A 124,952-nucleotide genomic window follows, 5' to 3' on the forward strand; every position below is an offset into this window, starting at 1 on the left:
AATAAAAATGAAGGTTGAATTTACTCAAACGATTACTTTTACCTGGAAAACTACAAATTATACAGACAAATAAATTACCGCTGACAACAATTGACAAATTTTAAATTCATTTGTTGTAAAGTTATATATCAAATAGTACCAACAGTAAGTAAATTAATAGTGTGTCTTTATATGATATGATATGATATGATATGATATTACACTCTTTTTTCATATAAGGGTGAAGGTTTGGTACCGTTAAAACGTTTAAACTCGCTACAATTCTTTGCACCTTTTCTAAGTCAGGAATCTGATGTTCAGTGGTTGTTGTTTGTTGATGGGGTTCATAAGTGTTTCTCGTTTCTCGTTTTTTATAAAGATTAGACCGATGGTTTTCCCGTTTGAATGGTTTACACTAGTAATTGTAGGGGTCCGTTATAGTTTGCTGTTCGGTGTGAGCCAAGGCTTCGTGTTGATGCTCTTGTTTTAATATATATTAGATAAATAATATTACTCTACTCTTTTGAAATGATTATAATAAGAAATACAACTTGAAAAAAAATGAAGTTGAACTCGATTCGGGTAATTATTTGTGTGAAGCTTCAGACATTTTATAGTTAATCATGTTGATGAAATAATTTATAACTTATATAAGTAGGTTTTTTAATGGTATGTGTATCAAAATAATTAAGAGCAATTCTCTGTAACCACCAACCATTTTATATAGGGGTGCCTGCACGCATAGTCACCGATTTTCATGAAACCTAGCCAAAACCTGTGATCATGTAAAAAAGTAAGAAAAATGCCCACCCAAAAAAAATAAAAATCAGAAAGTGACACTATAGCATAAAGAGAAAATACGGCAATAAATGGTATTAAAGTGTTATGGAAGAAAGTAAACTAACAAAAAAAAACGATTTCCAAATAAAATTCAAAACGGAAAGTCCCTTTAAGAATGGCAAAATCAAGAGCTCAAACACATCAAATATATGAAAAACAGCTGTCATATTCTAGACTATGTACAGGCATTTCCTTATGTAGAAAATTGTCAATTGAACCAGGTTTAATAGCTACAATGTGGAAATGTATTGCTAAAATGACTCACTTTTCAAACATTATCAAAATATCAATGCACATAAATTAATGTTCTTGCCCTACAATTTAAAAGAACGTTTTTTAATTTTACATGTATCATTGCACTTAGAATTGTTCAAAGATAGATATAAAGAAGACAAAGATTTTCTATATTATTTTTGACATCTAGAAATCAATAGATGACGTTACTAAGTTGAAAAACTTGTGTTTAAAACATTTGTCATTTTTGAACAATAAAATAAGTTTAAACTAATAGATGACATGTAATTTTATGAAGACAAAGTCTGTCCGTCACCTGCCAATATTACATGATTCTAACAGCATTTGATATTGAACAACCAAATATCGGAAGTGACTAACATGTCCATGGAACACATTATAGAAATCTAAAGACTGAGCACCAAAGAACGTGTGGTGATCTAATGTGCCACCAGGGATAAGCAGATATTCTATAACGGACAATCAACACGAGATGGCTCATGTAAAACCTCAGAGTGTATGACTTCAACTTGGAACATAAAAAAAAAGAATCAGAAATACCGAATCCTATGTAATTCATCACAACAAGACTCTTATAAAATAATAAAAACAAAAGCTCAAGCAAATAAAACGAATGGAAAACAACTGACATATTCCTGATTTGGTACAGGCATTTCCTTCTGTAGAAAATGATTGATTAAACCAGAATTGATAGCCAGAAAACCCTATCATTTGTATGACAGTTACTTAGACAATATACGTATAGTGTCTTGAAATATGAAATTTATTTGTATGAGGCTTAGAAACGGGAAAATGCAAGGTTCTACCGAGCATTTTCCCGTTTCGTGCCGAATACAAATAAATTTCATATTTCAAGACACTATACGTATATTGTTTTTATACTGAAATCGAAAAAAAATAAATAAAAAAATAAAAAAAATATGTAACAAATATTGTTCAAAAAAGTGTTTTGAGTTTCCCTCTTGGGGTACCATTTTTGGGTATTTCCCTATGAGCGTAGTCCAGGCGGTAAGACATTGACATATTAAGGGACTAGAAAGGGAAAATGAACTTAATTAATAACATTTGATAAATATGGTATATAGATAACCAATTTGAAGACATAAAAGTTTAAATTCATAAAAGTTTGACCATTGTTACTTTACGTTGTCATGGTCGTGACGTGACGTTGTTGATGAAATACAGTAGTTCCGGTAAGGAGGCGGGGCTTATAGGTTAGTTGAGGTCATTGACGTATAAAGCTAACGTTTATACGTATAGCTTTATCTGTATAGTAAAATAGCTGATTGCAGTATAAAAAGAATTCCATTATATTGACAACAATACGTGAGCAAAACAAACAGAAATAATGGGTAACATGACAGAAATTGGAGTACAACAGTCAACATAATGCTATAATCTGAATTACTCAAAAACAAACATGTCATTAAAATATCTAGACACTCTATAGACAAAGAACAAATTAAAACATGAAAGATAAGAATACAACAAAAACATAGCAAAATAACAGTTGGTATAGATATAATGTATCAAGCTGCACCAAATGGATATAACCAAACAGGGACTTAACAATAAAGGTAAAACAAAACATAGACAAATAAAAAGAACACTATAACAAATACTTTTAGTAATTAAAATGATAAAAAAAAACGTCGACACCTATAATTTTTACTTCAAGACCATGAATTATTTGTGAAGTTGAAACGGAATATTCATCCAAAGGGTCATGGTATTTTTAGATGAACATTTTTTTAGAAAAGGACGAGGCGTTGATTGACATAACCCTATTCCATCAACTTCCTGCTCAGACACTGATAATGTTTAATAAAGTCTACATAGCAGCCGCAAGCTCTTTCATATCCAATGAGTTGGTACATGTGTATCCCATATGCACGTGAGGTTGGTATATTGCAGCTAAGCTGGTGGAAATCATAATTTCAAGATTAAAATCGACTCATTTCTATTATTCTGGTAACGAGATATCAACTTTTTTTTTAGAATTTAGTCTAAAAATTAGGCTGCAGAATAATTTGAATATTTAGTCGGCATGGACGTGACTTTTATCGATCAGAAGATAGCCATTTATAGTCATCACAAATGTTGCCTTAATTCGTCTACGGTTAATAGGAGGGGACTTGGTCGTAAACCTTGGCTGGCAATGATATTCTGAATTCTCCCTGTACAAACATGTAGCCACTTGAACATATATTGCGCGAAATGGCATTATATATAACAAAATGTTACTCTTTTTACAAAATAAATCAGATAATAATATTCACATATGGCAAAATAATTTCCGAAAAATATCCAAAAACCCTAAAGAATTGTAGTAAAACAAATGTGCTATTTGAAAAATCAAACTATCGAAACTCCTTTTTAATATTCAGGACTGTGGACAATGCACTAACTAACACTTATGAAAGTATTTATATAGCTTTTATAGTTTACTATGCAGTGAATGTTTTGCATTAACAAATAATATTTTGAAAGACGTTTATAACTTGCATCCTGTGCATGTTTTTTTGTTCCAGGGTCACAATGTTTAAAGTTTCTTGTAATGGAACAATTTATCTGTCTCTATTCTGATTCAGAGGTGTTAAATGACTAACGTACGAACTTGACTTCAATCATTTATTACTGCAAACAGGTGAATAACTCTTATAACATGTACATGTATAGTTTCCTCATAGCGAATACTACAGATGATTTCTGCATTTGATGATCTATTCTTCCTTTTTTAAACTATGTAAAATATTCTAATAGTGTCAAACGGAACCAAATAAAGGAGATGACTACAATACATAACATAGATTACACAGATGTGGATAATTAATTAGGGGGAATGTAATTAAATAGTTGTGTATAATTATGTACTTCATATTCTTTGGATTAATTTTCTGTTTTGGTAGGTATGTTTTTTATTCATTATGTTAGAGAATTTATATATATATTTAGTATGCGTTGATCTCTTTTTTATTTAAAATTATAACTAAAAGAAGAATTTGAAAATCGGAAACAGCGAAACATTTAATATCAAAATTATTGTTAGTATTTAAGAAATATAAAAAACCTGATATTTTTACTAATTATAACATGATGTTTCCACAAGATTTATTTCTTTAATACTAAATAGTTATGAAAAATTTACATTGTAAATTGTATCCTGTAAAATTGAAGATAGGCTTAAAATTAATAATAAGCGAATCATAAATCCTATCTTTGGAATTTTTTCCACAAATGCAAAAGTTCTTAAATTTAATATCTATAGCTAAATATGTTTGTTGAAAGGGTCATTGAACCAAGTCTCTTTTCAATTCTCGTGATATATTTTGATTATTTTAGGACAGGGGGCGTAGTCAAGTTAAAATATCACAACAACTTTTCACCTTAAGATAGTATTAACAATCGCCTAAAAACATTGAAAATGCATTTGTTTCCGTGAAAGAGCAAATTTCTGTGAATGCATTTATAAATCGAAAGATGATATATCAAAAATGTTACATTATGAGACTGGTTACCTCATAAACTAAGGGAAAAACAGTATTGACCTACAATGTATCTTGACCAGTCTTGACCTGTCTAGATCCTGTCCTTACGAGTCTCGATATGTTTAAACATATGTTTATCATGTCCTGACCTTAAGATTTAGTCTGGACTACTCTGAATCAAAATTCCACGTTATTAGGTAGTTTGTGTCATTGTGGTTAAATTAAAAGATTTACCTAATAGATAAAAAAACAAGCATTTTTTTTTTTATTAAAATTCAAAGAGAGCCACCTTAAAATATTTCGATGACATTTTCAATCAACTTGAACTTCAATCACAGTCTATATCTACCACAATTATGTTGTTTGGTAGTTTGGTTTTTTTCTGTCAAATTTAATAACTAGAATGTGCAGGTTGGACTGAGGTCAGATATGTTTTTTGATTTTCCTCTGAGTTCAGTATTTTTGTGATTTTACTTTTTTCATCTAACTCTACAACTATCTCTATCATATATTGATCTTACAAAATACCAGGTGGATTGATGATTTGATTTATTGCTTTCAAATCTAAATATTTATTTTTTAGGTATCTATCTGAATTTATTCAAAACTAAAAGTTCATCTCTTTTACATTTTAAATAAATCCTCATATATAACAGCAATACACTAAACTACCGAACAAACTGGCATTCTTTAAGATCAATATATAACTGTATAGATTTATGAAAATTCAAGTTGATTTGGAAAAGTTACAAAAACATTTAAAGGTGACTATCTGAAATTAGTCCGTTCTAAAACTTCTCGGTTTTTTCACCAATTGATTTTAAAAATCCTTAAACTTGATAGCAATATGCTAAACAATCTGACATTCTGTACGACCAGTATCTAGTTAGGATAACTGAAAAAAATTATAAAATCCAAGTAGATTTGAAAAAGAAATAAAAACTTCATGAATTTAATCCGGATTGAATATTCTAGATTTTTTACCTATTGATTAGACCTCTTAATTTGACAGAAAAATAAACTACCAAATACTAGTAACCTGGCATTCTGTATTATCAATACATAATTGAGATAGCTGTAAAATTTTCTGAAAATCCAAGTCGATTTGAAAAAGAAATAAAAACAGGTCTATAGGTTACTATCTGAATTTAGTCCGAAATGAAAATTCTAGCTTTTTTTAGCAATAAATTAGATCCTTGAACCAAGTCAGGAATATGGCAGTTGTTATCTTATAGTTCGTTTCGGTGTGTGTTGCATTGTCTTTTGTTATTTGTTGCACTTCAGTGTTTCTGTTGTTTCGTTATTTTTGCTCTTATAGTTGTAGTGTTTCCCTAGGTTTTAGTTTGTAACCCAGATTTGTATTTTCTCAATCGATTTATGACTTTCGAACAGCGGTATTCACTGCTGCCTTTACTTACATTTGACAGATTACATCAACCTATCAAATAACGTGGCATTCCGTAAGATCAATATATAACTGAGATAGTTGTAGAGACTTCTGAAAATCGAAGTTGATTTGTAAGAAAAATAAAACATTCTAACGGTGACTTTCTAAATTCATTCCGAACTGACAATTATAGCTTTTTTACCTATTAGTCAGATCCTTAAATTTTATAGATATACACCAAATTGCAACACATCAACCAAATAACCTGGAATTGTGTAAGATCTATATATAACTGAGATAACTGTATAGTTTTATTGAAATCCAAGTTACTTTGAAAATAAAATAAAGAATTCTAAAGATGGTTATCTGATTTCATTCCGAACTCAACATTCTAGCTTTATTACCTATTAATAAAATCTTTTAATTTGACAGCAATGAACCAATCTACGAAATAACCTCGAATTTTGTGAGATCAATATAAAATGTGATAACTGTATAGTTTTATGAAAATCCAGTTGATTTTGGAAAAGTTTAGAATTTAGAGATGACTATCTAAAGTTTTAACGTACGTTTCAACGTTCAATTACATGTTTCAAATCTGTCCCTTAACAAATGTGATTTCCCCTTTTGGTTTGTCAGATGTTCACTTTTTCTTTCTGTTATGCAGTAGTGTTTATATTTTGTTTCTACTTTTGATCTGAAAAGGCTGTTGATTATCTATTTTTATCTTCGTTTCTCTCCAATCATTAACTTTTCGTTGATGATCTATTTAAGAAATTGTCTCTCATTCAAAATTATACCGCACGGCCCACTTTTATTGAAAAAGCAATAAACCTCACACAGTGCACAATAATTAACCAAACGTTAATAAGTTGGGCCTTTTATCTTTAATTAATAACATGTTTAAAATTCAAAACATAATTCATTTTATTAATTAATTTAAAGTAAGCTTTACAGACAAAGTTTAAATTGTATTTTATATATTTTTTTATTCATTATATTTCGTCCTACGTCTTTTTAGTTATTTGAAGTCTTGATTTTTGTTCTTATTTGGAGAGAAGGAGTTGTAAAAGTCTATTTGTTTGCATTAAGCATAAACGAATGTAACAATTATAAAAGAAAATAGTGTGCTCGTCTCTAATAAAAACAAATAAAAGGCCTCTCTATTGCATATATTACTTTTCTTGTGATGTAGTATTAATTGAAGTGTTAATGAATCAGCGTTGAATACTGGAGATCTCTTTGTTTGTGCGCATGAATGTGAATAAGACAGAGGATAAAAGAAAATTGAAATTAAATTCTAGATTGAATGTCTTACTTTTATCGGTTATAAACATAATTATCGAGGCTCGCGGGTATAAGATTTTTAGAAAAATATATAACATTTATTTTTCATTACAAATTTTATGAATTACCTTTAGTAGTTGCTACTTTATCATATGGTACAAAAATCATTCCAAAAAATCAATTCGTGTTGACCCCAGGTGACTTTTAAAATGTAGATATCATTGAAAAAGCTCCAAATTATCTCCCTTTGGTGCAAAAATGCCATTTTTTGGCATTAAAATTGAAATATCTTTTTTAAATCATCGGTGACCTATATTTTTTATTGTTGTTTTCGAATAAGCTGTACATAAACTAAATAAAATAATAAATAATAAAATTTAAGCGATTTCTGTAATTTAGTTCTTTTTTTATTTCGATATTACCGCTATTTCTCCAATTAGTTCAACAGAAAAAAAGGACATTAACCAAAATGTATGATTCTTTCGAAGGTAGATTGTGAGCGTAAATGAACGGTGACACCATTTTTTTATTTCCTTTTTCCATTTAGTATAAGATAAAGTTCATTTATAGAAAAATATAGCAAAATCCTATATTAAATAAAAAAAATTATTTAGACCCGCGAGCCTCCTTAAACATCGTTAAAATACTGGTGCATCATTTTTTATGGGTCCTGAATGCTCTTGAGCTGCGTACTTATTCCATTTAATTTATTTTTCGAGCATTACTACTGATTCCTATGTATTTGAAATGTCTGGCGAACAAACTGTTCGTGATATGTTTATTTACTATTTAAAAAATAAAATATAGAATAATGAAAAGTTATATCAAAATGAAAATCAAACTTGATCTCAGTAGAAACAAACAAGTGGTTCTTAAACATTTAATAAACAAATGACAGTTTCCAAATACGAATTGATAGTTTTGTCGTTTTCGAGGCTTTTTACCATGGCCTTTTCAAGTTCTCTTCGACAAATGAATTATGAATGTCACCATGATATGTTCTGTCCCTTTTCAATAGTGATATGATCCAACGTTTTAAAAATGTTGACTGTTTATTTTGCAAACAATGTTACTAGTTGCGGATTTGGCAACCCATCAAATTAGGAAAATAGTTGTATAGCATATAAAATTATATCTATCAAATTAATGTATTTAAATTAATTAAAAGCTAAAAACAAGGATGGGTAATTTTTTTTTATCCTGCAACAACCGCAAAACGACATTCTTCTTATTATTTATATGTAGACTAAGTACATGCTTGATTTCGTAGAATACCATTTGCCTATCCTAAGTTAGGAGTATGTTGCCTTTGTAAGTCTTTTATTCTAATTCATTCATATGTTTCAAAGTTTACTGTGACATCCTTTTCACTTTACTAGTACACATTTGTGTTTAGAGTTGGACTGAAGCCCGCTTCCGGGTATGTGATTTGCTAGCTGCGTTGAAGAAACATTAATGACCTTGGGCTGGTTTCTGCTCTTTGGTCGGGTTGTTTTCTCTTTGACACATTCCCTATTTCCATTCTCAATTTTAGTGTTTCTGTTGTGTCGTTGTTCTCTTCTTAAATTTGATGTGTTTCCCCTCAGTTTAAGTTTGTATGCCAGATTTGTTTTTTCTCAATCGATTTATGAATTTCGAACAGCGATATACTACTGTTGCCTTTATTTATGTGAATAAAATAGTTGTTTATTGTGATATTGGAATTTTCCTTTTGGCAAAGTTCATGCATGTAGTGAACTTACACCTAAAATTTTATCGTTCCCGTCTCAAAACGATCTCATTCTAGTTAGATGTGGCAAGACTCACAATACGTTGATTAATGTGTTCAAACCAATCTATATCAAGAAGGTTAAGTTTAGGTTGAGTATAAAAATAGAAATAAAATAAACCTTATTTGAATTCAAGTGATAAGTTAGACCTTACGAATGTTAGGGCAAATAGAAAATAATTCACTGAGAAAAAAGCATTATTAGACATGTTTGATAAGTGTACATATGTTTCAATCAAGTTGTTGCATTATGACATTTATTGCGCGATTTCAACATTTATGAATTTATGTGGGCATTAATAATTAGACAAGATAATGACTATTACTTGATTTACTCTTTTTACATATCTATTATCCTAGAATTACATGGCGGTTGATGTATAAAAAGTAGGAGTCACTTATACGTTATGTAATATTCATTTCACAAATGACGAAGGATATAACCAAACGTCGTTATTCCCTTTCCATAAGTCGACCTATCGAATTAGACTTAGCCATCTGAGATCCTCCCCGGTTTTTGTTAAGGTTTGTGTTGCTAAATTGTTTGTTTTCTTCGTAGTGTTTTGAGTGTTGGTTTTGTTTCTCTTCTCTTTTTTTTTTGCAAAGGTATTGTATGTTTATTTTTAACTTTTGAATGTCCTTAATGTATCTTTCGTCTGTCTTATGCACTGTTGCATCACCTGTCTCGCTACGTTTGGAGTTCATGCTATTGAAGAAGGTGTGGGTCATTCTAAATGATAAGGATGTTCTTGTCCCACGCGGATAACCCTGGCCGTATTGGTCACAACTTTTTGGAACTTTTGGTAATCTTCAACTCTGTACTTGTTTTGGCTTTCACACTTTTTCATCTGAGCGTCGCTGGTTGACCTTGTGTGGACGTGGCGCGCGTCTGTCGGTTTAAATTTATAACCTGGTACCTTTTGTTGGCTATTATTTGTTTGTTTCTCTGTCCTATATTTTCTCCCATTGATTTGTATTGTAGTCCTGTCATGTAATGTTGTCATTTTTAGGTTATAACTAACATTGCCATTAAAGCGGGAGGTTTGGCATGCCACAAAACCAGGTCCAACCCATCATTTGTTATCTTTAAATTCCCTGTACCAAGTCAGGAAAAGGGCCATTGTTATCTTGTAGTTCGTTACTGTGTGTGCTTCATTTTAATGTTGTGTTTATGTTGTATCGTAGTTCTCTTATATTTGATACGTTTCCTTCAGTTTTAGTTTGTTACCCGGATTTGTTTTCTCTCTATCGATTTATGAATTTCGAACAGCGGTATTCTACTGTTGCCTTAATTTATCTATTCCCTAACGGTTGTTTTCTCACGGTTTTAATATTCAATAGCGATATGTCTTAAATAACGAGGAACTACTCTTAACGGTTTTTTGGTTGTTTTTTGTTTGTTCTATAACGTAAGTAACGGTAGTAAGTACTAATTGGTAAAAGGGGACGGGATTGTAGAAATGGGTATTTCATAACAGTCATGTGAACGTGGCGTGCGTCTGGCGTGTTAAATTTTTAACATCGTACCTTTTGTTGGCTATTATTCGTTAGTTTCTCTGTCCTATATTTTCTCCAATTGATTTGTATTGTAATCCTGTCATGTAATGTTGTCATTTTAATGTTATAACTAACATTGCCATTAAAGCGGGAGGTTCGGGATACCACAAAACTAGGATCAACCCACCATTTGTTTTCTCTAAATGCCCTGTACCAAGTCAGGAAAATGGTTATCTTATAGTTCGTTACTGTGTGTGTTACATTTCAATGTTGTGTTTATGTTGTATCGTAGTTCTCTTATCTTTGATACGTTTCCTTCAGTTTTAGTTTTTTACCCGTATTTGTTCTTTCTCTATCGATTTATGAATTTCGAACAGCGGTATTTTACTGTTGCCTTTATTTATCTATTCCCTCATGCTTGTTTTCTCCTGGTTTTAATATTCAATAGCGATTTGTCTTCAATAACGAGTAACTACTCTTAACGGTCTTTTGGTTTTTTGTTTATTTGTTTTATAACGTAAGTAACGGTAGTAATTACTATTTGGTAAAAGGGGACGGGATTGTAGAAACGGGTTATTCATAACAGTCAACCAACGCGTGATTGCGTCCGAAATTTAAAATGGGATACTTTTAACCAACATGAGCACTTGGAATGCATGATTTAATAATTTCCTTGGGAGCATCAACCCTCTATCAAGGAAACCATGATTGGTTTACAGGCCAGTTAATATCCATTAACGTGGCAGATGTATTCGTAATGCAGGTCCTGCATGTTGTTACACAGAAATTCAACTTGATAATTAAAAATGCACCGTAAAAACTTATTAATCGTATAACAGCGTTTCTAAAAATAAAGACTTTTTGTAAATAAGTGAATAAACTATTAATATTTGCGTAAGGATAAATTACTCACCCTCGGTTGACTGAGTTAGACGTTAATACAACAGAGTTGTCTTCCAAACTTTCGTATAAAAGCTGATGTATAACATCTTATCTAATAAATTGTTCGACAAGTTTCGTCCCAAAAACGATGGAAGAAGTGATCGAGAAAAAATAATATTAGACGACCTTTATTTCATGATTATGAATGTATTTATTTCATTTAGTCAATAAAACTTTAATAACATTGTTTATATATGTAATTCATAGCAATAATTAATTTTTCTTTTTTATTCTTTGTTTAACATTCTTCATTAATAGTTTTATTTTTCAAAATCATCTTGTTTGAACATAAACTCTTTTTTTTCAATTTAAAAAATTTGATTTATATTGGGGATATATATTCATAATCGAAGATGATGAAATAATATCTTTTATATGTTAAGTATATGGCGTCCCAATCTGTTATATATATTCAGCTCTGACCGGTCATCGACATTGACAAGACGCATTTTATTAAAGTACATATTGCTCAGTTTACAGTACATAAATAATATAGTAAAAAACAAAAAAAAACTAAAAGCTGGAATGTAAAATCGACGACCGTATTGCTATTTTTAAAGATGAACTTACACGTATCTGTAGCGGTCACCCTCTGAAAGACATTTACATTGTTGCGATGTACAGAAATAGAAATAGAAATTCTTTATTTGACCAATCACGGAACCTCGAGTGTTGTACATGTCTGTAAAAGTAGCTAAAAATACACAATATTTTTCTTAAAATTAATTACACGTGTCTGCTTCCTCAAACTCATGTCCAAAAAGGATAAACGATAAATCCATCTAGGCAGTGACAAATAAAGCAAGACCATTAGTTTTTGTTGTTTCTAACTTAATCTACAGTGTGCAAAAAACATCCAATAATCTAAAGAAAAACACGTCGAATAGGGAATATGATTAGAAATAACAAGCTTTACAGTGCCTATTAAACGTTTCTTCTATAAATTGTCTATATGAAGTGGATTTTGATTTTTGATTTTTCACATTCGCGTCTTTTGTATTTGTTATATTCTTATAGAATATGTCGCAATCGGTCAGAGGAATTTAATAACTTAAATTTTATATATAATGTCTAAGCTGACTAGTATATAATTTCGCATTTATATTAAAATGATGCAGAGACGGAACTCAAATATTCCACTGGCTGGAATCATAAGTAAACTCGGTAATTTGGAACCATTATTTAACGGTAGAAGACATTTAAGTCACAAAATTGGGACAATGATTTATAAAAACCACAATAGGGGTATTCAAAACCAGATAATTACATGATTATACTTATATATCGTGGTAATTTAATATTGGTACATACGCCCCGATATTCTTTAACCTAATGAAAATGATCAATTTAATAAAATTCAATTGCATATGCTAAAACTGAACAATATACGCTTTCTTTATTCACGATACTATCTTGGCCCGAGAACACAATTATTTCGTAGTGCATTTCTTTTAGAAAATAAATTCCAATTGAAAAAATCGCACCTGCTCTTTCTCAAAAAGATTTTTACAGTGTAGTGTACTACCAGTGAGACAAATAATATCAAAATTATAGGAACTTCTACCAGCTCTAACTCAAAATATTGACAATTCTGTGTTAAGGGGGTGTAAAATTCAGTTTGACAGCTTCAGACGTGATAAAATTTGACCTTTTTGAACTGGACCAAATCACTACTTAACATAAAGATTCAGCACCCAAATTTTTTTTAACATGTAATTACATCCCCCTACTTTATATTTCATGCATTTAATATCAAGAAATAAATTGGGAAAGTGTATCAAATAAAACATGCAAGTTATACACTGTTTACACTAGGGACTATATTCGTAGACAACGAAAACCAAAGGACGATAACTGTGTCCTTGGACCTCTTATCAATATTTATTACCTTAATTATGGAACCAAATTTAAATAGCTTGAAATTCAGAACAGATGCTGGCTGCTAAAAGCGAATTATTGTTTCACTATTTCACTTTCATTAATGATTGAACAAAAAACAAAAACACATGTTTTATTTTTTGTTTATATCTCGTAGCTAGTGCCCCATGAATAACTCATTTCAGATATTTTATTGTTGATCGTAAATTTACAATGCAGAATTTATGAGTCTTAACACTTGCATTTTTTGAATGAAAAACATTACAACAAAATACCCACATGGAATATAAAGTCACTGAATAAAGTATAACCATCGGTACATGGTTAGTTTTAAACATCAACTCTCCCTGTGTACACCATGTAACGAGAATGATGCAAAAAATATCCAATCAAACATACAACAACAAATCTATTTTTGATCCTGTAAAACACTCACTTTTTTAGAAAGCTGAAACTTATTGTTTGATATGTGTATTTATGTGATCAATCATTATGAAACTTGAATTTTGTTAAAAAATACTAGTAATGGATATATACTACAAACCATTAAAAGTCTAAAATGGCCTATATCTGTACTCGTTTGTATTGATTTTTACTCGACCAGTCTGAATTCGTTTGAGATTTACTTGATAATACTCGACTGTAGTCTGAACCATACTTAACAGTCTGAATGTGTACTTGACCAGTACTTAACCGTTTTATACGAGTCTGAACCGTACTCGACCTAGTCTGAACCGTACTCGACCTAGGCTGAACCGTACTCGACCTAGTCCGAACCATACTCGACCAAGTCTTAACCAAACTAGACCTATTCTTTGTATCTGTCAACTGAATTTTATCAATTTAGGATTTTTTTTAATAAACAACAACTTGAAATTAAAAATATATTCAAAACAGTATTGAAATTAAAATTTCGCAATAATCAATCATAATATAACTTCAACTCAATATTAATCAACACTTACATAATAATATATATCAACTTTTAAAATATAAATAAAACAAGCTGATCAAATAATCTAAAAAAATGAATTGTGACTAATATTTTCAATATTATTCAAAATTTTATGAATATTTCGGAAGTATTTTATGGTAACTGGACTATTTTCACCATTAACTTAAGCCTAGTATAGATTTATGGTGTCAGTTGAGTTCAGGTAATAATGCAGTGAATGTTTTTTTTTTATTAAGATATATATAAAATAGTATATAAAACAACTTAATAAATTTTTGAAAAATGAGAGCTTAATTGTTTTGTTTTATTAAACCAAGAATTTAATTTAATCATTATGATAGAATTTCCATAGCAATCCTTGATAACTTTTTTTAAAAAGGAAATGTATTCCAAAGTAACAGTAAACAAAAATTTCAATTAATTTAAGTATTTTTTGTCAAATAAACATGGCATACATAAAACACTTTAATATGTTCTAATTACCTCAGTACATGTGTGTTTTACAGGTAAAAATAAAGCCCTATTTTCTTAAATTCGTGTATTACTTATCTATTACATACATGTATATTCGAAAGGCCTTGTTATTTAATTCAAACAGGATGTTGCAATTTTGAATCAATGTTATTTAGAATTTAATACCTCTGACCAGGTGTGATCTTATTTATGAGTTTGCCCCCAAGCAGAGGTTATACTTTATATTTCACCACTAATCAGAAAAAAATATTTTTATTTATTTATTTAATTTTATCCCTTTTTGATATAAGTTATACATAATTTTTTTTTATCCTAAATATAATCAGAGATATATTTCTTTTATAAGGTTAAAATCTTTTATAAATTTTGTTGGCTGTTGTTATATATGTCAGTTAAAAAGAAATTTATTTTAACAGTTAAAAAAGTAGAGGTTTTTTGGTCTAGTATGGTTCAGACTGGTCGAGTATTGTTCAGACCTTTGGTTAAGTATGGTTTATACTGGAAAAATAGGTCGAGTACATGTCGAGAATGAGTTAAGACTGTTTCAGACTGGTCGAGTAATAGTTCAGACTATTTTCAACGGCAAATATAAGGGTCAAGTACGATTCAGTACAGTCGAGTATGGTTCAGACTGGGGTCGAGTAATGTCAAGTAAAAGTCAGACCAATTCAGACTGGTCGAGTAAAAATCAGTACAGTCGAGTACAGATATAGGCCATTTCAGACTTTAATGGTTTGTAGTGATCGATACGTCGGCAAATAATTCATAAAAATAGGTTCTTATCCAAATTCTTATTTTATGTCATTTTTTATTCTTTACCTTTAGTTTGTTGAATTCTGTTAGGGAACGCCTTCAGTTGTGGCATTTCTCGCTGCGTTTAATACCCATTGTTGGACTTCGGTTGCTATCTGCTCTTTGGTCGGGTGGTGTGTCTTTGACACATTCACCATTTCAATTCTTAATTTTAGATTTGGTAATGCTTTTCAATATTATTAATGGCACAATTTGAACGATTACATGGTGTTATATAGATTCAAGTGGAGCAAAATCTACTTACCCCGTCCGGAGCACCTAAGATTACTCCCGAGTTTTCGCTGGGGTTCGCGTTCCTTAGTCTTTAGTTTTCTTTGTTGTGTATTGTGTACTATTGTTTGTCTGTTTGTCTTTTTCTTTTTTCTTTTTTAGCCGTTATCAGTTTTTTTTTTCTTTCGCCCCTCTTTCAAGACGTAATTAGTACATCGGTTTTTCAATGCTTCATTGTATCTTAATTTGATTTTACACCGGTTTTGAATACCTATTGTATACTAGTATATTGGAGTGTCTTTAATAACCTTTCTGGAAGTATTAACGTCTGCCAACTTTCGGGTTGTTGGTCATAATATGGAAATAATTACTTTAAATGTGCATATAATTTTTCCAACGACTTCATCTTCACAAATCAAAAAATACTTTTAACTTTTTTTCTTCTTTTAGGTTTTATCAAAAGTACAGATTTAAAACATTTTGGGGATCCCTCCAAATCGAATGTGTTCACCATAAATCGAATTCATAATAAAATTCCGCTATTAGAATCAAAAGGAAGACTATATGTTCCGTTCATAATTCGCTCACACTTTCCAGCAGAATTTTTGTCCAGTCAATTCGCTCAAAATTTACGTAAATATGTGCAAGTATTGTTCAAAAAGCATTATCCTGAACATGCGGTTCCTTATGAACAAGAACATTCTAAGGTTAACAGAAGCACGCATCAAACGATGGACAACGGAAATACATTTAGCATTTACAGTTCATCAAATCTTGCTCCCAAAACTTTATTTAGTTCATCAAACAACATAGCTGTAAATGGCAAAACTAGTCACACCGGAAGTAAAATGGGTATACCGATCGTAATGCCACATAAAGAATCTTCTGCAAATCAAACGGAAATGGTGATGGGCATACCAATTCACATTCATCAATTACAAAATGGATCAGTTAAAAAGGATATTCCTACATTTACGGTATCAAACAGTGCTCCAGTGTTACAATCAGGAAATATTTCGATGTTCGGTTCATTTGGATTTAGAAGTGGCAAACAACAAAACAAGCAAGGAAAAGGGCAAACACCAGCTGACGATAATCGCAACATTATATGGATCAACCCAAGTCGCATTACTAAAATTAGAAAAGAATTAAAATCTGATAACAACCAAAGTGAACTTACCAACGGCGGGTTTCAACTTATTGGCAATCAACAAGGAACGATTGAAGTAGGGAATGAAATTTCAAACGACAAAAACACTAATAATGTGAAACTCTCATCACTACTTGGTATTAGCACAAAGTCTACTGGCGTTCATGATCAGCAAATTGTTCATAGAAAGAAAAGTAAGGGTAAGGACAACTTTGTAATATGGCAGGTTCCAGTATTCGATAACAAACAGATAATGTCCTCATCCGGTTTCTCGAATGGCAAACATACAAAGTATGATATAAAGAACGCCGTTAAAATGAAAGTCGAAAGAATGAAAATGCCAACCATTCGGAATGTTATATTACCTATTGATGCCGATTCAAATAACTTGAGAAATCGCCCGGAATACAAAACGATAAACACGGTTGAACAGAAAGGCAAAAGGTTTAAAGTCAAGGCTAAAACACATTCTATGTTACCAGTTGATACCAGTCTTAGTGATTTGCCAATGAAGAAACCCAAAGTAAAGGGGAAATATAGAGATGTGTGGAATGATTTGATTGTGAATTCCCAAGAGAATACAAGTCAAATACCTCCTGTGACACAGCCAAGGGTACACCAAAAGAAACGAAACTTCAGCAAAATTCCATTTCACGACAGGAAAATGACTGAAAACATCATGATAAAACACACTGATTTGTTTCCATTGAATGGAAAACAAAAGTTTGTTAAGCCTTTATCTAAATCAGTTATACCCGAAAAAAGATTTTTATTTAAATCAATTAAAAAAAGTATACCTTCGAACGACAGACTAACAATAACGAAAGAAAATAATGATATAAACAGTATATCTACAAAACAAAAGCATGAAAAGCGTTTGGAAGATATGCATAACACGGATCATACCGATAATTCTAGACCTACTACGTATGTAAGGAACACTATACATTCATCAAATATTATAACGAAAACAAATTCTCCGGTTCGGCAATCGCACAATGAGGACAAATTACCAAGCATTACTGTTCATTTACCTAACTTAACAACTCATTCAGGGTCAATGACAGAACCATCATATCACACTGATCAAAAGGAAAACGAGCAAACGTCTACACATGATTCAAGACGAGTTGCGATTTATCCATATATGGATGAGCAAAGAGTAAAACAATTGAAAGATAAAAGCTTGATTTTGCACCACAATACAAAGGACAACAATGAAACAATTTTTTATATTGACAAAGGAAATAAAATACAACATCCATCAAATGAAATATTGAGTCAAAACGAAGAAAGAAATAAGAAAGAAAATCAAATACCACAAAGTGCTACAACAAATGAAAGGAATCTTCAGTTTATCAAAAAGAAAATACATTCCAACAGAGACCAGATTCGAACAGAACAAATCAACATTCGGAAGAATATTATCTTGAAAGCAGACAAAATTATTGACAAAGATGTATCACAGAATAAAATAAAAAGTGTAGGACAACAGAATATATTTCATGGCAAAATGAATGCTATCAAAATGTCTCATAGTGAAAAAGATCGTAATGGCATTAGAAACCTTACTTCGTTACACAATATAAATGATGGTTATAAAAATATTGAACAATCCAATAGAAACAAGATTCAAACCGACCAAATCAATATACGAAAGAAAATACTTTTGAATGCAGCCCAAATTAAAGACAAAGAAGTGTCACAAAATAAAAGTAAACATGAAGAACAACAGAAAAGAATAAATAGCCGAGTTAATGCAATCAAAATGCATCATAGAGACACACGTATTAAAATGAACAATAATGATCGCAATGCTATAAAAGATCAAATATCCTTTCAAAATTCATATGATGGTAATAGAAATAAAAAACAATCCCTCGGAAACCAGATTCGAACAGAACACATTGACATACCAAAGAAGATTAATTTGAATACAGACAAAATAAAAGACAAAGACGTGTCGCAGAATGAAAGAAAAACTGTTGGACAAGAGAATATATTTCATAGCAAAATGAATGCTTTCAAAATGCCAAACAATGAAACAAGTATTACAATAAACAAAAAGGATCGTAGTATTGTTAGAGATTTATCTTCCCTACAAAATCCAAATGATGGTGATGAAAATAAAATCAAATCAAACACAAATCAGATGCGAACAACACGTATCAATACACAAAAGAAAATTCATTTGAAAGCAGACAAAATTAAAGACAAACAAGTGTCGCAGAATGCAGGAAAAACTTTAGAACAACGGAATAAATTTCATAGCAAAATGAATGCTATGCCGCACAGTGAGACAAGTATTATTAAAAACAAAAACGATCCTAGTGTTATCAGAGACCTTACAACCTTTAAACATTCAAATAATGGTTATAAAAATAAGGTACAATCCAACATAGATCATATTCGAACAGAGCACATCAATACACGGAAGAAAATTCATTTAAATGCAGAGAAAATCAAAGACAAAGACAATGAAAGAAAAACTATAGGACTACAGAATAAATTTCATAGCAAAATAAATGCTATCACAATGCCGCACAGTGAAACAATTATTACAATAAACAAAAATGATCGTAATGCTGTCAGTGATCTTACTTCCTTACAAGATCCAAATAATGGTTATAAAAATAAGGTAGAATCCAACACAAACCAGATTCGAACAGAGTATATTAATACACCAAAGAAAATTATTTTGAATGCAGATAAAATTATGGACAAACCTGTGTCGCAGAATGAAATAAACACTTTAAAACAACGGAATAAATTGCATAGCAAATGGAATGCAAACAAAATGCCTCGTAGTGAAACAAGTACAAAAATAAACGAAAACGATCGTTCTGCTGTCAGAAATCTAGCTTCCTTACAAAGTCCAGTTAGTGGTGATAAAAATAAAATACAATCGGTTAGAGACATTAATCGAACAGACCAAATCAATATAAGGAAAAAAATTCTTTTAAATGCAGATCAGTTTCGAGCCGAACAAACTGATATACGGAAGAAAATTCTTTTGAATGCAGACAAAATTGAAGACATAGATGTGTCTCAAAATGACAGAAAACATGTTGGACAACAGAAAAATTTAAAAAGACAAGATACTGCAATCAAAATGCCTCATAGTGAAACAAGTATTGGAATGAACAAACAGGATCGCAATGCTATTAGAAATGCAACTTCCTTACAAAATCTATATGATTTTGATAAAAGTGCACACAACAAATTACACTTTAAGGACAAATTGAATGATTCCGTCAGATCAAGAACAAAACCTGTGATAAGGTCATTGAATTCCATCCAATTAGTAGATCAATTCGTCCATAAAAAGGGAAAGACAGTCTTACAATCTAAACCAGGTAGTTATTCAGGGAGCATTTCTATTCAGAAAAATCAATATAATAAAGATAATTTAAAGGAAGTGTATCAAGAAAAAGCTAATTCCAATAGTTCAAACAAGTATGTCAAAAAGAAGAGACAGTTTATGAAAAGGACGTTTAAAAACCAGCAAGGATCAGAACTGTCCCGGGATAACGTTATAAATAAAAACGACCAAACAACAAACACAAATCAGAGACTTGCAGATGTTGGATATGACACTTCAAATAACGAAAACATTATAAAGAAGCCGATCAAACAAACACATGCAAATGCAGAAAATAACAATAGACAGTTGCCTATTGATTACTACAGTGTTGATTATGTTTCAAAACAACCAATGAAAGAAGTATTTAAGGATTCGAATTATAAAAGAAATCAATCTAAGAACAGCCAAACAAATCAAACTCTGGAATTTCAAGAAATTGTACAAGGTAATGATCGCTTATCCATAACTCAATTGAATAAACCTAACAATGGTAATTATAAATCTAAAAGAACTGAAATTTCTCCTCTTACAATAAATACTACGTCTTATATACAAACTACAGCCACGACGGTAAAACATCCTCCACAACAACTAAAAACAGTTATACCGGAAATCAAAAGGAATTTAGATTTTAAAAACAATGATCTGCAGAATAATCAGCAAATATCAACTAATAAACAATTTGGAGAAATAAAAGGCAAGATAAATTTAACATCTGACGTGAGATACCATAACGACGTAGCTCCAGAGCTGCAAGTGAGATACGATAACGACATAGATCCAGAACTACAAGTGACTAAACAGTTACATTTACCGAGATCTAAGGCTGCAATTGAAAATGAAAATACCTACAAAACATCGATAATCAGTGACACGTATGATAGGAACGAACAAAGTAATAGTAGAGGTGGACAAGTAAGAATGCAAACTTTTAAAGGAGAACCAGTAGATGGTGGCAATAGTAATATACCCACTTCAAAAAAGGAGTCAATAAAGTTATCGGAAAGAAACAAAAAGTCAACCAATGATGTGACATTGAAAAAGTCGGTAGGCAAATTAACCTTTGTTAAATATTTTGCTTCAGACAACACACAGGATCTTCAAAAAAGTCCCCATGTTCAACAATCAAAGCGGAGAAATAATAACGTAAAGTTTAAACCTATTCAAAATAATATTCATTTTGTGAAAAAACGGCTTCCAAAAAGAAATACTGACAGAATAACTACTACAAAATCAATAAAATTAACTGATAGACGCCATCAAGTAAACAGAGATGCTCTGCCATCAATTTCTGTTCAACCATCAGACAAATCCGATATACAGAAAGACATGCTGGAAAACCTGTCAAATCGAACCTCTAACCACAGAGAAAACAATCAAGTCATTTTAGCAGATTATCCGCTACCAATTGCAGTTCAACAAACATCATCAGACAAATCCGATATACAGAATGACATGCTGGAAAACTTGTCAACTCGAACTTCTAACCACAGAGAAAACAATCAAGTAATTCCATCGGATCATCAAGTAAGCACAGATGCTCTGCCATCTATATCAGTTCAATCATCAGACAAATCCGATATACAGAATGGCATGCTGGAAAACTTGTCAACTCAAACCTCTAACCACCGGGAAAACAATCAAGTAATTCCATCGGATCATCAAGTAAGCATAGATGCTCTGCCATCTATATCAGTTCAATCATCAGACAAATCCGATATACAGAATGACGTGCTGGAAAACCTGTCAACTCGAACCTCTAACCACCGGGAAAACAATCAAGTAATTCCATCGGATCATCAAGTAAGCACAGATGCTCTGCCATCTATATCAGTTCAATCATCAGACAAATCCGATATACAGAATGACGTGCTGGAAAACCAGTCAATTGGTACCTCTCATAACCGAGAAAACAATCAAAACATTCGTGATACACTACCATCATCCTTTACCCACAGACACTTTGTTATTGATAGTAAGGCAAATAGAAAAAATAGTGAAAAGCAACAAAACACAACATCAGATCATTTAAAACACATTGACAAAATGGTAGAACAGAATGATTTCCAGAAAACAAAAGTCAGTTTGAATAAGCACATTTCTGCACATCCACAAGGATTAAAGAAAAGTTTTATATCACCCAAAAAAAGTTTTATATCACCGAAAAAGAGCTTTATATCACCAAACAAGAGTTTTATATCACCAAAAAAGAGTTTTATATCGCCAAACAATAGTTTAATATCACCAAAAAAGAGTTTTATATCACCCAAAAAAATGACAGGTAACGTCCGTCAATTAATCCATTCAAAGTTCATTCGGCCAAGAAAATTATCAAATGGTGTATTAACAAGAAGGACTGATAAAGAGCCAATAAAAACAGCAGTACAAAATTTGGAGACACAATTGATTACAAAAGTAGACGACCGAAAACTTAATCAACAAGACACGAAACAGAAGACAATATTCAATCACAGGCATTTTGATACATCGATTAAAAAACAAAGTGTTCAGTCGCCTTTGCATACTGATTATACTAGAGCATATGGAATCGAGGCAAAATCTAAAATAAGCAATCCTGCTTATATGAATGTAATGAAAGCAGGTCTCCAAAAGAAAGAGGTGTATAAGGGTGAGCTCGACATTCAAGCAGAGGATGATAACAGTGACTACTACTATGATGATGAGGATGACTATGACACTACAGACGTTCCAGGATTAAAATTCACAACAAAAGAAAGTTATAAAAACTTAAGAACACCATTAAAAAGTATCAAAAATGGTGAAGCTGATATAAACGAAAATGAGGAATACTACGAATATGACAGTTATTCTGATAGCTTTGAGGATGAAGATGTATTACCAGAAGCAAAACTTAAGGGCATAGAACAATCACGACATACTAATGAATTAAAATTTGCTAATCCTATTACAAATTCAAATTCAAAACACTCACAGAAACCTCCATTAAATTCACAGATTGATGGAGATTTTTCAGACTACAGTGAAAGCGATTACTACTCCGATTCTTATTATGACGATAGTGACGATAGTGACGTAGTGACTGCAAATAATAAGGATCAGTCAAATGATAGAAATATCAATCCGCAATTATCAAAGACGGTATCTAACGTTGATTCTGATCTTTATTACGATGACAGTTCCCTGCCTGAAGACAATACTAAATATGAGTATTACGATGGTAGTGACAGTGAGATGTATTATGATGAAAGTGAAAGTGATCTCAGTGATAAAAGACAGATTTCAACAACTGGCTTACAAAGGCCTAAAACAAATACCGTCCCAGAAAGTGAAATAAGCAAAACGATACCTTCTAACTTAGCGAAAGCTTATGAAAGGATACGAAAATTATGTTTGTGTAATTATGTCAATAGTAGAACTCCCAATGGTGTTTTAATGGAACGAAATACTTGAATATCTGCAATTAGGATCGCTGTAAATAGCTGTTTCGGAATATATACATTAGTGACCCATCTCCATTAATCCCGATAGGAAGTGTACATGGATTCCACTGTACCCTCGCGGGTCTCGAGGGGTGCTCCGTAAACGGAGAGATCTAGGTACATACATACATACATACATACATACATACATACATACATACATACATACATACATACATACATACATACATACATACATACACGCATGGCTTTCCGAGGATACAGAAATAGTATATACAACTTACCATCTTTGAGATTAGAATAAAGTGAGATGTGGGTATACGTTAATAAAACGGCAACTCAAAACCCCAATAACAGGGACCTACTAAGAACAGTTAAAACCCTAACAAAAACAATAATAATACTCTTTCACAAAACACTACACACAAACATCTGATTAAAACAAACTTTACAAAAGCGTAATAGATTGAAATTGAAAATGTTATGTGTTTCAATATTTTTATAACACCACTAATGTTGTAAATGTAATGGAATTTGATGCCACTGTCATACAAGTGAGGGATTTAGCGCTATAAAACCAGGTTCAACCTACCATTTTCAACATTTGAAAATGCCTGTACCAAGTCAGGAATATGACAGTTTTCGTTAAATGTATTTTATCATTTAATTTTGCAATTTGAGTAAGGACTTTCCGTTTTGAATTTTGCTCGGAGTTGTATCGACAGGAGAATAGTTGACACTGTGTAATGTTTACCCTGTGTATGCTATTGTATCAACAGGAGAGTAGTTGACACTGTGTTTTGTTTACTCTGTGTATGCTATTGTATCAACAGGAGAGTAGTTGACACTGTGAATTGTTTACCCTGTGTATGCTAATGTATTGACAGAAGCGTAGTTGACACTGTGTTATGTTTACTCTGTGGAAGCTATTGTATCAGCAGGAGAGTAGTTGACACTGTGTTATGTTTACTCTGTGTATACTATTGAAATAACAGGAAAGTAGTTGACACTGTGTTATGTTTAACCTGTGTATACTATTGAAATAACAGGAAAGTAGTTGACACTGTGTAATGTTTTCTCTGTGTATACTAATGAATTAACAGGAGAGTAGTTGACACTGTGTTATGTTTACTCTGTGTATGTTATTGAATCAACAGGAGAGTAGTTGACACTGTGTTATGTTTACTCTGTGTATGTTACTGAATCAACAGGAGAGTAGTTGACACTGTGTTATGTTTACTCTGTGTATGTTATTGAATCAACAGGAGAGTAGTTGACACTGTGTTATGTTTACTCTGTGTATGTTATTGAATCAACAGGAGAGTAGTTGACACCGTGTTATGTTTACTCTGTGTATGTTATTGAATCAACAGGAAAGTAGTTGACACTGTGTTATGTTTACCCTGTGTATGCTATTGTATTTACAGTAGAGAAGCAGACACTTTTATTTTGTTTACATTGTGTATGATATTGTATCGACAGTAGAGTAGTTGACGCCGTGTTATATTAAAGCATTTATATGAGGATGTTTACTTTTATGTCAAGGTACTCTGTATTTTCGCGACTTTCGTGAGACGAAAACTATCGCGAATATAAATCGGCGCGAATGTGTAAAACTTGGAATTATCCTTACGTAACTGCATAAAGTAAATTTGAGAATCGCGACATAATTAGCGGCTAAATGGGCTAGAAGGGGTTAAATGCAAAATAAAGTATCCGCGAAAATAAGTTGGTTTACAGTATATCGCACTTAGTTTCTTAAACCAAATGTGAATTTAACAGAAACTATCAAAGAGCTGTCTTCAAACTAATATTCCAACAATGCCAAAAAAAAAAGCTTTAATAATGACGACCACTGACGACATTATTCTGAAAACGTAGGTGATAGGTGGTTAAACTTTAATAGGTATATTAAGGTAAAGACATAAACTATGTAAACTAGTACAGATATGCACTCAACCAGTTCATTTCAAATGTTGCAATGTTTAATTATTAGAACTAGGATGTCGTGTTTACATTATTTGTAAGTGTCTGGAATTATTCAACAGTTTCGATATAACTTTTGGACTGCTGTCGTATGTTTATAAAATAAAAATTCTTTTTTTTTTGTAAAGAAGGTTCCTGTTAATAATTAAAAAAAAAATTAAAATCTACAGTCTTTCATTCTTAAAGGATATTTCCATTTTATCGTAAACGAAGAAAACTGATATTGATCTCATGCGCTATGCGCAATTGGTGAAATTTGTTTTGTCCCGTCACTCATTGAATGTTTTCTTTATTTTTATCCTTTGATTAGTTATTCTATGTTTTTTCTAAATCAAATTTAAGAAAGCTGAATAAAAAACGTACACAAAAAGCATACAATTGTCAGTAATTGCATTTTTGATACATATTATTGTTGCATCGTTGTGAAGGAATTCAAAACGGATTTGAGATCATCGATAGTCTCCGTTAAATTTAACCACAACTATTCCTGGCTCGGTCTGATATAGAGCATGACATATGGTTAATGCCTAGAATATATGTTTGTAGTTTGTGTCATAAGGTTATTGTCTCCAAAGACATGTCCACTTTTCTTTTTATTCATATGTATCTCATTATTGAAGTTCTTAAATTTTGATTACAACAACCCGTCTTCAACTGTTAACTTTCGAAAAATGTCTTCCTAAACGCATTATAAGTTAAACATAATAATAAAATATTTAAATTTAAATTGCACCGACTAACTAATAGTTGGTGCATTTCAAACTCAAAACTATTTTTATACTATTAAAATTATTATTTATTAATTATTTGTTTTCATATTGGGCTTTCATGGTAGTAATAAATAAGAGGGGAAATTAAACATGGGTTTAATTTAACGAATTATTTAATTGTTGCCAATTATCCTGATTTATTTATTTTAAGAGTACATGTATTTGTTATTTGACTATAATGACTCTAAGTTGGACGTTGATATAACTGTTCATGACTTTTAATGTGACAATCATAATTGTTCGAAATAAACTTTTTATGTTTATATGTGTGTAACTTAAATCGGACGTCTGGTATTTCAAAACTTATTTACAGCTAAGTACTTACTGCCTTCTAACTTGAGATTATTTTTAAAGTATGTTTAGTCAACGTTTCAACCTGACAGCTAGATTGACGGGTCTTGAACATCTAGATAACAATATAGTCTTCAAAACAATGACAAAAACGTGTATGCGTACGTCATGTGTATTCACAACCTTAAACGAACTGGAAATGTCCGTTAGGGAGGAGTTTATTCATACAATATAACAACAAGAAGAGGTGATAAGATTGCAAATGAGACAACTCTCCACCAGATACCTATTGAGGTATGAGTAAAGTAAAGCAGTTACAAGTTACCATAAAATGGCCTTAAACGCATATAGAAAGCTACAAAAGTCCCCACAATTTCAAATGTATATCAATTCAAACGAGAAAACTAACGGCCTGATTTGTTATCAAAACAATAAATGAAAAATAGATATGATATACAACAACAACAAAAGACAACCACTAAAGTACAGGTTCATGGCATAGGACATGCACATTCAGAATGCGGCGGTAATAAATATGTATCGGGGCGCCAAACCATCTGTCTTTGCTCGGACAGTGATAACAGTATAACATAGAAGATAAATGTAAACATCAATTGAAAAGGGCGCAAGTCATTCATTGGATCAATTAAACTTAGCATACAAAAAACAACTTACAAAAGACACAAAAGACACAAAAGACACCAAGTACATAGGTGTCGGTACCAAGTCAAGAATTTGACAGTTGCTTTCCATTTCTTTGATGTGTTATAGCTTTTATTTTTGTTAAAGGAAATTCCTTTTTGGATTCGGTATGTTTGATTTTCATTTTGTTTCTAATAAAAGTTTATTTATTTTTTTGGCTTTCGAACTTTTCAGAGCGTCAATGGTTGGTCTTGTGTGGACGAAACGCGCGTCTGACGTATTAAATTTTAAACCTGACACCTTTTGTTAGCTATTATTTGTGTTTTTCAATGCCCTGTATGTTCTCCCATTTATTTGTATTGTAGTCCTATCATGTAACATTGTCATTTTAATGTTATATTTAACATTGCCATACAAGCGGGAGGTTTGGCATGCCACAAAAACAGGTTCAACCCACCATTCTTCCATTGAAATGTCCTGTACCAAGTCAGGAAAATTGCCATTGTTATATTATAGTTCGTTTCTGTGTGTGTTACATTTTAATGTTGTGTTTCTGTTGTGTCGTAGTTCTCCTCTTATATTTGATTTGTTTCCCTCAGTTTTAGTTTGTAACCCGGATTTGTTGGGGTTTTTTTTTTCAATCGATATATGAATTTGAACAGCGGTATACTACTGTTGCCTTTATTTAAGTAAACATTTTACCTTTTCTGCTTCGGATTTATTGGAAAAGTAGTGAACACTCTTACTTCATTTTTTGGTACAACTTTTTTCTTTTCTCAGTTTTCTTGAAACGAATAGTTGTGGTTCAACTTGCAGGAATTTTTAACTATTGGTGTCGCATACAATGAACTCCACAATAGTGTTCATTAAAAGTGAAAAACCTAAAAAATATAAGAATAAGATGTGGTATGATTGAGATTAAGATAACTCTCCACAAGAGACCAAATGACACAGAAGTTAACAACCATGTGTCACTGTACGGCCATCAACAATGAGTCAACCCAAGAAAAGCCCCGAAATGAGAAATAAAAAAAAATGGCCTGATTAATATAAAAAAAAATAGACCAAAAAATATGATATACAGCAACAAAAGACCACGGAATAACAGGCTCCTGACTCGGGACAGGCACATACAGAATGTGATGGGGCCAATAGTCTATTTGAAATAAGTCTCATTTGCTTCATGAACTTAGGCACCTACCATTTATCTTGTGTAGGGGGTCATGTCTTTTTTTTAAATAGTATGATTCTACATTTATTTTTTGTAAAAATAAAAGTGTGGTTCACTTGGGAGGAAATTGTTGCCATCGAAGGAAATATTTAACACCTAGTTGCAAAACAAATGTCTTGTTCCTTTATGTAGTTGAATACGAAGTTTGTAATAAATCAAAATCTTAACAATTTTTTGTGCCGAGAAACACCCCACTCACATACAAATGAATGATTGGTGCTTTTTACTATAATTATATTGTTGATTTAAAAGTAGTGTCTATATGAAAAGAAAAGATGTGGTATATGGTTGTCAATGAGACAACTCTCCACACAAGAACAAATGACACAGAAATTAACAACTATAGGTCACTATATGGCCTTCAACAATGACCAAAGCCCATACTGCATAGTCAGCTATAAAAGGCCCGGAATGACAAATGTAAATCAATTCAAACAGGAAAACTAACGGCCTAATTTATGTACAAAATATAAAAGAAGAACAAATATGTAACCCATCAACAAACGACAACTACTGAAATATAGGCTACTGACTTGGGACAGGCACATACATACAGAATGGGGGGGGGGGGGGGGGTAAACATGTTAGTGGTATCCCAACCCTCTCCGTAACCTGGGACAGTGATGTCACAGTACAACAGAAGAAAGAACTATAAAAACCAGTTGAAAAAGGCTTAACTCATCACATGGATACAAATAGAAATACAGCAAACAAAAACAAAACAGACTGGACGTGGCCTGGTATTTGTATATCCAAACAACAAAAAGACACTAAGTACAGGTCGGAGAGTACTCGCAGTTACTGGCAGCTAGTTCACAGCCACTAACAAATAACAAGAAATCATGCATCTATATTAAATTATCAATCAGTACACATCCACCATCCAATGGATTGTAGTGTAAAGAAGTCATAAACAGTCAGAGAAAAACATGACCATGTGGAATGCCAAGATACAGCTATCGATAAATTGTAGATCTCAGCATTTTTTCAAATCATGTAAATTTACTCATTAGAAAATAGGCGAAGATACTGACGGGTCATTCAAAACTCATACATTAAAGGTAAACTGACATGTTAAATAAAGGTATCAATAGTATACCGTTGTTCAAAAGTTAAATCGATTGAGAGAAAACAAATCCGGGTTACAAACTAAAACCGAGGGAAACACATCAAATATATGAGGAAAACAACGAAACAACAGAGCACTGAGGTGCAAACAAAAACGACGAAAAGACAAACAGCTCCATAAAACAGTACACAAAACTGCAGACTGCGCTACACGAATCCCACCAAAACTAACTCCTGCTTTACAAATAGCATCTGTCATCTTGTTCATGGTAAGCACTAACTCGTGTCTCATTGGGTACTGTCATAACCGAATAAACGAGCAAGGAAAGGGGTTGCGATAATAAGAATATATCCTTTGTTATCTGTGGCACAGTCTATCCATGGTGAAACTCTAACCTGTGTTCCTTTGGCGCCATCTTACGGAATTCATGTAGGATATTTATTATATTATACTATCAATGTATAACATGCTTTGAAAAAATGAAACATCCTTAAGGAAAGTATGTTGTAAATAATGTCATTGCCCAATAACTTTCTACCTCGCTGATAATAACCTATAGGGGACTACACAATTTTACAGCCAAATGTCATAGATATCGACCTTGTACAGACAATGACAATTTCAATTTATAGATTCAAGTGTCCGCAGCGCTTTTCTTAATATGACTTCATCGGGAACTCTCAATCTTTATATATAAGTTTAATTTTTCGTGAATGACTTCATCCGAAGCTATACGACAAATAAATAGCAAAATCTTCTTAAGTTCAACTTTGCCTTCAATGAATTTCAGATTAATTTCCGCATCAACATAGGTACCCTCCTTCGACTTGCGCATAAGGATAATTTTGGAGTTTTGGGGGCAACAGCCTTCATCATTCATGACCTAGGCGATAGGAAAAGGTCATGCACTAATATGTATTCATTGAAATTTTCATTTAATTAGATTGTAACGTGTTACGTTTCTTCTCATGACTAAACACCAGTTAACTAAACAGAACAAAATGACAAGTGCTGAAAATAACAATGATTTTTTTTTCTAGGATCGTACATGTGATGAATATTAAGGATTTCATAAATGATAAAAACATTAATAATTAATTTACTTATAAATACATTAATACATTTGAAAAAAAAACCATTTTAATATGATGACGTTTCAACACAAATATAATGTCTATAATGTATTATCAATAAATAAATTAAAAAAAAACGTACGATAGTTATAATGATAGTTTTAATTGTCGAAACTTTTTTCGAATGTGATGCCGTTTCAACAGGATTATAAAATTTCTTGCATTGTAAAAAAGTAAAAAATTAATTAAAAAGAATGCATGCTACTTTAAATTGTCCTGACGGACGGTGATGATAACATCACTGATGAATTTACTTATATATACAATGTACATTTAAAAACTTTTTTCGAATGTGATGCCGTTTCTACAGGATTATAAAATTTCTTGTTTGTCAATATACGTAAAAAAATTAATTAAAAAGAATGTATGATAGTTTAAATTGTCCTGCCGGTTGTCGGATTTCACCGGTGATCCGAGATCAGGGTTTCTTCCACTTAATGATCAGCCATTGTCTTTATGAAAGGGCAATCCCGTATACTTATTCATGAATAAAGCTCAGATTTCACTATAGTGGTAGATTTTTTTCAGTCTGTTGATACCCCCTACGACTCTTTGAAGAAATTTCAAACCCGATAATCAAATGAAATTTGATAAAGAATACGAACTATTAACAATGTAACATGTTTACAAATAGACTTTAAATCGGAATATAGATTTTAACTATTTAAAAAGACGTGATAACATATTGATAGTATATCCGTGATGTTTGTAATGGCTATCACAAGAATGAGGAGCCCATAACGTGTGAATTTTAGCGTTACTGATTCCGGAGGCGAATAACTAATATGATAAAAAGGTGAGTTCGAAATTTCTTGGGTTTTTTTTTAATGAATTACTGCAGCTTCGTTTATTTTAGCTAATAACATTGATTTCAATGCATGTTAAATTGTATATTTTTTTAAGCTGCAAAATTTCCACTAGCCTAGGTCTTCCAGGAAATAGTTCATTCATTTACCAGGCATGTTTTTTCTATGATATTAATTAGAATGCAAACGACCTGCGCGTTAATGTATGCTATAAATTACTGTTAATGTTTCAGAAGTTGTGAGAACCTGTCATTTATTTTAAAGTTACAAAAAAAACATGATCATAAATTGGCGCATGCCATCTAGTTAAGGTTTCTTATAAGGTTCTATGCACTCGTCAATCTGCAGTGCTAGTGCATGTACCTTCATGATGAACTTTGTCCATAAATAATTATGTTAAACAGTTTTTTAATCCGTTGATTTATTATATATGTATATAGTAAATGTTCATGTTTTTTTCTATAAACAGAGACCATTTGACGTTTCATTTTAATTATCATCATTTATTGTGTCATCGAGGATGTTTTACAAGAAGACTGGTCATATATTAGAAGTTCCTTCATATATTATTAGATTCAATTGGAAGACATGTTCACGAAAATTATTTCAATTGGAAGACATATTCTTGAATATATTTTTCAATTGGAAGACATATTCTTGAATATCATTTCTATTGCAACTAATGTTACAGTATGGGGTCCTTACGTAACAAAAGATATAGAATATTTGTTCCAACAAGAAAAGAAATTATGGAATAAATAAAGATTTGTTATAATAGTTTACAGGGGAACTTATTTTATATGTTATAAATAGACGTTATTTAGACTTTTACAGTAACAATAATATTATTTTTTTGCATTTAAAAATTATACGTACGGATAAAACTTGAAACCCATCATAATTATTCAAATTGACTTGTAAAATGAGAATAAGAGCATTTAATTGAATTAATTGTCATTTAAAATACTTAAAAGACTTAGCAGGATGTTTGGCGAATTATAGATATCTATATACACATCGACTCTTCAAATATCATTGTATACATTTATCTGGTGCAGCAGAATGTGTATCTTTAATGTTATAATCCGGGAGCCAGATGATTTAAAGAAAAGATGTCTTTATATATATAAAAAATATTGTAATCTACGTTAGATGCTGAATAACATGTTAACAAAAAACTCGTTCTACTCTGTTTAACTTGGAATTTTATAGTTCCATAATTATACTACTAGAAGTTAATTTCTACTTATTCTTTCACCTGTAATAACAATTTATTATGTATAATTGATGCTCATGTAGCGCAGTTACTGCGTCTGAGATTGTTTTTTTTTTTTGTAATAAAGTTCAACGTTTAAGTTTAACCCAATACACGTACTGGTCAATTCAACCTGTTCATCCTCCACCCCCAATGTGTTCATATTCAACATAGTAGTATATCAACCCCAGTTTTTATAGACTTAGATATTTTCTGCATGAAATTTTGTTTTTACTATCATTCTGTATTTGAATTTTTAAACTTAAGTAGCCCGAGGGTTGACTTTGGAATAGAAATGTGGTCAACCCTGACCTTCTCCCCTTCCATGCACAGTAAACCTTTGAAAAGGTAAAACCCCCTCACAAGTCTATATGTTGCCTCTGGCAAGGCGTAATATCTGCTCCATCCAAACCGTGAAACACTCATTTTCCAGTAGCAGGCGAGTTTTCGCCTTCACCCCGAACGACCTACCTCCCATAACCTACATAATGTATTGAGTGTTAATGCAGGGGCGGATCCGGCCATTTTCAAAATGGTGGCTCCCGTCCCATGATGTTCATATTCAAATGCATTGATTGTTCAAAAAGGGGGGATCTAACCCCAAAAAAGCAATTTCCTGGATCCGCCACTGTAGTGTGTTCTGTTCCTACTTTTGCAATAAATATTTGCCACTGGATGTTTAGAAAGCCAAAAAAAAACCAACATCAAAGGTATTGTCCAATCCCTGAGAGGGCTGCTCTATTTTTGTTTATTTATTGGATACATTACATACGTGACTTTGGTATATTATTGTTATTATTAATTTTGACATGTAAAATTAAGTATATAGTTAAGATGCAATTGAAGGTTGTTTGTATAAGTGATCATATATTTTTTTTGTAGTATCTTCCAGCAAACAGGGTCCGTAATCACAATGTCTTCTACTTAACCTTGACCTTGTTTACATCTCCATAGCAATTTGTCACAATTTTTACCACATGGACCACTCAGGAGCTGTCGTGCTCCATGCATCAACAACATAATTTGTCAACTTTTCAAGGTCACGAGTGCCAAACCTATAATAACAACATATATCAAAAAGTACATTATATATTTTTAAGGGCAGCACTATCTGAATTTTAATTATGAATAAAAGTTGATGTGGGGTATACCCTAATTAAATAACAACCCGACATTGTATGATTTTTTTTTCCAAACATGCTAAAGGAGAATCTATTTTTAGCTCACCTGGCCCAAAGGGCCAAGTGAGCTTTTCTCATCACTTTGCGTCCGGCGTCCGTCGTCCGTCGTCCGTCGTCCGTCGTCGTCCGGCGTTAGCTTTTACAAAAATCTTCTCCTCTAAAACTACTGGGCCAAATCAAACCAAACTTGTCCACAATCATCATTGGGGTATCTAGTTTAAAAAATGTGTGGCGTGACCCGGTCAACCAACCAAGATGGCCGCCACGGCTAAAAATAGAACATAGGGGTAAAATGCAGTTTTTGGCTTATAACTCAAAAACCAAAGCATTTAGAGCAAATCTGACGTGGGGTAAAAATGTTTATCAGGGTAAGATCTATCTGCCCTGAAATTTTCAGATGAATCGGTCAATCGGTTGTTGGGCTGCTGCCCCTGAATTGGTAATTTTGAGGAAATTTTGCTGTTTTTGGTTATTATCTTGAATATTATTATAGATAGAGATAAACTGTAAACAGCAATAATGTTCAGCAAAGTAAGATCTACAAATAAGTCAACATGACCAAAATGGTCAGTTGACCCGTTTAGGAGTTATTGCCCTTTAGTCAATTTTTAACCATTTTTCGTAAATTAAAGTAATCTTTTACAAAAATCTTCTCCTCTGAAACTAATGGGCCAAATTAATCCAAACTTAGCCACAATCATCTTTGGGGTATCTAGTTTAAAAAATGTGTGGCGTGACCTGGTCAACCAACCAAGATGGCCGCCACCGCTAAAAATAGAACATAGGGGTAAAATGCAGTTTTTGGCTTATAACTCAAAAACCAAAGCATTTTGAGGAAATCTGACAGGGATAAAAATGTTTATCAGGTAAAGATCTATCTGCCCTGAAATTTTCAGATGAATCGGTCAATCGGTTGTTGGGTTGCTGCCCTCCAATTGGTAATTTTTAAAGAAATTTTGCCGTTTTTGGTTATCTTGAATACTATGATAGATAGCGATAAACTGTAAACAGCAATAATGTTCAGCAAAGTAAGATCTACAAATAATTCAACATGACCTAAATGGTCAATTGACCCCTTAAGGAGTTATTGCCCTTTATAGTCAATTTTTAACAATTTTCATTAATTTGGTAAATTTATGTAAATTTTTACCAAATATAGTTCTCTGTTACTAATGGGCAAAGTTCATTATAGATATAATTGTAAGAAGCAAAATCGTTCAGTAAAGTAAGAACTTCAAACACATCACCATCACCAAAATACAATTTTGTCATGAATCCATTTGTGTCCTTTGTTTAATATGCACATAGACCAAGGTGAGCGACACAGGCTCTTTAGAGCCTCTAGTTTCTGTCCAAGACCGAGTCTGATTTAGAAAAAAAATAGTAGATGTATCCCTAAAACCAAATGTTCCATAGTAGATATTATAGATATCTATTTAATAAATTAGGTGCGTCCGAATCTTTCTATATTTATCTTCATCTGAAATGCTAAAAAACAAAACCAATTGGAGCAAAGGGTGTATAAATACTTAAGGAGTTATATGGCCAACAGGGACATTTGCTCATTGCTGAAGGCTGTACGGTGACATATAGTTGTTAGTTTCTGTGTTATTTGGTCTCTTGTGAAGAGTTTCCGTATTTACAATTATATCAAATCTTTTTCATTTAAATTTAAAAAGAGAAACCAAAAACATCTAAGTAATCGGCCAACTTTACTATTTATATTGGGATCTTTCAAATTGAAACATTTTTTTTTCGTCATTTATTCGGTCTAGATTTTTAAAATAAAATATTAATTAGATGTGTACTTTGGTTTTAGAACTTAACAAAATAATAGACTTTTAACTTCAATTTGAATCAAATGTCCCGTTACAATAATATCAATATTGGCCACTTAGGCATTGTCCGAGTCTGGACAGTATAGTTATTGGTTGATATTTTAAATTAAAATTACCTCATTAAAGTAAGACTAAATATCACTGCTTCATTAAAGCTACTATATTGACTTTCCATTGTTACATTTTTATTTGTATATTATCTATAATTACATCTAACATTAAAACTTTTCCTTCGTATATTGAAATGCTTATGAACAAATAGTACAGTACACTGGGAGATTTTTACTTTATTAAAATGTGAGCAAGGACACGTCTTTCTTTGATTCTTTTCTTTTCTGTTTTGATGTTAACGTTATGTTGAAATATTAATCGAAAAAAAAATAATAACTTTTCTTTGGATAACTCCTTCCTGACCAAATAGTAAAGGTAAAGTCGATTCATCTTTTTTCAGTCTCTTAGTTCTATGGTTATGTTTGTAGTATAATAAATCAGTTAATGAAAATGAGTCATTCTTTTTTTGGAGGAAGTATTAGATCGATATATAATTAATAAATAAAAAGGTCACTTTTCCAGTGTATAGATTTATAAAAATGGCAAGCCCTTCAAAACAGCATCACATTTTTATAACTGTTCGATCATGGATGATGTTGAGGTCCCCTGTAATTATAGTATGTCCATAGGGATCGTATTTGGATGCAAGTATATGTTATTCACAATGTAGAAAGCATTGACCTTTTGAAATGACTTCATACTAAATACAGTTTGTTCATCTTTCTTCGCTCACTGACAGATGCATTATCACAAAATTCAATTATATTTTATTTTACTCATGATGATTAAAATGATATTTATTATCAATCGATTTTAATACGGACAATAAACTGACCAATAAAACATAACAAAATACGCCTAACTGTCATTCGACACTAGACAGAATTTTATTTTAAGGCCAAACTTCAGATCAAACGGCGATATCTTTTCCTTCACATTAAACTATCACTTTCAAGACTATAATATATTTCTAATGTACCATAAATGACACATATTTTACTGTCCATTTTCAGATGTCACTGAATAGGAGACCTTGTTATAAGAAGTGATTTTAAACTATAAGAATGTAAGTATTCACTTTTATTTGTTATCAATAATTTATTCACTATTTAACTTAAAAATTGATACTTTGTTTAAACTTTAAAGTTAAGTAGAACCATTTAAAATGTTTTATTATTAATTTATTTTTGAAACATTCCTTTATTATGAAAGCTTAGGATATCCATTTACTTATTTGCAATCCCTCAAATCGTACTGAAAATGATATCAAATAACATTTGTATTATATTCCATTTCTTAATTAAAAGTACATTTTTGATTGCGTTTATTGTTATTCTTAGCATCTCGTTTCTTAGGTCAAATTTTAACAATTTTCCATTAAGAATGATTTATTTTGAAGTCTGACTTCTTCGTCTGAGGTATATGAAGTCGTTTTGAATGATTGTTGTATACTTGCTTAACATTTAGACTAAGTGCCAATTATTTCAAACATATTCTAGACAGGCACAAATAAAGCAATAAACTTTGGCCTTTATAAAAAGCATAATATTTACCCTTCAAAAGGTTACATACGTATCCGTGTTGGGTTTTTAAACAGATTCGCGTTTTGCATCAGTTTTGCAGTCCCAAAGGATAAGTTCGTATATGTGAAGTCACTATGAATCATCATTGAAATGATACCACACAGTTTAGAATGAAAAGAGGACGATATTACAGTAACACAGTTATCTAAGTTAACGACAATAATATAAAAAACACTTTAAATCATACAGTCTCAAACAAGTTCCAGTCGTCCTTATAGTTTATGTATAAGGTTACTTTAATAGCTTTGGATTAAGAAACGTTGTAAATTGATTTAAATGTGGTTATCGAAGATAATTATTTGGTGCCGAGCATCTAACGTTTTTGTCGAGCCTGTGACAGAAAGATTGCTCGACATAGGGACAGTGATCCGCCGGTTGCAAACAAACTTCTTACAATCTTAATAATTCAGGAGGTAGAAAATCTGGATCATCCATACTTTCTATATAGAGGCTTCATGTTATGAAGTTTCCGTCTGACATAAGTCCATATTGTTCTTTTATGGTTCAGTTACTGTACTAAAAAATAAAGAATTTTAGTATTTTTGAATTTCTCTGTTATTATGAGTAATATTAGGGTAACTATATTTGCGTACCTTGCAAGATCTTCATGTCCGTCAGACAGTTTTTTCTTGACCTCGACCTCATTTCATGGATCAGTGAATAAGGTAAGGTTCCGTGGTAAAGTCCATATCTCAGATACTATAAACAATTTTCTACTGTATTTGGTGTATGGAATTATTGTAAGGTGTACATGTCCAACATGCAGGTGTTATCTGACCTTGACCTCATGTCCATGTTTCTTGAATGTGCAATAGGTCAACTATATTCTAAACGTATTTGGTGTTTCGAATGATTATAAGGTGTACAAGTATTTGCAGTTCGGTTTATCTGACCTTCACCTCACATTCTTTGTCATGTCAAGGTTATGTGGAAATTTGACATATTACATCTTTTATTTAAGTCCATTGCCAGAAATAGTCTTAATATGCAATTTAACATCATTCTTACATGAGCTCCACCCACAAACATTGTATGTATGTTTCTTATAAATGTATAGTTTCAAAACGTCATCAGATTTCAATTTAATATCCACTTTGTAAAATGATGTATGACTGATGAACATAAGTCTTAACACCATTTCCAAGCAATATGGTAAAAAACCTATACTTTTGAAAAATGTATTGTTTTACATCATTTAAAGTCTCTAATGATGACATAATAAGCCTTCATACCCATACAACACAAATCAGGTTAATAACGAGGACTATGGCATTGTTGTGTTCAAAATTGATTCGACATAGCATCTCGTCCTTTAACATTTGTGAACTATTTGCCACTGGCTGTTAAGCAACTCGTCAGCTGACAATTCATAAGCATCATCTTTATCCGGCTGCTGCTATAGGTTATGGTCAATCTATAAATGAGAAACGATTCAAATGTATTTTTTGAAGAAAAAAATTAAATACATGTCTATATAAAAAAAAACCAGCATGGTTCTTGTGTATTACAATGTATCAACTGATTTTCAAATATTCTCCTCAAACAAAGATATGCAATCAAAATCAAATTGATTCACATTGTCACCATTTTCAAGAATTCAGTCTGACATATAAGGTTACCATACAGTTTTGATGTTAGGAGGGTGCGCTCTCGAGAATACAAGCAAAGGGACCATACTTGGCAAAAAAAAGTTGTAATTTTACTTATAAACTCCTTTTCTTTTTTAGAGGGGGTCTGAATCACGTGTCTGAATCTGCGACTGCTTCTGTATCGAAACTTTACGTGAATATAATAAGCTTGGAATACCAGTATGTCTTATTACTGAAAAATTATCCTAATGATAAATGTTTAAAGACTGTTTCAAACAGTTTCTTGAAATATGTTGACAGATTTTGCGTGTGTATACACAAACGAATGTCATATCTGTTTTTAGGAATTAAACAGTCAATTAATTATATGCTCAACAACTGCATTTTTAATTTAGTCAAGGACATTAATCATCTCTCATAATTTGACATTCTTAAATTTATTTATAAAACTGCAAGAGTTCAGTCCCTTTGAACCAAAATTAAATTCAAGAATGTACAAAAACATCAAAACTTGGTTTATAAATTGTAGGTGATCCATATAAATAATGTAATTACTTTCATTTTTGTCCACAGAAATATATTTGAATTTAAGAAAGTACAAAACAACAGAACTCGGTTTATAGGTCATCCATATAAATATAAATAATGTATTACTTTTGTTTTGTCCACAAAAATATATTTTCTTGTCACCTTTTTACACATGTACCATCTATTTCTTGTTAACGACATGGTCGAGTGAGAGTGACACGTTGTTCTCACAATTGCAGATAAACCACACGATGTTTTGTATGCAAGTTGATGTTTTGGAGAATGCTATACAAAAGAGAAGATCTATGCTTGGGATAGATTATCAAGGAAAGTTATTAGAACGCACGCCAGAATCCAAGTTTGTACTTCTTGGGAGGCCGGTAGAGCAAGACAACCCCGACAACGAGGCTGCACATCAGCAATTTCTCATCCATCGACGAGAATCACAGATTGAAGAAGTCAAGAACTATGTCCAAATTTTAAATGCTTTGAGATTAAAACAAAGAAAAAGAAAAAATGTTCCACCACAAGACGATCCTGTATTTAAAATATTGCTGTCAATTCTAAGAAAAATTGATTATGAAAATGCAGAAGAAAGAAAACAACGCAGAGAAATGAAACGACAAAAACGAGAAACACGGAAAAAGAAGTATGAAGCTCGACAAATAAAATATCAGTCAGTAAGTATATATTATTCTACATCCCAATTATCCTTTAAAAGGTTATACCTTATACATGTACATGTATGATGAGTTGTCATTTGTTTGTTTCAAATATTTTTCATAATACTCAAACTCCTTAGTAATTGAATTTCAATTAGAAAGGCAGTCGATTATCGTTATCCTAAAGCCAGTCGTATCAACAGAACGAATGCAATTAATTAAATTTTGTGAATCATCCGACCCAACTTTGGTTCTTCTCAACCAAAATTTCGTCTCATCCAATTTCGTCACATCCAATTTCGACTCATCACGAATATTTATTGATTTAAAAAACAAGTTGATTTCCATTTTTAAGTAATCCATGTTTAATGTTGCATATTGAGAGAATATAATATTTAGGAAAACGTTACTTTATAATATAATCAACAAATCCCTCGTCTTCAGGGTAAAATCAAATGTTCAATATGACAGGGAGGCGAAAGTTTCCAAAGGGACATTCAAACTCATATATCAAAAACTGACAACGCCATGGCATTGCTAAAACGCTGCAACAAACAAATTAATGGACGAGTTCATAAGATGTTTGTTATCTTAGTAGACCCTTTATACATATGTTTCTGTCCTACCTCAGCCGTGGTACTATAGCGGACTGATATTAGTTCAGTAGTGATACCACAGCTGACTGGTAGTACTTCAGTAGAGGCATCATAGCTCACTGATAGTACTTCAGTAGTGGTACCACAGCTGACTGATAGTTCTTCAGTAGTGGTACCATAGCTGACTTCAAGTACCCCATTAGTGGTACCATAGCTAACTAATAGTACTCTAGTAGCGGTATCATAGCTGACTGATAGTTCTTCAGTAACGGTACCATAGCTGACTGACAATACTCCAGTAGCGGTTTCATAGCTGACAGATATTACTTCAGTAGCAGTAGCATAGCTACCTGTAGCTGATAATACTTACTAAGTAGTGGTATTATATCTGACTGATAATACTTCAGTAGTGGTATTATATCTGACTGATAGTACTTCAGTAGCGGTACCATTGCTGACTGATAGTACTTCAGTAGCGGAACCATAACTGACTGATATTACTTCAGTAGCGGTATCATAGCTAGCTGGCAATACTTCAGTAGCGGTATTGCACCTGACTGATAGTACTTCAGTAGAGGTATCATAGCTTACTAATAGTACTTCAGTAGAGGTATCATACCATACTGATAGTACTTCTGTAGCGGTACCATAGCTGACTGGTAGTACTTCAGTAGAGGTATCATAGCTTACTGATAGTACTTCAGTAACGGTATCATAGCTTACTAATAGTACGTCAGTAAAGGTGTCATAGCTTACTACTAGTACTTCAGTAGAGGTAGCATAACTTACTAATAGTATTTCAGTAGAGGTAGCATAGCTTACTGATAGTAATTCAGTAGCGGTATCACAGCTGACTGATAGCAAATCATTAGCGGTACTAATGCTGACTGAGAGTATTCCAGAAGCGGCACAATAGCTGACAGATAGTATTTCAGAAGCGGTACCATAGCTTACTGATAGTACTTCAGTAGATGTATCATAGCTGACTGGTAGTACTTCAGTAGAGGTATCATAGCTCACTGATAGTACCTCAGAAGCGGTACCATAGCTGACAGATAGTACTTCAGAAGCGGTACCATAGCTGACAGATAGTACTTCAGAAGCGGTACCATAGCTTACTGATAGTACTTCAGTAGATGTATCATAGCTTACTTATAGTACTTCATTAGAGGTATCATAGCTTACTGATAGTACTTCAGTAGCGGTATCATAGCTTACTGATAGTACATTTTGTACTTCAGAAGCGGTACCATAGCTGACAGATAGTACTTCAGAAGCGGTACCATAGCTGACTGATAGTACTTAAGAAGAGGTACCATTGCTGACTGGTAGTACTTCAGTAGCGGTACCGTAGCGGAATGATAGTACTTCAGAAGTGGTACCATAGCTTAATAAAAGTACTTCAGTAGAGGTTTCATCGCTTACTGATAGTACTTCAGTAGAGGTATCCTAGCTTACTAATAGTACTTCAGTAGAGGTATCATAGCTGACAGATAATACATTTTGTACTTCAGAAGCGGTACCATAGCTGACAGATAGTACTTCAGAAGCGGTACCATAGCTGACAGATAGTACTTCAAAAGCGGTATCATAGCTTACTAATAGTACTTCAGTAGAGGTATCATAGCTTACTGATAGTACTTCAGTAGATGTATCATAGCTGACTGGTAGTACTTCAGTAGATGTATCATAGCTGACTGGTAGTACTTCAGTAGAGGTATCATAGCTTACTGATAGTACCTCAGAAGCGGTACCATAGCTGACAGATAGTACTTCAGAAGCGGTATCATAGCTGACAGATAATACTTCAGAAGCGGTACCATAGCTGACTGATAGTACTTCAGAAGCGGTGCATATCTGACTGATAGTACTTCAGTAGATGTATCATAGCTTACTCATAGTACTTCATTAGAGGTATCATAGCTTACTGATAGTACTTCAGTAGCGGTATCATAGCTTACAGATAGTACATTTTGTACTTCAGAAGCGGTACCATAGCTGACAGATAGTACTTCAGAAGCTGTACCATAGCTGACTGATAGTACTTCAGTAGAGGTACCATAGCTGACTGATAGTTTTTCAGTAGAGGTACCATTGCTGACTGATAGTACTTCAGAAGCGGTACCATAGCGGAATGATAGTACTTAAGAAGTGGTACCATAGCTGACTGGTAATACTTCAGTAGCGGTACCATTGCTGACTGATAGTACTTCAGTAACGGTACCATTGCTGACTGATATTTCTTCAGATGCGTTACCATAACTGACTGATGTTACTTCAGAAGTGGTACCATAGCTGAATGATAGTACTTCATTAGCGGTACTAATGCTGACTGAGAGTATTCCTGTCGCGGTACCATAGCGGACTGATTCTATTTTATCATCTGTACCTACAGTGTATTCACTTGGATTTCATGTAAACTAGAGAGACAAACTAAAGCAGATCGATTACAGGTCGCGCAAAGACACCTTGGTTTTAGATGTGAATAAAAATGCAAACGTACAAAACTTTTAATTTAAAAAGCAGATATTTCGCCTTACACAATTCTTTTTTCTTTTTTTCACCAAAAGATAGTGTTCAGAAATTTTGAAAATATTTATTTCGTTTTTCTATATTTTCTGATATATTGACTGAGATCTTTTTTTGGTTGCAGTTCCCAGTAAGATGTTATCTAAGGTTAAGATTTCCAAACATCCATAACTTTTTCTATCCTTTAGAGAATATACCGAAAGTTTAATTAATTAAAAGATTAGCATAATCTTATTCAATTTTTATATTAAATTCCTTTTTTGGAAGAAACCTGAATAAATCCATTACAAATATACGCCACACCATTTAAAATCGCGATCAATTTCACACTAAAAAATACTTAAAAGTATTTCAGTTTAACTTACGCTTGTTTTTGTCCTAATATTTATGTGAAAACTGAGGTTCAGCTGGAATTTGTTTAAACCCATAAGGCAGCAACCATTTGATTTTCGGGGGGGGGGGGGGGGAGGGGGGAAAATCAAATGGTTGCTGCCTAATAGCTTTCATATATAACAGTAAAAAGTAAAAACACAAAAATGCTGAACTCCGACCTTTAAATTCACTGCTTTATTTTCAACAAACGGCACCAAAGTTTATTTTATAGGAATAAGAATATATCATAAAATGGTAAAGTTCTCACAACTATCTTAGTGTCATAGCGTGGCACAACTATAACTATCTCAATGTCATAGCGTGATTGGCTTAATGGAATGATATAACATCATTCACAAATTATTTGACCTTATATTGAAGAATTATAATGAAGGTCGTAACCTATATATATCTATTGACAAAACATACATAACGGAATATTACCTTATTTAATCCTTTACACACACCCGCCGTGCAAATATGTTCTCAATTTTAGTATCATTATGATAAGTAATAATATGTCTTTATTCGAAAATTGTTCCACAAATGAAAATCTTCTTTAATCGGGCATAACAAAAATTGGGCCAAAATAATGTTGACAAACAAAAGATGTATTTTAGTATGCGTTAAATCAAGCACGCAAACTATTTTAAGAATTAAATCTTTGAATTGGTCTTATTGAATGAAACCCATCTAACTATCTTCATTCAATACACCTTATTGTATACTATAGTAAGAAGATATAGTTTTTGAGGTTGTCCTCGAGTTCAGTTTTCTATTCAACTTGTTCATTGATAAGCCATTTTTTTGGTAAATGTCGACAAGTAGTGTCTCTTTAAGTCACCGTATTTGACACAGATAAACAGATCCTAAGAGATAGACATGTATTCAAAGACAGTACTACGATCGGTCACAATTATGAAGGTAGGTCTTTGAATTTAATTCTTCGTTTGTAGGTGTGTGCATTGTGGGTCATACAATTGTAACCAAAAATGCATATAAATACTACTTTTTTATGCTTTGTTACTTTGGGATGGTATCAAATATTTAAACAAAACGTTTTTTGAATGAAATTTGAAGAATTTATTTTCTATGTACATATGAGTTTTTGGAATGTACGAATTTGTATAGATATTCGTGCAGATACATCTGTATGGCTAGATATGTATATCTCATAGAAGTCCATGTGTCGAAGTTTAGGGTGACTTCATGGAAGGAAACAGGATATAAAATGTATTTTCTTTACGGACAACCACGAGGCTGTGGTAGTTATTCAAAGTGCTATAATGCCTGTGGTAAGATGCTTATTTTGTTTTATTTTAAACAACAGCAAAAAATGTATATTGAGAATATGATAGTCATAAACATATTTACAATTTCCTTCTTTTATTAAAAAAACACTGATAACATGCATGACTTTGGAATCCAGGAATAAAATCGAAGAAACGACCTAGAATTTAGATAACTTTCAAATGTGCATGTGCCTAAAATCTTTTCAATGATCACCTTCGGCTATTACTGCAGACATTTCTGTTTTGTGTTGCAATTAAGTTCCCTTGAGAACCTTAAACAAGTTTCCAAAACTTTTTCAAACTAGGAATTAAAAATATCGTTCTGTTAGCTTGGTTATTGCTCCTAAGTTGTCAGTTTTCTATCTTGTATTTGGTGGGCTAAGAGGTCTGTTCGTCCATACCTTGAAGTTCGGTATTTTATTTAACACTTTTTTTGTTGTTTATTTTTTGTATGATGTTGCAGAGACGGATCCAGCCTATTTTTAAAGGGGCCCAACCGAGCAAAAAAGGGTGGTTCAAATTATGTCACTCTTTTAAAAGCGTTGATCGTCAAAACAGGTGTTCGAACACCCGGAAAACCCACCTCCTATTTGGATCCGCAACTGCGTTGTCAGTTTCTCTTTGACTTGTATGTTTTGAATTTCCCCTGGTATCCCTTAGTATCATTTGCCTGTTTAGTCTTGTTTCAAAAAAAATCTCTAAATAGTGTTGATGCCAGGTCCTTCACTGGAAAAACTGAACTTATCATGTTATATTAGCAATTTTACAAATTCCGCCATTGCATGGTAATGGATACATTCTTTTAAGTTCAAGAGTTAGATATAGTTATAAATGTTAATGGTACTATTAAAAAAAACTTGGAGTACTAAATAGAACAGACATAATAAATTGTTCTGGTAAAATTGAGAAGAAAACATTCCTCTTTGAATTCTATTTCGAGATTGAAATATTTGATAAAGATATTGAATGTGCATCGATAAATTCTTGAGATCTTGAACATTGATGAAACTTAGTTTTTAAACATTTGATAAAAAGGCTTCCACGAAACATTATCGAAACAATAAAAAATATTCTTTTAGAAACCATAATTAAATAGTAATGACAGGTGCGATATAATATGTATTTCAGGTTCAGGTTTATTCAATTATTCAGCCTTGACCTTAGAAAACGTGTTTTGAATGTCTTCTTCCTTAGAATTGAAACTGAACAAAAGGATAGACAAAATTTAAGACGTATATACGAAATGCATCAAAGCCAATATGCATTTCTTTTTGTTCACATTTGAAAAGATTCATAAAATATGTATTGTGTCTTTCCTTTTGTTTGAATATTTGAGACATTGTGAATCATTGGGTTTGGTCTGGGACAGGTATTTAAACTAAAGTCTTACAAGGATCCTAAATACCTCACACTTCCATCATCAAGTGCAATCTGTTAAATGGATGACCTTAAAGATTATAATTCATTCATGTCGGGTTGAAAAGAGTATATTCACAAAAATACTGAACCACGAGGAAAATTCATAAAAGAAATAGTTATCAAAGGTACCAGGATTATAATTTAGTACGCCAGACGCGCGTTTTTTTCTACATAAGACTCATCAGTGACGCTCATATCAAAATATTTATAAAGCCAAACAAGTACAAAGTTGAAGAGCATTGAGGATCCAAAATTCCAAAAAGTTGTGCCAAATACGGCTAAGGTAATCTATGCCTGGGATAAGAAAATCCTTAGTTTTTCGAAAAATTCAAACTTTTGTAATCGGGAAATTTATAAAAATGACCACATTATTGATATTCATGTCAACACCGAAGTGTTGACTACTTGGCTGGTGATACCCTCGGGGACGAAACTTCCACCAGCAGTGGCATCGACCCAGTGGTGTCAATAGTTATCAAAGGTACCAGGATTATAATTTAGTACGACAGACGCTCGTTTCGTCTACATAAGACTCATCAGTGACGCTCATATCAAAATATTTATAAAGCCAAACAAGTACTAATCAAATGGTAAAATCGAAAGCTCAAACACATAATTCGAATGGATAACAACTGTCATATTCCTGACTTGGTACAGGCATTTTCTTATATATAAAAAGGTGGACTAAACCTAGTTTTATAGCTAGCTGAAACTCTCACTTGTATGACAGTTGCAACAAATTCCATTATATTGACAATGATGTGTGAATAAAACAAGCAAACATAGAAGGTAAAAATGTCAAAAATAGGGGTACAACAGTATAGGATATACATGTAGTCGGTTGATCTAAAAGGTTAAAAATGATTATTATTAGCAGGGGAAAACAGTACAAATGTAGCATATGACATCAATTTTCATTTTAACCGTTGGCAAGTTCCATAGTAATGAAGAATACTAAAGTCATAGCGCTTTTCCTATTTTTAAAGTTTATCAACGATTAACGATATCGAAAGAATAATCACGTTCAATAGTTTTTTTATTGGTCTATAAAACTTTTATAAGAATTATTGTATGCATGAAGATGAAAATATTATTGATTTTTTGCGTTTACAGGTTATCATTTGAATTTTTGAATAGAGAAACTCTACACTATTTTAATTACCAAATATATATTTTAAATGTATAGTTTTATGAAAGGAATTCTTTGCAATTTGACATAGTACATACATCATGTAAACATTTAAAGTTTAAGTCTAAATACAAACATGATTACATGTAAGAGGAGAGCTTTTTAAAAGTTGTTCATTTTCATTTAAATAAATAATTATTAACTACATACAATGTCGTATTATGTTTCTGTGTGTATTTAATTCTGTTTTATCATGATTACATGAAATCAAAGTACTGTAGTACTGAACATTGGATGGCCGCAAGTTCTAGTGGATGGTCACAGGCACTTGTCTCAGATTTTTTTTTATATCGCTATACTTAAAGTTATGTATTTTTTTCTGAGACAAGTTCCTGTGTGGATGAAAAATAATTGACAGGGAATTTAACCTCACCGTAGTAATTATTATATGGTAGTGATATTTTCATTAGATTTGATATTACTACTATACGAGCCGCAATTATGCGCCTGTCCCAAGTCAGTAGCCGCTGGCCTTTGTTAGTTTTGTATGATTTTTAATTTTAGTTTCTTGTGTATAATTCGCAGTTTAGTATGACGTCCATTATCACTGTACTAGTATACATATTTTATAAGGGGCCAGCTGAAGGACACCTACGGGTGCGACAGTTTCTCGCTACATTGAAGACCCATTGGTGTTCTTCGGCTGTTGTCTGCTCTATGGTCGGGTTGTTGTCGCTTTGACACATTCTCCATTTCATTTTTCAATTTTAGTAATCTGTTTTGTAGTAACGTATTATATTGATATTTTATTAAACAGTTTAATAAAGAGCAGATCATCTCACTAATATTTTCATAAATATTTATTGATGAAATTGATTTATAACAAGCGATAAGGAATGCAATTTCGCACTTGATGATGTCCACGTATTTGTACGATTTACACTTAGTGATGGATGCTTAAAAAAACGCAAGGGTTGTGTGTAGAATTTCTGCGCCAGCATAACTTCGGAATAACCTGTCAAGATCATCCGCTATGAACATCACGTTATTACAGCAAAGCAGTGACTTTCTTTCGGTGCAAAGATTGAACTTCTTGTAATCTTTTTTAAAACTAATTAATATATGAAAGTTGTTTTCCTATTGTTTGATGTGTTTGAGCTTTAGATTTTGTCATTTGATAATGGTTTTGCTCATTGTTGATTAGAATCTGCTTCTTTTTGACTTCATATGATAATTATTTAGTTGGCAATCATAAAAAATCTCCTTATTTTATATAACACAAAATACAAATCATAAGTATCTTAAAATTGAGAATGGAAATGGGGAATGTGTCAAAGAGACAACAAACCGACCATATAACAGACAACAGCAGAGGGTCACCAACAGGTCTTCAATGCAGCGAGAAATTCCCTCACCCGGAGGTGTCCTTCAGCTGGCCCCTAAACAAATATATAGTCTAGTTCAATGATAATGAACGCCATACTAAACTCCAAATTGTACACAAGATACTAAAATTAAAAATAAAACAAGACTTACAAAGTCCAGAGGCTCCTGACTTTGGACAGGCGTAAAATGCGACGGGGTTAAACATGTTTATGAGATCTCAACCCTCCCCTATACCTCTAGCCAATGTAGAAAAGTAAACGCATAACAATATGCACATTAAAATTCAGTTCAAGAGAAGTCCGAGTCTGATGTCAGAAGATGTAACCATAGTAAAAATTGAATTGTTAAAGTTTTTTCCAGAGACTTTTGTTAATTTCTTGATCTATAAGTGTTTATGTGTCTTTAGTTGACACTTTTCTGGTATGCATTCAAAAATGTTTATACCCTCTTATACAAGTATATTTTAATTGTGTAAGACGATACCTGATACTGCATATGGCATGAAATCCAATTCCTCTGAAGAAAATGTTATTTTACACTTTAAAGATTAATACTTCACACAGCCTTCTTTAAACATTAGCATGGTCACCTGCAAAATGTCTTGGTATCAAATACCGACTACCTCTTTGGGACATTATATCTGTGTTTTAATGTTTACTGTTTGCTCTAGTCGCTCACGGACTTTTAGTCTGTTTGCGTATAATACATCTTTCTTTACCTGTTGACCTATCGCTTGAAATGAATCGGGTTGTCATAAATTAAATTATTTAAAAAACATAATTTTCTTTTAAAAATGAAATATAATAATTGTATAAGTTAATTGCCAAAAAAATACCTCTACCGATACAAATATATTAATATGCGTTTGTTCTCGTAACAAAGCTCAGCATTGTGTTACCGTGATTTGAAAGCAAGACCTTTGAGTTGGTCAAATTGGATATAATTTTTGTTATTAAAGCACATTACACTTGCATTTGTAAAATATTTTACTTATTATGAGTATAAATTGAAATATTATATCAAATTTAATTTCGGAAATTTGAAAAGGTTGACAATTTATTTTGATGAAAATCTACAATTTACTCAGATCAGGTGACTTAATCAGTATACCATCACAGGTTAATCACTTAATTTAGAAATGTTTTAAATCTGGCACTGCCACGAACAATTTTAATTTTCGCTTCACAAACTTTGTCATTAAAGTGTTAGATATAAAATCTTGTTTTACTAAGTTTCACTTTATCAGGTGCGATACTGTAGTACGATATTATCTACATATATACATCGTGAAAACAACATTTCGTTGTTTAAATTCCAAACGATTAAATTATATTAATAAATGGTGCTTTAAATGCTAAATTCATTTTCCTCGGTTGTAAAATAAATAAAGGATACATATACTATACTTAAACTTTAGTGTGGAACGTCACTATCTGGAAATATGCATGGATGGATTTAAGTGTATTTAAGATTTTATAGCAGATGCTTTTAAAAAAAATCGTTTTCGGAAACTTCTCTGTGCAACTGCATTTTGGATATTTTAGACTGGCGTTTTTAGGTCAAACATTATTATATATCACTGACCAAAATCTGAACCTTCATATGGTTTACTATTTGTGATTATTCTGCGTGTCGCCTTGTCTCACACTTAAACAATTAGAATTATGGATAAGAAGCGTTCCAAAAAAGTATGTATAGATACAATTCAGACCGTCAAGTTGACAGCCAAACAATGATAAGGTATATTTAAAACAATAAAACAGATCTGAGAAGATACCGTGTAGTACACACAGGGAGATATTTACAAATAAAGAAATCCAATGTTTGTATTATTGTTGTGTTCAACTAGTATATATGTTGATGAAAAGAATATTTCGTGCTAAACTGAAATAAAATATGTGGAATGTGCAGTGTGAACATTCTACCTGATACCAGGTACATGTATTACAGTCACCACGGTAAAAGGTAAGACGTTCATCAAATGTTTCACACTCTGCCTAATGTCGTTATACATGTAAATGCGTCTTATTTTCTAGTATTTTCACACATGACATGGTTTTCTCTTTTTAATTTAATGTGTATGTGTATATTTGTATCTTAAAATCTTAAAAATTAAGATAACAAGCTAATTCACATCATGTTTTAATATGATGTCAAATAATTAAATTACTTTGCTAGCATATAATCATCCATCTTTGATGGAAAAAGGAGGGGGGTATACTTTTAATTTTTAATTTTTCTCTGCTCACTTTTTTGTTTCGGTACAAGAGTTTTTTTACAACATCTCAAATCGGAAGATCGACGAAGTTGATAAATTTAGATTCATATATATTTGGAAAGAAAGATACGATCTTGTCTTATGGATCGGTGCACTTGTTTGCATTCTTATTTTACTTTAATATTTCCAGCTTATTGTCTTCCTGAAAACAAAGGTCCATGCGGAATTATATACGATGGTAAATGTAGGGCATTGCGACTTCTTTTTTTCAGAAAATACATATCTACAGTCCAGAATAGTGTTTGTATATAGTTATTCTTGTTTTCATTTTCTACATTATCTAGAATTCCGATGAGAACACTCAATTCATTTGTTTATGGTTTCGGAAATATTCAATCTATTTCAGATACAATAAATTATATCCAATAAGTTAAATTGTTCAATAGGAATTATTTTATTTACATGTCATATACTATCAAACTTCTCTCACACAGCTTTAAACCTTTGATCACTTTAACATGACTAGGTATCTACCAAATTGTCTATTGAATGTCCCCATGATCAAACCATTGACTTGACTTATCGGTTATATCTGTCCAGGGTCATAGATATATAGTTTGATTAAGTTTAATATAAAAATTAATCACTTTAATAGACAGGCTTCTTGATGTGTTTTAAGTGATCCTTAAATGTTAATTTAAGATCATGATCGGGCAGTCCATCATATTTTTGTTTATACTGACCGAGTTTTAATTTTCTTACAACTACATGTATGGATACGTTCAAGACACCAATATACTGGCTTTAATGCAACATAGAAAAGGATGCCGTCCATTTATTGACGGTTTGCGAGAGCATATACGAAGTTATTAACACATCAATCTTCCAAGTGGTTCCAATAAAAGATAGTTTTCATGACGAGTGATTTTGAATATTGGTGTGACCTGCTCGTCGGAATGTAAACACACATTTTGTGACATTTTTCTAGCTTCTTTTAAATGCGTGTTGTCTGATAATTATTCAACTCTTTCGTTGTAATAGCTCTATTTTTTAGGTCGTGGCGGATTTAAATAGTCGTCTGGGTCAATAGCAGGATCCATCCAATGAAATACCGTGTACATAAAATAGTCGTCTGGGTCAATAGCAGGATCCATCCAATGAAATACCGTGTACATAAAATAGTTGTTGACTTTAAAGTGGTTGTTGAAATTTCTGAAGTTCTCATTTTGTAAGCATGTTTGCGATGCATCCATCCTCTTTTGGTTTGTAGTCGGCTGTGATGAAATGTTCAGCTTGTCGTTCTTGTTTTATCCTTCCTTGTTGATTGTTGCTATTGGTTTAAGTGTGGCTGTCCCATACTTGTCCATGTATGTTGAGCCATTATCCATTGATGTTGCGCCATTATCCATGGATGTTGGATCTTTGTCTTAAATAAACTAATACCAAATATTGCTGATTTTTCATGAGGAGAGAGGATTTAATGAATTCATTCTTTTTGAACAAACATATGCATACACAGCATTAACTTATACTTAAAAATCATTTTGCATTTCAACACGGTTACAATTAACTTAATCTATAGAGAAGTATTTGTACTAGTATGACACTTGCTATGTCTTTGCTTCTGTTGCTTCTGTTGTAGGAGCAAGATTCCCGATAAAAATAATATATTTGGTGGAGGCATTCTGATGATACTTTGGATATTTCCGAGATTTATATAGAACTATTTAAGGGGCTCTTGGGTATAAATCAAAAAAATTTTCTAATATAGGATTTCGCTATATTTTTTCATAAATGAACTTTATCATATACTTAAAAGAAAAATGAAATAAAAAAATGGGGTCACCGTTCATTTAAGCTCACAATCTGCCTCTGGAAGAAGCATACATTTTTGATAAATTAAATGTCCTTTTTTTCTGTTGAACTAATAGGGGAAATAACCTAATTACAGAAATCGCTTAAATTTTACAATTATTTAGTTTATGTACAGCTTATTTGAAAACAATAATAAAAAATATAGGTCACTGATGAGTTAAAAAAGATATTCAAGTCAAATTTCATGCCAAAAAAATGGCATTTTTGCACCAAAGGGAGATAATTTGGAGCTTTTTCAATGATATAAACATTTTAAAAGTCATCTGGGGCCAAACCGAATCAATTTTTTGGGTTGCTTTTTGTACCATATCATAAAGTAATAACTAATAGTGTAATAAATGAAATTTGTAATGAAAAAATAAATGTTTAATTTTTTGCTGAAATTTTTGTACCCACGAGCCACCTTAAAAGAAACAATGATTCCAAGTCCCTCAGACAAAGTTAACCTTTAATGGAATGTTGTTGATTCTTTTTGGGACTCTGAGTTTATTGATGATTATTCTTGATTTCAAATTTGCACTTTGATTGCTTGGTTAACTTTTTGGGTAAAAAATATATGTGTGTATTCAAACGTTGGAAATAAGTTGACAAAATATGAATGATAGAGATTTTAAAAAGGTAAGTGAACGCGGGTTGGTGATAAATTTATCTGCTTTTGAAATAAATGAAAAACAATTGCCTTGTCATAGATTGTCAGCTATACAACTTATAGCTTCATCTTGTCATATGTTTCATTAATTTCTTCCAATTAGTGTTTAAGGAATTAAATAAGGATGTTTGAAAATATCTGAAAAAATTCGAAGTTTTTAGTTTTTTTTTTACAGCAATATGGATGGTCGTGTTGTATCGATTTTGAATGCGAAAGCTGTTTCTTGAGTCCTGGTCAAGGAAACCCAAGGACTTCAAAACTTATATTTGCTACTAATATGGTTAGGGTTTATGTTAGGACAGAGCATAACGGAGTCGGAGTCTTATCTTTTTTAAGGCACTATTACTTCATGATTTTGTACGAAATATTCTGGCACAGCACGTTCAAGTCAGGCCCCGATGTACATTATCGTACTGAAAAGATTGAGGAACTGTCCGCTTTATAAATCTCCGTCTATCTACCAAATGGACTACATCTATGTGCATCCACACTTTTGATTAACTTTAAAAATATTTGATTATGAACAGCTAAATTAAATGGATTGTCAAGATGTACAGAAGAAATGACATTATTATTTTATCTGAACGGAATAATTATCATAATATTTAACAAATGAATGAATGAAATATTAGGCCTCGTGCTCTATCTATAATTATTTCAAATTTGAAGAATAGGTGTTGAAATAATTAATTTTCATATTTAAGTTTTATTTATTTAAACCTGAAATGACCGAGTACTAAGGCTTTGCTATTACATTTCGGAACGTCACTTTGTGTTGTCAAACTGTTGAATGATTATCGATTTGAGACGAAAGAATTTAACAATAATGAATTATTGTTTTTCAATTACTTCGTAGTAGGTTTTGTTCTTTGACTGGCAGTGATCCGTAGTGATTTGAGATTAAATATTTCTAGATAACAAACTTATATGATTGAAGTGTATACAGGGTAATTTCTGTGTCAAGAGATTTATATGAAGTGTGACATTTCTAATATCTTCTCAATTTTACTATTTAAATGCTACAAAGTATCGGGGTATGCACTAGCTATGCAATTCAAACCCCTCCCCTTTCGGTCTCATAGACTAAAATGAACGATGTTTTAATTCTATGAAATTGTTGCTCGGTCTTTAAACTTCTATGTTGTATTTTGCAGATTGTTATTTGTCTTTCCGTCGTTTCTAGTTTTGTTTGCATTGTTTCTTGTCGGTTTGGTGTTTTAAATTATTAGTTTGAAATAAAATTGAGAATGGAAATGAGGAATGTGCCAAAGAGACAACAACCCGACCATAGAAAAAAAACAACAGCAGAAGGTCACCAACAGGTCTTCAATGTAGCGAGAAATCCCCGCACCCGGAGGCGTCCTTCAGCTGGCCCCTATACAAATATATACTAGTTCAGTGATAATGAACGCCATACTAATTTCCAAATTGTGCACAAGAAACTAAAATTAAAATAATACAAGACTAACAAAGGCCAGAGGCTCCTGACTTGGGACAGGCGCAAAAATGCGGCGGGGTTAAACATGTCTGTGAGATCTCAACCCTCCCCCTATACCTCTAGCCATTGTAGAAAAGTAAACGCATATCAGACACGATCCTTTCCGTTAGGGGTTTAGTATCATACCATCATAACATATATGAGAAGAACATAACCCGTTGAAAGTCCATTTGGTATGTTCCATCTCTCCGTTTAGAATAACAGCTTGAGCGGAATTTTTTTTCTCTAATAGTTTTAGTAGAAAAGGCTTCTTAGCATGCTATTCTTTTTTTATTTAGGGGGGAAATTGGTCCCTCTCTGGGATTGGGTTTGTCGCAAGACAATAAAATTATATGCAGACCTACAACACATAGGATTTCTTTGAAAAATAGAGGTCATACTAGTTACATCAATGTCCTTCTGGCATAGGTGGATAGTTGTCACATACCAAATTCCAGTAGTTTTCTTTACAGTTATCAATGCAAGGATCGTTCATAACCTGAGTAACCAAAAAAAGATATAATTATACTTTTTGAAATATTTTGGATATGACACCTTCGTTACCTATCCTTTCTAGAATATTAAATTGTTCTTGATATTTGTTTATTATTTTCCATTTTGTAGTGATTTGCATATACAGATCGTATAGTTATGTTTCTTTTGTAAATTCTACTTCTACTTATTGTTGTTTCAAACATTAAAAATATAAGTAATGTTCTTATTATACTGTGTATTGAATGGCAATCTTTGTAATCTCCATTTAAAGGTTAGTCAGCTGATTTTAATTGCTGTTTTACGTATACGATTTGAATATAGAATTATCCATTCACAAATCGCATTTTCTATTGATGTATATTGTATGCTCTTTTTGATTTGTAAAATTTAAAACAGTCATCTTCAAAGAAATGAACAAAATATTCGAGTCATTAGGATGATAAACATTTTTGGCTGACGTGTTTTATACATTATATCGTGGCCCAAAAGGCTATGTTGATTTTCTAAAAAGCTACAAATGGGTTACTGTAAAAACACGTATATTATCTATGTTTCTGAAGATTACGGCTATGAAAATAAAATATAGTATTACCTTTCAGTATAATCCACGAATATTGAATATTAAAACTTATATCTGGTTTAATGCATAACTCAATAATTGATACAAAAATATTGAATAAAAGATTTCGAGACAGGTTTCCACTTATATGGGCATTTAAAAATTTTAATGAAAAGAACGTGTCAGATATAAGATATCTCTAAAATAGGATTTCTTTGTGGTCTGTTTATTAATTACGAAAATATACTTTAATTTCTTCCTTTTGTTGAGCTATATACTGACCGTAAATTCACTTGAAATAATCAGGTTACGGCCAGTGACAATCCAGTTATGCTTATTATAATCTCCTTATGGTTATCGGTATGGAACAGGAGATTTAATTAAGGGAATTATAAACGACTTTATTAGCATTTATTATTTTTGAACGAACATGAATTTAATATTTTTAAATCAAACATTGTTTACATTCTGAGGAACATGTGTAGAAGGATTTGTATACATACCAGCAGGTACGAGTAATATACATTTATTTTGATAATTTTCATTTGTAAGTGAAAAAAAAGATTTACTTCGTAATGTTTCCAATTATTTGCATTGTATGAATAAAAGTTACTTGGTATTTTAATTTTGTTGACTCCCATTTTCAATGCACAACGATAAATATACTTCAATGTACGTTCATACATATCTCAAAACATATGTTCGAACGCTCGTATTTCTTAACTTTTCATCGGATTTAATTTTAAAATGGAATTTAATACTTTTAATTATGCCATTAATCTTTATCATAAGATATAAAGTTTTGGTGCCAATTGAATACTGATTGAATTTCCTTTCTATCCTCAAAGCATTGGGTATGTACAGGCAAAAATATTTAACCTAGTATGACTTTTTCATTTCTTTAACTACGAGCAATACATTAAAATATCTCATTTGTGTTAAAAAAAATTGTTAACAATTTTCTAAATACGAGTTATATGATTCTTGAAAACGTCAACATTGAAAACACACTCACAGCTCTCTAGCCACGATTCCTAATAAAACGAATTTTCAAATATAATAATAATAATAATAAATTCTTTATTTAAAGAGGGTAAACTCAGTTAGTTACAATCAACTAATCTTCCCTGAGGCCCTCACATACAAATTACAATACAATCAAAACAGATATTTACACATAGTTAATTTACAGTCATGTAGTTCAATGTATTGTTATTAACATAAGATATAATGCTGTTTAAGAAGTATACATGTAGTCAAAAAAATCAAATGAAAATAAAAAAAAATATACATTATAGACGCTTTGTTATAATACTTTCCAATTTTCGCGAAAGTATTAAGTATTATTTTGTTTTCTTAATTGTGGATTACTTGCACGTATATTTTTAACAAAGAAAATGTATCGTAAGAAGTGATTATTTGAGCAAGTGGGTAGTTTAGATACTTAGTCGAGTATTCAGGCCTGAATGATATAAGTCGAAAGTCAAATACGGAAAAGTCACGGAAGTCTTACCTATCTTATTTTTGAAATGCACCACACAGGCTATACTTGAACTGAAGTTTTCCTTTAAATCTTATAGACGCTTTTTTCTTCCAAACTTTAAAAAAGGTTTCGTAACTTTGTTTCATGTTGTAATTTTGTCTTGATATTGAACACATACTTTTGTTGTAACCAGGATAAAAATGAGGCTTACTGGAATTCGTAGATACTTATTTCATTTTTTTGGTATCTTCCGCCCCTCTTTTGTCGTAAATATTTAATTCTTTGATATTTTTTCAAAGACAACAAACAAAGACGATCAAAGATGAGATTTGTGGTGTTAATATAGGTAGGCATAAAAGACAAAACACAGCATATACAAATAAAACAAAACTTAATAACACTTTACCAAATAAGGCTCGTAGCTACTGGATAGAGGCTCGTAGAATTAAGTTGTTCATATTGGCGGCTGTGCTTTTATATCATCATCAAAATGTGAGTGAGAAATAGTAATAACAAAGCCCTGATAGAGAATTTATACTGCCACATTGAATTCAAGTAACTAAGATACAATTTTGTAAAAGTTTTGAAAATATACGATTTATGTATAAATCTATTTACAGTAGACTTTGTTTTAAGACATATTTTAAGGGAGAGCAAAAACAAGGTCTCATACGACCTTATAACATAGGCGTTTGCTTAATAAAGGAATTCTCTTAAGCAGGTTTGACTGTATATGATAGAACAGTACTGAAAATGAGTGTATGACGTAAAACCACACCATGTGCATTCTTTTATATATCATATTTTAATATACCTCCTATCGCTATCGTGGGTATACATCTGACAATGAAGGTGTTGTGTGTCACTGAACTCTTCGTCTTGTAATTACTTTTAATTATAAAATGGTAATAGACAGTAGTAGCTTAGATTTCCCAGATAACACTAATAACTATACGGTTGACAAATGATATGTCATACTGCACATTATAGGTGTACATTATTCTTTAGGAATTTAGTGGGCCAAGATTTTACTTCTACTTTTTCAGGTCATAAAATGAAACAGTTATTATTTGTATTCTATTAACAAAAATGTTAATTAGTTTTGGGACTAGATTTTCATGCACTGAACAAGTGATTTTGTTTCTATGGGGTGTCAATATCATTACAAAAATCACGAAAGGTCACAATTTATGCCATCACTTGGCGTCCGTCGTCGTCCGTCGTCTGTCGTCGTCTGTCGTCGTCTGGCGTCGTCTGTCGTCGTCTGTCGTCGTAAACTATTTCAAGAATCTTCTCCTGAAACTACTAGGCCAAATACTTCCAAACTTTAACTGAATGTTCCTTATGGTATCTAGTTTATAAATTGTATCCGAAGTTTTGATCTATCTACAAACATGGTCGCCATTGCTAAAAATAGAACATAGGGGTCAAATGCAGTTTTTGGCTTATAACTCAAAAACCAAAGCATTTAGAGCAAATCTGACAGGGAAAATTGATTATCAGGTCAAAATCTATCTGCCCTGAAATTTTCAGATCAATCGGACAACTCGTTGTTGGGTTGCTGCCACTTAATTGGTAATTTTAAGGAAATTTTGCAGTTTTTGGTCATTATCTTGAATATTATTATAGATAAAGATAAACTGTAAACAGCAAAAATGATCAGCAAAGTAAGATCTACAAATAAGTTAATATAACCAAAATTGTCAATTGGGGTTGTTGCCCTTTAATGACAATTTTTCACAATTTGTTCATCATATTTGCTAACTTTAAAAAATCTTCTCCTCTAAAACTACTCAACCAAATTCAACCAAACTTCATATGAATGATCATTAGGGTGTATAAAATAAAGTTTGTGTTTTATTTTCTATTTCGTCAAAAAAACATGGCCGAAGGCATTGTTTACCAGGTGAGCGATTCAGGCTCTTGAGAGCCTCTTGTTGGTGTACGCTATACATCTAAAATTGGCATTACATAAAGCCGGTCCCTCATTTTTTTTGCATCATGCATGCGAGACATATGTATTGCGATTTAAAGTATTTGTATAAAACTATTACACTTCAGAAGGTTTAAGACCTGTGTGCTTCATACCTTGCTTCTAGATTTCTTGTGTTACGAAGTTACCATCTGGCTTATGCACATTATCCTTGACATCATTTTTATGGATTAGCAACTGCTTGAAAATAACAGTTCTTTTTGTCATGTGAATTTTGCACTTATTGTGAGAAATAGGGTAACTACATTTGGTATATGGTAATTCCTACATTTAACATGACCTCGACCTCATTGTATGGGTCACGGTTAAAGTTACTTGATTAGGTCCGTTTCCCAGATACTATAAGCAGTAGGTAAAGTATATATAATGCTATGAATGATTGTAAGGGGTACATCTCAGCCGGGCAGGTTTCATATGACCTTGACCTAATTTTCATGGTTCATTGGTCAGTGTTAAGTTTTGAGTGTTTTGGTCTGTTTTTCAAGGACAATGTCAACTATATTAAGTGTATGGAATAATTGTATGTCGATATAGATAGCATCATCTGAGTTGACCTTGACCTCATTTGCATGATTCAGTACTGGTCAATGTTAAGTCTTTGGGTTTTTTCTGGGTATTTTTTTCAAATACTAATAGCATAAGGTCTGCTATATTTGTAGTATTAAATAATTGTAAGGTGTACATGTCTGTTTGGTCTGCTTTAGCATAACCTCATTATCATAGTATACATTTATAAAATGTTAAGTTTATGTGATACATGCAGAAAAACTTCATATTACAGGATATATACTATCACAAGTAAAACTGGCGAAACATTTCAGCGAGTGCACCACACCGTTTCCCCTTTTTTCCAGTGATAATCATTTTATGTATATTTAGTGCAAAAACACACAAAACTGCCATGAAACAGCATTATTTCCAATTAACATTGATGCCTTACTATTTTGTAACAATACAATGTAGATTCTGGGGAATCTTGATTCGTCATTTACACTTATGAGTACTTAATATTATGGCATATATTTTAGATTGGCTGTGTTTTGTGTTTTCTAATGCTGTATGCATAACAGGTATTAGTAAAACATGTGAATGTGTTATTATTTCAATTACATCGTAAGCGTAATAATATTTCAATTACAACATAATCCCAAATGAAACTGTCAAACCCATCTCAATAGCAAAGCTGTCAGGTGTATACTGTGCTTTTTCAAAATATATTATACCTTGCATAATATGCAGTCAGCTGTTCAAACATTGATGCATTCAAAGACACGATAATTTAAATCACATCATATCGAACAAGTTTTATATTATAAATGCGACATGGTGGCTCTATGCCAAGACCTAACACATTGTTTATGGATTAAAGAAAATTACCCTTTGGTTAAGGATAATTCTCATTGTGAAATTTTAACTTTTGGGATTATTGGGATTTTTGGCTAATCTGTGTTTCAATTGAAGACTGTACACGAACGAAAGCAGTGTGACATAACGGTCTATAAATGGTACTTATATTTGTATATTTTATTTTAACACACATCTACTCTATCAATGCGTTGCACTAATTATCGTGGATGTGAAAAGAGATACGAGACTTAAGCATTCAATTTCACGTATTCTAAATTTGAAAGATATTTATATACTAGCAGTGTATAAGGAACACATTTGATTACATTGTTATGTGACGGAAATAAGTTTGGTTTGATATTTTGTAAACGTGAGTAGAATACCTATATATGTCGACATTGAGAATTGCCAGCTTTAAAATCTTTATTTTTATGCTATCACAAATCTTTCAGCAATCATCTAGATAAAACACGAGGACAAAGCTACGTTCCTCTGATATTTTTGTAGCATTGATTTGGAAAAAGAGTTTCGTCTCCTCCTTTTTACAGATTTTATAATTTATAGGTCATGCAAGTTTTGGTTCTTCTTGTGGGTCTTAGTCAAGTGTGGTACTACATGTTGTACTTAGTCAAGGTCGGTCGTTTCTACTTGTGGGACTTTGTTAAGCTTGGCTCTACTTGTGGTACTTGTTGTCAAGTTTGGTTCTTCTGGTGGTTTTTTGTCAAGTTTGGTTCTTCTTGTGCTTTATGGTCAAGGTTGGTTCTGCTTGTGGTACTTAGTTAAGTTTACTAGTTATACTTGTGATTTTAGTCAAGTGTGGTTACAGTTGTGGCTGTTAGTCAAGTTTATTTGTACTTAGTCAAGTTTGTTGGTCTTCTAGCACATATAGTCAAGTGTGGTTATACTTGTGGCTGTTAGTCAAGTTTATTTGTACTTAGTCAAGTTTGTTGGTCTTCTAGCACATATAGTCAAGTTTGGTTAACGTTTGTCTTGTTATATTTAGTCTAGTTTGGTTCTGTGTGTGGACCTTGCTCGTTAAATATTCATATATATAGTTAATTTAACATTAAAAGCATTCTTTCATTTATATTGTTTTATGCTTTTATCTATTACAGCAAGGGACCTGTACCTCAGAGAACGATGTATTGGTTGTGTCAGATGATCTAAATGAGCATCGTGATGTCCTACGTAGAAGATTTTTGAAAACTCAAAAAAGAATGATGCGTTACCCAGGCTTTAGTGTTGAGTTCAAAAACGGCATGTCCAATGTCAACGGAATGTCAAATCTAACCGATAAACTCCGAAATGTAACGATGACAGATTTGGAAAATCCGGAAAGAGCGGGATGGTTATACGATCAATCAGAACACAAGAACGTATGGTGTATACTTGCAGATATGTTATTTTGTGTCTTTGAAAACGAGTCATCAGAAAAACCAAGTGTAGTTGTTATTCTACCGGGCTGTTCAGTCAGATCTCTTGTTTATCGGTCAGTGAAATCGAAAGATGTTTCTACGAAAACTGTATCAGGAATCGATAAATACCAGATAATAATTGATGATTGTTCTTCGAGAAAAAAATATTTGTTTAGTTTAGATAACCAGTTTGCTCAGGAAGAATGGATGACATTGCTTAAAGCTGCTTCTAAACTTGATAATGATGGTGAACCTGAAAATGGTACACTACAAGAACCACGTCGACATTCAATTCCAGGAATATCATCTAGACCTCAAGGATCATGTATATCACCAACATACGCACCATCACCTAAATCAACTACGGGTACCAGATCGTCGTATGCATGGAATGAAACTAATGACGGTACGAATAACTTAGATGACCAAGAGTCATTGAATAGAAGCCAAAATGTTCGAAACTCAATAGGAGACATCAGGCGAAAGTTAAGACGTGATAATGAATCAGAGAGTTTGAAATCAGTTCCAATGAAAGCAATGCATTTTGAAGGACGTGAATCGGCCGATAAAAAGTCAATGACGTTTAAGAAAATTCGTTCCTTTGGTAGTTTGGAAAGTCTTTTCAAACCAAAACGCAAGCACAGTAAACCGGATGAGAATGGGGAAACTCATTCCCTTGATGACACTGGAAAGAATCATCTGACTGCAAATAGCCAATCACCTCTAGCTAAATCACATGATAAGCGATTATCCCAATCGCTAGACTTCGGAAAATCTGAAAAGGGTCTTAGTAAAGGAATTGTCAGAACTGCATCAGATCTGAAAGACCGATTAATGAAAAGCGCTTCTGAAAAGTCAGGGTCCTCAAAAATTAAATTAAAGGACCTGAACGATATAAGCATATCTGGGTTTTTGCAATATAAGTATCTTATCAAATGGCAAAAGCTTTGGTGTGTAGTTAGTAAAGGATGTTTATACGGGTTTAAAACTCAAAATCAGGACGAAACTCCTGACCTTGTGGTTTTCTTAAATCGATGTGAAGTTGCATATGTGTCAGACCAAGATAAACGCTATAAGAGAATGTATGTGTTCAAGCTGACACAGAAAAATAAGAAAAGCATTTACTTAAATGCTTGCGACTATGCTGATCTAAGCAGATGGCTTCAAATTCTACAAATGGAATCTAGCAAAATTCAGTGTGATGTTGAATTGAGAGAATTAGACATAAATGGAGTCAGTAGTTCTAGTGTTAAAAACTCTACACATGGAAATAATGGAGTGGTAAGGGCTTTATCAAATACTGGTATTAATAAGAGACATTCTCTGCCGAACGGGTTCATGTCAGGAAGTGACGACACATTCAGTTCTTCTGCAGATGACAGTGAATGTTCTGTTGGTATAGACAATTACCATAAATTTATTCCACCGCAACACGACGAAACATTAAAACAAGTATGGGAGAAAGACAAAAACCATTTGTTCAATGTAGTACGAGCTAAGCTGAGTTCATACAAACATAGAAACGATGTAACGAACAAAGACCTGACTGGCTCTCATGGAGATGGTTTACATATAGTTACTGATGGCAAGACGCTAGTGCAGCTCAATAAAGAAGCAACGGTAAGATTCTTTATTTTTTCTTTTATTGCTTGAGTTATATATTATGTTCGTGTAGTATTGTGTGTCTTAATCCTGCAATCAGTCAACTCTTGTACAATAACAGGTACAGGAATTAACTTTTGCTTTATTTGTATTTGTTCGGGCCTAATTTATAAACGAGTTGTTGAAAAGGGTTTTTAAAGTGCAGAAAACGAGGCAGCTCTTTTCTCACTACACAAGGCATCAGATTTAATGTCTTCGTTTAGACTTGACTTGATTATTCCACACACACAAACAGACGTCTCACTTTGGCAAATAGCAGACCATGTGACCATTTTTTTATTCACCATTCACCATTGGATCGACCCTATAGGATGATTCGGCTATATGCCAAGGTATACATGAACAGAGCACACACTCCTCTCATCCAATGAATAAAACATACCAAAATGAAGAAATTATATTTCCTCTTTCTATTTATCTGAATACTGAAATCTGAATATTACCCTTAATTAGTAAGTCAAATATGGACATTAACAGATACAAAACTTTAAATTCAATTTTCGTTTGACATATCTGATTTTGAAGCGCAATTGCATTTTTATATTACAAAATCTGACATTGTTCACAAAGGCCTAAAACATAAACCGATTCTATCACTTGCAAACATATTCTGCGTTATTTTTATCATGCCTATTATTTCTGTTTAATGAAATTGGTCGCCCCTATCGTTCGTAGGCCATCGATTATCGTTTTTGTACAACGAAAGATAACTCAATTATGTAATTTACCCTGCGGAAAACATCAGATGTTTAATATTCATTGACACTATAGATCAAGATCCAATATAACAAACTTGTATAATATGGCGTATATTTGGCAAGTGTGACGTTGAAATGTGGTAAGTTTGTTTCTTCATAGTTACACATGCTTACAAAACTGTAAAATACTGTGTAATTCTTTTTTCATATTGTTTTATCTGCACGCCACCTTATCACGGTTTTTAGAAACTGAATCAATAATCAAATTACATTTTAAAGTTAAAGTTAACATATCTCGTCACTTGTATATTGTTAGGACTATGTATGTTTATGAAAAACATCTTTACACTGTTTTGTATAAATTATCTTTCTTCTAATTAGCCCCATTAATCTTTTTAAGAAACATTTCATTTGAATTTTACATACAAAGAGAAGAGTCGACAAGTCGGTAAATAAAATTATAATTGCTAATGTACTTCCACTTGGAATACTATGGGAGACATTTTTTATTTGCCAACTTAAAATTTTTAAACTGTTGCTTTGATGTTAAACGTACGATTGATGTCTAAGTGAACATGATGAATGAGAGGCGCTTGAAAAGTATTGTGAAGTAATGAGTGTTTCCTCTTTAAAACGTATGATCTAACTTTAGATATTTCAATCATCTCTAATTATACATTATCTTAGAGATACATACCACAAAAATATTGAATCTAGTCATTCAAGAAGCTCATTGAGGCTCATTGCGTGTTGTCTTCTCAATACAGAGAAATTTACTGGGAAATTGACAGCTAATAATTATGTGGGTTATCTCTAAACATTCCTCTATTGGCTTAAAAAATCACCGTGAGAAGTACAAGAATCTAATAATAAGAAAGTTCAAATTTTACAATGGTACATTATTTATTATATAATAACGCACATAACATGTATATTAGGGTATTGATTTTGTTCATTGTTGAAGTCTTAATGGTGACCTTTAGTTCCTTAAAGCTACATGATGTGGACAGGACTGGTGGGTTTTCTCATAAGCTATCGTACCACATCTCCTTAGTTTAAAGCAATGTAAAAGAAGAAGATTAATGTTAACGAATCCTTAGTTTAAAGCAATGTAAAAGAAGAAGATTAATGTTAACGAATCCTTAGTTTAAAGCAATGTAAAAGAAGAAGATTAATGTTAACGAATCCTTAGTTTAAAGCAATGAAAAGAAGAAGATTAATGTTAACGAATCCTTAGTTTAAAGCAATGTAAAAGAAGAAGATTAATGTTAACGAATCCTTAGTTTAAAGCAATGTAAAAGAAGAAGATTAATGTTAACGAATCCTTAGTTTAAAGCAATGTAAAGAAGAAGATTAATGTTAACGAATCCTTAGTTTAAAGCAATGTAAAAGAAGAAGATTAATGTTAACGAATCCTTAGTTTAAAGCAATGAAAAGAAGAAGATTAATGTTAACGAATCCTTAGTTTAAAGCAATGAAAAGAAGAAGATTAATGTTAACGAATCCTTAGTTTAAAGCAATGTAAAAGAAGAAGATTAATGTTAACGAATCCTTAGTTTAAAGCAATGAAAAAGAAGAAGATTAGTGTTAACGAATCCTTAGTTTAAAGCAATGAAAAAGAAGAAGATTAGTGTTAACGAATCCTTAGTTTAAAGCAATGTAAAAGAAGAAGATTAATGTTAACGAATCCTTAGTTTAAAGCAATGTAAAAGAAGAAGATTAATGTTAACGAATCCTTAGTTTAAAGCAATGTAAAAGAAGAAGATTAATGTTAACGAATCCTTAGTTTAAAGCAATGTAAAGAAGAAGATTAATGTTAACGAATCCTTAGTTTAAAGCAATGTAAAAGAAGAAGATTAATGTTAACGAATCCTTAGTTTAAAGCAATGAAAAGAAGAAGATTAATGTTAACGAATCCTTAGTTTAAAGCAATGAAAAGAAGAAGATTAATGTTAACGAATCCTTAGTTTAAAGCAATGTAAAAGAAGAAGATTAATGTTAACGAATCCTTAGTTTAAAGCAATGAAAAAGAAGAAGATTAGTGTTAACGAATCCTTAGTTTAAAGCAATGAAAAAGAAGAAGATTAGTGTTAACGAATCCTTAGTTTAAAGCAATGTAAAAGAAGAAGATTAATGTTAACGAATCCTTAGTTTAAAGCAATGTAAAAGAAGAAGATTAATGTTAACGAATCCTTAGTTTAAAGCAATGTAAAAGAAGAAGATTAATGTTAACGAATCCTTAGTTTAAAGCAATGTAAAAGAAGAAGATTAATGTTAACGAATCCTTAGTTTAAAGCAATGAAAAGAAGAAGATTAATGTTAACGAATCCTTAGTTTAAAGCAATGTAAAAGAAGAAGATTAATGTTAACGAATCCTTAGTTTAAAGCAATGTAAAAGAAGAAGATTAATGTTAACGAATCCTTAGTTTAAAGCAATGTAAAAGAAGAAGATTAATGTTAACGAATCCTTAGTTTAAAGCAATGAAAAGAAGAAGATTAATGTTAACGAATCCTTAGTTTAAAGCAATGTAGAAGAAGAAGATTAATGTTAACGAATCCTTAGTTTAAAGCAATGTAAAAGAAGAAGATTAATGTTAATGAATCCTTAGTTTAAAGCAATGAAAAGAAGAAGATTAATGTTAACGAATCCTTAGTTTAAAGCAATGTAAAAGAAGAAGATTAATGTTAACGAATCCTTAGTTTAAAGCAATGTAAAAGAAGAAGATTAATGTTAACGAATCCTTAGTTTAAAGCAATGAAAAGAAGAAGATTAATGTTAACGAATCCTTAGTTTAAAGCAATGAAAAGAAGAAGATTAATGTTAACGAATCCTTAGTTTTAAGCAATGTAAAAGAAGAAGATTAATGTTAACGAATCCTTAGTTTAAAGCAATGTAAAAGAAGAAGATTAATGTTAACGAATCCTTAGTTTAAAGCAATGTAAAAGAAGAAGATTAATGTTAACGAATCCTTAGTTTAAAGCAATGAAAAGAAGAAGATTAATGTTAACGAATCCTTAGTTTAAAGCAATGTAAAAGAAGAAGATTAATGTTAACGAATCCTTAGTTTAAAGCAATGTAAAAGAAGAAGATTAATGTTAACGAATCCTTAGTTTAAAGCAATGTAAAAGAAGAAGATTAATGTTAACGAATCCTTAGTTTAAAGCAATGTAAAAGAAGAAGATTAATGTTAACGAATCCTTAGTTTAAAGCAATGTAAAAGAAGAAGATTAATGTTAACGAGACAGCAACCCAACTCAAAAGGTTAAGGCCGAATGACATGTTATGGTGCATGAAAGTTTAATTTAGAGCCGTTATTAGATATATTACTTAACTGGTCCATACGATTCAACGCCCATGTATAGCTATAATTATACAAAAAAATTCATACGATGGGAACATTCTGTATTCTTACACCAACAAAAACGTGATGCTGTTAACAATTTCTAAGCTTATCTGAATACTTAGACAACCACTGAACATCATAGTGGTTGTCGTTTGTTGATGTGTTCATTAATGGTTCTGGTTTTTTATATAGATTATACCGCTAGTTTTCCGGCCCGTTTGAATGGTTTTACACTAGTCATTAAGGGGCCCCTTTATAGCTTACTGTTCGGTGTGAATCAAGGCTCCGTGTTGAAGAACGTACCTTGACCTATAATGGTTGACCTTTACAAATTGTGACTTAATTGGTGAGAAAGTTGTCTCATTGGCACTCATACCACATCTTTTTATATCTATCAGTCTGTTCTAGCAGTGGCGGATCCAGGGGGGGGGGGGGTTTCGGGGGTGCGCACCCCCCCCTTTATTTTTGCCGATCAATGCATTTGTATCGGGACATGTTTTGCACCCCCCTTTGCCCTGGGTGCCCTGGGTTAGCACCCCCCCTTTCGAAAATTCCTGCATCCGCCCCTGTCTAGCAAGTAAACTTTTATTCAAATACTTTTGAAATACGAATATGGTGTCGTAGTTTCGTTTTGAACATTTTAAGCACAAGACATGGGTGGGTTTGTGCATAGTATATAACAGTACGTTTCTGGTTGGTGACACTTCGTTTTAAAACCGTATGTAATTTACAAATAATGAAATATGTCAAGATTATAGGTTTAACCCTTCCCTTAAGAGAATTATTTCGTATATAAATTGTTGACATAGTTTATCGTAATCCAATTAAAATTGACAAATACTTTTGATTTTGTTTGATATTACTAATCCAATTAAAAATTTCTATCCAGTTAATCTGAAACAGAAATTAATATAAATTCCTTGTTGATTAACTGGCTGGTATGTTAAATATGACAAACTACACCAGTCGGGTATACACAAATATAATATTGCCTTTGACATAATTCGCAAAAACAAAATGAAAGTTCTGCTAATATAATGGAATTGAATTTTTGTTTTTTAACGTCCAGTGGCAAATAGTTCATGCATGTTCAGGACGAGGTACTTATATAAAGTTTGAGTGAAGATAACAGTTACTCAGAGTGTGCACGACTCTTCGATAAGTTGTTCAGGACCATATGTAAAGCGATCAAAAGTCAATTCAAGTTGTCTATAAGTAAAAACATTCAAAAACGTCACTCAAATCACATTCAGTTTAAGTTATATTTGCTTTCAAGTTTGTTTTTGTTGTTTTTTTATTTTTGTTTGTATGTCCTCCTTGTTCTGGTTTGATTTAGTTGTAAGGTAAACACACATAAAATTTAGTTGCTTAATCTACATAGTTTGGTCTCTGGTGGATAGTTGTAACATTCCAAATCTTACTACGAGATCGTATGCATTTAAAGCAACTTTACGATTTTGATGCGTGCTGAATACTTTAGTTTGTATATTAGTGGTTTTATTGTTTATATGTCAAGCTGGGGATACAATAGACATCAAATCTAGTACCATCATAAAAATGATTAAATGATATAAGAATTGTATGTTCTTTTCAATGATCTTTTACAAATCGCTGACAGAAAAATATTGAAGACATAAGTTAACATGCAGTTATACGACCATAAAAATTTATTTTAAGTCGAGTGTATAGTAAACTATATTCTAAGGCCTTGCTGTTTTGAAAGCAACTTTATTGTATAGTTACTTTTACAATTATATCACATTTGATCGAAGACATAAGTTAACATGCAGTTATACGACCATAAAAATTTATTTTAAGTCGAGTGTATAGTAAACTATATTCTAAGGCCTTGCTGTTTTGAAAGCAACTTTATTGTATAGTTACTTTTACAATTATATCACATTTGATCGATTTTATTTCTTCAACGATATATTGTTGGTTGCTTAATGTCAAGTGGGTAATATTTCATTGATGTTTGGAACAAAAACACATTAATATTTAAAAACAAAGGTTTTTCCACCAGAGAAAAAAATCTATTTTGATACAAAAATATTAAAAATCGGTTTAAAATGTCATTTCCAGTCTTAAATGATGCCTTATTGTACGCTGATTTCAAAAATATATTGTTGCTAGACAATTTAAAAAAAAGGAAGATGATATGTTACTTCAAAGAGGTGGACAGACCTAAATATATATATATAAGCTTCATTTTGAAGCCCAGGTGGTCGTGTGGTCTAGCGGGATGGCCTCAGTGCAGGCGAATTTTGCCTTTCATTAGGACATCTATAAATTTGGGGATGTAATAAATAGGGACAGAAATTTTACTATACAACAGGCCACCGACTGTCCCTTTTACTAAGATAGAGCTCTGCATATAATAAACGTAAAAGTAATAAAACTGCTGATACAGGCAATACTATTATCATACTTACATAAAAAAAAACTCTTAGTCATGTTGTGTGTGAATCATGAAAATTTAATATGCATTGAAAAAAAAATCAAAATAACGATGTCTATTACATCCAATACACAATCAAGCACCTGTCGATACTGTGACGTATTTATGTGAAATCATCAAAAGTATATTAAAGATCGTTTGATATATGAGGGTCTGTATGGATGGGTTTTGTAGAATAGAGAATAACTAAGGGCATACATGTAGCTGCAGAATAAATGGCTAAAAAAGATTATGGAAAATAGAAGATTTGGAATAACGAGGTGCTGAAACATAAAGAATTGAGAACGAAGGACAAAGAATAGAGAAAAATGGTCTAAGATGAAACTTAAAAAGTATAGAAGTGAAGGCCACTCATATATACCATTTACAAAATAAATGCATATGAAGTTCATTGCAAAATGTCTTTATATGCGTAAAGCCTTGACAAACAAAATGAATGATAGACTTAATATGATACAGACTCTTGACGCTTAGTATCTTCGAATTTAATTTCTCGATTTAAATGCGATAATAATAGATTAGATATATACAAGTCGATTTTGGTATCTATTTATGAGGATGTCCTGTGGTGATTTATATTACATGTATCTTATATCCATCTTTAACAGTACAACGGTATAATTATTCGATCACAATATGTTTGTTTAGCGGTCGTCCACCACGCCTCTTACAATGTAAGAATTCCTTTTTCTTTTCTTATTGTTAAGGACCTTATAAGTTCGTGGACCATTCGGGATATCAAGTTAACTGTGATATTAACTTCAAAATTAAAGTATTAAAGTGCGCGAACTTCATGGACTGAACGTATTTATTTTATAAAGACAGTACAATATGATTTTACATACATTTATGCAAGCCAATTTCCAATTCCAGTCTATTGATCTAATCGTTGTTGATGTAACCCTTTTTCAACTCCTAAATCAACGTGCTTGTACTTGTTTTTTCTCCTTCTCTTTGGTGTTGCTGTTAACCTCAAAATACTCCTGTTATCACAATTAAGTTAAGTTAACGGTCAAGGAATATGAAAAAGGTGTAATATTTACAAAATATGGTTGGAAGTATAGTGGGAGAGTATTTTGCAGAATCCTTCAACAATTAGCAAAACCCATATCATAAAATGTGATAAATCTGAGAAAATGCTCTTAAAAAAAGAATCACACAGGGGTTACTACTGTCTTTACTATTTGCGTTCAGTTTATTTAAAACTTATGAGTGACAGCTGTGTACCGAAAAAAATATGAAATGATATATAATATATGGTGTTATTTTCTTGCATGGATAGTAGATTTAAGTTATTGGTTGTTGTTGTTATTTTGAAAGTCATCATGATGGTCAAAATATTTCTTGTTGTTTTTTTGTGAACCTTTTAATACGTCATTTATCAACATGTCCGTTCGGTATATCAACTATTAAAACGGTTTCTTAATTTAAAGATGCCGTTTTCAAAGAGTGACTGACGAATCTATATGATTGTATCAAGAATGTGTGAAGTTGAGGTATATAATGATAAGGATAGAAGAGGTCGACGATGTCTATTGTAATAACTAGAAATACAGGAATATATAAAATTACTGGCATTCAAGATATCAAGTATTATATTATTGAGTTTGACAGCAAGGAGCTATTGACCAATTACAGAAGTACATTCTGAGTATAAGTACTTTAAAATTGTCTTTTAAATTTGTTTAAATTTAAAAAATTTCAATCGGGTCTAGAATAGACATCTTTTTCAGGTCATTAACTGTCAAGAACATTAATTGGTAGTATTATTTCTGAACCTGTAATTCAATGTTTGTCATTTGTATTTGGTCCATTATTGCAGTAGTATAAATAAGGCCATTGGTTTTATCCTGTGAATTTGTTTCGCTTTTTTCATATCTTCTATATATAACACACTATACGGTACGGTTTATGCTCGTTTTCCTATGATTTTGGGTAGTTATCCTAAAACTGTATTACATGCACATCTTCTTAGTTTTTGCCTTGCCTGCTCTCCTGATATCGTATTTCCCTTTTTATTGATAGTTGAATGAAAAAGCAAAGTGTGTCCTCTTGTTGGCAATGACATAACTTGTTTGTTTTATTTTTGGGGAAAGCATTTTCATGTCACGAAAAAAAGGTACAATGGATAAAAAAACCGACTATAATTGTATTAAGAAGGGTTGCATTCTCTCTTGGAAGGCTGTTAATCCTTTGTTTTGATCCCTTTGTTTTCGAATTAATTTGTCTTAGGTTTTAATTATTGATATTATTGTTAGTAATGTATACCCCAATTTTATAGTGCGAGCTTTTTGAAATGAACTGAGTACATCTTCCATAAACATTCGGCCCTTAAGTCTGATTAACTGTATCTATCTTATGATTTGGTTCTAGTTTTATTATACTAAGTAAACGTTTGTATAATAGTCCCAGTTATACATACTCAGATGTGCATGCCAAGTCGATTCAAGTACCAGCTCCTATATATATATATAGCTACATGTATATGTAGAACTATTATTTTCAATATTAATAAATATTAAAATGACTGATTAAATGTTACGGACGGGTGACAATGCGAACAGGACATCATAGCGATAAATGACACTCATAAAGTCATCTAGAGAAAGATATGTAAAAACTCATCAACCGTGACTTCTCACATCCGACGCATATATACAACACGGAGAAAATTTCGTATTTCTGGGATGTTATTATTAATTCATAATGTGTAATAGGATTCGGCACGGATTAAAATTATCAATTTGTTAACCATACAACCACAAAAGGCACGGAATTAAGAAACGAAATATGTTGGTTTAAAATTTTCTTCAATTTTTTGAATGCATTGTAACAGGACTATATATGCATTTTTCACCTGTTGATTTTAATACAATTTGCGGTAGATGTGTTGATATTGAATTGTGCAGATATATAAATTATAAAATTGAAGTGATTCATCAAGTGGAAAGAGTAACATGCATAAATGAAAGTTTGATCTGATTTTATTAGCTATCTTTTTAGACTAAGTCTGTATATTAAGCGCGTTAAGTAACACGCTTTCTTGGACTTACGCTCCAGCTAGAACGAGCTTACATTGTTAAAGTCTACCAAGTGCCTATCTTACATACAGTGTCAGTGAACTTTAATTTATTGTTTTCATTGAATCAAAGTGTCCAATATTCAATGTGGTTTTAGTACTTATAAACCAGAAGAGGCCAGTTGATAAGACGATCATTATTATACGGGGACACGAAACATTAAAAACTAGTCATATTTCAACTGCGTAAGGAATTTGTAATAAATACCATGGTTTTATTATTATTATTGTACGGGTTTGACCATACTAACAATGATGTATCGGCCTTCCAATAGATAATTGTAATCATGAGGATATGTTAAATATAATACCAATTCACACAACCAGGGAATTTATTAGAGATTTCATTTGAAATTTGATTATTCACATTAAAGGTCAGTGCTTGTTCTAACTGTGATAACGTGAATTTAAGTCGAGAAAGTGATATGTTTTTATAAATGAGCGTAACGGTGTTGCTTCACTTAGTCAACTCTAAATGGGATTCAGATGGTATGGTGATGAAGAAAATCATTTAACGGTTGGAGTAAAATCTTTCATATTTATTGATTTCATGGGAAAAGCCATTTCATAAAACTTTATTTACATACATACTTGAATCATTAATAAAACCGACGTTGTGAATTTAAAAAAAAACATACATGTAAGTGAGTTTTAAAAATGGAAGTACCACAGAAGTCAAGACTATACCGAAGAATTTCTGATGCTGGAATTACTGCAGTGTTAACAGTTGGAGAACGGAATAGAGTACGATCAGGGACATTAGGGGCACTGCCTGGCTCTCGGAAGCTAATTATGGCACCTACTTGGAGCAGTCTGACAAAGGTACGTTAGACCACAGGGGCGGATTTAGAACTTTCTTTGAAGGGGACCCTCTGTCTGACCTATCCAGTTATGCTTCAATGATTCCCTGTCTGATAATTAACCAATTTTTTCCAACAAAAGGGGGCGTCTGGATCCGCCTATGGACCAGTACTTGACCTTGATTGTTTGAGGGGGACTTCGGTTCAACAAATGGGTAAAAGTCGTTTGTTTCTATTTGGCAAGCGTGATGGTCTTTTTATATTTATAGACTGGCACGTTTTTTGTAACGCTGCATCATTGTTATTCGTGTTTTGAAGTTTTCTCCATTTGCTTTTTTTCTGTAATATATTGAGTATATTTCCTACTATACATGGTGTAATATTATTCAAAAGAACGTGGCTGGTGTTTGCATAAACTGTTGAAGGTAGAAGTATTTGTTATTACATTCTTTCTAGGTATACGTAAAAATGGATTGTTATACCATTTTTCACTTTTTAAATTGGTTTCTGTATTATAAATATTTTGCGGTTGTTTTCTTGACTTATATTTTGTTCAGAAATAAAGTTAATAGCGTTGGTTACGCTCTGATAATTTTCTTTACAGTTTGCAAATGGTTGTGGTTTATAAAACATAGATTGTGGTTTATATATGTGTTTCTCGTTTTTCAGAAAGACTAAACCGTTGGTTTTCCTGTTTGGATTGTTTTACACTAGTAATTTTGGTGCCTTTTATAGCTTGCTGTTCGGTGAGAACCAAGGCTCCGTGTTGAAGGCCGTACTTTGACCTATAATGATTAGCTTTTTGCAAATTGTGACTTGGATGGAGAGTTGTCTCATTGTCACTTACACCACATCTTCTTACATATCTATAGATGCCCAGAATTAGTTTCGGTTGAAATATACAAGAGTACTTTTCCCTGGTACTTTTTTATGACGGCTGCCTCAGGACGTTTAGTATGGTTTTGTTCATGATTATAATCGATATAGCATTATGCAAACTGATTGCTTTTTTCAACATTCATTGAAGATTAAACTTAAATGGCTTCTGTGAGGTATACGTTTATTCCGTAAAAGAGCAAATAAAATACCTTGACTTATTTACCCTGCGAGGTTTTGATCTTTACTTAGCTATTTGATGAAGGATGTATTTGTTTGAAGAAAATTTAATTATCTACCTATTCAAGTATACTGACATGCAATAAATATTAAATAGCTGCTTATTAAAATTCCATGAAATAAATCTTTTCAAGATTCTCATACGTAATGGTGCTCGATTTACATGTACATGTATGACTTAAATAATTTATAAGTAATAAAAGTTGCACTTGTTGTGTAAATGTCATTTGAATTTAAATTTTAGATTAATATATGAAATAAGAGACCTAGATTCTAGGGACAAGTATTTCAAACAAACAATTGAACTTTGCCTCACTGCAGGATTTCGTTGTTTATAAGAGATATTAGCCCACGTAAGCAGGACCTGTCGAATGATAAATTACAGAGTGTATGTCTTAAACTTAAAATCAATTGATTTATTAATCAAACTCTACCATTTATTTTATCGAGTATACATGTAATCTCAATTGACTGATCGTGCATGTAATTTATGATCGTGCATATAATTTAGGGTACAGTGGAAAAGATAACGTACTTTCCTCCAACTTCGATTTTTTTTTTTTTTTTTTTACTTTTTAACTTTTTGATTCGAGCGTTAATGGCGATTCTTTTGTAGGCGAACGGGTATAGATCTGGCGTACAACAAATTAATCCTACATGGGTATCTCTGATGACTTTATTGACCAAGCTGATCCAATATGTCAGTGTACTATGCTATATTTTACCATCAAGATTTGGGACGGAATCTCACAATCTCCTGATGACGTTCACAGAGGGGGAAAATGTGTTCATGCTTGCCTTAGGCATAGTATGTCGATTATGGTTTATCAAGGTTTTAAAATACAACCTTACTGATTTTAAAGATTTTTAGTATTTCAACCATTTTTGCTTCAAGAATGTCATGCAAAAAAAAAGTATAAAAGCCTGTTATCTGACATTATAAAATATTCTCTGTAAATATTGCTTAGCAACGACAACGGTTCCCATGAGAGATAAATCAAGAATCGCCAGTGACCTATACCCCCGCATATATGCACTGCAGTCTGCATACATAATATGTGTTTTTACCATGTAAATATTTAACGCAGTACTGACTACGACCTATAGTACATGTTCGTAATGGCACTATTAAATAACACGTCTTTGTCATATTGTTTTAATTGTATGCTAAATAAGAACACTGAAGGTAATAAAAATGTCTATTTATATTGCAGTGAAATTATATTAAGCGGGATATAATTTGATTTATGTTGGAACAGCACACGTGACCTTAACTTCACTCTCCCCCGGGCAACATGTTGCCTTTGTTGTAGGTTGATGAATTCAAATTAGTCAGAGAATGCACAGATTTCACATATATTTACAAATTTGCCTTCATCTCCCTACAAATAAATTATTTCGTATGACAAATTATTTTAAAAGGTATGCAACGATAGAGAACATCAATTTAACTAAACAATTTGAAAGTAACATGTAAACATGTAATTTTGAATTACGGAAATTCGACCCTTTTTGCATTTTATAAATTGTTTGTAATTTTTCAGTGGTCAGACCAAGTAAATTGCGATTTATTGCTGATTTTGGTAATTTCAATGGACAAATGGCCTTTGTGTTGTGATGTTGCACTATTGTTTCAGATAAGGGTTAAGGTCGGTACCTATTAAACGTTAAAACCGGCTGCATTTTTGTTTTTTTGCACCAGTCCTAAGTCAGGACTCTGATGTTCAGTGGTGGTCGTTTGTTGATGTGGTTTATAAGTATTTCTCATTTCTTGTTTTTTATATAGAATAGATGGTTTTCCCGTTTGAATGGTTTTACACTAGTATTTTTTTGGGGCCCTTTATAGCTTGTTCTTAATTCGGTGTGAGCCAAGGCTCCGTGTTGAAGACCGAACTTTGACCTATAATTGTTTACTTTTATAAATTGTGACTTGGATGGAGAGTTGTCTCATTAGCACTCATACCACATCTTCTTATATCTATGTAATTTAAGTTCCGGAAATTCGACCCTTTATACACCTACGACTTGTTTACTTGGTCTTGTTAATGTATAAATTATTATCCATATGTCACACGCCATCGTTACAAGTTGATTGCTATTTTATATCTAGCACAATAAATGTCCTTTTATGTAGTATGCAAATGACCTGAAAGAGGCCAAATTTAATTCTCGTAAAATATGGAAAGAATTCTTTTCATCTCTGATGTTCCTAATATATGAATTCATTAGAAAGTTTTAGTAAGATTGAAAAGCGGAGTATTTGCCGATTTGGCCTTTTAGGGGTTAATCTGAGAATGATTGAATACCCTCATACCCATTAACTTTGTCCACAACAGAAAAGTTACTATATTTATCTGCATGTAACATCATGAAGACATGATAGTATAAACATTTATTGGGCCAAATATTCGATGGCGATTGATTTTTGACATTTAATGGAATTGCAGGCGTTATATATGCTACAATATCAAATATAAAATTGTTGACTTGTATATAACAGGACTTTGGTCAACTCGTGTGACATTTCGGATAGGTATGTTCTAACTACACAGTAAGTTGTTATCATGTTTTATCTTCAAACATTAAAGCATACCACAAGTTTGACTGCAAAGCTAGTCAAATTTTTTAATGAAATGCTATATCAATCTGTTTTTCGCATTTCTTAAAATAATGATTGATTTTAATACGTTCTGATAATTGATAAGTTATGAGTAAAAAGCACCGAATGTATTGCTTTCGACGTACACGGTTGGTTGTGGTCTCACTAAGGATGCTTCGAATCTAAATTATTGAAAGGCAAAAATGTGTTTATTCATGGAAGGTTTTATGTTTTAACTCCAGAGGGGCATATGAATAAGGGATAGCAAATCTGGTATATGCTTAAAGCAGGATGATGGCACAACATCTTTAATTGAGAAAGTATACATGCAAGATCTTTCTATTCTTTGCAATTTCCTGAGGTAGGAGTAAATGTTGAGAAACTTATTGGCGCATGTCAAGATAGAGCTTTTAAGAAACTGTTAACCATAGTGTTATTGGAAAATATAAACACATTTAAATGTGTTGCATCTTTGCTTAAGATCTTAATGGTGTAACCCTGAATTGCATGTTTAGATCATTTATGCGCATATCTTAAAAGTGACCTGTTACGGAAACTAGGGTGCATTGAAAATTAAAGGGATAAGTTTCAAAGAAAGAGGCGATTGTAATCTCCTATTTCGATATACATATATATATGACATTGTACCGAATAAACGTAACATTTCTGATACAAAAATTACCTATTTCTATTGATATCTGATTTCATACTTTCACTTGAAATATTCCATCGCGACATGCTAAAGAGTTCAAATTAAACATGATACTTTTGATGGGCTTTCTTGAATTGAAAGTTTACGATTTATAATATATGTTATTGTTATATCTATTACGACCATAAATGCCAACTTTATGTCTCCTACAGTGACAGATAAAGGACGTTTTTACCTTTTAAAAGTCAAGCTGTTCAATCCTAAATAAATGAGTTTTTTGGTTTGAAAGTTGTCAAAAGTTGCGGTTATTTTTGTATTTTTGGTGAGCTTTATACGGCGCTAACAATATATCCATAAACGATTTGTTAGTTCCTTAGATAAAGATATACAAATTAGGGCGTTGAAATCTGGTTTACATATCTTTTGCTCTCGAATGCTTTAATTCTCTCACTAATTTATAAAAATCTCTGAATTAAAATTTTAGTTATTAGTTACTCGAACAATTCAGTGACCATTCGATAATAGTGGCTCGATAAATCGAGCTTGTATGTTGTTGATATTAAATTAACAAAAGTAGAAACTATTTTCCGCCTCTGGTAATCTATTATTTAGTATAAAAATCTACTTTAAGTAATGGTTAGATCATAGCTTTATTTATATATAACTTGACATTTGTTATACACCCAATGGCAATTTGACCTTTTAATGTGTGTTCTGGTCAAATAATTATATTAACGATAATATATATTCGTGTATTACCGGATGGGAAACATACATTAATGTGTCCCTTTATGGACAAAAGTATGATGGGCCATGAAAAAGTTGAACATTAAAATGCATAAATCTGTATTTGTAAATTTGATTTATTGGTGTTAAAAACGTCTGACATTGTGCGGGAGATAGCTTTGTACTTTGCGCTTGTTTTGGATTTTTTTAATATGCTAGTTTTAAGCATCCTTTTGATTATTAAGAATTTATTTTCACTTACTATATAACTTGGATGTTCACACAAAGAGTCATTAAAATTATACTACTTGACTCAGAATATACGCCTTTTGTGCATGTTTAATTCCGTAACTATTTTATAGCTTGAAGTTACTTTGTACTTAATATAAAAATACAGAGTGAACCTTTGAAACATAAGTTAATCGTTTTGAATAGAGTTACAAGTACAAAACACTTAAAATTAAATAAGTTTGGACATCTTCAAAACCACATCTCTCATTTAATGTCAACCTAAACCCTGTAACCTTATTTTCTATTTTACAATTAAAGTAAATGATTTTAAACTGTACATCAAATTGAACATTTGTGTGGGCTTCATCTTGGTTTTTGTCGAACCTGCAACTTCTGTTGCAGAAAGCTCGACATAGGGATAGTGATCCGTCGGCGGCGGCGGCGGCTACGGCGGCTACGGCGGCGGCGTTCGCTAACTTCTTAAAAGCTTTATATTTTAGAAGGTGGAAGACCTGGATGCTTCATACTTTATATAGATGCCTCATGTTACGAAGTTTCCGTCAGTCACATGTCCAATGTCCTTGACCTCATTTTCATGGTTCAGTGACCACTTGAAAAAAAAGTTCAGATTTTTTTAATGTTGAATTCTCTCTTATTAAAGGTAATAGGATAATTATATTTGGTATGTGTGTATCTTGCAAGGTCCTCATGCCCGTCAGACAGTTTTCACTTGACCTCGACCTCATTTCATGGATCAGTGAACAAGGTTAAGTTTTGGTGGTCAAGTCCATATCTCAGATACTATAAGCAGTAGGGCTAGTAACTTCGGTGTATGGAAGGACTGTAAGGTGTACATGTCCAACTGGCAGGTGTCATCTGACCTTGACCGCATTTTCATGGTTCAGTGGTTATAGTTAAGTTTTTGTGTTTTGGTCTGTTTTTCTCATACTTTATGCAATAGGTCTACTATATTTGTTGTATGGAATGATTGTAAGGTGTACATGTCTAGCGAGCAGGTGTCATCTGACCTTGACCTCATTTTCATGGTTCAGTGGTCAAAGTTAAGTTTTTGAGTTTTGGTCTCTTTATCTAATTAAAAACTATAAGCCATAGGTCAACTATATTTGGTGTATAGAAATATTTTATGATCTATATGTCAGTGGCGCAGGTTTTATTTGACCTTGACCTCATGTTCACGGTTTATTGAACAGTGTTAAGTTTTTGTGTTTTGGTCTTTTTTTCTTAAACTACAAGTAATAGGTCAACTGTAATTGTTGTATGGAAGCATTGTTAGCTGTATATGTCTGCTTGGCATGGTTCATCTGACCTTGACCTCATTTTCATGGTTCACTGGTCTTTATTTAGCTATCTTGGTTAATGTTAAGTTTATGTGACAGTTGTAATAAAGCTTTATACTTAGGACTATCAACATAATATCAATGATTAGTAAAGAAGGCGAGACATTTCAGCGTGTGCACTCTTGTTGTTTTTCGCTTTGTTTTTCTTTTGTTGGTATCATGCATTAAATTTATTGACAAAGATTTTTTTATTATGCTATAGTGTTGTTCAATCACGGAACTTGGTATTAGAGGGAGGGGGATATCAACCACTTACTCAATGTTTGACGCAAGACTAAAATGTTTTTTTTCATATTTGTATTATTAATTTTTTGCCACTTTGTCAAATTAATTTTTTTTTCTAAAAAAAAAAACGCGTGTAACATTTTCCAACTTTTGTACTTTACTTAAAAGTTATTTTATTTCTCATTTATTACAATTTTATCGACACATCTAATATATAAAACTTAAAATTGTGCATCCTGTTCAAAATTTTATCATAAAATATCAAAACGACTGATTCTTCTTTAAATTAACTACTTAAAGCAATAACGTTATATCAATGGGTTTATATCTTAGTATTAATTTCGGTTCAACAATTTAGTAAGTATGCTCAGCATGCACATACCTTTTTCTGCATAACTAAAGAACGTTGCAATCAAACTTCACATATAAAAGTTGTTTATAAATCAGAGCGTATCAGGTGTGCATTTGGTCGATTCAAATAAAAAATTTAATAATAACATTTGATATTGGAAAATCAAGTCAAATTTATGTTACTGTGTTTTTTGTCAAACGCAAAACCGCAATTAAAAGCTGGATGTTTGAGATCGCACAAATCAAGCCACATATCATTCAAGCACCTGCTCCAAGCCAGTTCAATTCATTCAATTCAAAGCTTTATTTATAGTCGGCATGTTACATAACAAATAAACATAAGCTCTCTGAGCTTTTATAACCGACAAATTCATACATTTACATAAAATCATACACAATACAAATATTAAAACATAGAAGACATAGAACATACATTTCATGCACATTTAGGCTGCACTAGGTAAGCCAGGAGCATTGTCCGTGCTTTGTTTTATATCAAATCTGAATCATTTTTTATTTGAAGTTGTTCGTGTTGATTTTAGAAATATGCGGTTTCAAATAGTTGGATAAATGCTTCGGATTAAAGAGTATCAGAAAGCTTTGGAATTTCAACTGGTAAACTTTACAAACGGATTACGTTTTAAAAAAAAACTTTGATTGGCATGAATATTACAATGTTTTTTCTTAAAAGTTAAGATTATCTCGTGTAGGTATAGAACACTGGTTATTTTTTATATATAGAAACAGGTAGATGGCCTTGAATTGTTAGACAGGAAAGGTACTGTGTACTTTGTAATTCTAAATAGATGTATGATAAATTGCGCTATATATTCTAAATTGTACAGATCTAATAAAAACCAAAAGAGCTTTCGTCCTATCAAACGTAGTCAATGATTAGAAGTCGTCAGTTAATCCTTAAAAAAAACCATTAGAGTATGGAAAAATATTTGGAAATCTATAAGAATAATGAATACAGAAATTCGTTCTCCCAGTTTTTCATCAATCTCTCGTGTGTTTATCCTTGTTTATACAAATTTGTCTTGCACATAATCCGTATGTTATTTACGTAAAACATTCTTTCTCTAAACCATTACTGCCGATTTTATTGAGTGTGTAGGGGAAGGTAGAATCCTTGGTTAGCTTGCTGTTAGCTGAACCGTGAAGTCGTTATTAGGTAAGGTATACTATCCTCTTTTCAAAGTAGTCTACTCTTACAGACAGATAGATAGGTTATCTGTCGGACTAGTCTAGATCTAATAAAAACCAAAAGAGCTACCGTCCTATCAAACGGAGTCAATGATTAGAAGTCGTCAGTTAATCCTTAAAAAACATTAGAGTATTGAAAAATATTTGGAAATCTATAAGAATAATGAATACAGAAATTCGTTCTCCCAGTTTTTCATCAATCTCTCGTGTGTTTATCCTTGTTTATACAAATTTGTCTTGCACATAATCCGTATGTTATTTACGTAAAACCGTCTTTCTCTAAACCATTACAGCCGATTTTATTGAGTGTGTAGGGGAAGGTAGAATCCTTGGTTAGCTTGCTTGTTAGTTGAACCGTGAAGTCGCTATAAGGTAAGGTATATTACCCTCTTTTCAAAGTAGACACTCTTACAGACAGATAGATTGGTTATATGTCGGACTAGTCTACTCTTAAATGAGGGTAGTTTACCTAACCTAATAATGATTTCACAGTTCAGCTAACAAGCAAGCTAACCAAGAATTCTACCTTTCCCTACATAATCAATGAAATCAGCTGTAACTTGGTAAATAAATAAAGAATCTATAATTTTGAACCATCCTCTAGCAAAGTACATCATTTATTTCTAATTAAGTAAATTACATTTATTTCATGCTTTATCTTTCCAATTAAGATGGCTAAGCTTCATTTTAAACTAGAGGCGAATGAAACGAATTCACCCTATGTTGTGTATGATAAAGTAATGGTACTTGTTCAAATCATTTAGGAAAGATTTATAGAATTAAATTGTTATTAAAAAGTCGAAGGTACTTGGCCTTTCGAAATATTTTTCTATTGTTAACCTGCACATAATCTGTAAAACTGTTTAAATTAAGGCCACATGAAAGTTTTTCGTATTTGCCTTGAATCGGTTAAATTGATAGTTTATTTGTGAAATAGAACATTGCGTTCGGATTTCATGAAAAACGATTCTGGGATGACTTATCGTCTGTGTATTTTAAAAACGCTGCAAGGAATTCGAGGTTAACCTTGCCGGATAGTGCAATGTATTTATGAAGAAAAAAACATGTTTGCTTTGATAATATAGTAAATCCATTTCTGTGGCCTTATAATGCTTATAAAAACGTGTAAATCGTTATATTTATACATGCAACAATGCACCACACAACTGGTTATTAATTTCTAACGACATATTTTATGGATTTTATTATAAAATGAGCAGGAGATCCAATTCAAAATGGAAAATATTGAAAAGATTCAACTGTTTACAGGTAAATTTACATCATTTTGCATTATATAATTTTACTTATCAGTAATATAATAATATAAACACAGAACATTTGAAAAGGAAAGCCACTTAGAAGTTCAAAATTGAAGGTGCTTGGTATAAAGAATGATGGGACAATTTACGTGAAAATGTCTCATACAACAACACAAACTCTTGTGGGGTCTATTGTACGGCGACATGGTGCAAGTAGACTGTTTGTAATTTACATGTACCTGCATGCCCCAATTTTGTGGTAGACCCTAAAGAACTAACGTAATACATGCTTTTTAAGACAGGGTTTTTTCTGAATGGAATTTGCGTTTTATTGGAAGTTACTTGTTGATCGAACCACTTATGATTTTACCCGACCTTTTTTTCAATCTCTTAACATATTATACATCTTAGATAGCAGAAACAAACACTAGAGGGTGCGATCGAGACCTTAATGTAAATAAAAATCAATCACTAAAATACCTGATCATTAAATATTTGTTGAACATACATAAATAATGCTGAACAACCCTTCATTACAATCTGTAAGACGTTTTAATGATAGGTTTTAAGTGTTTTATTAACAGAAAATTGCATAGTAAACTTTTAGTTCAATTATATTACAAAACCTCACGTCTCTACGTAATTCGCTAGAGTTGTAGAGACTTCGCTATCACGTCATCACAATCTGTGGTTCAACCAGATTTGTTTATATTTTGAAATAGGAGCATTGATAAATTCAATCAATTCGCAGGTAGGTTCATTTGATTTGTTGTTTTACAAGGGAATCGTTTCCGCTACTTGGTTATAGTGAATTTCTATATTTTATTTTTGCAGTAAGTTTTTACTATTATATGTTGCTGATATATTATGATAAAGCAACCTGACTTTGAATACAAAAAAATATATATATTTTCATTTAGACTTTAAAATATTTAGTTGTTTTGCAATTGTTTTTACTTATGCTGCTTATTTTGACAACAGGGAAGTTTTATTCTTCTTGGGATATATGTAAACTGCAAGTAGGCAATATTTAAATTTTAACTTTTGAAGTCCTACGTACCTAGCATGTAAATTCTGCCATGAGTCTGACTGTATTTGAACATCCATTCTACTTTTAAAATATCTTATATATGCTAGTTTTTAGTAACCTTTGTGTCTCTTTTCTTTCACAAAACGAATAATAATTTCTGACCTTATTTTATATATTAAAATCTCCAGCAGTGAATCATAAAAATAAGTTTAAATTTAACGTCAAGTGATATAATTTATTGGACATATTTAAAACTTCTATAATAAAATGAAGCTTGTTTAAACTTCTACATCATTTTGAATGACTTCAAAAGTCGAGCAAGTGTAAAATTGGTTTTAAATTACCGTATTTCCTTTTGACTTTGGTTTTAATGGTATTTATTATTATGTTTCCTGATCTACATATCTGTATTGGAAAAATGTATCTCTATCATCTTTTGATAGATAGTGGGATAGAAGAGCAAGTGTTGCAGAGATAAAACATCCGTCTTTATGTCTTTACCAGGTCGTTACAACCCTGAAGTAATGTTCATAGTATGAATTATTGATAAGAATTACAGTTTTTGTTGCATTGCAAACAGTTATTTCTATTAAATATTTTGGAACCAATACATACTATATGTGTTTGCTCATTTCAAGGTCAATAACAAAGGGGGATGATACAAATATATATTTGTTAAGATTAGGAATGCTTTCCAGTTTTTACTGCATTGCAAACAGTTATTTCTATTAAATATTTTAGAACCAATACACAATATGTTTTTGTTCAAATCAAGGTCACTCAAAAAAGGGGGGATGATACAATCATAATTTATAAACTTTTCAAACAATCCAGAACCAATGTCTTTAGGTTTGTATACTTATTTTGAACATTGAACGGATTTGAAATGAACACAAGACGGCTATTATAATTTGCCCTGCAAGGGAATTCAGAGAATATCTAAATATCAAATGAAAAATCCAAAATCGAGACATGAATCAGCGGCATGAAAAATAGACCATAACAAACCGAGACATGCAACCATGTAAACTGAACTTAAAGTACAATAGCAGACCGATACATTTGTATGTGTAAGTTATTTTGACAATACCAGGCTTGTGCACATTTAAATTGAATTTATTATGACAATGCCAGGCAGCGATATGTGCACGTTTGAACTGAAAACATTATGACAATACCAGGCAGAGCCATGCTATAATCAAAAGATTAACATAGATATAGTTTTATTTATACAATCAATAATCAAAAGTTGATATACGTTTGACTAACTCGGTGTATCCTGAATTTTAAATCTTTATAGTATCTTTGATATTTTCGGTAAATTGTAGAAGAAAAAGATATACACTGTATATATTGAAGGCCATTAAAACGTACTCTTGTTTTAAATCCAGGCTATTGTTTCTTTTCTTTTTTTCTTTTCATGTATATATTTTGACCTAGAATGCCATGATAGACATGTTTACTAATAAATTAATGTAAACATGTCAAAGGCACACATTATATATGTTTCTGGTATGAAAACTATGTGTTATTGGCCATGTTGACCATTGTACAGTTCATATTGTGTAGTAAAACATGTAAATTCTTACAAGTACGCCATTCCATGTAATGGAACTTTATAAACTTAGCTCAGCTTTACCATTTGGTTCAATCATTTCAGAACTTTATTTTTAATTTTTACTTAATCTGCGATATAATACAGCTTCCGTTTGATTAAATGTTTACAAGATGATATAAAGTAAATATTATTTTGAATTTGTAATTAAAAGTTTATAATTTTTTCTTTGAAATATGTTACCAATCAAAATCTTGATTACATTATAACTTTATAATTTTAAGATTTTTTTCCCTATGAAATATTTTACCAAAAATAAATTGAATACAGACTTTCGCCATTTATATTATCACATTTCATTCACGTTAACCTTACCGATTTACTGTTTTAAGCTAAGTTCCATGGAAGATCAATTAAAACCACTCGATGTTTGTTCTCGCTGATGATCTAATTTTAAACCCATTTAATAGTTAATCTAATCTATTTTTTCTTACGACCACCCTCATAAATAAAACACTTGCAGATGTAACTGTTCATACTCTATTTATATTTTGAGATTTTGTTATGTATTGGTTCCCATTAAACAGCCAGAGAGGAACGTTAGTGTTTAATCTTGAATGGGTAATTAGCTAAACCGCAGTGATGTAAAACGTGAAAAAGACATTATCAAAACAGCCTTTGTTGTAAATATTTTTAAATTTCACAAATTTACCAAAACAAGAATCGTATTATTTACCACCATAAGTTTGCAACACAACAGAGATCTCCCAGTCCGAGGTGATCTTTTGTTAAATCTTCATGAATGCTTGGTTTATTTTTCATTTGAGGATTATGGCAATGACGGTAGATCTTAGATAGTTTCTATTGAAATAACTCATATTTTGTCAGATTTGGGCTGTATTCTGCTCTTTGATCGAGTTGTTGTCTCTGTGACACATTCCCCGTTTCCATTCTCTTATATATTGAGTGGCTGAACTTGCGTCGCGAGAATATATCAAGTTTTACTGGGTTCCCAAGCTATTTTGTTTGGATGCTGTCTCGTTGTCGTATACCCCGAATCTTTGTTTATTGATATATGCAAGTTGAACCAAGACGCTTTATGTTCTGTGGTTAGTAATACAGACATTTAGTTTACAATATGCCATGCCATTTGAGCTCTTTGGTCGGAACTTCCCAGGTCGTTGACTAAAACTTAGCAAACTGAGAGTGCATTTGTATCTGATCCATTATGCAATGAACATAGGGTTTAAACGAGTTGCACTGTAGGGTTTTGGAAGGCTAACAAGATCGGCATTATATTCCAAAACTTTTTCGATGGCAACTATTTCCTATTGGAATGTAAAAAGTGGCTACTATTATATATAAGCAGGCCATTCACTAACTTGTTCAACAATATTGTAATACATTTAAATTAGGCCATAAAACATTTATATTGCATCACAATTTACACCGAATATTTGAAATATACAACTTAGATTATCTTCAATATTATATTTTTCTTAGAAACGTGGGCGTTTACAGAAAGTACAAAAGTTAATTTCAATAAATTCTCAATAGATTTGAAATATCTTTGTTGCATAGGGAAAATGGCTTTCCGTATAGGGAGGACATTTTTATCTCAAAGTATTGTGACCTTGTTTAATTGGAACAATGTGTTATACATACATATGTATACATATTCTATTATAACAAGGTTAATGTGTTCCTTGTGTCATTGACAAATCATCGAGCATTTTAACAAGAAAAAGCAACAATACAAATATGTTTTTTTCTTCTAACAAGATATTTCCAAACATTTAATAAGATTTATGTTCATCATATAAGAATTTCGAATCGTAGATAGTAAACTGTTAGCTTCTATAGTATACGGTAGTAAACTGTTAGCTTCTATAGTATACGGTAGTAAACTTTTAGCTTCTATAGTATACGGTATTTACTGTTCAGCTTCTATAGTATACGGTATTTACTGTTCAGCTTCTATAGTATACGGTTTTTACTGTTCAGCTTCTATAGTATACGGTATTTACTGTTCAGCCTCTATAGTATACGGTATTTACTGTTCAGCTTCTATAGTATACGGTATTTACTGTTCAGCTTCTATAGTATACGGTATTTACTGTTCAGCTTCTATAGTATACGGTATTTACTGTTCAGCTTATATAGTATACGGTATTTACTGTTTAGCTTCTATAGTATACGGTATTTACTGTTCAGCTTCTATAGTATACGGTATTTACTGTTCAGCTTCTATAGTATACGGTATTTACTGTTCAGTCTATTTGTCCTTCCATCCTTTTTTCGTAGTTTCTTGTACAGTTGTTTTTACTGTACGTCTGTCCGTCCATCCTTTTATACTACAGTTGTTTGTGTCTGTACGGCTGATCGTCCATCCTTTTCTACAACAGTTATTTTTGTTCGTTTGTGTCTCCGTTCATCTTTTTCTTCTATTGTTGTTTTTGTCCGTACGTCTGTCTGTCAATCTTTTTGTATACTACAGTTGCGGCCTAAAATTGAGAATGGTAAAGAGGAATACGTCAAAGAGACAACAACTGGAACAAAGAACAGATAATAATGTCTGTCTTCAGGTTCAATTTATTAGTTTGTTTTGGGGGAAATTTGGTGATTGTGTACATGTACGTCATTACCGATTTATGAAATTGACCCTAGACAAGTTCAGTTCAGTAGAATCATGCCACGGTGAGATATTTTAAACATTTTGACATAATTTATGTTTATATATTTATTGAAAACCAATATATATAATGCAAAGATCATGAGATTATTTTTGAAAGCTTGTACAAATATTTTTAACTCTATATCATCCCCATTAACCATACATTGCTGAAGATATAATATTTGTTTAGATTATGTTATCAGCAGCAAGATATTTTGCACAAATTGTCGTCGTATTAAAAAGCAAGAAAAAATAATTTGCTTTAACGCGTTAACCTGGGTGGAATAGATATTTCACCAAATATTCTATTCTAGATGTACAATATTCAAACCCCGAGTTCATTCATAAACTATGTTGTTCCATTATATAACAAATATGGATGAATGATGGAGACGTAGAGACTTAGCGTATTTGCACTGATTATTTTTTTCAGATTTTTCTTCGCTTTTTGTGCCTGATTTTCTGGCATAGGCATTGTTTTCTTTTCATTGTTTTTTTTTTTGGGGGGGGATGTATTGAGGGGGGAATGACATGATACAGATTGTCCAATTATACACATTTCACTTCCAGTTTTAAAGATTTGTGAACTTCGATTATGTACACTTAGTTCGAGTTCTAGTATTGTTCATTTACATGGTTTTTTTTTTTTAGAGTTATCCTGACTTTATACCAGGTTGATAACCTCAAATTATATACTAGAATGTTTGCTAACTTTCTTTATCCTTGGTGATTAGGTAATATCGCTTCACAATAATGAATTTAGACTACTAGCACATTCTAGTTTGACAAAGATTCCATCATTCCTTCTTTTTTTAGAACATTCTCCTTTTTTATCCAATTAGATAAGATGAAAAAGATACGATAGAATATTTTATTATTGTAAAAGTTCAAAACAATAGGATTGTTACTAAATAACAAAAAGGAATAATAAACAATACAAACATGCAACATTGACAATAATAAATAGTTAACATGCATGCCTCCTCCAAAATTTTGAATGTAAATTATCATATTTAGAACAGAAATTAAGAAAGAAATGCTACCTGCCACCAATAAGGTTGTAATAAAGTTAAATGACCTATTTTGCTACCACTTTTATATACATTTGGTTATATATTAAGTTATTAAAAAGTGTCCTTGTCTGGGTAGCGAAGACGATCTATCATAGACATGTAATAAACATTCATATAAAATATATATTTTATTGTCGCCCTTAACATGCATGAAATATTTGCCGTTGGAAGTTAAGCAACCAACCAATAACACAATTCATGGCCGTCCTGAACATGCATATAATATTTGCCGCTGGACGTTAAGCTACCAACCAATAATACAATTCATGGCCGTCCTGAACATGCATATAATATTTGCACCTTCCATCATTATATATTTCACTTGTGCCAATAGCGATAAGCATTATGTATATGTCAATAGGTCATATTCGTCACAAGTAAAAATTGGGTTTCCTTCACTGAATAGGTTCATCTTTCACATTATGTTTATATACGTAGAAGTGCCCTCATATGATTGCTAATTTTGATATCATAAAATCTACATGTTTCTTATTAATCATTACGTATGTAATGTTTTATAGAAAAGAATGTAGGAAAAACCTCAACCAAAGTAACGAAAACAAAAAAAATATTAGGCAAGCAAATAAAATTAAAGCGTGCATAATACAATAAAAAAATCGTTATTCATTTTATCTACATTAACATGACTTATTAGATTTCTTTGATATACAAGAAAACAAATATATAACTATCGAAATGAAATAAACTTCCACACTGACATTCCAACAGCTGACAATAATTGCGTGGCACCAATTGCATGCCCATCATTCGTGTTTCATCTTGCTTTTATGTCTCGCCACGCTTTTGTAATATTCAGAAAACCTTATCATTAAATAAAGCGATGCTGTTGTATACTTAAACGTATATTGAATTAAAGATTAAAGTTCATTTTACTATAGATAAACTGATTGAAACTGTCATTTATAGTTTGTAGATTCTAGTCAAAGAATTAAGTATCTTGTTAGAGAGATTATAACGAGATTTTATGAGATTTTTACTGTCGTATTTTTCAACGCTTTGAGATTCGATATCTTCTTATTAACTTGCCAGCATATATATATCCTTACATATATTGGATATTTGTCCATTGTCGTGTATTAAGCATTTTTTAATTAAATAGAGGAGTAAATTAAATCTGAAACCACAAAAACAAGGTGGATTATATAACGTATGTGCAGACTTCTATTTTGTAACCTCTTGAGTCAACTCCAAAGAATAATATTTCGAATCAAGTACATTAAACAGTTATTTGTGAGACGCTTTGGGATTTGATATCTATACTTATTTTAACATGTCAGCATGTATATCCTTACTTATACATCTTATATTGGATATTTGTCCATTGTCGTGTTTTTATAAAATCTGAAACCACAAAAACAAGGTGGATTATATAATGTGTGTGCAGACATTTTTTTTTTCATCTCCTAAGAATAATATTTTGAATAAAGGACATTATACAGTTATTTGTGAGACGGCTTAAGTTTTGTTTTTCTGTACTTACAGGGAGCAACCGGACGAGAAGTAAGAAGATCACATTCATTTCACATAAAAGCGCGTACTGACATGGCTGACAATTATTGTCCAGATTCACCAGCATCTACTCGGAAACGACACAAACCATTAACAGTCAAGAAAATAACACCTAGTAGTCTCGGGAGTTGTCCAATATGTGGTGGTCTGGAAAGGAGATTAGTGAACGGTGAATGGATCAGGTAATTCATTTTGATGATATTATTGTTTTTTAGGTCAATTTCAATTTTGACGATTTTCACATTTGCTTTTCAGGAGTTATGGCCCTTCATCATGTTCATAGCTATAAAAATGACATCAAAATATCACATACCACATCTTCATATTTCTTTATAATGTAGACATAGTTTGATGTCATTTTGACAACCTCTTGGTTATTGTTGGGTTCGAGGGGGAGTTGGATGTTATAATTATATAAATACTGGCATTTCTGACGTCATGGTAACAGCAATGTTGACATATATTTTAGACATTATTTTAGTTTGATTCATTATTTATCGTGACATACTATTTACCTAAAAACACAAAATTCTTAACATATCTGTGTTCTCATATAATTCTCATTTAATTTCACTGACTTGGAGCATACATGTATTTTTAATTTATTATTTGAATTATTCGTATTGACAGGAAAGATGCATGGTGTTGGAGAAATTGCTCGTTCAAAGACAGCGGAACAATTTCGTTTATCTTTATTTCAATACCTTTACATGGTCTATAAATATTGCAGAATTTATGTCGCCCCTCATTTCCCACTTTTGCTGTTTGTAGTACTGCACTAGAATACTTTTGGGGTTTTGTGTGTTCTTTTTATATTAAAGTAAATTGAGTCATTCCAACCAACAGCAACACTAACGAATAATAATCAAATATTGAGATATAAACATCAAATAGTGTCTTAGTGTGTATTAGATTTTTGCTTTTTAAGCATCATTAATTGAACTTTCGTTCTTCATTTCTTTATTTTGTATTATCTGAGATTGGGCGGTCTGTCTCAAGTATCTTTTTTTCAAATTCAGGTTTCGCTTTGCAGATTTCTTTATCATTTAGATGCCAGATATATCAGATCATTCCTGTTACATGCATACAATAAATTACGCCTAAAATAACACGACCGGGTTAATCAGAAAAACCGTAGGCTAGCAGCAGGATTTAAAAAAACATACTAGATTAATAGTGATGTTTTGAATGAGTTCTGACGTGTATAGTATTACTACGCATCGAACAACGCATTTCATATATTTATATATATAAAACTATTTGTGAATTTACAGATACTGGTATGCCTTAAAGGATGGAACACTTTTCTCCTTTTTAACTGAAGATGACACAGTAACAGTTGATATACAAGATCTCCATGGTTACAAAGTGTCATCTCTAATTGACCAGTTTAGAGGGAAAAGATTTGCAATAAAACTTGCCCACGAGGTTAGTACTCTTTTCGTTTGACTTAATCCTTACAAAAATGTTGGACTCTTGGTGTATCCATTTATAGTCATTCTAAACCTTTCGTGATGTAAAATTGTAAAACATTTATCGAGGTGAAAAACTGCTGCAAGTGGAGTGATGTTCTAGATTTATCACATGCAATGTAAATATTCCCATTTCTCGTTGGTTTTGATGTGTCTCTATCAAAACTTAGATATTTCTTATTTGTATGCTTTGATAAGTATCGTCAACCTACTCAACATATTTAAACACATTAAATCTTTTTAAGTTTATAATTGATGTTAAACTTAGTTAAGTGTTTAGACTCAAAGCGATTGAAAACATTGAACAGACCTCTGTGAACCTGTGAAGACTGTGTGTTAAGATGTCCTTTAGAGTTTTGTGTATGGTTAGATTGCTTTTTATTTGACGCATATTACACATCTTATTCATCTTAATTCAAAATTTAACCATGTATTTTTTTTCTGCGTGTACACTGTGATAGTAATGCAATACCACTGTCATCTTTTAATTTAGGAAGTCCCTTCTACATATTTATCCGCGGACAGCAGAGATGAAATGGAATTATGGGTAGAAAAACTCCAGTCAGCAACAGGACAACCACCTAGTGAGCATAGTCAAGCTGAAAGCAACAACGATAATCAAAATGGTAATTGTTTTATCTACCTAAAGAACATATGATTGCATTGTTACCATCAAACTTTCAATACCCGAGAGTTAGTGTTGGAAGTAAGAAGAATATACAGAAGCATATATGTTTGTTTTTTTCATTGTTACAGCATAATTCGTCAAGGGTAAAATATAATGGTAACATGGTGGTTAACAGTGACGCAAAGAGTGCAAAACAAAGTAAAATAGGTGTTTCCGATTTGGCATCGTTCGTCTGATTATAAACAATGTACTTTATTTTCTGATTAATTATAGCAGTAATCTATTTAATCAGTAAAGTGCACGTTTTTGCCTAATTCTTAAGAACAGCTTCAAATATATGAAATGTTTAAGAAAACAAACATTTTGTCACGTTTCTTCTACAAGTTCGATTGATGTAAAATTTTGATTGTTTTCCTACAAATAACACAGTTACATACATTTTGGTACATAGTAAATAAGGCTGAAGTGTATGCTGTTTAAATATCCTAAATCTCTTTTTGCATCCATTCAATCTACTGCAGCCTTAACATGTCAATACTTCTGAATTATCAGATTGCAGTATTGTTCTCGGCACTTTAACATTATTTTTGTTCCCATGTAATCTAACTATAGTTTTAACGTATCGATACGTCTGCATTCTCAGAATCCAGTAGTACTTGGCACTTTGTCACCCTGTTTGTCCCCATCTAATCTATCTACTGTCTTAATAAATCGTTTCTTTTGACTCCACTCTAAGATTCTAGTATTGTACTTGGTACTGCAATACCCTTTTTTGTCCCCATCTAATCTAACTATAGTCATAACATATCAATATTTCTAAATTCTCAAATTCCAGTATTGCATTTGGCACTTCAACACCTTTTGTCCCCGCATAATCTAACTATAGGCTTAATATATCGATACTTCTGAATTCTCAGATTCCAGGAAGTGCTTTGCACTTCAACACCATTTTTGTCCCCATCTGATCTTACTATATTCTTAACGTATCGATACGTCTGCATTCTAAGATTCCAGTAGTATTTGGCACTGCAGCACCATTTATGTTACCATCTTATCTAACTATAGTCTTAATATATCGTTACTTTTGAATTCCACTCTCAGATTCCAGTGTTGTACTTGGCACTGTATTACCCTTTTTTTGTTCCAACCTGATCGTACTATATTTTTAACGTATCGATGCGTCTGCATTCTAAGAATCCAGTAGTACTTGGCACTTCAACACCCATTTTGTCCCCATCTAATCTAACTACAGTCTTAATATGGCCCCTTAATATATCGTTACTTTTGAATTCCTCTCTCAGATTCCAGTATTGTACTTGGCACTTTAACACAATCACAGATCACTTTGTTATCATCCTGGTATCAGTTCGAATTATATTTGTTTACATTTGTACCAATCTTACTGATGTATATCCAGATGTAGTGTATTATTTATTTTACAATGATATTTTCAACAGATAATTATCAAGAAAAATGTCAGTCAGTCAAACAGAAATTACTTCAGGAAATGCTACGTCAGAAACGTGAACTTGAACTTAAACAAGCAGCCAGACAGAAGGTGTGTATAATGACGTCAAAAATATATTTATTCAACTATACTTACCATGCGTCAAATGCGCATTTCAACAATGATTTGACTTTATACTGATGATCGATGTGAAACATTTTGAAAAAACAATAAACATATGAAAACGTGCAAGAGCTGATAAACAAAATAATTGTACCTAAATCCAGACAAAGATTACGGTTTTCTTTTGTCCAATTGTGACACTGTAAAAGTTGACACTGTTAATAATAACAAAGACATGCTATCAAAGTTTGCGTTACATGTGTGGTTGACATCTTTAATAATATCAAGTGTTTCGAGAAGATTTATTATTAATTTTTGCATGGAAATCCACTTTTAGTCTTTATTGGTCTGGTTGTTGTCTCTTTGACACATTCCCCATTTCCATTCTCAATTTGATGCTTATCGGTAACCTAGCTGTTGTAATGTGTTTCAAATATTATACACAAATACTCAATACATCTCGAAATATAATGTCATTGTGTACCCTTAATTAGTGGGTTTCGATTCTATGACAGTTTGATAGAAACTATGGTATAATGTTCATACATTCTGTAGATTTCAAGAATTCCTGTATTGTCATTGATTTATTTATCGAATTGGATGCTTATATCAGAGGTACCGAAAAAAAAAATTCATCTTTCAACACTTAATATTATGCAAAATGGGATATTTCAATCAAGATTAAAAATGCTAAATTGTTTTCTTTAATTTCAAGCTATTGCATCAACAAGTTACTACATATAGACTAAAATATTCTTTTATCTTCATGAATTTGTCAGTTTTCGACTTATTTCATATATATCAGCATTTCACTGATTTGCTATCAATATAAGACATGATAATGCGTTTCGATATCACTGTTTGATAGACGTCAATTGAAATGATGAAGAGCATTTACGGGGATTGTTTTATTTGAAACAATATATCACTCGCTTCATTTCAACTCGAATTAAGTTGTTTCCACTGATATGGACGGCCTTTCACAACTTTTGGTGAATAGTACCTCACTAGATGCTTTCAAGCAGGGGTATTCCATAATCGCACAAGCACACTGTTTCTAACATGCACCTGTGAGTATATACTTGCCCCTTTGTTATCACGCATACATCGCCAATAGTTTTATATTACTTAGTAAGAGAACTGCATTGTTTTGGAAAAGGAAAACAATATTAATCCAGCTTGACATTGTCTCTGTATATGTTTTTGTGTTTTGTTTAGAAATTTTAATTTTACTGAATATGTCATATTTCAGAAGCAGCACCAGAATTCTACTGACACTTCCGGTGGTTATGTACAGGATGATCAGCTGATATCTGACGTGGTACGGTTACGCCAAAGAAGAATGTCTACTCAAATTAAGGTATACAATTAAATAACAATAACAAATGTGCAATGTTTGGTGGATGTTGTTTATTAACAGATAGTGTAATCTCCTCTTGTAAGGGCTAGTGCCGTCTTTCTCGCTGAATTATTTGAATGAGGCATGTTTTAAAGATAAGCTTCGGAATAAGGTGTCTCCTTCCTTTAACGGCCATCCTTTTAACAGATTTTTTTTATTACGAATTAATCGACGACTATCCTTATAATGTTCCTCCACTTCAGCACGAAATAAAGAATACCATTTATGAATTTAGCTCTGCTTCATAACTAGGCTCTCTATAGAGAAAGACAGAGATAGACAGTAAGTAAGGTTTGTTTGAGAACATAACTACGACAAGAGATGACTTTTTTCCCATTGTGAACTTTCCTAATTAATGTAGAAACATTCCAGCAGCTCCTGCCTATTTAAAATGAATCTTCTGATTGTGCGGTAGTCCTGATAGTGTTCTTCTTATCCAGATTGCTTTAAAAGATGATTTCGGTTTACAGAAAATCTACTTTACTCAAGGGGTTTGATAATGAAGTTGAAGTCATCTTTTTGGAAGTATTGCGGTTGTAATCATGGCATGGTTGTTCATTATGGAATGTTTGTCTCACAGTTGACCACGGATACGTTGTATTTATCTTACCCACAATTCAGTTATCAAAATGTTCGAGCATAAATTTATTATCATGTAATGCCCTTCAATATTGTACGTTATGTGGACTTTCGACTGATGTATTTGTTCTCACTTTAGTCTTTTGCTGACAAAACCGGTATTTGACTTAGACAGTATATGCCTGGCATCTTTGAAAACTTTAAGACAACTTAATTTCGCCCAATTTTGATGGGATTCGTGTTGTCCAGTCTTTAGTTCAATACATTACACGTCTTGAGTTTTTGTTAAAGTATATTTACCTTGTTATTTGTTCTTAAAACGTCCTGTACCAAGTCAGAAATATGTCAGTTGTTACCTACAGTCCGTTTAAATATATGTTGCCGTTTGCTCTTGTTGGTAGTTCATTGTTTTTGTTGTTCCGTAGATTTCCTATTATAGATAATGTTTTTCCTCGGTTTGAGTTAATTAGCTCAATTTGATGTTTTATTAAATAAAATCGAATCATGACTATTGACCAGCGGTTAAATATTGTTGCCTTTATTTAATGAAAATTATTAGATGCATTGATTTCAAACCGTGGAAAATTTAACAGCTTAATGGAAAAAATGAAAATAACATAATCTTACGCTTTATAAATGAATTATTTATTCCGGGTTTGAATATATTTCACATGCCGGGCAACAGCAGATTGTAAAAAAATGTCAACATTTCAGTTTCTACTTGTGATAAAAAAATTAAAAAAAGCTTTTTTATGGATTGGTGAAAAACGCTCTTATAGTTGATGTGATTCCCTCAGTTTTAGTTTGTAACCCGGATTTTTTTCTCTCAATTGATTTATGACTTTGAACAGCGGTATACTACTGTTGCCTTTATTAAACTATTAATGAGGTAAATATAAAAACAAACATTTAAATAACAACAACATCTTTAATCTCTGAATTTACAAATAGTGAAAATAGATATATATGTTTAACAAAACAATTTCTTTTCTTTTTCAAGATGGATACAATTCAAAAACAGATGCAACCACAGTCAACTGGTCGAAAGTTTATATTTGGAAAGAAAAAGAAAGTGGATGAGAGTAAGACTGAACATCTACAAGAACAATTGCGTGAACTGAGTGAAAAAATGCAAACAATTGATATAGACATAAGTCGTAAGGAAATGTTAGACATGAATCAAAATAAAAAGCCTCAATATCTCATGCATTCAGACGATTCTTTACCATTCAATGACGGCATGTCTTCCGATAGTCTGGACAGTGAAAAGAAAGATGACGATTCGATTCGTGGGAACAGTTTAAAATTGAAAAATAGTGTTCAAAAGTTTGCTCAAAAGACAAAAAGATCGTTAAAAGGGAAATCTAAAAAGCAACATTTTGAAGTGCCGAAATATAATGGTTTAGTGACTGCAAATGGTGGTTCTAATGGTGCTTTAAATATAGATCTTAGTCGAGATGATGATGACGACGACTCAGATCAATCGGATCAAAGTCCGAGGAAATCAAATAACAGTCTCATAGACCTTACAAAGTCAAGGAATAGCACATCATCAGATGATGTTTTTGAAAATAGTAAAAGTGATACATCGTTGTCTCCAAGAAAGGAAATTGATCCAACCGTATTAGCTGAAATTGATGTAAGTCTTCTTGTAATTGAAGTAAACAGCGAAATGATTACCCAAAAACTACAAGTTTGTGCCTAAAAACATTTTAAGCTAACACAAGATTTTTGGTAACAATCCATGATTGATAAGAAATTTTTCCTTTTTGTGATAAATTCGTTAAAACAATTTGGAAAATCAATGAATTAAATCAAATGTTCATATGTTAGAGAAATTATTGTGGTTAAATGCTTTCAAGAGGTGTGTATACATAACATGAACTGTTATGTTAAATTGTCGTAAATGACAGATATGCGTTTTTATGCAAAAATATTTGAATGTTAGCAATAGTGCACCTTCCAACTTCAAACATAATCAATGCATTTTGTTCTTTAAGAAAAACATTAAAAAAAATTATTTGTGTATGCTTTTAAAATGTTAAAGTTAATTTGGTTCATAAAGCAAATTGCAATATAATATTATTATGAATGAATTCATGCATTTCTCACACTTCATAAATGTGGTGCAATTAAAGCACTTTTCTATATTTTTCTGTTACAGCCACCAAATTTATACATCATTATTATCATTTACAAGTCATATTTTTAAGATTTCATATTTAACAGGTTTTTTTTTAAGTTCCATTTAAATTTGAATATTGAATATGGTTTTTGTATGTTTGTTGATTTGTCAACTGTTGATCGTGTACTACTGGATCAAGCCTTTTACAAATAAACTTGTGCAATGATATAATGGGATAAGTTATTAATCTCACCAGAAAACAGCAACTAAAACATTCGCATGCATTAGAAAGAAAATACATGTGTCTTATAAATCAATGTCCCTTATTCGTTTGCTTAACCATGACATTAACTCAATAACATTTTATTTCTTTTTGTCATGATCAGTTGAATATAAGAGAATGTCCAATCATAAACTATATAAAATTTTATATTTTTGCAGGCATTTGAAGAACTAACGAGACAAGTGCTTAACGCTAGAGCTGCCCCTACATAGGAAGCAAATCTTTATGTGAAGAAAGAAAGACAACTCTGTGTTTAACGGAACAGATAATCTCCTTTGGTGCTCATATACAATTTGCATTTTATTGTTGAATTTTTGTTAAGACATGTACATTCGAAAACATGTACAAAATAGTTTTTTGACATCCATTCATGATACGAGGTACACATTATTTTACTCATTGTTATGCATATGTTTTGTAACTTACATATTAAACGTTATTATCGTTTCTGGATTTTCTTGTTTTTAAAAAGATGGTAAACCAACGAGAATAAACTATATAGTCGTATTATACTGTCATCTTACCAGTCGGCATTCTAATGTGAACCAATTGTGTCCCTCTTCTTGCTGACTTGTTTATTTATCATTATATAGGCTGACTTCATACAGGAAATTCTTAGGAAGAACGATAAGAAGTAAGCAATATCCTTTAACTTTATTTTCCGCTATATATAATGTTCTCTCACTAAATTATTTAAAATTTGATGACTATGTTGAACGCATCTATCCCTTCGAACTAGAGATAAAGGATACAACATATACAGTTAAGTCGGCCTCATATATTGACTTACATTTAGAAATTGACAATGAAGGTCGGTTGAAAACAAAACTTTACAACAAAAGAGATGATTTCAGTTTCCTAATTGTGAACTTTCCATTTCTAAATAGCAACCTTCCAGCAGCCCCTGCATACAGAGTATATATCTCCCAATTGATACGATATTCCCGTGAATGTATTTCCTATCATGATTTTCTTGATAGAGGGTTGCTGCTAACAAGGAAGCTATTAAACCAAGAGTTCCAAATGGTGAAGTTGAAATTATCCCTTCGTAAATTTTACGGACGCCATCACGTGTTAATTGATCATTATAGAATAACCGTTTCACAGATGATATCGGATATGTTCCTTACGTCATTACAACAATCCTCACCCGTTTGCATTAATGGGACCTACAAAATGAGACTATTTAACGGGTTTGTAATAACATGAGCAACACGACGGGGGCCACATGTGGAACAGGATCTGCTTGCCCTTCCAGAGCATCTGGGATCACCCCCAGTTTTTGGTAGGGTACGTGTTGCTTAGTCGTTAGTTTTCTATGTTGTGTCATGTGTACAATTATTTGTCTGTTTGTCTTCCTCATTTTTAGCCATGGCGTTGTCAGTTTATTTTCTATCTATGAGTTTAACTGTCCCTCTGGTATCTTTCGCCCCTCTTTTCTAACATAATACAAACAAATAATCGATCTATTTTTTTATTTTTATAAATATTAAATGAGTTAGAATTGAAATGAAAGAAACACAAATATTTTTAACAAATTTTGTTTTAATTTTGAAGTAAAATATAAAACATTTACCACTAATTAGCCTTTTGTTGAAGAAACCAGACATACTTGCCAAATTACGAGCCTACTGTATTTGATGACTTTTTACACACTCTAATCTAAATCAGAATAAAAGTGATTAAATATAATTGACTAAGCATCATCCAAAAATTATTGATATATAAAAACAGTCTAGAATTTGACCAAAAAAAATTATTAAAAAATGTTAAGCATCAGCATAGAATTTAGCATCACGTAGGACATCATTTAAAAATCATTTAGTAGGTAGACTCACCCATGTTTTGGGTTATCAATGAAGGACTTACTGTGGCCTGCATATGCTACATCCTCTTCATTTGTACTGATATGGGTAGTGATCTCATTGAAAATATATCGTCATCTCAAAAAGCTTTCATCTTTATGTTTGGATGACATATCTTAAACAAGTTATCAGCGTTGCTCCCTCTTCTGATGTATTCTTCAGAGCTTAGTTCATAGTAGGGTTGATGAGACGAATAGAAAGAACTTCACGTTCCACAAAGTGAATGAATTTTCTGTGCATTGTATTTATTTTTTGAACATTAAAATAGATATAGCAGATAAAGCTTGATCTTGTCATTATTTTCACCTAGATTCCAATAGTGATGGGTCTTCTAGACATAAAATAACATCCTTGCGTAATGTGCAGCAGATATTGGCTCTAGTATGATAAAACAAACTACAGTTACCATGGGTTTTGTTATCCTTGTTTTTCTTGATAAATAGTAGATGTTTTCAAGCAAGCAGTTGAACTACTATTTGAATGTCAGAGTGGACGACAACTATTTTGTTTTATCACGAGTGAACTTCTCGAATATATATGCACAATGGACAGATTCGTGATCACACTTACGTTTTCCAGAAAAGGTAATCAAATATGTTTCAGCGTGCACGTAACATATGACCAAATTCTCTGTATTTTTATTTAGCAAATGCAGTCAGTAGCTGTAAATAGCCCTTGTAGTACGTAGTACATGATATAAAGGACTTTGCTTTAGGCTTTTGATAGTCGAGCATCTTTCAATATCTGGTACCATTCCCTATACTCGTTTGCAATCCACTGGTTATTCCAGGTTTTTTTTTTCGATACTGGGAAATTGGATACGTAAATTATAAACGTATCGAAGTTACTTATTAAAAGCCCTGGGGTCTTTCTCAATTAACTAAGGTCATCTATGTAATATGGACGACGAGAACGAGCAGCGCATCACGTTCACATATGATGAAAGTAGCAGAAACAATAAATACCGCTATTGGTACTATCAAACTGCACAAATGTCACATGAAATTCCAATCAAGTATAAACACACTTGGTAACAATACTTTTTTCTCTTTAAACAATCATATAAAAAAGTCTGGAAACGGGATCTTATGAAAATAGGTCTACTTTTTGTAAAGAAAAAATGTGCATGAAATTATCCAAGGAACATTGAGAGAAGTTTTTATAAAGGAGAAATCAAGAATCAAGAACAATAACCCCGATTCAAATCTTAACAGATAAAAGACATACAAAGATATTGCACATCTATCCTGAAAAGTGCTCCGAACACGCGAAATTTCATAAAGTGTTGTACCGATAATGAAAGACATTAGGTTAACAAAAGCTTGATGCATATTTTAATTGGTTCACAAATTTTGAAGGAAAGATATATTGGTGGACAGAAGAGTCTAATATAAAAAGTTCGTAGAATCTTGTTGAAAAAATAACCGGTTTTTCAGCAAAATAAAATGTCAGGAACAAGACAACACACAGTACTGCTTTGATATACATAATTGCACAATGGTATACTACTGTTGCCTATATTTATATGACAAATTACATACGAAATCACTTGTATTGTTCTTACATCTTAATAATTCAGTTTCTTCATGCAACTACTATATTTACCATTTATATCTTAACTGGATATTGATTTCGAACATTTATACCTTTTATTCGGTGTCCTTGTTGTCCCTTTGTTTTCCTCTTGTGGTCAGTGTGTTTCCCGCGATTTTTTAGTTTGAGGCCCGATTTGTTTTATCTCAATCAATTTCTTACTTTTGAACACCGGTATACTACTGTTGCCTTTATTTATACATAAATCTAGATTCATTAAAGAGTTTTATTTCACATTAAAATGAGCAGTATGGGTGTTTTAATACCTTAACAAATAAGAAGAAAAAAGATTCTTTCTAACCTGTCAGTAAAAAAGGATACAATGCCTGGAAATCATCGCAGTCAAATTATGCCTATTTTAAGGTGTTTCTTCTTGTAAAACCCCTCGTGGTGTCAGGAATTCCCAAAGAAAGACTTCCTTATGATTAATATTGACTACCCTCGGTGTGTTATATAACAAGAAACACCTTAAAATATGCATCATCCATAACATAACTCAAAATCAATGTGCACATGTAAAACCTGAGAGCCACGGAACAGCGATTTAATTGCTGGATCTCATCTAACCATCACAATGAAAACGTTAACAGTATCTAAAAACGTCTCCCTTGTTATCACTGCAGTTTCAAAGCAGCCTTTCGCACCGGTTTAAGCGGAGTGTTGTGTTAGATGTCGATCACGTTGCATCTCCGCATTGAAGAATAGAGCTGCAGGGTTATATCAAAAATAAAAAAATATATCTTGCTAAGAAATCCAACTAATACCGGTACCGATTATAAATTATCCGACATTGCAAATACGGAAAGCAATACAAACATTTAGACAACTAGTAGACACATCACGGTATTTGATACATTGGCATGGAATTACGTATGAACATGGCAAATATACGTTTGGATTGAATAAAAAGAAGAGCATACACCTCTTGCACGGTAAAGTATTATACAGCCTCCACACAGCAAAACCGATAGCAAAACAGATCATAAATATGTTGGAATTACGCATGCATAACAATTTTAACAATTAAATTATCAAAAAAAAAAAAAGGACACTAAGAAGAGCACATAAGAGAACTCATATCTAGAAATATGCTATAATTGTGCAAATATAAGAGCACACACCCAGGCGCGGATCCAGGGAGGGGGGGGGGTTCCGGGGGTTGGAACCCCCCTTTTTTTAACGATCAATGCATTTGAATGGGGACATGTAGTTGGACCCCCCCTTTGTCCTGGGTTAGGAACCCCCCTTTTTAAAATGGCTGGATCCGCCCCTGTACACCCCAAACACGGGGAAATATTTTACGGCCTCCATTCAGGACAAGAAACAAATGAAGAGTGAATGTTTTGAAATATCAACCAATGACACAAAATCTTTAACTGCTCTAAGACGAAAATAATAATCTCTCTCAAGGGAGTTATATTGGGTATATCTTGGATATGATATCAACTTAGTGACACATACTGCGTATGATGGTGCCACTGGGACCATTATCCTTGCATCAACATGATAGGTTCACTACAGAAGAAAATAAGTCTTGTAATATTTCTGGCGCCTTCATTCTGCTATCTTTCTTCTCTGATAAATTATATCATGCTTTTATAAACAATTTCTACGTCTTCTATTTTTCCGTCTTTCCACATTATCTTTGATAAACATTATAATTACGGTCCTCTTCCTTATATTCGTTTATATTTCAAAGTTATCAAATGACAAATCAACATGCTTTTATTGAGTGTCTGAAAATAACCACCGTGCTTTTGTCTGTGTGTATTTAGCTTGAATCAAGTCATGTAACTTAAATGATTTTTCATACAGTGTCGTTATCAAGGGATAATGTTGTTGTCAAGCTTTTTGTTATGTATATTTTCCGTTTTCTGATAATTATTGAAACCGATCGTAAATTATTTCTTAAAACTGTTCATACGAAGAACAGATAAACATTAGTAGTGATGTTTTGACTATTTTATTAATATAACTTCCTTGTGGAAGACATACGTTGTGTTATTCAAATGTCAAAGTTTATCATCCTGTGAGTGGAAATGTCGTATTCCATGGGTTGCGCTGATAGAATATATTCATTTAATGATTTTTACGTGACAGTTGTCGAATGGAAATGTTATGTTACCTTCGTGTGACGCTGTAGGTATGATTCGTCTTTAAAGTCAGATTGCAACTTCAAGATACACTTAAAACAAAAACAAAGAGCTTCGAAAGATTTCTCATGTTTGTCTCATGTTTGTCCATTTCAAAATTGAAAATTTCTATGTACAATTAACTTTCATTTTCTGTCATATTCCTATATGCTACTGAATATTATTTTGTTATATTTCGTAAAATGTTGCGCTTGAATGGTTAGAGCTGTTGGCAATGTCGATGCACCAAGTCTAGCTAATTTTCGATGTTGTGCTTAACAAACTGCTTTAATTCTTCTTTTTTTACGCGGTCTTGTAGCTGAAATGGTTTTAAACTAACTATTTCAAACTTATATAAAGTTTTTAGAAGAAAAAAGGTGAGTATTGCTTAATAATTGCATTTGCAGTTAAATTGTCATTTTAGTAAAAATGATGCATATTACTAATAGTTCAGGCACGACATGGACAATGGTAGGTAACTCTGTTTAATTTGCGTAAATTTAACATGGATTTAAAAAAAGGAATTTTTAGTCCTAAACAACTTCGTACTTTATTTGACCTGTTTATCTGTTTTGATTCAAGCGTCGATGATAAGTTGTTAGACGAAAAAATCTACTTTTAAAACCGATTAATTAATTGATTGTTATTTGCTTTAGGTTCAGTAGCAAATAAACATAACGACACTTAACAAAATCGCTAAGACTGTAATCTTAGTAGACTCTACTCTTACCAAAAGAAAAAAAACAAAGACAAAGAAAAGTAACGCAAACACGTAATGAAAACTACTTGAGGTTCAACAACATAGGAATTGGCCTTCCTTTTCAATCATCATCAATATCATTATCAGAAAATTGAAAACAGGAATACTACCAAAACTCGACCGTGAATTCTTCGACCAATCGTCTCCAATGAAGAAAATACAGAAAAGACAATTCTCCTTTTAGGATTTGATGAACTTTTTGGTGTTCGTGTTGGACTATATCTGTGTTTCCTTTGTAAATATCAATAATAAAGAGTTAGCCGATTGTTATATGATACTTTAGGGTTTGCGTTTTCTGGATAAACGGTTGTTTTTGCAAGGAAGCTATTGAACCATGGTTGGTAACACGATGTCCTCCATTAGGAAAAGGTTACAGAAGTGACTATAGTAGATATATACAGAGAACTAAGATCTGGTTCTTCATCTTCGGTCGAAATTCCATAGGAACATAACACAGACCTATAGTTATCCAGGATTTCCTCTCTGATAAGTATCGTTGGATTTATTTTGAGTTTCATAATTAGTTGTCAGCCCCTATTTCTTTATCAAGCAATTTATGTAATGCAATTTCCATATAAAACGATGTTAATTGGGGCCTTTTCTAATGGGATACCATATTAACATATGTGTCATAGAGGTATGTCAATTAGGCGCTTATCAACACTTTATTTTTTAAAGAAGATAAATGTATCATGTGTTCATTTTCTTAGTTTTTAATTCGAATTTTTTAAGCCTGTAATGGAACCAGTAGTGTTGCTGAGGACTTATAATATTCTATGAACAAGACGCAGTCGGTGATGTCATAAATAAGAGACACCAGTAGTTAACCGAGGTTTCGCATCAAATAATCGGCATTTTCATGGGAACAAGACTTGTTCCTTTTTTATGACTTGTTTCTTTATTCATATGAAGCATAATTCATACATGAGCTTCTTGTTCTTCTTTGATATAGCAATTAAAACCAGTAATGAGCATTCAATACTTGTTAGGAAGATGATAAAAGGAAGAAGCATTATATTTTGATTTCGCGTTCTGTAATATATAGATGATGTCCAACCATTTAATAATTCAAAGTTTGGTGATTATGTTGATCGTGTCTATATCTAAAAAGTAAAATTTTAAATAAAATACTGAACTCCGTAGAAAATTCAAAACGGAAAGTCCGTAATCATGCTAATCAAATGACAAAATCAAATGAGAAAACAATTCAAATTAATGGGCAACAACTGTCATATTCCTGACTTGGTACCAGGGATGGGGTAATTAAAAATGTAATGGTAGTTAAGTGTAATGCATTACAATTTTCCATGTAATTGAATGTAATGTGTAAATGAGCATTTTTTTTAACTACATGTAATGGTAATTTAATTAATTACATTAAAAAAAGCATGTAATGCTCAATTACTTTTGAATTACATTTCAATTACATGTACTTTTATGGTGTTACAGGTAAGGATTTGTGTTTAATAATATAAATTGTAAAATTATATATATTTTTCAATTAGTAATATCAATGCTTTTTTTAATATATAAAGTCTGTAATTTATTCTGAAGTTTTTACATCATTTATTTGACCTACAGATTTTTTTTGAATAGTCTTATGATTTAAAAAATGTGATAATCATATAAAAGGGTTGTTCAGTTTGTAAGAAAGATCTTTAACTAAATAGATTGATAAGTAATAAACACCTTGTGAAACAAAAACAATAAAATATGTCACTGTGAAACATCTTTCTGAGACAGTTCATTTAGAATTTAAAATCACTGCATACAATCATTTTGTCAAAATAGTTTACACAAAAGGATTATAGAATTAAAAATTAACAGCTGTTAAAACAAACAGCAATTAATCAGATTAAAATGTCCAAGGGCAATACCACTATTACAGATATTTTATCTAATTAGCAAAATATTGCTAATATTTAGACATTATATACATTGTTTGTACTAAAAATTATTATCAATATTGTGACAAGCACACTTTTTAATATTTTTAAAGTGAAATAAAAAAATATTTTAAATTCATTTATAATTTCTTTATCCATATTATGTTTAATTCAAACGAGTTCATTTCTGAGATGTCAAAATACCCCTTGATGTATTGGCAAGTTAATGGGAACAAATTCCCTCTCCTATCAATATAATGATCTTCTAATCATAAAACTTCCATGATCCTGATCAAGCAATATATTGCACAACATTAGCTCCTGTCGAAAGACTATTTTCAATTGCTGTTTTCAGAACATAAGATTCAGACTAATTGACAAAACATTAAAATAACTATATTAAATGATTATCAAATGCAACGCTTAAACTATGATTACATGAATACATTTTTGTACTTTACACATGCATTATATAAACATGTAAAATATTTTAAAAAAATATCATGATGAAATGTAATGTGCAATTTAATTAATTACTTAAGTAAAGTAATTGTAATTTATTTAATTACATTTCAAAAACAGTGTAATGTGTAATTAGTGTAATCAACCATTTTTGCAATGTAATGTGTAATTTAATTAATTACATTCCAATGTAATTGACCCCAAGTCTGCTTGGTACAGGTATTTTCAAATGTAGAAAATGGTGGATTGAACCTGGTTTTGTAGCGCTAAACCTCTAATCTTGTATGACAGTCGCATCAAATTCCATTATATTTAAAACGATGCTTGAATAAAACAGACATAATAGTAATAATTTTACGACAAACGAGACGATTTTAGTTTTCAAATATTACTTTCCATTTCTATATATGTAGCAACATTCCAACAGGTCCTGCAAATTGGAATATTCCAGTTGATACTTTAAAGCTTGCATTTTCAATCTCCATTTGCCTCGATAGAGGGTTGCTGCTTACAAAGAAATCTATGCAATACATAATGGGATGTTGAAGTCATTTGCGATAATATCATGGACACCATCAAGACTTGTTTGACCATGACATAAAATATATTCGGAAGATAAAGAAAATCCTCTTGACCACAATCCCGTCCTTCTTCTTTCCTCGGATTATAACCTACAGAATTATACATATCGCCAAATGTACTTACATAAGCCACTTGACGGTCGACACAAGTCGAGCAGAATAGCTCCTTACTTTTTCGAATCACCTAATTTTACTAAGTCTACATTAAACAACATAGAAAAAACTATAGAATGAGCAAAACAAAACTTAAAGATAACCGGATGTTTGTCGTTTTGGTCATTTTGAATTGTGAACATGCCATTGTCAGCTTGTTTTCAACTTTTTAGCTTCAATGTCTTATTGGTATCATCTTCCTTTCTTTTCCAAGCAATATTATTTCAACCCTTGTAATATTCAGTGTAGTGTTTTGTTTACAATTGTTTGTCTTTTTTCCCTCGACACATATGGTGTTTTATAGTTATATTCCTTAAACCTTTTTTCTCTGACTGTCAAGTTTGAATCTTCTAAAAACACATGTTAGTCGTGTTTTATCTAACAGTTTCAATGATGAGTTTTACCATGTAGTTGTGCATAGATAGTTATTGTAAGATTCTGTTTGGTTCCATCTATACTTGTAAAATTAACCATAACCCACAAATCCTGATACAATACGTTTTTAATCTTCAATATAACATACCAACTTCAAAGGGGGAAAACTTGAATCAAATATACACTGCATTAAGACTCTGAACTTGTTGTGTTAAAAAATTAATCTTTTCAGACATTATCACCGGAAGCACGATTTCGTTTAAAAATCTTAAAAGATTCTGATGTCATAGCAATGAATTTCTCCTTAATTTAAAGTTAATTACTTGTAATTCAATTTTAATGTTTTTCAAACTGCGTTTCCTGTTTGTTCTTTCTGCTTAATGTCAAGACACATTTAGGCGCCTTCGGCCATGTTACTTAATACTGGCAAGTTGCGGTTATATTTGTCGATATTTCCTGCCTACGAACTTGAACATTATTATTCGGATATGAGAAAGAAATCTGAATATATATATTTCCACTAAAACCATACATAACAATACATACCGAATTCCAAGGGAAATTAAAAACGAAAGTCCTTTAAAAAAGGGCAAAATCAAAAGCTCAAACATATAACGGTAAGACAACAACAGGCATGTTTTATGTAGAAAATGGTATTTAAACCAGATTTTATAACTTGCTAAACCTCTAACTTGTATGACAGTCGCATAGAATTCCATTATACTGACAACGTTCTATAAGACCAGATTAATTCCAAAATTCTGTTAAAAGTGTTGCTCGAAAGTTTTGAATGCTTAGCTAACTGAATAGTTTTTGAAGTATCATTGCAAAACTTTCTCAGTTATCTTGTTCATCATCCCTTGACAAAAACAACATTCAGGTGTGTATAAATGATATGGTGTACATTTCACTAATGTGTCTGAGCAGGTGCTGCTGGAATGTTGCATTCTAGAAATAAAAATGGAAAGTTCCCAATTGGGAACATGAAATTATCTCTTTTTGTTTTCAACGTACATAACTTTCTCTGTTTGATAATATGTAGTGCTTGTATGGTCTAGACAAAAATTAGGCTTCTATTGAAGATCTAAAATATGATCTGATCAGTTCACTCAATATTCTTAGTTTTGCAATGTAATTGACCCCAAGTCTGCTTGGTACAGGTATTTTCAAATGTAGAAAATGGTGGATTGAACCTGGTTTTGTAGCGCTAAACCTCTAATCTTGTATGACAGTCGCATCAAATTCCATTATATTTAAAACGATGCTTGAATAAAACAGACATAATAGTAATAATTTTACGACAAACGAGACGATTTTAGTTTTCAAATATTACTTTCCATTTCTATATATGTAGCAACATTCCAATAGGTCCTGCAAATTGGAATATTCCAGTTGATACTCTAAAGCTTGCATTTTCGATCTCAATTTGCCTCGATAGAGGGTTGCTGCTTACAAAGGAATCTATGCAATACATAATGGGATGTTGAAGTCATTTGCGATAATATCATGGACACCATCAAGACTTGTTTGGCCATTACATAAAATATATCACGAAGATAAAGAAAATCCTCTTGACCACAATCCCGTCCTTCTTCTTTCCTCGGATTATAACCTACAGAATTATACATATCGCCAAATGTACTTACATAAGCCACTTGACGGTCGACACAAGTCGAGCAGAATAGCTCCTTACTTTTTCGAATCACCTAATTTCACTTAGTCTCGTTAAACAACATAGAAAAAACTATAGAATGAGCAAAACAAAACTTAAAGATAACCGGATGTTTGTCGTTTTGGTCATTTTGAATTGTGAACATGCCATTGTCAGCTTGTTTTCAACTTTTTAGCTTCAATGTCTTATTGGTATCATCTTCCTTTCTTTTCCAAGCAATATTATTTCAACCCTTGTAATATTCAGTGTAGTGTTTTGTTTACAATTGTTTGTCTTTTTTCCCTCGACACATATAATGTTTTCAAGTTGTATTCCTTAAACCTTTTTTCTCTGACTGTCAAGTTTGAATCTTCTAAAAACACATGTTAGTCGTGTTGTATCTAACAGTTTCAATGATGAGTTTTACCATGTAGTTGTGCATAGATAGTTATTGTAAGATTCTGTTTGGTTCCATCTATACTTGTAAAATTAACCATAACCCACAAATCCTGATACAATACGTTTTTAATCTTCAATATAACATACCAACTTCAAAGGGGGAAAACTTGAATCAAATATACACTGCATTAAGACTCTGAACTTGTTGTGTTAAAAAATTAATCTTTTCAGACATTATCTGACGGAGACTTGTAGAACCGGAAGCACGATTTCGTTTAAAAATCTTAAAAGATTCTGATGTCATAGCAATGAATTTCTCCTTAATTTAAAGTTAATTACTTGTAATTCAATTTTAATGTTTTTCAAAAAGAGGGAAAGATACCAAAGGGACAGTCAAACTCATAAATCTAAAACGAACTGACAACGCCATGGCTAAAAATGAAAAAGACAAACAGAAAAACAATAGTACACATGACACAACATAGAAAACTAAAGAATAAACAACACAAACCCCACCAAAAACTAGGGGTGGTCTCAGGTGCTCCGGAACTGTGTTTCCTGTTTGTTCTTTCTGCTTAATGTCAAGACACATTTAGGCGCCTTCGGCCATGTTACTTAATAGTATTCGGATATGAGAAAGAAATCTGAATATATATATTTCCACTAAAACCATACATAACAATACATACCGAATCCCAAGGGAAATTAAAAACGAAAGTCCTTTAAAAAAGGGCAAAAGCAAAAGCTCAAACATATAACGGTAAGACAACAACAGGCATGTTTTATGTAGAAAATGGTATTTAAACCAGATTTTATAACTTGCTAAACCTCTAACTTGTATGACAGTCGCATAGAATTCCATTATACTGACAACGTTGTATAAGACCAGATTAATTCCAAAATTCTGTTAAAAGTGTTGCTCGAAAGTTTTGAATGCTAAGCTAACTAAATAGTTTTTGAAGTATCATTGCAAAACTTTCTCAGTTATCTTGTTCATCATCCCTTGACAAAAACAACATTCAGTTGTGTATAAATGTTATGGTGTACATTTCACTAATGTGTCTGAGCAGGTGCTGCTGGAATGTTGCATTCTAGAAATAAAAATGGAAAGTTCCCAATTGGGAACATGAAATTATCTCTTTTTGTTTTCAACGTACATAACTTTCTCTGTTTGATAATATGTAGCGCTTGTTTGGTCTAGACAAAAATTAGGCTTCTATTGAAGATCTCAAATATGATCTGATCAGTTCACTCAATATTCTTAGTTTTGCTTGTTCAGTTGTTTTTGATACTAGCAGTTTAACAAAATTATCTTCAAATTATGTATGGCAATCATTATTCGCCTCAATTTGATCTCCGTCATCCTAACAGTTTAAAATTTAGATTGAGCGAGTACTTGTATTAGAAAACTTGATCGCATTCCAGCACTTTGAGTAAGCCTTATCTCGTTTTTGCAAACTAGCTCAACAGTGGTGATATAGATATCAATTTAGTCGCATTTAGAATTGTATTTGATTCTAATTATGTGTATGTCTCTTAAAGTCAATTCATATAAGTCTTTCTTAAATTGAGGATACATTATATGGCCTTCCAAACACTGTTTCGATCCCTAACATCACTGAAGAGAATTTATTGTCGAAATCTGGTGTACTCAAAAAATATTGACACCTTATGTTTGTGGCATAACATCTTGGCCACAAGTTTATTGTTTTTCTGTTTAGTATTAAAGTTATATTAAGATCCATTTTGTCACATCTTGTGATCAACTTTATTTGGCAGTCGCCAATGGCAGTCATCAGGGTTAAAGAACATCAGTTGTTCGACCTGTTAGTCAAATGCGTTTTGTTTAAATATACTTTTTCACTTTTTTGGTCTTTTGGAAAATGTTGTTTGTGCTGTATTTAGAATCTTCTACGACGAAATTTGTTTTACATGCACACGTATAAAAATTGCGGTTTTTATACGTGTGCATGTATTTGGAAGGCCATATAAAAAGTACCCTCATTTTTAGATAAAGTACCCTCATTTTTAGATATATATATATATATGTTACAGTGAATTTGTATAATCAGGGATATGTAGAATCCCTAAAATTTTAAGGGATTATGTATAATCACTGGTTTGTTTAGGGATTATATATAATTACTAAAATTTTCAGGGATTATGTATAATCACTAGAAAAAACGTCAGGGATTATACAGAATAACTGAAATGATACTAAAATATATAACGGTGTCTTCCCATTTATCCAACTTTTAAATTTTTATTTTTGTGAACTATTGGGTTTTTTGTTTAGTAATAATAAGGTGTCTTTCTAAAATTTGACAGTAAATTTGTTCCTGTATGTTTTTATATTATTTAAAATATATATATATTACATTAATGTAAACATTCATACGATTGTCAATTCTATCCCGAATTTGTCAATTAAAACAGCAAAAGACGTAGAAATATCTGATTTTTTTGGTAATTGAGCAAGTGTAAAATCATTTGTTCCCCGGACTAATGCTATAACGACCAGAAACTTAAAATTTTACTACACTAGAGAGACAAAAGTCAATAATTTTCTTCAGTTTTACCGGTTTAAGGAAAGTAAGACAACATAAAAAAACATGAGGGCAAATACAAAAACTATGACCTCTTCTGTTTTAGAAATTGAAATTTAAGTTAAGTTAAGTTAAGTTAAGTTAAGTTAAGTTAAGTTAAGTTAAGTTATTTAATATTATATAAATCAACCGAAGTTAAGTTAAGTTAAGTTATTTAATATTATATAAATCAACCGTCGTTGCACGGGATTCTTACCGTTGCCCGGTCCGATTGTATTGATATCTGCATCGTTAGCGAGAGCCTTATCCCCACTGCTACCGGGGTTAACATTATCAATTGGCAAATCAACCCTTTTAAACTGTATTTTGAAAATGATTGAAATATATGAAATAATTCATTAAACCTTGATAAAACTAAAGGGGGGGGGGGGGTCTCAACACTTGCAGGTGCGTGTAGCTCACAGCTTAAGGATATGAGGAAAAGTAAATGTGTTTTATAAATCACAAGTCTACTACCAATATTTATGCACACTTTTTAGAATTTCGTAAAAGTTTCGTTTTTGTACCTTTTCGCATGGACTGGCTCATATCAGACTAATACCCTGAATATTGTATAACGTTAGGCATAATATATTAATATAAAAGACACAAAAATATTGAAATGATAAACACAATATAATTAAATGATAAGCACAATATAATTAAATGATAAGCAAAATATATATTGAATAATTGATGTTTTGTTTTTAATACTGACTTTATCAGCAATAATATCAAGCGAGCCCTTTTTGATATTTACTGTCTCAGTATTAATAATATCAAGCGAGCCCACAAGGGCGGGTTGATGAAGTTAGTATGAAACTATTAACATGATTAAATGGCATAATGATTATTTTTTTTATCGTAGTTTTAGCAATAGGTTGAGAATATGAATTAAACTGAAATTGTCATCAAAACTATTTTTATGCGTACAATCTTTTTGATAAATGTTAATTTTATGCACAATATTTAAAAAATAAACGTTTTATTTACAAAATAGATTTGGATGGCATCGACTATTACACATTTGTCCTGGTTTTTTTACATGTATATTTATTAAATTCATATTTGTTTTTACCACAATATCAACATTTAAAAAACCTTGTCCTCCATATCCAATCGTATTTTACGGCACGTCTCAGAGAAATAGAGTTTTCAGCACAAACATCTGAAGGTACCAATAAAGGGAAATCAGCAACCTCAAACTGATTTCTTGTATTAAAGATCCGAGCAGGAGTCCATTGCTATATGGCAAGGATCTCCCTTTCCTGGAACCACTTGTGGAATTGGTTTGAGATATATGTTGTTTTTCCTCTGCAATTTGCATTAACTTTTGAGCATACGTTTTCTTCAACCCAAGCAACACCTGTGCCTGTGCCGAGCTTATTTGTTAGTAGCATAATGAAGTTCAACACTTGTATAAAATATAAAAGAAAAAAATCATCACTTAAGAATCAAATAGTAGATCAGGAATGAAAACTGCATGTTTACTTAAATTTTCAAGGAATAAGAAAATAATGATAATTTGTCTATGTTTCATCATCTTTGGAGCTTTTAATTATTGATAATCATTGAAATCATATTATGGAATTTGTAGAATACTAATTAAAATTATCAGTGATTATGTAAAATCACTGGTAATTTTCAGGGAATCTGTATTATCACTAATGATTTTAGTGATTCTACCCTATGCAACTATTCCAGTCATAATTACGTTCGATAACTCTGCATGTTACTGGTTTAATTATGATTATCTAAAATTTACTGGTTACGCGATGAATTATTTAAAGGAAATTGAACAATATATTTATTTCACCTCGGTTAATTAATATCCATTTGAGGTCTTCTTTTATAAGTATAAAATAATATCGTAATGAATTTCATTGAGAATCGGACAACACTAATCTACATTGGTATTATCAGAGACATATACAATACAATGTATTATATGTCTCTGGTATTATTATTCTTTATTGTATAGGTATTGTCAAAACTTACATCGTGATTAGGTGCCATGTTTGTTTTCTTTGATCACGTTGATGTTATGGTGCCATGTTTGTTTTCTTTGATCACGTTGATGTTATGACTTAATTAGTATCTCCTTAGTCTAGCTATTCCCTTGGCTATCATTATAGTGACTAAACATGTCATATTTAATTACAATGTAAACAGTGAAATTAAATTGAATTATGTACATGTACAAAATTAGTGTCGAACATCGTCCACGATTGAAAATTATTTGGTCGCCATTTTTTTCTTCAAAATTTTACAAAACAAACAGCTTTATCAAAAGGAACCAATGTTTGATTCTATGCTGCTTTGAGGTAAGACAATGACGCGAGCATCCAACAGTTATTTGATTTTCATTGTAACAATCTTACAAAATATAGTTTTACCAAGTCGTCCCACGCTGTCAATGTGGTCGCCATCTTGAAAAAGAATGTAGGACAGAAAGTCACAGGACAAAAAGTCACAGACAAAAAGTCACGGACAAAAAGTCATAGGACAAAAAGTCACAATTCATTTTTTCTGATTATTTTCTTAGAATAAAAACCGCTTATTTCTACAAAAATATTTTTGTATTTTTCTTGAACTATTGTATATAAACCAACTTTGTTAACAAAATTAATAAAAAAAAATATCAAAGGTGATCAAATAATTGTTAAAAAAACAAAATGTCAAAGTGCTTTGGCACTTAAATGGCTTCATGGTGCCAAGAAATGTATCTTTTGTCTGATTAAAATTAAATAAATCTTGATTTTTCAAGTATAATGACACATTTTCTAAACTTTAATATGAATATATGTATTAAAAAGTAAATATTTCAAAATATTTCTCTTATGTATTCAAACAATTGTCACCAAATTATTTGTGACTTTTTGTCCTATCAAATTTGTGACTTTATGTCCTGTGACTTTTTGTCCTGTGACTTTCTGTCCGTTTACCCTTGAAAAATAATACCAGATTTTCGAAAATGACTGATTTTCAAATCAATTTGGAAGGGAAATAATAAAAAATTAAACTATTGCATATATGCCCCCCCCCCCCCTCCCCCCTAAAAATCAAATAGTAGCTTCTTTAACAGTGTGAACTTATCGAGGCAACAAGACTGAGGAATTACTATATATTTCCACACTTTTTGTATCATGAACTTAAAGTACTTTATTTTATCGATTCTTGAAAGCCCCTGTGCATTTCTATACATTTTACTTGGGATTAATACGGGTGATGTGTGACGTCGTCAAAGTCACGCGATGACTGCTATAGTTTGATATGATAATCCCTGAAAAATCAGGGATTCTACATAATCACTGATTATACAAATTCACTGTGACATATATACTTTAGTATTCGCCTTTCATGTTTCAGTTTGTGGTTTTAGCTTCCAGATGCATACATTGACTTAATTTATGAATTTGAAGCTAGCGTAATTTTACATCCATTCGACGCAATATCTTATATTTGCGTAAGGAAACATTTACACGGGTTTTTTTTATTACATGTTCCTTTTCTGACCTATTTTAAACTTTATTTAACTATTCCAACTATTGACCTTCTCTTTCCCTAAATAACTTCAAGCTTTCAACTCGTGGAAAATTTGATCATTCTAAAGTCATTTTGTGAGCATGACTTAAACTTGGGTTGTTTGCAGATCTACGATTCACTTTTGATGTGTATCAATGACACTGTAATAAATGCGGAAATGAATATTTATATTAACACTTCACTTATTAAACATTTAAATTTTTTGAAGTTTTACTGTCATTTTATGGCTATTCAAAACACATGACGTCAATACCCACTACTTACGAATTTTCAAGAGATTATAAGATCCAAGAACACATTGGTACATAACTGTACTTTTACATAACAGTCTTAGCTGGTAATAATGTAATATACAATTCGATCATTTGACTAACTGAAGTAAGTAAAATAGCATAATATTTCTTAAATTAAAATTTATCTTTAAAAATGTTGAAATTAAGATCCAAAGAGTGACTAGGGTATAGACATATGGTAAGCTCTTGGTCTTCTTCCAACAGAGAGTTAAACCCTTAATTGCCAAAATTACCACAGCTCGTCTGTGCAGGATGTATAAACTCGCAGCAACGTCCGGTCAGAAACTGGGTGAGAGCGTTAAATCCGATGCCTATAAAGGAAGAGCTACGCTCTCTGCTCGATCAGAACCCCGCATAAACTGCCATGGTTGGTAGCTGACCTGTAACAAGACAAATGTTCTGTTCCTATATTCAAAATACCCTCATTTACCAGTAGCATCCCCATCGACCCACCTATAATGTATTTATTGTAAAGGAGTAAGGGCCGATTTTGGCCTCAAATTTTAGGTTCATCTGACGAACGATTTTGGACACTTTTTAAACACCTAAGTGTCTATTTCAGTTGATTCGATTAGATCATGTGAAAGATTTTAACTGATTTACACATTAAAACCGCTCCGAATCGAGCTTAAATATGAAAAAACTTTCAAATAAGCCAAAAAATGTCACTTTTCAGATTGATTTATTCAAAAATGAAAGTGGCCGCCTCCGTGTTCATCCTCAACCTTTATATATGTTATGTATTATCATCAAATACAATTTACGGTTCAATATTAAAAATGAATACAAATGCGGCCACTTTCATTTAAGACGAAAACCGTCTAAAATTTAACTAAAATGCTAAAAGTGTGAAGATTTCAGTAATTTAGCATGGCTAAATGATGCTAGTACCAGATATATGTGCATTGTGTTGTCAAATACAGTCCATATTTATGTAGCAGAAACATTGTACTTTCCAATAAATAACTAAAAGCTTACATTTTAAAATTTTGTAAAACTGCTATATTATGAAAAATCTGCAATTTTAATAACATATGTGGACTCAAACATGATGGTAGTCTCACATATAAAAAATCAGCTCACAATCTGGAGGCGTGTAGAAAAAAGTCCGTATAACTGTGATTTTCAACAATTTTCAAAGTTGTAAACCCTTAATTTTGGCCAAATTTAGTGGAGCGGAACGAAACTTAAACTTGGTCTGTAACTCATCATGGTTAGCTCACATACCAAATATCAGCCCAATATCTGAAATCATTTAGAAAAAAGGTTCGTATTTAACTGTGATTTTCAAATATTTATCAAAGTCCAAAGCCCGAAATTACAGCAAAAATTAGCCGAGCGGAAGGAAACTTAAACTTGATCTGTAACTCATCATGAGTAGCTCACATACAAAAAATCAGCCCAATATCTGAAAGCCTTTAGATTACAAATAAAGCGGGTTTTTGGTCTAACGGTCAATCTGTTTTTTTTTTCTATATTAATGTCCATGTCTATCTCTTTTCTCTATATGTATGTACGTCTATATAGTTTTCTATCGTCGTGTCTATATATATCAAATGCGATATGTTAAAATATACTTTTCACTTTTTTGGTCTTTTGGAAAATGTTGTTTGTGTTGTATTTATATGGCACGCCGTTTTTATATTTATTCAAATTTGAAGATATCTTATTTATTCAACAAGATATCTTATTAAGTATTAAGATATCTTTAATTTTTATAAGATATCTTATTTAATTTGAAAGTAAATAAGATATCTCTATTAGTTTATAAGATATCTCTATTAGTTTATAAGATATCTCTATAAGTTTATAAGATATCTCTATTAATTAATAAGATATCTTATAAAGTATATAAGATATCTTACTTCTTTATAAAGATATCTTTTAAATACATACTTTATAAGATATCTTATTAATTAATAGAGATATCTTATAAACTAATAGAGATATCTTATTAATTAATGGAGATATCTTATAAACTAATAGAGATATCTTATTAACTTATGGAGATATCTTATTAAGTAAATAAGATATCTCTATTATAAACTATATAAAAGATATCTTATATAGTTAATAAGATATCTTATAATTTTAATAAGATATCTTTATAAACATTTTAATAAGATATCTTTATAAACATTTTAATAAGATATCTTATTTAATATATAAGATATCTTATTTACTATATAAGATATCTTATTTAATAAATCAGATATCTCAATTAATATATAAGATATCTCTAAAAGTTTATAAGATATCTCAATTAGTTTATAAGATATCTTATTTAACTAAATAAGATATCTCGAAATTGAATAAATATAATAACGGCGTGCCATATATTTATACCCCCTCTACCAAGAAATTTGTTTTACATGCACACGTATTGCGGTTTTTATCCAATCCAATCATAGGTTTGACTTGTTTATATTTTTCGGTTTATATTTTTCGGTTGGGCTTGTATCATATATTCTTTCGGGTTTATATGATCCGTTCATCCTTTTTCGACTCTTTAAAATTCAAGAGTCTAACAGAGATAAACTTCATGGCCTTCTAAATACCGTCTTGATCCCCAACATCACTGAAGAGACGTCAATTGTTGAAATTCGGATATGGTGTACGAATTTGTGCACCTCATGTTTGCGGTATACCATCTTCTCTGCAAGTTTTTTTTGTTTTCAGTTTGGTATCAAACTAATAAATTAGGATCCATGTTACATCTCGTGATCAATTTATTTGGCAATGGCTAATAACAGTCAGTAGGGTTTAAGAACACCATTTGTTCGACCTGTTAGTCAAATGCGTTTTGTTAAAATTAATTTTTCACTTTTAAAAAGTATGTTTTTGATTATATTTGTTTATGTTTTTGTTTTATATTTGTTTATACCTATATGTTTTAGTGTGATATTGGTTTATACCTATGTTTTTGTTTTATGTTTTGTCTATATATAATTACGTTAATTTCTTTTGCCGAAGCTAAGTCGTTACCTATTTATATATCTATGTCAATTTATTTTGTCTAAGCTAATGTAAAAATAAGATATATAGTATGATTTCCAATGACACAATTCTCCACCAGACGACAAATGACGTAGAATGTCACCAGCTCTACGTCACAGTTTTGACAGACACTCTCCTAAATCTATGTCAATTACTTTGGTCAAGTAGGATATATAGGATTGTACTCACAATGTACATCGGAAGAATACAGGCTGAATCGGTTTATATAAAAAAAAAAAAAAAAATATGGTATGAATGGCAAGGTTACAACCCTCCAGAAAAGATCATCAAATGACGTAAAAGTTAGCAACTGCTTGTCACCGTGCGGCCGTTAACAAAGAGCAAAACTCATATGTGTTCTTCTTATAGTACTACAACAGACAATCGTGTTTATTTCATATCAAATTTTGTAAACTTTTACTTGTTCTGAGGAGATTTTCCCTGCATTTTGACATTATATAAAGTCAATGATGAGATACACCTTGAAAATGATCCATCATTTCCGTTTAATAGTTAAGGAAGCGAGTCAATATTGTTGAAGGAATAACATTCGTCATTGTGATTGTATGAATCCTAACTTTTTTACCCCACAAAAAATAACATAAAAACGGTTAATTGACAGTTTAGCCACTGTAAGCAATTCTAGATATATTTTTACATTCAAAAATGTATCAGTATTAAATGTTTATTGGTGACTTGAAATGCACAGATGGAAAGCTCTTACGACACCCTGAGTGAAGTAGAAATTTCATTCGATTGCGTGACATCACACATATTAAGAGTTGATTAAAGTCGTTACCAGGTTACTTATTTTACGGACAAAAGAGAGTATAATTTGACATCCATTTTCACTAAACTAGTACACATTTTGGTTAAGGGACCAGCTGAATACATATATAGTCCGCCTCCGGGTGCGAGGTTTTCTCGTCTTATTGAAGATTCATTGGTTTTTTTACTCTTTGGTTGAGTAGTTGTCTCTTTGACACATTCTCAATGTTCCTTTTTATTTTATTTTATATAGAATTGGTTATATATCTAGAACAGATTATGTAAACATTTTGGATATAGTTTTTAAAACAGTTCGTAAAAACCGTTCTCATGGGCGTAAAAACACCGCAATCGACTAAAGAAAAATTCGTAATAACAATACATATATTTCGGACCTACTTTCTGGTTCAAAACACAACGGTAGACAGTATCTATTAACCAAACTCTGTTATCTGCCTGTTAATGAATTATATCAAATTTTGGAGGAATGCAACACAATTCCATATAGCAGTTCTAAGTACATGTATGATATTTATTAAAGGTATGAAATCGTTCCAATTATTGTTGCATATAGTTATTTTAAATTGATTGTTTCCCAAATCTGATCGCCCTGAAGATCACAAAAAACATTTTATTTAAATTAAATATGTCAATAAAGGTTTTGATTTTGTAAATATTGTCGGTATTTTTAATGATTATTCTGTTAAAGAACAAATTCCTGGATATTTTGATAATACTGAACTCCCTCTTATTTGTTATGTTTACAAAAAGCTACCCGAAAATATGTGTTAAATTACTGCGAAGTCTGTAAAGATGTTATCATTTGCGACAATACACCTACCTCATGTAATTACAGTAATTCCGAATACATGTATGGCCCCAGTTCCCATGTTATATCAGGAGACCTTAACATCGTTCGTGACAGATCGAGAGTTGAAAACAATCAGTTAAGGACCTAAATATCGTTCCCCTTCAACTTTTAATTGGAATGAGTGTCGTAATATCATCCACGACCCACTCCGTACGGATAAAACGAGAAAAAGCTGACTAGAAATCATTGTATATATAAATATATATATTTTTAATTCGGTATATATAATGAACATAGTTGATATACGTATCGAACATTTTAAAGCTCATTTTACCCCTAGCAGCCATAATAGTCCAACTTCTCGTGTCAAACATAAGCTAAAAGAACTAGCTACGAATTTTGTTTGTCCCGGCTGATAAGGGTGCTAACAATATCATTATTGTATGACGTAAATTTTCCATTTAGGTTCTACAAAAGGAAATCAACAATTCACCAACATTCAAACTGACTTCATCTGAAACAAGCATACAATTTTAGCTACCTCTTTCAAGCAGAATCGAGTACAATGAAAGTTCCAACTATGTACTGGCACCCAAAGCTGCACTAAACTCCTTACAAATGTAGATGTATTTCGTCTTGAAGCCATTGTTCCACTACTAAGCTATCTATTCTTCTTACTATTACACTTTGTACAATTAAAAACCTGGTAATACATTGTTCAAATAAGGCCTTTGAAAATAGTGGATCGAATTAATTACTTTTGGAGTGTCAAAAATTCGGTGGAAGGAATTGCATGCTTATATTGGTGATTTCTAATCTGTTCAAAGTTTTGAGTTTTATGCCCTATATATATACCAGTTTGCAATTGACAAAATTCACACACCTGATTAAATGAGTATACCAGTAGATTTCAAATGTTTACACAACAATGTATCGTTCCCCCTCTGCCCCCCCCCCCCCCCCCCCCCCACACACACTTCCACAGAAAAAAGTGTGGAATAATTCTGAAAAATTGTTCTGGCTTATTTGACAGTAAAACAACAAGTCAATTTATTTCTTTTTAAGGTTCATGTGGACCCTATGGCTAAAATGGCCGTATTTTCACCTCAAAATTTACTATGAGTACAGGCAAACCTGTGCATCTGGAAACGTTTTAAGACATAGCATGCCCTAGATAACTAATATTCAAATGCATTGTATGATTTAGAAAATTCATAACTTAACTGGATTTTGCCGTACACTTTTTTTCGTCCCTGCAGAAGATGATAAAATTAACAAACAGTTGAGTTTACCTTGATATGGTCCACTCAGGTACACAGTTTAAATAACCAATTATTGTCATGTATTTATTGTCCATCTAATGTCCATGTCAATCAATACTGCTCACTTCAATTATTACCTGTGGGGAAGTTCTCAAACCTGTTTCCCAACTTAGTTTATTTTGGCACCTTCTGGAGGAATGAAAAAAAGTGCACAGCAAAATCCTGGTAAGTTTTTATTTTTCTAAATCATAAAACATATTTAAATTTTATTTATCTAGGGCATGCTATGCCTGAAATTTTTTTACAGATGCGCAGGTTTGTCTGTACGCAGAGTAAATTTTGAGATGAAAATACGGCCATTTTAACCGTAGGGTCCACATGAACCTTAAAATGAGGCTCATCATAGCCTAAGAGGTGTCCACGTAATCAGATAATCACATATTGTTTTGCCAATATAATCACATAATCATTAAAATCGTTTGAAACAAGTTAATCAAATAATCAAATAATCATGAAATGTTTGGACTGCGTGTTAAACAAATAATCACTATTAAAACCCACGAGGAGGCTCTAATTTTTCCAGTCTCAGTCCA

General features: G+C 31.9%; 2 protein-coding genes across 6 annotated transcripts; both read left to right on the forward strand.

Moving 5' to 3' along the window:
* Positions 1–3,725: 3,725 nt before the first annotated feature.
* On the forward strand, positions 3,726–23,719 carry LOC139500355 (uncharacterized protein PF3D7_1120600-like). Its single transcript, XM_071289100.1, has 2 exons — positions 3,726–3,979; positions 16,224–23,719. Exons 1-2 carry the CDS (start codon positions 3,943–3,945, stop codon positions 23,717–23,719), a joined length of 7,533 nt encoding a protein of 2,510 aa, XP_071145201.1. The 5' UTR covers positions 3,726–3,942.
* A 7,704-nt stretch (positions 23,720–31,423) lies between these two features.
* Positions 31,424–100,687, forward strand: LOC139500660 (uncharacterized). 5 transcript variants are annotated; one of them, XM_071289429.1, is made up of 11 exons: positions 31,424–31,627; positions 36,976–37,028; positions 39,902–40,342; positions 62,259–64,178; positions 92,158–92,366; positions 93,459–93,612; positions 94,150–94,282; positions 95,742–95,842; positions 97,107–97,214; positions 98,833–99,471; positions 100,399–100,687. In XM_071289429.1, exons 3-11 carry the CDS (start codon positions 39,914–39,916, stop codon positions 100,450–100,452), a joined length of 3,747 nt encoding a protein of 1,248 aa, XP_071145530.1. In that variant the 5' UTR covers positions 31,424–31,627; positions 36,976–37,028; positions 39,902–39,913; the 3' UTR covers positions 100,453–100,687. The 5 variants fall into 5 exon arrangements, with proteins under 5 accessions (XP_071145530.1, XP_071145532.1, XP_071145531.1 ...); XM_071289431.1 differs by lacking the exons at positions 31,424–31,627; positions 36,976–37,028; positions 39,902–40,342 and adding an exon at positions 44,514–44,745; XM_071289430.1 differs by lacking the exons at positions 31,424–31,627; positions 36,976–37,028; positions 39,902–40,342 and adding an exon at positions 44,762–45,116.
* Positions 100,688–124,952: the final 24,265 nt, after the last annotated feature.

The sequence above is a fragment of the Mytilus edulis genome, chromosome 13, assembly GCF_963676685.1.
Source record: "Mytilus edulis chromosome 13, xbMytEdul2.2, whole genome shotgun sequence".
Taxonomy (NCBI): domain Eukaryota; kingdom Metazoa; phylum Mollusca; class Bivalvia; order Mytilida; family Mytilidae; genus Mytilus; species Mytilus edulis.

Excerpts from the sequence above, each read along its gene's own strand:
- LOC139500660 (XM_071289429.1), top strand. The coding sequence starts at position 39,914 with ATGTTTTGTATGCAAGTTGATGTTTTGGAGAATGCTATACAAAAGAGA. Across the intron at positions 94,283-95,741 it reads CAACAACGATAATCAAAATG|ATAATTATCAAGAAAAATGT; the intron begins GTAATTGTTTTA and ends TATTTTCAACAG. Across the intron at positions 99,472-100,398 it reads CCGTATTAGCTGAAATTGAT|GCATTTGAAGAACTAACGAG; the intron begins GTAAGTCTTCTT and ends ATATTTTTGCAG.
- LOC139500355 (XM_071289100.1), top strand. The coding sequence starts at position 3,943 with ATGTACTTCATATTCTTTGGATTAATTTTCTGTTTTG. Across the intron at positions 3,980-16,223 it reads TGGATTAATTTTCTGTTTTG|GTTTTATCAAAAGTACAGAT; the intron begins GTAGGTATGTTT and ends TTCTTCTTTTAG.